General features: G+C 41.8%; 2 protein-coding genes across 2 annotated transcripts; both read right to left on the reverse strand.

The window, feature by feature from the left end:
- Positions 1 to 4,567: 4,567 nt before the first annotated feature.
- Positions 4,568 to 35,919, reverse strand: LOC140915215 (pancreatic lipase-related protein 3). The gene is made up of 10 exons (XM_073354788.2): positions 35,383 to 35,919; positions 18,855 to 18,903; positions 17,283 to 17,437; positions 15,113 to 15,238; positions 11,897 to 12,031; positions 10,231 to 10,339; positions 8,158 to 8,274; positions 7,970 to 8,068; positions 5,117 to 5,228; positions 4,568 to 4,739 (listed from the first exon to the last, which is right to left on the reverse strand). Exons 1-10 carry the CDS (start codon positions 35,917 to 35,919, stop codon positions 4,568 to 4,570), a joined length of 1,611 nt encoding a protein of 536 aa, XP_073210889.2.
- Positions 35,920 to 44,582: 8,663 nt separating this feature from the next.
- On the reverse strand, positions 44,583 to 119,762 carry CCDC172 (coiled-coil domain containing 172). Its single transcript, XM_078853934.1, has 9 exons — positions 119,684 to 119,762; positions 118,291 to 118,376; positions 109,902 to 110,018; positions 108,671 to 108,836; positions 107,600 to 107,701; positions 104,897 to 104,914; positions 104,284 to 104,368; positions 81,708 to 81,795; positions 44,583 to 44,762 (listed from the first exon to the last, which is right to left on the reverse strand). The coding sequence occupies exons 1-9, from the start codon at positions 119,760 to 119,762 to the stop codon at positions 44,583 to 44,585; spliced, it is 921 nt and encodes a 306-aa protein (XP_078710060.1).
- Between the last annotated feature and the right edge of the window lie 24,417 nt (positions 119,763 to 144,179).

Here is a 144,179-nt window from a genome sequence, read left to right on the forward strand (position 1 = left end):
AGATGCTGAGCAGCAGGGACACGTGGCCCAAGGTAAGAGGGTGCCTCGGTCTCTGGTTCTGTACTGTGGCAGGCAGGAGGGTGGTGGGGGAGCAGGTGTGCCGTATGCACCTGTCCTGCACTGATTGTACCTTGGGGTTCCGTAGTAGCTTTGATGGAAAGGTTGTGATGTATTTAGAGCGCCCTTTGGGGTTGCCCCTTTGAGAGTCCTTTGCCCGAGGCTTTCGTAGCTTCTCGGGTAGATTGTTCTAGCACAAATTCTTGGTGTACTAGGGTTTCATTCACATTTCTGTCTCTGTTTTTTTTTTCAAAGTGTTATATTTTCAGGGTCCTGGTGGTGGCCCCAAATGCTCATGAACAACCACAGGATAACCCTGGAGCCCCCCTCTAGTGCTTGGTTACCCAGGAATAGGGGATAAGGGTAATGTAGTAACTGTCACGGGTTGGGGCAACTGCACTTGTATTCCTCCTCTATGGGCCAGCAAGGGCTGACCGCACTCTTAGGCTTCAGGCTCCCCCGCCATCACTTTTCTTGGGCAGAGACACACACATCTCTCCCGCTCCTGACTGAGCAGTTCCCAGGCTGTACAGTTCCCTGCCTACACTGGGAATGGCAAATCAGATTGCCTCAGCAGGCCTGCTTTGTCTTTCCTCAGAGGCTGCAAACAGTGTCATTGCCCACAGTTAAGTAATCGCAAAACTCTTTCTCAGCAAGTGCATTTATCCTTGCGGAGAAAACTTATTAAAAGTAACAACAGAACCTATGTGCTTGCTAATAAGCCAATCAGAGATCACCCCAGCTCCAACTAGGGTTCTGGCCAGTGAACAAACCCCACCAAGGGTTTTTTTCTGTGGTTACAGGGTTCGTAACCGCGGTGGCTCAGACCTGTGAGTCCTTCATTTATACAGTTGGGCCTCTAATCTTATCTTGATGTACGAGGTGATGAGCAGGTTCCCTCCTGAGGGGGAAGTTTCAAAGGTTGGGTCTGGAGGTGCGGAATTTGCATTCCCCCTGCCCAGGTATTTCCTAGTGAACCTCCTTAACTTTGTTTATCCCAAAAGTTCCTTCTCATCCGGCCCATTATTTTAAAATAGCCATTTGAAGCTCTTATAGGGTTTAAATTAGTCATGTGTCCCTCCTTCATTCAAATTGCTGTCTGTCTGTCTGTCTTCTGAGGGTTGTATTCTCACAGTACTGGTGTGGCCCCAAATGGTCATGAACAACTACAGGAAAACCTGTTACATACAATCCCACCATAATAGAGAAACCTTTGCATTTTTAATATAATGAACTCCTAAGACACTTAAACTTACTTCGGTAGGGTTTAATTTAATTCAGTAAAAAGAAAAGGAGTACTTGTGGCACCTTAGAGACTAACCAATTTATTTGAGCATGAGCTTTCGTGAGCTACAGCTCACTTCATCAGATGTTTACCGTGGAAACTGCAGCAGACTTTATATACACACAGAAATCATGAAACAATACCTCCTCCCACCCCACTGTCCTGTGAGGCTTGTCCAGGATTTGCAATAATTGCCACGTCTGTCACAGTTAGACAAGTTTGGCAGTATCTCATCAGCTTTTTTGGAGGCACGTGGCTAAAAGAATTATTCTTATTTAAATGCAAATCAGGGGCAGAATTCTGGGCCCTTGCTCTGGTGTGCAAGGGCTGAAGAGCGCACACATAGAGTTCTCCTCCTCTTGCACACCCAACCTGCTTCATTGTGTAGAAGCTTGGTGTGGTGGCAGGTTTTGCCATCAGGACTTCACAGGGTTAGTGCCACCGTGGTATAAGCCTCTGCAAATGGAGTGGGGAGGAGACAGGGTCATGGCCCTGCTTCTTCTCCACAATCGCTAGCTGGGCTAGCCAGGCCATTTAAGAGCAGCGCAGTGGCTGTGCCATCAGGAACTTGGCAGAGACCAGAGTGTCTCCAGGAACTTCTATGAGGCTGGTGCATCTCTGTACTACCCTTATTGTAGAGCTGCGGCTTAATGCTACAGCTTAGTTCCGTCATTTCTCCATAAGTGGGGAATATTTTACTTTGCGAAGTATTTGTGTGAGATTGCAAAAAGAAAAGGAGTACTAGTGGCACCTTAGAGACTAACCAATTTATGCTCAAATAAATTCATTAGTCTCTAAGGTGCCACTAGTACTCCTTTTCTTTTTGTGAATACAGACTAACATGGCTGCTACTCTGAAACCTGTGAGATTGCAGTGTATAATGCGTAGTTCTGACTTTCACTGAAATGGTGACTTGTTTTTGCGTGTGTCTATTCTTACCTTATACATATTTTGTATGTTAAGTGTAATGATGTATTTTAATGCATTCAAACAGCAAGGTAAACTGCATAGGGGTTTTCTGCATGTACTCCCAGCATATGTTTAGGGCTTTTTTGAGATTTTTTTGCCATCTAAACACATTAAAGAGAGAGAATCTTGCAAACGCAACACAGTGGAAAACATTTGTATTTGTCTGTGAGATTCTGTTTGAAAAGATTGTGTCAATATTTCAATGTTTATCAGTGCACCTACATATGTAGTCCCGTGGCTCCTGTCTCTTACAAGGGAGATGGACTAGGATAAACTTAAAACAATGACTTCTTGCTTGAAAAACCCATTAATGTGTTTGCACAGAGTTGAGAAAACAAAGAAAACTACCCATTTAAGAATTATTTTCTATCAATAGCTGTGTGTGAAAACAACCTCAGAGAGAGGACAGATAACACAGCAGCTATAGTTGAAGGGATTTAATTTAGCAAGGTGTAAGTAATTGTGGAATTCCATATTTCACGTTTCCATTGCCACAATATGTAGACCTGGGGGGAAAAAAACAACTTGAGTCAATATTTCACTACAAATGTTTTTTCCAAAGGTGTGTAGGAACATTGATTACATTTATTGGCTCATCTGATGCTGCCAGCCAAGATCCTACTCTTCTGGGAGGAGGGAGTACTCCACTTACATAACAATAATTCAGCCAACTAGTATAAAGGGGTGACAAGAACTGATGGAACACTATATATTTCCATCAGTGTGCAGTGCTGTCTTCACTTTTGTTGAACACAGGCTTTGCATATTCAGAGCCACATTGTATGATGATCTTGTTAGAAATGGATTTATCTGAGTACTTCCAAACACGGGGGAGCCTGTGTATACCCACGAATAAGTCTATGTTGATGTCCTGACCTATTTCTTTGAACAAAAAACATGGTACAAGTTTGTTTCCCTGATGTGACTCCTGGAAATACCTTCCGAGAAAATGACACCTTTGGGTGTGATCTGCACTAACTGGCTGACGGACACTTGAAATGCTGCCTGTAGGGTGGTACTTGTGGAAAGTCATGTCATAGAAATGGTAACCTCAGGGTTCTTTTTAAAAATAAAATAAAAATTATTTAACAAGTATTTATACAGAGTGTAATAAAGGAGTATCCTTTAATGCTCTGGGTGCCCTTGTCCATTTTTTTGGCCAAGCCAGGTGAAATCTAACACTCAGCTCTCTGGCATTTTCCTGTCTGCCTGTAACATGATCTCACTGAAACCCCATGTCTGACAAAGTCCAAAAATTCAGGGAGTGTTCCAGGCATCAGTAGGCACAACTCTGTTGATTTTGCTGCAAATACGAGCACCAGAAAAGCCTGATTCAATGGAAAATCAGGGCTCCAAGACTGCCTGGTGCTTCATGCAGAAGAATCTCACTGACACCCTCTGCTGCTGCTGCCTGGATATATCAGAGGTAACAGCTTAACTTACAAAAAGAACAGGAGTACTTGTGGCACCTTAGAGACTAACTAATTTATTTGAGCATAAGCTTTCTTGAGCTACAGCTCACTTCATCTACCCTGGGCTCCAAAAGAAATAAGAGAGCCTTACAGGGAGGGCTTGGGGTGGGAGGAGAAAGGGGGTGCACAGAGATCCTGGCATGGAGGGAGGAGATGCAGGACCCAGGGATGGGGGGTGCACAGAGACCCTGGAATGCGGGGAAATGAGCGGGGATGCAAAGAGACACTGGTATGTGGCAGAGAGGGGAATGTGAGCTACCCAGCCCCTGGCATGGGGCAAGTGGTAGGGAGGAGCTGCACTGAGTAAATGAAATGGAGGGGGATCAGAGCTTGTGGGGGAGAATGGAGGGATGCAAGAAGCCCCTGGTGTGTGCAATCAGCTCAGTTTACAAAAGCTACAAAGTCTGCACCCTCCCAGTCTAGAAATACGCTAGATCAAACAGAATCATCACTCCTCCTGATCAACTTGAATACACAGCAATGACGAATGACTGAAATCAATCAACCCCACACAGAGTCTCCAGAGCTGCTGTACTTCACTGCATGGAGTTAAAATTGCTTTTTGGATGAAATCTATCTCCATGCAGAAAGCCAGCCGAATGCCTGGGCACCCTTGAACTCCCATTTAAGCTCTGTTTGGAGGGTTTAAATGGGACTGAAGTGGGCCTTGCCCTTGTATGCTAGTTCTTTGCGTAGGGGAGGATATCACCCTTTAGGAGCAAACTGTAATGTCAAATTTGGCTCTTTTTATAAATGAATAAAATGTAGTGTAAGACAAGTGTACTTACACATGTCCATCTTCTTCATTGATTATGTGGACCATTTCTGCTCCCAGTTGGGCCCAAAGCAGAGTAAATATATTCTTATTCCAGAGAAATTCAATCTTCGTAATATTTCTAGGGTTAATTTCAACATCGACGTACTTTGTATAAATGTTACCTTGATGAAGGAGTCCACTGCAAATAGGAGAGGAGAGGACACTATCTGATATGGTCAGGGGCAGGGGTTCTCAACCATTTTCTTTCTGAGCCCCCTCCCATGTTCTAAAAACTTCACAGCCCAGCTGTGCCACAACTGGTTTTCTGCATATAAAAGCCGGGGACGCTGTTAGAGGGTAGTAAGCAGGGCAGTTGCCGGGGGCACCGGTAGGGTGACCAGATGTCCCCATTTTATAAGGACAGTCCCGATCTTGGGGGCTTTTTCTTATATAAGCACCTATTACCCCCCATCCCCGTCCCCATTTTTCTTGCTATCTTTTCATCCTACTTGCAAACAGAGGTGTGAATGAAATATAGACACACTACAAAGCCTAGTCTTGTGCCATTGAACTTACCAGATAATTTGGTACTGCTTTGTGAACCTGTCTGTGCCATGGAAAACTATGTTTAGTTCCCCCCTCACTTTCTTCGTGCCAGACAGCTTGATAGATATTTTGTGGCTCCAACCTACATAACAAAAGCCAAATAAAAGTAGATTGCTGGCATTGTTTAGGTTCCTTACAGACTGCAAACAGTGACAGTTCTCTTTTTAAGTGTACTTTTACTGTTCTCATTTGAAGAACAGGCAGCTCAAGAGTCTCAGCAAGAATGAAAAGGAGGACTTGTGGCACGTTAGAGACTAACCAATTTATTAGAGCATAAGCTTTCGTGATGCATCTGAGGAAGTGAGCTGTAGCTCACGAAAGCTTATGCTCTAATAAATTGGTTAGTCTCTAAGGTGCCACAAGTCCTCCTTTTCTTTTTGCGAATACAGACTAACACGGCTGTTACTCTGAAACTCAGCAAGAATGGACTTTGGTAAACAGTTTAGTGTTTTTCCTTGGTTGTCAGAGGTCCCTTCCAACTCTGATATTCTATAATTCTATGATACTAGAGAGACATGGAAAACCACCACCATTCAGCTTATCAAAGGTTTATAACAGCAAAGAGAATTACAGCTTTAGATCATCTCATTTCAAACCCCCACCTCTTCTCCCCCCTCCCCATCCATTTGTCTAAATAATTACCCTTCTACACTTACTAGTAAAGGGTGGGTGTGCTCCTGTGTTTAAAAAATATTTTTGGTTTATTTTCTCCAGTTTAGCTGGATATTGATCAGCATAGTGACCCATCATTGGGCAGCCTTCTCTGGGACATGGGAAGCAGATTCCCTAGGGTAAAATAAGAGCGTCTGGGTAATGTGGAATATTTTTCTTTTCATCCTACTCTTGCAAGACTAAGGCTGAAGAGGTGGCCCTGAGGCTGCCAAAGCCTTGACCATTCTCTTACCACGCTACTGAACCCCACTGCGTTTGTGTCCTGTTTCTGATATCAGTTTATTTTCTGATTATTTATGCTTAACCATCTGAGGATGAAACAAACTAACTCTTTACCCATAACAATGAAGGGTGCACTTAACTTCCAGGTGGTGATGGTCTGAACTCTTCCATTTCAAACACTGCCTTTTTTTCAACCTGAGATTTGCACAAAACTTATGCGAGCCGTAACCCCCCACTGGAAAGTGTAGCGTAGGAGACACTGGCGGTTTCACCTCTACCAGTGGAATCATCGGATACCCAGGATTCCACCATTGGTGCATCTATATCTGTATCTCTATCTATATCTGTCCTGCCACATGCCTGCTCTCCACCAGCTGGCATTGCTTTATTGCTGTTGGAGCTTTGTTCTCCCCAAGTCCTGATCCCAGTCAGGCACTGGGAGAGCAGAGACTCCCTAGCACCTGACTCTGTGTGTGATGTGTGCACATGAAAGTAGAGTTGTTAATTTTTGCAGCTCACCCATTCTTGGGCTGTTCTGCTTACCGACTGGAAGAACGCGTATGTCCTGCAGGGATATCCGAGAAATCCATTGGGATGGAGGATACTTTGAAAATAAAACTGATGGCTGCGTGAATGATGGCATAAAAGGTAATGGGCCTCTGTTGAAACAAAATTCTGAGAGTCTGTGAAACCATCTTCTATTACATTTGGCCATGTAGAGCAAGGGTGGTTTTTTCTCCTTTATGACAATAATGAAAATGCTGGCTGGAAGGATAGCATGGTCCTGTAGCATTTCTGAAGGAGAATCTTATGGGTTTCTGGTTGTCAATAGCATACGAGAAGCTTGCTGCTTCAATTGACCCATGCACTGACTTCTCATAGCTGGAAAACTGGGTTCACCCCTGCCTAAGATCTCTTGTGGATATTGATCCATCTTAGAAGACAGCTACGCAACGCAGTATCGTTTTTTGTGTTGCAGCATGCCATAAAGCAGCAGTTCTCAAACTGTGGGTTGGGACCCGAAACTGGGTCACAACACCATGTTAATGGGGTAGCCAGGGCTGGCTTAGACTTCCTGGGGCCGAAGCTGAAGCATCACCGCCCGGGGCCGAAGTCCGAGGGCTTTAGCCCTGGGCGTCAGGACTCAGATTACAGACCCCTGCCTGGGACTAAGACCTAGGGCTTCGGCTTTGTCCCCTGCCACCTGGGGCTCGGGCTGGCTCAGGCTTCAGTCCCTCTCCTGGGGTCATGTAGTAATTTTTATTGTCAAAAGGGGGTCGTGATGCAATGAAATTTGAGAACCCCTGCCGTAAAGATGCAATTCAGATAAACTGAATAGAGTATAAGGGATATACAAGCTTTGTGTCCACCATTCCAAGCCATGTGGAAAGGGGATTCTTTCCCCCTTCTCCTTGGAGACGTTCAGCCCACTCTTTGGCTCAAGTTGCTAGAAGGAGGGGAGATGCACTCAGGCTCTGTGCCTTTGCTCAATGCCTTGTGGGTGCTGGATGCAGCGTGGTGAGAGGTGTCACTTGCAGCCTCTGTTCCAAAGTGGGAGCTACCGCTGCCCCACCATAGGTATAGTCATGAGCTTGTCCTCACCCTGGCCAGACACTTCCCCTTACAACTGAAGCACTAACTGAGCTCTGCCCCAAATCTGCAGTCAAATTATGGAAATTAAGGCTGATCCCACATCTTCTGTATGCCCATTTCTCCCCTCACGCTACCTTCAGGCCATCATGGCTGTCATCTGGCCCTCATTATTTCATGCTTTTTTCCCCACCCATCATCAAATATGCAAAAACATTATTTTTAAAATAAAACCCTCAAAAAAGCTCCATTTGTCATGGTCAGAACTATAATATGAACTGACACTGTGAGTTAATGCTGCAGATGTTTGAAGTAGATTTATCTTCAGCGAAGATTTACCTTTTTTAGATGGAATAATTACATCATCGCATCCAGGCATAATACTGCCTCCATTTGGGTAAAAGTCAAGGTGGCCAGAGGTATTAACTATTCCAGCTCCTGAAATACATACATGACATGGTGAGTGCCTCAGATAATTCAGTGTCATGACTGTTGCTGCAAATGTTTGCTTGTATGTGGGACCTTACCTACAGTAGGAAATTGAGCAGCATTACTATGAATAACGTCAACAAATCTTGCATCCGTAGGGTCCAATCTGACTTTTGGCGGAGTGCCTTCAAAAAGGGGCCCAGCGGGGTCCAAGCCTAAAGAGAAACAAATTATTCACTGTTTGATTGGAAAAAAATTGTACGTATGCAGAGCATCAGTTTCAAATGAAGTATATAATGCATGGTGAGGAGTAATGTAAACATGGGTTAGAACCCCAGGCCAGTGCACTGAACATTTTAATGTAATAAACATTTGTACAGTGTCAAAACACTTACAAAAATTCAGAATACTTCATAAAATGTAGTCACTGAAAGGAGAATGAAGTCTCGTTTCTCTTGGTTGTCTACTGTTTTTCCCAAGTGATCTAGAAGTGAGTCTCAATTTCTAGAAGGCAGCCTTTCTGCAAACTCATCCCAGCACAAGCAAAGTGCTATCAGTTAGTGTATAATGGTGTCATATTGCCAAGGATAAGGAGGGATTTTAACACAGTGATCCAGTTTCCTACATTTTCTGCTGGTGTGGAATGGAAGGACTAAAGAGTTTTTGATAAGTTATTTATTTGTATTTTAGTAGCACCCATGGGGCCCAACTGTAATAGGCGCATTACAAACGCAAAGTGAGAGACCGTCCTTGCACAAAGGAGCTTGCAATCTAATTAGAGAAAAGAAGCATTATCATCATTATCCCCCTTTTACAGATGAAGGACTGAAGCACAGAGCTTGTGACTTGCTCAAGGGCACACAAGAAGCCTTTCATAGAGCCAGGAACTGATCCATCCTAGTCCAGTGCCTTAATCACCAATCTCCTGTCACTAGCAGCAGTAACTACTACAAATGAATCTGGGGAAGTGTGGCAAAAAAACCAAAATACAACACAGGAATGCAGTTATAGCCTGTCTGACTTGCCTGGTTGTGCCCACAAATCCTTAGCAGGGTCCAACAGCTGTCCAGGGAGAACCACCTCCTCCCAATGCTTAGACCTCCATCGTGGTTTAAAACAAGAGCATGTGGTGGAATGGTGCTCCACTCTAGCAGGAGCCCCTTGCTGTAAGAGAACACCGGATCTGTGCCACAGGCTCTTCCTGCCTTAGGCAGAGCTAGTTTGGTGTCGGAGAGAGGTGAGGCTGTGACTACCCCCTTCCTATACTCTGCTGGAGCAGTGCTTGTCCTCATGGGAGTGCAGGGATTGCTGTCGCGCTCTGCTGCTGTGCAGGTGCATGTAGGGGTGGGGAAAACCAAGAGAAAGCACAGAAAAGTCTTCAGGGGACTTGTGTGGTTATTTCCTCTCAAAGGCCTGGGAAAAGGTCATTTAGTGGGATTGTAGCCCGTGTTCCCGCCCCACCTCTTAAACCCATTCAGAGCAAGACATATGTCTCAACAGTGGCCATTGGGAGACTCCTTGGATGAGACTCCGATGAAGTGAGCTGTAACTCACGAAAGCTTATGCTCAAATAAATTGGTTAGTCTCTAAGATGCCACAAGTACTCCTTTTCTTCTTGGAGGCAGAGTGTATCTGCCTTGTTAATAAGTCCCATCCCAATTCCCACTTCCACTGAAAGTACGTTAAGCAGAAACTTAAGTTTTACTTTGCAAATGGATTGGAAGGCATGGAAAAGTGTGTGTGGAGAGAAACTTGCCAGTCGTATCTCAGGTCATCATTTGCTTGAGAATACTAAAAATACAGATCTGCATAAGAATCCTTATTGTTGCTATTTTAATACTATTACTAAACCAATACAGATAACATTGCATTTTCAGTTAACAAACACAACGATAAATGTTGAATATCTACCAGTGTGCAGATGGACTAGTTTTTTTATTTAAATATTTTGCTTACTCATGTTAACACCGTAAAGAATGCATAGTGACGTCTATAGGAACAACACACAGAACGGGCTAAATTCCGCTGTGGCATAAGCAAGCACAACTCCTCATTGAAGTTGGTGAAGATACATCCACTTACGCCTGTTTGGCTCAGTAGGTCCAGCTTTGCAAACTTCTTTCCTCTTAAAGAACATACCCTGTAATGTTCCATCTTAGTGCCAAGCCTACCGGTTATTCTTTTGATGCCTCGTATTCTTCTTCCCGCATCTCCTGCAACATGTGCACCCAGACTATGGCCGATGATATGGATATGAGAAGGGAAGTATCGAAACATTTTCTGATGAGTTTTTGAAAAAAAGAAAATAGAACATATGTATTTAAATGTCAAACACAGAAGATGCCTTATTTTCATAGATTTTTACAGCCAAAAGGGACCATTGTGATAATGTAGTCTGACCTCCTGCATAACACTGGCCATAGGACTTCCCTGTATTAATTCTTGTTTGAACTAGAACATTTTAGAATAAATCCCATCTTGATTTAAAGATTTCCAGTGTTGGAGAATTCATCACAACCTTTGGTTAGTTGGTCCAGTGGTTAATTACCTTCGCTGCTAAAAATGGGCACCTTACTTCTAGTATGAATTTGTCTAGCTTCATGTTCTAGCCCAGAGGTGGGCAAACTACGGCCTGCGGGCCACATCTGACCCGCGAGACCGTCCTGCCCAGCCCCCGAGCTCCTGGACCGGGAGGCTAGCCCCCGGCCCCTCCCCTGCTGTCCCCCCTGCCCCGCAGCCTCAGCTCACTCGCTCCGCCGCCGGCGCAATGCTCTGGGCGGCAGGGCTGTGAGCTTCTGGGGCAGCACAGCTGCAGCGCCCGGCCTGACTGGGTACCTACTAAAAGCATTGGCAAAAGTTATAAGGAAAGTGAGTAACACTGTAAATTGAAAGCCTGGGATTCTTTCATTTAAAGGTAAAAGCATTTTAAAATACTGTAGCCAAAGTTTTTTCTGTTCCTCTATCAAGGAAGACAAGCAAATATGGCTGGATGCACTTATTCTGGTACATGCATAAGCAAGTTAGGTTCCTTAGAGGCTAACCAATTTATTTGAGCATAAGCTTTTGTGAGCTACAGCTCACTTCATCGGATGCATTCAGTGGAAGTGAGCTGAAGCTCACGAAAGCTTACGCTCAAATAAATTGGTTAGTCTCTCAGGTGCCACTAGTACTCCTTTTCTTTTTGTGAATACAGACTAACATGGCTGCTACTCTGAAACAAGTTAGGTTGTGGACTCCAGGCAACGAGTCACTGTCACTGTCAGTGTCACAAAAGTTGCAACTCCTTGGGTCAAATACACCCTTATACAGTGAATATACAAATACAGTTGAGAAAGCAAAGAAATATTACAAGGAGTCTGGTGCAAATAAATCTGTTAGTCTTTAAGGTGCTACCGGACTCCTTCTTGTTTTTAGAAAATGAGTACTTGTGGCACCTTAGAGACTAACCAATTTATTTGAGCATAAGCTTTCATGAGCTACAGCTCACTTCATCGGATGCTTGTTTTTGTGGATACAGATTAACATGGCTACCCCCTGATACAAAGAAATGTTGCCACCTGCTGGTCTTTTAAGTTATTTTGTCACTTCTATCATATTAATATACTATCTTTAGGACATATCTTAGTACCATGTGTGGCTGTGTGAGGTATCCCCATTTTGATGGTTCTCAACTATCTGCTGTGTTCTTCACTTCCCAAACATTAATTTTTTGAATCATACTTTACTGACCACAAGAAAACAGGATCAGAGCACAAAGACACCAGTTACATAAACCCATTATGCTCAAGTGACTCTTAGCTTTAAAAAGTAACTTAAAATTCACAATATTTTTTTTACCATAAGAGTATTTATGAAATAAGCAATCTCCGCCCCAACAACACGGATGTTGTTCACTGCACTGATGTATATGCCTTTTGCACCTTCTGCCCAGTCCACGGCAATGCAGTTCACATCTTCCACTTCCACTAGCAGCTAGTGTGTAAACAGAAAACAAAGAATGTACGAAAGCATACAGTAAAATACGGATTCAACTTAAACCTAAATGAATCATTTAGTAAATTGAGCATTTGGGTTGCTTGTTGTTTACAAAGGACAACATTTTACTGCAGCTCTTACACACATTAACCTGGGTCTTCTCATGAAGCACAATGTGATGAAAACTTTGACATTCATACAAACAGATGCCTGAACTTTAAAAGAGCACACTCAAAATATTTTTTCAATTTTTGTCGCCATAAACACTTATTTCAGATCAGAACTATAAACTGATTTATTGCAGTATACAATTTCTGGCTGTTTTGTTTTGTCTCTTCTGTAAACAGTTTAATGAAACCATTAATTTTTAAAGCTCTCTCTTCAATTCTGAAATAGGCAACTGACAGTGAGGGGCTTAGATCTGAGTGGGAGGCTTCTACAGCAGCTCGTAAAGTTAAGCCTGGTGACTTTCACACTGGAGGCTTACAAACGTCAGGGATATTACTCTCTAATTTCCCATCATAACTCAGCATTTACTATAATAAGAATGCAAACATGAAGGTTTGCACTGTGCTTCTATAGTCTGTCCTCTTCGCAAGGCAGTATGTCTGTGCTGACCCATGAACAGTGCAGAGAAGGAATCATGCCTTAGAGAGAGGATTCCTTCCCTGCTTCCTATTTTGTGCCACAGGACCAGTAATTAGATGCTGGTGGATTACTACAAACAGTTCAGCTGCTCTGCTTAGAGGAGCGAAGGCTCAACTTCCTGCTCTGGGGTGGGTTGGGGGTGGAAGCACATAGAGTGTCAGTTTGCCACTTTATGCCTAGACCCAAGGTTTGGGGAGGAGATGCAGGGGTTTGTGGGGTTCTTACTGCTCTCATTCCCCTCACCAGGTACATGGACCACATTGTAGCCTGGCCTTTTTTTTATTCAATGGATGAAGGTAAATTTGGGTCATATTATCCAGCGAGAGAGACTGTATGGCGATCTCTTATTTTTTCCATTTTAAGGTTAGTATTTTGCATCAAGAGACAGTATAAAACAGCCTCCACTGAGAGGACATTGAAATATTTAGTTTCACTTCTCTGCTGTGTATTGACTTTTCAAGATATTTTTGGTTGTGGGTTGTTTATTTTTCTGAAATGTATAAGATGATTCCAGTAATTGCAAGTAGAGCTCTTTGGAAAATATTTTCCTCTAGAAAATTTCAAATTTACACTGAAAAACTGACCATTTTAATTCAGAAAAGTTCTATTTTCTGAAAACTCAAAATATCCCTTAGAAAACTGATATTTTTCACAGTCATTTTGTCAAAAGTCCAATTTTCCTTTGAAAAATAGTTTTGATGGTAAATTTTCGACTTGCCTTAACTGAGAGTTCTCGGTATGAATTGTGTACTAAATCAGGCCAGCATATTGGTATTACTGTAGATTCTAGCCTTCACATGCTTTATTCTTTCAGAAGGATCTACTCAAAAGCAAACTAACTTTTGGATAAAATTTTTTTTAACTTTTAATTTTCAGTTTTGCAAACAAGCATTGTTGAGTTCAAGAAATGTGTGTGTCTGTATACTCTGTCTCTCTCTCTCTCTCTCTCTCTCTAGTTTTAAAGTTTGTCCTCTCTTCTGCATAGGGTGTAGAAAGTAACAAGACCATCTGTTAGCTTCAGCACAGTTAACCAAACCGCAAGGAGCAAAAAAGTTATTAAGGCTATGTCTACACTATCACTTGTGTGGATAAAATTTTTGTCGGTCAGGGGTGTGAAAAAAACCACCCGTGATTGACATAAGTTGCAACCACAAAAGCGCTGGTGTGGACCGTGCTATGTCGGCTGGAAAGAGCTCTCTCCTGTCAGCACAGAGCGGCTACATGGGAGTCCTTATAGTGGCGCAGCTGTGCTGCTGTAAGGTCTGTAGTGTAGACACTACCTAAGTTTCAATATCAGAAAGTTTGGAACAATGTAGGCTTGGCATGAGATCAAAATAAAATTAAACACCATCTCAATTAGAATAAAAATCCAACTTCTCAGGCCAATTTGCTAAGATGCCAATACTACAAAGACTTACACATATGCTTCATGTTGCTCTCTCTGAGTGGGCCCATTACTCGCAGTGTGTAAAGTTAAGCAGGTGTGCAGGCCTTCATAATGTCAGGGCCTAAGGTATTATCTACTTCCCGGTTACACAACAGTTAGCTTGATCCTGAGTATAAACTGATTTCCCCTGGAGCCTTGTGCCATAGGCTCTCTCTGCTTTTGCAGATTGCTGTTTGTTGAGGCCCAGACTTTCCTCTTTTTATTTTGCTGTGTAGAAGTCCTACTTTGGGAAGAAATTTCTTTTTCTCTGTATATATGTGCATATATCATTGCTTTCCATTCATTTGTCCAAAGTAGAATTTACTCCGTTAGACTGATGGACATAAGGAGCCATAATAATTCTGCAAGACTGGGGCTAAATTTTCGGGCTGGCTTGTGAGTGGTGATGTCAGAGGGATAGTACCCTCCAGCTGAGAGGTGGCATAGCTGAGTTGATAGCACACTGCCCAGGAATTCAGATGACTAGGGTTCTATTCCAGGCTCTGCCACCAGTCTGCTGGGTGACTATGGGTAAGTCATTTTACATCTGTGTGCCTCGTTTTCCCCATCTGTTAAATGGGGATAATGACACTGGCTGCCTTTGTAAAACACTTTGACATCGATGGATAAAAGGAACTATATAAGAGCTAGGTATTAGTATTGTTACCTCCCCCAACCACCCAGGAAGGAGTGGACGCCACAAGAAATATAGGTTTTTCTTCCAAAGCTGGACTACTACAAAAACATATGCACATCCTTAAACCCAGCCCTGCATTTTCATTTCCTGTGAAAGCCATATGGAATGTACAGTCCAATTCACTCCCACACCCACGTTCGTGAAAAGGGCGAGGTGATTATTAAAGTTGTTACATATGGTTTAGCACCCCTTGCCCATTAGTAACATCAAGTGGTTGTCAAAACGCAAGCTTAATATTAGCGTTTAAGAAACAGCGATTGAATGTGGCTGCAGTTAAAGTTGGAAATTATAGGATATTCTCTCATACCAAGCACATCTTTACCACCCAGCCACGTTTTCCGGTGCTCATGAATCCATGAACAATGAAGCGAGTTTTCCTATGTGAGCAGAAATGTGAGTCTTTGATAGTTGAGGGATGTATTGCAGAGATCACCTGTTTTGAGCAAAAACAACAGTAATAAATATCATCCTCTGTTTTGTCATCTTCCAACTCTTCTTAGCTAGGAAATAAAAACAAAATATGGTCCAGATCGTCGCTTATATAGGATGCTATCTTCACTCCTGGAAACCCCTGGGTCTCATTGGCTCCCCACAGCTCCCTGCCTCTCTAACCTCAGTCACAGCATAGTTCCTGTTCTGTCCCTGGTGCTCCACACTACTCCTCTCTGTGTACAAAGAGCTCTTTATACAGAGCCAACCAGTATAAGATAATCACAGTGAGCAGTACCCCACTGAGTATCCTCCTCCCAGCTCCTGCCTGCCCCCTTACTGACCTATCTCCTGACTCCCCAATTCTGCAGGGCAACTGAAGAGTGGCTTTGGGAAGTCACAGGCGATGGAATCATTGAGGTCGCTCTCCTCTCCAAATATGCTGGTACAGCTCCGTGCTAGGTACAGTAGTGGAGGCCTGTTGTACATTAATTTAGTATGGCCCTTTCTTCTGCTGCCAAAATGATCTCTAACCCTCAGTTTGGCTTTTTAAACTAATGTTAGGTCTATGTTCTGGGTGTGTGGAGAGAGTGGGACTCTGAAGCATTCCAGGACAATGCCCCTACAAGCTTAGTTTGAGTCATTTGTATTCAATGCAGGTTGAGCTGCTGGGCAATAATACAAGGTACATGCTACCTGATTTAATGTACTGGATAGCAGTAATGTTTTGTGTAACCCACTGGTGAGGGTATGTTACATGTCCTCATGTGCTCTCTCGTAGCCCTGGCTAGGGAGCTTTAATAGCTCCTGTCTTTACCTTCTGAGGTGCCCAGTTGGGTCCCTGTTGTGTTGGCCAAGATGGGTGGCTGTCACATTTACACCGTCACAGCTTGTGAAGGTTGCACTTTTTCTGTTCATGCATAACACAAAAGGCAAAATGTTCAGAAGTTCCTAAGTCCCATTTTTAGAAGAGTCTTGGGCTTCTAAGTCTCACTGAAAGTCAATGGGACTTAGGCTCCTAAGTGCCTAAGTCATTTTTCTAAGTCACTGAAGTGTATTTTGAAAAGGTGACCCCCTGGGCACGTCTCACTTCCACCCCCAAAGTGATATAGCTCTGGCTCAGTGGGATGGCACTAGTACTACAGTGTCTCTGGGGTAGCAGCAGAAGCGCTGGCTTCCTCACGCTGCTCCACTGCCTCCCCCTGACCTGCAGGATGAGATGGCCGTTCATGCTCCATGCCCGTTCAGGTTTTGGCTTCTGCTGAAATTGCCAACAAGGGCACCCATTAGGGTGGTGGTTTGTATGATGAAGGCAGCTATGTTCTGGGGAAATGGACTGAGACCACAGACTTCACATAGGCCACCACAGAGGAAGAATCTTCATTTGAAGCTGAACTTGGCTGCAGTGGCTACAGGTATTTTCCCCTTGCAATTTCCCCAAGCCATTCTCCTCCCCTCAGTTCCACTTCTTCACTCATCTTCCCTTACTGGCTGCATATTTGAGTTTAAAATTATGTTGGCTTTAAAAGGCAGCATGGGTGGGAGGAATGAACACAGCATTGGGAGTGAGGAGCCTAATCCTGGTTCTGCTCTGGACTTTCTATGTGGTTTTTGGCAAATCATATAATCCCTGCCTCAGTTTCCCCATCAGTAAAATGGTGATGTTAGCTCTCCTATCTGTCAGGGGTGATTAAGCACCTAGAGCACTGCATAAATGCTATTGACTATTCAAATGTGTCTCCCAGTTTTCCTCAGAGAATTAAATGTGTTACAAACAGTAGTAGTCTACAACATTCGTAGTTCCTTGCACAGGAAAAGTGCCAGAAAAAGGTTTCATTTGTTTGGTTCATTTTTCAGTTTGTGCATGAAAATATTTCAGTTTTTACCCCCGTGACTTTAACCTCTGTTAGTTACTGCATCTAACAACAAGCTGACTCTTTATTCCCTGACTCAGTTTCTCATGGTGAGTGCCGCACTCTTCCTAGGGAGCTAGTGAACATTGGCAGGTGTAATTAATTTTTAATATTAAAATAGAGGTAGGTTCTCACTTGAGAGTTATTTCTAGTTTCTTTAGTGTAAAGGGTGAAGCTGATGTTCATACTCTCTGGAGAGTTGGGTAAACCTCCCAGAAATCTCCCTGGTATTCCAGCCCATGGCGGTTTATCTGAAAAGCAGCCAAGTCGTTGATAGCAAACTTTTTCGCCTGTAGCATACAAAGCAAATCATTAGTATTTTGTAATCCATTACAGTTAGATGGTGCATTGGAAGCTGCAACAACTTTGAAAGAAGCAGACACTGGGCTTTGGTTTTATGATTCATTTTGAAGTCCAAATTCTTTCTGTCAGTATTCGCTAATGCAGATAATAGAGTATAGATCTTAGTGACTCATCAAACACAATGAAAGACCAGGATACTTTTGTGGAAGCTTTTTTCCCTTAGGGTTGTAGAATCCTCATACAAAAGTAAAAGAAGAGACTTTAAAAACTGTGTGCTGGTGTTACTACTGCCAGCTCCTGACTCAAAAGAACAAGTGTATATGTCACAGTTCCCAGGTTAACTGCATCCCTGACCCTCCCTGGTCTTCGTGAGGGCACCCCACTTAGGTCTCAGGCTCTAGCCGTCACCTTTCTTGGACTGGGATCCTGTGATCTGCTCCCTCTGGACCAGGAAAGTAGCCTGCAGACTCCTGCAGTTCTCTTTGATCACCTCAGCAGAACGGCCTTCCCATCAGCACCTGGTCTCTCAGGTGCAATGCCAGGGTGAGCAGCCAGCTCTCATGGAGCACATTACTATTTATTCAGAGCAAAAGCATTTAAGAGAAAACATAAAAACAAACAGCTTCTATGCATGCCTCGCTCACCAGCTGTCACCCATCTTCCACACAGAGACCCTGATAGGACTAAAGTACTTTGGGCACTTTCATAGCACCTGTCTCTCATGCTCGCAGTCTCATGTCAGTTCTTGGACTGACTGTGAGTGACCCTCCCCTCTGATCAGGGCTGTCACTTGATACAGTTTCAAGTCATTTTGTATGAGGCTTCTTGGACCAGGTTGAACTAGCATATGCTATTTCCCCAGGGCCCAAACTTCAAAAGTCTGGTTACCTGCAATTTTTCAGCATTGGGAATTGCATTAATTACTCCCTACTGAGTTCAGCTCCTGCAGGATGCACCTTTTAGCTCACCTGTTGAGCCACCCCACCTAGCCATCCCATGAAGATACATGCAACATTTATAAAATTGATACAATATCAAGGGATTACAATCTTTGAATCCTGAACACTTATTATTTCCTTTGACTTTTCTGTTCATCGCAAACGCTGTTCCTGGGAAACGGTGCACACGTGTAAAATAAGTATGTCTATAGGACTTTGCAGAATCAAGGTCTAAAGGTGAACAAGGGGGTCTATGCATCGCGTGAGCTCTTATAATAGAACTTAAGTGGTTCACAGGCCTTTTGCTAGTTCTCGGCACCAAGTGAACTGCATCATAAGTCATATAGAATAAACTGAATGCAGAGGAAAATGAATTTCCGTTGTACCTACATTGATTTTTTATTTCATTTGAACATGACTAAATTCACCATGTTTGGTGTAGTTATTTATAAATATGGTATCTCACCTGCTGTTGGGTCTAGCAGATAAAATGCAGCAATCCAAATTCCAATCATCTAAAGTAAATTAAATATACATGTGAAGTTCAGGTAAAGCATTTTATTTGGATACTAATTGATTTAGATTTATTCATCTTGTAAAAAGTGTATAATACAACAGTATTTTCCCAGCGACCAATATAGCACTCAATCTAGCATGAATTTCTATGCATTCATTCCTTTATGTCTTGCAAAGTAAAGGTAGCATGTCCTTAAATGTGCCCTTTAATCTACTCCTGTTTCAAAGCAGGGTAGATCAAAATGCACAACAGAACATTTAGGGCATGGCTAGAGTGACCAGACAGCAAATGTGAAAAATTGGGACAGGGGGTGGAGGGTAAAAGGAGCCTATATTAGAAAAAGACCCAAAATCGGTACTGTCCCTATAAAATCGGGACACCTGGTCACCCTAGGCATGGCAGCAAGGTCTACATGGACACTTACAGCATGGCAGGCTACTGCAGGGTAGATTTACACCCCAGCTTGCTGCAACCTAAGTGCTCATGTAGCCAAGCATTAGTGTAAAGCTCTGTTTTCTTGATGTCTCCTCATCAGCAGATGCCCCTTTTTAGTTCACCAGTTATTTTTTCTGCTTTCTGCAATGTCGTTTTTTCTTAGATTAAAAATTCCAATTTATGTCTTACACTTAGCCTGATAGTGCATTCTATGCATCCCCCCCAACTCCCATTACCGTCCCTGGAGAATTTTGTGTGTGCGAGAAATGCAGGCTCTAACTTCGTGAGGGAATAAATTCTGTCTCAAGTAGATCTTGGAAATGTTCCGACAAAACAGCGTTTGAGCTCTGCCCCTCCTTGTGATTCTGCTTTCATCTCTATTCCCACTCCCAAGGCACTACGCAAGCCTACTCCCTTTATCTCCTCTGATACTGTGCCACAAACTTAGCACCCTCCCAGTTGCAGTCTTCCAACAATCCTCCACTTCAAATCTCTCTTCAAATCCTCTTCTCCCTCCCCACCCACATAGTTTTGCATACAAGGTGTTTGGAAGCCCTGGGCTCAGCTCCTGACTCCATGCCAGAGAACCTGGAAGCCCTGAGAACCCAGGTTTGCGCCAAGCCTCTAGGGGCTTCCAGGGTCCCAAGTCAGCTGGCTCCCGGGCTGCCCAACTTCCGCAGCCTGGTGAGCCAGTTGCCCCAAGAGTCAGGAAGCCTAGGGAGCCAGCAGGGGTCCCTGGCCTGAGCAGTCGAGAAACCCCGGCTGCTCCAGAGCTGCAGATCCTATAAGCTTTGTCAGCTGCTGAGTGAAAATGACACAAACTGAGAAGATTCATCTCCTGCCAACCACTAAATAGCAGCACTGAAACTGACTCAGCAGCTGCTGAGTCATGGGACCATTTTGGAAACACCTTGTTTTGGCCAGCTCTAATTTGAAGGCTTTTGATTATTCCATCATCTTCGAGGAGCTGGGTAAAGTCCGGAGGGGAACAAAAGACAGTGACATGCAAAACTTATTAGAGGGTCACACACTTTTTTTTTCTTCTGTGGGCTGAACGCTGGGCTCACACCAGGGGCTCCTAGTGTTATTTACCCCATCACATCACCCAAGAACCAGGGGTCATCCAATGAAATTAATAGGCAGCAGGTTTAAAAACAAATTTCTTTACACAACGTATAGTCTAGGGTGACTAGATGTCCCGATTTTATAGGGACAGTCCCTATTTTGGGTCTTTTTCTTATATAGGCTCCTCTTACCCCTCCCACCCCCATCCTGATTTTTCACATTTGCTGTCTGGTCACCCTAGCACAGTCAAGCTGTGGAAGTTGTTGCCGGGGATGTTGCGAAGGCCAAAAGCATAACTGGATTAAAAAAAAAGAGAAATTCATGGAGGATAGGTCCATCAATGGCTATTAGCCAAGATGGTCAGGGATGCAACTTCATGCTCTGGGTGTTCCAAAACCTCTGACTGCCAGGTGCTGGGACTGGATGACAGGAATGGATCACTCAGTAATTGCCTTGTTCTTGTCATTGGCCACTGTCAGAAGAAAGGATCCTGGGCTAGATGGCCCATTGGTTTGACCCAGTATGGCTGTTCTTATGTTCTTATGTTCCTTGCATTCTTCCATTCCCATACAAGCTCCTGATGTGGCCTCCCAACCTCCTCTATTTCAGGGACTCTTTGCAATCCCCCAACCCTTTATTCATGCCAGATTTAGCTCAGTATGCTTTAGGATTAATACACAGGACCAAATCCTCAGTTGGTGTATATCCGCTAAGCAACATGGCCTTTGAAGCTACAACAATTTATACCAGCTGAGGGTATGCCTAAGGATATGATATAAACAATTGTAAGCTCCTTTCTTTGGCCTTCTACTTCAGTCCCACCCCCCTCCAGTCCACATGGAATAGCTACTGGAGAACAGCAATGCCAGTGAATTTCCCTGTGTAGGCTGCCCTAAAAGTGGCAGTAAAAATCACAAATCCTCTCCTGCCAATTCCGTCACATCACACCCCTCTCAAATGCATATGCAGACTGACCCAGTCCCGTATGTATTTTAAGCTCCTTACTGCATCAGAACCTTTCTCAATTCTGCCCCTGTTTATAATTCTGCTATCATCTCTTCCTTTATTCACACCCGTGAGGCACTGCACAAGCCAAATCCCTTTGTCTCCTCTTACAGTGCCTCAGACTTAAAACACCCTCCCAGCTGCAGTCTTTTAAGCATTCTCCCTTTTGTCTTTCAAACCTTTTTTTATATCCTTGCTGCACTTCACCCCCCCCCCCCGTTTTGCCTACCATTTACTTAATAAGTGACGTGCAACAGGGGTATCCACTCTTGCACTGCAATTATTACATGCAAAATGGAGAGGAAGGAGGGTGTTAGGGGTAGTGCACCTGCTGGAGACCCAAGTTTAATTCCCTGCTCTGCCACAAACTTCCTGTGTGGCCTTGGGCAGTCACTTAGTCTCTCTTTCTCATCTGTATAATGGGTTTAGTAGTGTTGTCAGGGTAAATGCATAAAAGATTGTGAGGTGCTCGGATACTGCAGTAATGGGGGCCATATAAGTACCTAAGAGACATAGAACTACCTCTTTCCCTTGCTATATTGTTGTTCCTCTCTTTGGCTGCTGTCCTGGAATGGTTTATGCCAGCAGCTGTTGTGCTGTTTTCTGCTCTTTCTGCACAGATCATATTATAAATTTTCCAAAGCCGAAAAGACGTCTCTTTAAAGTGCTGCATTCACCAGATCAATACAATGTGTCTAAGTGTTCACCTGTTGTCTTTTATACTTCAGTTTAAGGCCAAGGATCAGATTCATTAGAAGGAAAGAGGTAAATAAAAACATGCCAGATGATTGCAGTTAATGTCTTTGAAAACTCAAAACAAAACCCTTGATAATGGAAATACCTGACAGTACAAAGTTCTCGGCATACCACATGTCCCCTCTTACCTGTGTGAATACCCAGTTCACCTCTAGAAAATGACTACTTGGAAACACACCGGCCCACTCCTTAAAAGGAATCTGAGAATAGCCTCTTCTCTAGGCACATCCACCCTCTGTAGCTCAGGTTGGAGATAGCACAGTAGGATCCCAAATAGCTGCCCAGACTCTTCCAGACACTGAAAACTGGTGCACAGAGAATTGCATGGTTTGCTGGTGACATGAATAGTGAAGTAATCTGTACAGGAAGTGGAGGACTTCATCCCATCTGTAAATGCTGCCTACTCCTTCCATGTGATTGTACAGTGCTTAGCACAGTGATCCATAATTGCTATTAGGATTACTACAATGCAAAATATAACAGAGAAGAGAGCATCTTGACTTTGGCCAATCTCCTCTTCCTGTCTACCCACTAGGAATTGTATGGGGAAGTTCTCCAGGAGGTAACTTACCTTAAATAAAGGCTCAAGATGACATAAATTTAAAATTAGGCAAACCAGCCATCCCATGGAGCAGAGTGCTTTGGAACTTCTTTGAGACTCTCCTCCTCCAAATCAGCGGACAGAGTAAAAGCAATAATTAGGTCAGGGTAGAGCATTCATACATATCACTTTGTCCGGTGTAGGTAAGAAGGGAGGCTTTCAAATATCTGCCGATCTCCTAAATTATGTTGGAGTCTCTGGATTGAAGCAGTGACCCAGAATAGGTGCTAGGGGATGTTTTTCTGAGGTATTTGATGTGGGGGATGAGGGTACAAAGTGTACAGGCATTTGCTTACTGTTGGAGACCATGTGCCAGGCGTTGGGATTTTAAGAAATTAATGTTATAACCTGATGAAGAATCAGATACAATTAATATGATGGTAACATAGGACAGAGGAAAAGGGGATATTAATCCACAGCTACTTGCTTGGGCACGGATCATAGTCGAATGGACTCAGATAATGTAGTGATGAAAAAAACTCATTCAGTTATCCAATTTTTCATCTTGCCAATGTAAGATTGTTCCATTCAGCATTTTGTCTAGTCTAGTTTAATGTCCTAAGTAAGGAGGATTCAACCACTTCCTTGCACTGGGATTCATGGATTTTTAAGGCCGAAAAGGACCATTATGATAATCTATTCTTGACCTCTGCATAGCACAGGCCATAGAAGAGTTTGGGAGATGTTTGTGCTACCTGTGGATTCTTCCACTAGTTTATAGTCATTGACTAAGATTTCTTGCCTCTTCTTTCTTTCTAGTGGCTCTTTCTCTCCTTTCTTCTTGGTCAGTAGTTAGGTTACTGTTAATCTCTGGCCTATTCTCAGTCTGCTTGTCAACTAGCCATCCTTAGATGCAGGATACCTTTTAGTGGCAACCAACCTGAATCTGAATGTCTCCATAGATGATTGCGTAATAGAATTGTTTCTAGTTGCCACATTCTTCCAATTAGTATCTCCAAAACAATCCCATTCATTCTTTAACTCTGACAGTACTTTACTTCATGCTTTATCTAATTTTGCTTCCTCAGTGACTTCAAATATTACTCATCGCTAGAGCTGAGTGTGAAATAGTTCTCCCATCCAGCAACATTTTTTGAGATTTCAAATATGTTCCTGTTTTGCATTGGGATGAAACTAAGACCTTCCGGCATTTTTCACAAACAGAGAGACAGACACAGAATAGCTAATAGCCTGATGCTCCAAATCCAACACCGCCAGGACTTAAACAAGGCACGCTCACATCCCGGGTAAGTGCTCCAATGACTAGGCTGGGGTGGTAGTGGATCTTTCTCAGAATCTCCTGTTGGAGCTATTCCACTCTGTATAAATAATTAATTCATCATTGGGCTAGAGTACAAGCAAGACTGACTATAGCACAGTAGTTTAGTCACTGATGTGAAAAACCAGGGTTCAAGTCCTTGCCCTAGAGCAGGGATTTGAACCTGTGTCTCCCATTTGCCAGGTGATGTGCTAACCAGGAGTCTGATGGTCAGAGGCACACACTTTAATCCTAGACACGAGAAACCTTATGATGAAAGTTTTGTTGACTGTGAGCCTTTCCCATGAAAAGCTTTGGTTTTGACAAATCAGTTATATTCTGATGAAAACATGTTTCATCAAAAAATTCCCAACCAGTTCTACTTGTGCCCCTATATATTTGACTCTGAAAAGGATCCAGATTACAGATATAGCTTTTCTGGTCTTCTTTCAAATTGGGACAGCATCCCCCCCTCTGAATCCCAGTTATGTTACATTATCTCTCCAAAGGAGACTCATCACTTGTTGGGATATGTCAGTGTTTAGACCCTGAAACCTCTTCCTTTCAGAGCTTCCACGGGTAGCCCTCAGAACTCGTTTGTTTGCTTCTCACATGTTGGCTGAGTCACTCTGCCATCCCTGTCTCAGATACATCCCTTGGTTAGCAGTAATGGATTTCACTGTCCCCTGGCCCCTACATGGAAACAATCAAACATCTCACACTACCCTTCTTATTTTTAGTCACTTACCACTCTAAATCCAGCATATACTCTTGCTTTGTAATCTCTGTTCAGATCACTCCCTCTGGAACACTGGTTCCTGCTCTCTTTCCTCAGACTATCCTCTTCTTGGGTGTGGACCTAACCATAAAGTGCCTAATTATGTATTTAGTGCGGGGGAGTGTGAATCTTTGTGATGATCATACAATGAGAGTATCCTTGTTCCACCCTTTCCTGTCTTGTCTTTTTTCTTACCATCTCCAGGGATGAAGCAACCCCCAGCTTCCCCCAACATTAGGGGGGCACAAAGGAAGCAATTTAGGGCAGGTCTACACTAGAAGTACTACGTAGGTACAGCTGCACTGATGCAGCCTTGTCGCTGTAGCATCTCTGGTGAAGACGCTCTGTGCCGACAGGAGACACTGTCCTGTCAGCATAATTACCCCACCTTCGTGAGTGGCAGAAGCTCTGCTGGCAAGAGAGCGTCTCTCACCGACACAGCACTGGTGTGGACAGAGCTTAGGTCACTGTAACTTGTGTTGCTCAGAGGGGTGTCTTTTTCACATCCTGGAGTGGCTTAAGTTAAATTGACTAAAGCAGTAGTGTAGACTTGCCCTTAGCAAAGACAAGAGGGTGTGTATTGTGTATGGAGCCCTATATAGGGAACAAGACACTAGGTAGGTGAACATGGTGTCCTACTCCAGAAGCAACTAACAGGCTCAAATGGCTTTGCCTAAAAAGCTGTGGAGCAGCGAAGGGAAAGTAACTTAAATAACAAGTGCACTGAGTGCCACACTGGTTCTTTCTTGCTTGTTCCAGGACAATGGGAAGGCAACATGTGACACTGAGAGATTTAGGATATTAAATCTGGCCAGGAGGGGTCGGAGTCTTGGCAAACTGAAAAAGGTCCTGTGCTGAGGAGCAGTAATCACGTTTTCCTCATTCAGGCTGGGGATTGGGTAGAGGAACCTCCTATTAGAGGAAGTTAATGATTTATAGGGTGGTGGGAGGAAAGATGGTAAAGGTAATCACAGAAATATTCAATTGTACTACTCATGGAGGAGGGAAGAGCCAAGCTCCCACAAGCGGATGCTAAGAGGGAGAGAGCTCTTGCTCCCGCTCCTGTGCATAATTGATGTCCCACAGCTGTGGTTTGCATTGATTTTGGCTGAAAATGGCAAAAAGCATCTTTGGCTCCAAATTGCCTCTTCCAAGCCATAAGCATCACCCTCACGATCTAACCTCACTCCCTTTGCAACCTCACTATTTTCTCTCAATTCCAAAGTCCTGGGACAAAATTGTGAAGGGAGTATTATTTACTCCTGAGGGCATTCTGTGCAAAAAAATTTAAAAATTCTGCACCAAAAATATAAAAATTCTGCGCACAATATTTTAAAATTCTGCAAATTTTATTTGTCAAATAAATATGGAGGCTCCAACATAGCAGTGGGAAGTACAGACTACTGGCTGCACAGAGATGGGAGATAACTGTGCAGCTCCCCTCTGGGACATGGACTCAGGGTTGGATGCAGCCTCACCACTGACATAGCACAAGGACCAGGCCTGCCTCAGAAACATCCCAGGGCCCTGCCCCTCTGTGCCAGGTGCACCAAGTGTGGAGAGGCAGGCTCAGCAAGGCAGGATCCAAGTATGGAGGGCTTAGTGTGGGGTGATCCAGGTGTGGGTTGAGAGGGTTCTGTGTAGGGCAAACTGGCTGTGGGCGGCTCAGTAGGGTATCTGGGTTTGTGGGGGATCTGGATGCACAGGGGCTTGTTGGGGAGTTCTGGGTGTAATGGTAATGGGACTCTGGAGGGGTTGTGGCATGCAGTTAAACATTTTATTTCCTGTTAATAGAGAATCCTGATGTTCAGGGTTCTTGCTATCAAAGGAGCTCATTTTTATGCATCGTTATCTGCAAAATGGATTCTCTCCTTTAACATTGTCCCATGGAGACGCACACAAATTGAAGGCAGTAGGATAAGTGGCTCTAAAATATTATTAGATTTTTGGTACAGTAATTTAATATTCTGGATTATTTATTTACTATTGCTGTTCACTTCTTCCATGGAACTAAAAGGAACATATAAAGTTCAAGGATCTCATGTTTTTTCACCTCCCACAGTAACAGAAGAAATGTCATGCGTATAATAATAACCTCCCCACACACTGAAAGCTGAATTTTCTGTAATAATTGTGTTAGTAATTTTTGAGAGTATCCTCAGCTTATTCTTTGCACCAAGGAAGAACTTTGGACGAAGGTTTTTGTTTTGTTTTTAATTTTAATAAAATATTTTTCTATTGTAGTTCCAAAAAGCCAATACAATGTTAAAAATAAAGAAAAATCAATAGTAATAACTGAAGTTGTTGAATCCAATGACAAAAGCTGCCTCTAAAGTTAGCATTTTATGGGGTAACAAAGAGAATGCAAATTGCACAGTAGAGGAATATGCCCTCAAAAAACATACTTAGAGCACAGCTGTTCAAAGAGTAATTGTCTTTTTCAACATGGCAGCAAAATGCATCACGTAGCACACCATGAAATTATAAATTATAGATAAGATTTAATTCATTATAAAATGTAGGCTTACTTTATTTTGCCATTTACAAGGTATGAACTTCTTGACTGGTTATCTTTTTCCAAGGCAAATCTTCCTGTGATTAGATCAGGCCTTTATAGCCTCAGACTAGTTCCAAAAATTTAAAATGACAGCACCACACAAATCTGAAACCAAGTTACAATTTTAAAATTTCAAAAGAGGGAGGTGGAAAGAGAAGACTGTGATACAGCAATAGCTGGTAACTGTCAATTCTTTATTAAAAGTACCTGTGATAAGTTCACAGGTACTAGCAGGAAAGATCAGTACTTTCACCCAAGTAATTATTACACCATTATCATAATCTCATATTGCAATAAGGAATGTAATAAATCTACTTTTGATCTACTTGGGGAAGATACTTACCCTCTCTATACCTCAGTTCCCCATCTGGTCTTCTAGGTGCTACTGTAGTACAAATAGTAAAAAACAACAGGAACCATTCCCAATGCGTCCGAACTCCTCCCACTCTAGTGTATCTCAAAAGATCTACAGGAGAGGACTCCTCATATTAGGAAAATCCAAAGATTCACAGGAATGGGGTCCTGCCCAAGTAGATTTCCTAAGTTAGACCGGAGTAGGTTCCTTGGTTGTGCAGGTCTCTATGTCTGGTTAGTGGATGCACTGATTTACTGTATCTGAGCATGAAGTCTGCTGATCTGGTCAGCACTGCTGCCGGCTTCCTAAGCTGCTTCCATTCCTCTGGCAAACCTCATAAGAAGTGACTGGATTTAGACATTTCTAGATATGCTTTTTCGACTCTCAGGTTTGGCCTTGCAGACTAGATCTCATTAAGATCTTGCCAATAAATCTTGTTTGAAGTATTCCAGACAAGCCAGTAGTCAGGATCCGGTAGTAAAGTAGTTGCAAGAATTGTCACATAATGATTAATACTTATTATTTCTATGTCCCATATTTTAAAAATGGCTTCTTGAAATGGTCTCACACCAGGTTAAAAAAAAAAAAAAGGCTTGCCACAGACCACATACACCAAGTTCAAAGCTGAAAGGACTTTTATGGGGGATTTTAGATAGGAATCAAAATTTGGTTTATAACAGAAACAGTGTCTGCCTTTTCAACATTCTCTGTTAGTTCATCTTATAGATAGGCAGAATCTGAATACCTTCAAACTTTGGGAAAAATCCAAACTATGCAGCTCAAGTCTACCTCTAATATGAACAGATGCTGAAATTCTGATGAGGAGGATAGAGATTTATGGGACATGTTCTCACATTCCCCTCCTTTGTGTTCTTTGTGGGAGGAAAATAAACATGATCCTAAGAACTGATTAAGCCTGTAGCTGTAGAATTTCTGTGACAGGTGATCTTAATGGTCTTTCCAGAGTTAGTAAGCCACATCAGTTGTTTGTATAGAAAATTCAGCTTGATTGCTAAAAGACACACGATCATATTTTGGAAGACACCAGGGATGTTTAACATATCTGAATACTTCAGTGTTGTTCTGGCTAATGAGATGAGCCATGCTCTGTGAATACAAAGGGTTGGGAAAAGATCCTGGTTGTCCACCAAATCCAGCAGAGATGGATGAAGCCGACCACAGCAAGAACAAGGTGGCAACAGCAAATTTGTTCTAGAGGAAAATGAGAAAAATCAAGTGCCATGCATTGCATTAGGCTGGCCTGATACGTCATCGTTCCCAGCAATGACCAGGTTTTATTTCCATGTACATGTCTGACTACATATCTGGATACACCGTCCTGCCAATTCTCAACAGGCTTTTGAAGGTATTGCCAAAAAGTAGCTTTAAACATGTGCTTCAGGAAGAAAGGTCATATCTCAGATAATTCTAGTCCAACTTCGGAGGCTTTTATTTTCAGTAGACACTATTCAGAATACTGGTGTAGAAGCAGATGTTCCCAGGACAACCATGGGAATTTTCTGGGCATGTTTAGTTGCCCGGGAAAAGGGGATTAAGAAGAGATGGTGCAGCAGTCACTCTCAGCATGAGTTAGCATATTTGAAGCTCCTATGCTTACAAAGTACGTTCGGAAGGGTAAAGGTTTAAAGACAGTCTTTTTCCATTTTAGTATTTGTTTTCACGTTGATACAAAAATGGAACGAAACCATTCAGTTACAGCATTGGTAAAATATCTGTTATGTTCTATTGTCATTAGCTGAGCTTGACAGGAGTTTAGCTCCCCTGTGAAGGAGTGGATAGGGACAATGAATGATTTTGAAAACACAATGTTAGTGCTTTTGCAGAGAGCCAAGTAAATAAAGCTCTAGTATTTATTGAAGGAACCTTGTTCGAAATCAGTTTGCCACTGAACAAATGAAAGAAGATTCTGTGGTTCCGTGTACTATGGTCGCAGGAACTACAAACACAAAGTTTCCATCTATATGTTAGCAAGGTGTAAGAGTTTGCCAAACTCTAAGCTGCACAATGACTTTGCTACAAAACATAGATCTGTGAACAAAAGAAAAATATAAGTAAATGTATTTCAGTACAACTGGAAATTTTCAAAGCAATGGCCGCAGTTACTAAACATGGAATCTATTCACTTTTTTAATGTCGTGTCAACATACTGGTTATTCTGCCTCAAAATATTTGCTTTTTCTAAAAATACATTGTTTTTTAAATGATCAGAATAAATATTTTAAGGGTCACCAGGTAGGATTTAACTAAACTATTCCAAAATATATTCACCCTCAGGTCAGCCCAAACATGGAAAATTTCAGCCCAAGAGGGAAACATAACTTTCCCATATGCCTAAACCAAAATTGCAAATCTGAATTCTCCTGTATCTGGGGTAAATCTGGATACAATTCATGGTTGGCTGTGAGATCCAAAATGGTCAGAATCAAAACCCTGTACCCCGTGGAGGATTAACACACAGGCCCATGACGCTGTGCCTAGGGGCCCCAGCCAATTTGGGGCCTTTGCTGGAGTTCTGGAACCTGTGTAGATGTGGGGGGGTCACTGGCACTGGAACTCTGGCCCCGCCCCTTGTTCCTCCTTTTCCCCCCGGGGCCCTGCCTGCTGGCTAGGCCAGAAGCCAGAGCCAGGCCATGGCAAGAGCTTTCTGGGGAGCTCTGGACCCTTCACCTCCCTGGACGGAGGGATGGGGGGCCTGAGAACAGCCCCCGGCCTGTGTCCCCGCCCTTTGAGGCGCGTTCCCAGGGCAGGTGGAGAGTCCATAGCTCCCCACAGTAGCCTGTTCTCCCTGGGCAGCTCTTACCACGGCCCAGCTCCGGCTTCTGGCCTGGCTAGGGGGCAGGGCCTTGGGGGGAATAGTAGGAGAAGGGCCCCATAGCGAGAGTGGGGCTAAGGCCCACCTCAGCCCTCCACTGGGAAGAGTATGGCACCGCTAGCGGGGCTGCACTTTGTGGTGGGGGAACTGATTTCCTGCTGCAAAGCACAGCCCCTGCTGCTCCATGCTGGCCTGAGGCTACTATGCCCATGTTAAAAAATGCATAGGCATGACCACCCTGGCTCCCCTGGGGTGTGGGAGGCCCAATGTTCTTTGTGCTCAGAACCCCAATAAATCTTAATCCGCCTCTGCAACACCGACAGACCCCAGTCGTCAGCAGGCAGGATTGAACCTGGGATCTCTGGAGCTAAATGCGTGAGCCTCTATTGCGAGAGCTAAAAGCCACATAGCCTTAGCTAAGGCTGTGGAGCAGACTCATTAATCTCTCTCTAAATGGTCTTGGTCCAATAGATGGGACAGAGTACTACACCCAGGAGGTGTGTGGGTTACACCTGGACCAAACATACCTCTGAATGGGTAAAATTTGCATCCGAGCCTTAATTTCATGGATGCAGCCTATTTGTTGTCATGAGAAAATCACAATGGATGTAAAATTTGTTACTTGAACCATCATTTTCACTGCAGAAGAAACTACAGAAATACAGCTGGTATGTGTACTTACACTTGCCCATCTTTTCCAGACACGACTGTAATGTTTTCTGCTCCCATAGTGCCCCTGCAGATACACAGGGGATGCTTTTCTCAGAAAAACTCGACTTTTGAAATGTTCCCCTGAATTTCTGTATCAATGTAGTTTGCATAAGTGTTGCTAAAGGAAAAAATATGCAAGGAAAGTGATACTCCATGTTCTTCAACATAGTGAAAAGAAAATTTATCAGCATAGTAATGCATCACTGGGCAACCTTCTTTGGGACATGGGAAGAAGGATCCCTTTTTTGAAATAAGAACATCTATTAATAAGTATTATTTTCTTTTCATCTCAACTTTTATAATATTTGGAGTCAGGATACCTTGGTTCAGTACTTAATCCCAGTTTAGAGGTGCTCTTTAAAAATCAGAAGAGGCAGAAGTGCTTGCTTCTGAGATCAAATCATTTCCCTATTATTTATGGATGTAGTTGACCCGTGAGACAGGATGGTCTGGTTAAGTCACTGGACAAGAACTCTGGAGACCTGAGTTTAATTCCTTGAGCTGCCATGGGCTTCTTGGGTGACATTGGGCAAATCGTTTAATCTACCCTGTGCCTCAGTTCCCTGCCTATAAAATGGGGATAGTAATTCCTTACCCCTAGAGGTGTTGTGAGGCTAAAAACCATTAATAATTGTGAGGCACTTAGATACTACAGCGATGAAGGGTCACATAAGTACCTAGATAGAGACTACAACAGAGAATAGTGATGAAATAAACTGGTTTTGGTCCCCAATCTTGATATCTGATCTGCATGCATGTGGGCCTTCTGCCTATGTAGAGTCCATTTTAAGCCAGTGGGGCCAGAGGTCTGACCATGTTGATGAGGACATTACTAACCATAAAAAAAGATGAGTGCACATAAGCTGAGTTAGTTTTTAAGTATTTATATTTAATTTCAGGAGGAAAATATTACTTACCACATTCAGACAGTAGAATTTTGTTGTTCATGAGTTATTGTGAAAAGTGTTCTTGCAGCAATAGCTATTTAGACATTAGAATGATAACAGGGCAAAATTGGGCATTGTGATCATTTCTATTATTTATTCTGCCATTCATGGAATTACTTTCCTCTCTGAAGTAAATTGCATAGAGTAGGAAAGAGCACTGGTTTTATTCTAATGCTGAATTATATCAAATTTCCAGGTTATTCTATAATATTGCTTCAAGGAACAATAAAGCTTCTTGTTGATCAGCACTGAGATAATCATTCCTTTTGTGAACAGATGGGGGGAAAGGATTACAGGCTGTATTCCCTATATAATTATCCCTCAATTGCATTACCAGAGTTCATTCATTAACGACCCAATCCTGCCAAGTGCTGAACATCACCAGTTCCCATTGACTTCCTAGTTTTCAGCACTTAGCAACTAATTTAGGCCCTGAACCATGAGTGTTTATATCCTGCATAAATGTTCATACAATCCTGTGCGTCTGTGGATGTACTTTCATTTATATAAACATCTAATCACATATGAAATCATACTCAGGCCCTGCCTCACTGATACCTGTTGACCATGAGTTCTGTTGTGAGCATTGGGCCTACAAATTGACCTGAATTATGAACTCAGCTGTAAAAAGTATGTAAAAGTTCATAAGATGTTACAGTAACATATAACAACAAATGCTGATGGGAAAAGATACGAAAAGTAGATAGAATAACTGAATTAGTTTTTAAACAAAAAGGCCTACTGATATAATTCAAGAACTGTGTTGAAATTAGGATTGTTAAAAATAGGAGATGTAGATCTGGAAATTAATGAGTTAAAATTGGTATGCTGGATATTAAGCTAATTGGTGGACAAAATAATAAGGGGCAGGGCTATTCCACCCATTGCTCCTTTTTGGAACCTCAAAAGAGAGAGATTTTATGGGGAATGAAAAAACAAAAAGAACAGATGGAAAGAAGAGAGGCTATTGGAGCAAGCCTCACAATCATGGCTGCCACCCCACCATTTCTGGGACCCTGCCTTTCCTCATCCTGATCCTCAGACATGTCCTGGCTAGAATGGGCCAGAGAGAGAGGGACCCAGATCATGTCGCCATCCCTATCAGCTCCATCTGAATCCAAAACACCATCTGGGATGACAGTTATTGCCATCTTTGATACCATCTAAAAGACTATCAAACAAGGGAAATTTTCCCTTCTGAAATTGGACTTTAACAACAGCAGCAACGACATCTCCAGACCATCTCAACTAACTTCTCTTTTCCCCAAAACAATACTTATTACCATCTTTAATACCATCTAAGAGACTGCCAACAGGGGATTTCTCCTTTTAAAAACTTGCTCCAGCTAAAAAGACAGGGAACAAAGGATGTCGTTAAAATGAAAGCTTTACTTAATACTTCACATTTCAAATGCTTTAATTGTTTTTCCTTCCTTTCTGTATCTTTAGTAAAAGTTTAAAAGGATTTTTAAATGCGTGTTTGCCATAGTGCGAAACAGGCTGACGTCTCTATATACCAAGCATCGGACTTTGTTTTACACTTGTTTAATGTTGAACAGTGACTCAGTTATGTTAACATCATTAGCTCATCTAAATTAATATAACAGTTTCATTGGTTAATTACGTATTTTAAATCCAATTATTTTCTTTTTAACTGTTTTAAGTGTACTTCCTTTTAATTGAGTGTTCCCTTGTTCCAGTATTTATATGAGAGTAAAAATAGGAGTGCGTGATTTTCTTTCTCATCATATTATATGCTCCTATTATTCCCTCTATTTAGTCATCTCTTTAAACAGTACTAACTCTTTTAATCTCTCTTCATGTGGATCTTCTTCTGTGTCTGCTGCTTCCTGCAGCTCCTATTGGCTGGGAATGGCGAACCGTGGCCACTGGGAGCTGCAGGGGGCAGTGTTCCCTCTAATTTCTGACAGGCCGTGTGTGCAAAAAATTTCTTCTGTGCAAATTTTTGAAGCAGAGGTCAAATTTGTTCGCCATGAGGCAAATGCGCCCAAGCGAGTAAAATGCTTATACATTTTAAAAAGTTTTAATTTGCAATTTGTGATGATAGTTTTACACCATGTTATTTTATAAATGTCTTTTTTAAATACTTAGAAAAAGGAAATTTAAGCATTCTTCATGAAGCAGAAGTTAGTTTTAAGCATTACGCTTTATGATCTTTTTATAGACAATCACAAGCATATATCAAGCACATATTAATCATGATCATTATCAGTCCATAGGCTTCTGTCCATTGATGTCCACTTTCACCTTTCATTCTATACACATGTCCGAAAAGATTTTGATAAACATATAATAAAGACAATTTAATAAGTATGCCATTATGTCAATTTATATGGGTTTTCAGATAGAGACATCATAAGTAAAAAAAGAAAAACAAGAGTTTGTGTTTTAAATTTAAAATATTCCTAAAAAAATCAATAAATGATTATCAGCCAAGAATAAGATATGTAATTACAAATGCATTTTAATTTCTTTATTGGTAAAAATGTCAAAGACGGCTAAACTAACCTTACTGTTTTTCCCTGCGATCCTTTTCATTTGCCCATTCAATATAAACTCTGTTCAGATCTATCAGTCCTCCATCCAGCTGGTAACTCTTAATGCACGTCAGCATGTCCAAACGATCTACTTGTAAACAATTCCATAGTTTGTTTTTTAGAGTGTTCATTAAGCTAAAGCCACGCTCACAGTCTGTACTTGATGCTAGGAATGTTCCTCCAATATCCATCAACTTTGCAAGATCCTGAAGCTGTTCGTTCTGGTGAGCAAATGTCACCATATCCGGAAAACTTAAAACCAATTGGCTTTTGATTCTTTCGGCTACTGCAAACTTGAAGTCATTGTACTGACTGATTATAACAATCTCTTCAGCAAGAAAGTCTTTGTATTTTGAACATAGGGATTTGACCTGATGAATTCCAAAAGTGAAGTCACACTTAATTATTGCTGCACAGTCAAAAGCGGACTACTCCTGGACTTCATCCTCTGGACACCTGTCTGCCAAATGTGCACACAAGTTGTTTATGAAAGTTTTATTATGGAACTGGTATCAATTTCATTATTTTCTTGAGAGCTCATATCTAAGAGAGCCTTAACTTTGTCACTCCATAAGACTGAATCTCCAAGGTACTGTCTTCTGATCTTGTTCAGTTTACCTCGTACAAGGTGAAATGCTTCAAGAGGTGTAAGGCCCCGTTCTGGAGCAGTGTGGATAGTGAAGCCAGCTCCGACAAAACATCTTTCATAACTTCTAATGTTATTCGGTATTCCATGGTATTCAGCTTTTTGTGGCAGTATTTAGAAACTGGATCAGTATCTTTGTCTTGCTCAAAATATTCCAGAAGAGGATTATAGTTGCGAATAATTGCTCTAAGTGAAAAGTGCCTAGATAACCAGCTCACTTCATTGCGTGGCCTGATAGCCACTGACTCACATTCAGAAGCATCCACTATTTCCTGAAATTTGCATTTTCTCCTAGATGACCAACAGAACACCGTGTGGACAGTTCTCATTAAGGTTTCGATGTCTCTTATCAGCTTGACCTCTTTCCATACATCAGAAATTCCCAAGTCTTCCCGGTGTGCAATGCAATGTTGCTGGACTAAGTGTGGAATATCACGTTTCAGCTGAGCCGCCACACCACTGAGTTTGCCCAACATCACAGAGGCAACATCAGATGTGAACATCACCATTTTCATTAGATCAAGTTGGTGTTTTTTATAAACTCTTTGATTGCAGACACTATTGAAACAGCATCATATTCTTGCAATCATAATAGTCCACCAAACGAAGTTTTATAGTCTGCAGAATTTATGGATCTATATTTAAAGTAGAGTATCAAGTATCTGTTAATGGATATATCAGTGCTTTCATCAACAGCTAGAGTATGAAACATTGCCGATGCTATTTCATGCATGAGGTCATTTTGGAAAATTAAAAAGCATAATTTTTACTTTTCCAGCTTGCTGGTATGTGCACATACTTTTCCATATGGTCATTAATATCCTGAACAGAAAACATTGAGCTGTTCATTTTAATAGCCAACAACACACTGTCAATAAGTACCTTGATTTCTTCTGGGTTTGAGTGCTTGCATTCAAGATTAATTTGCCTCCCCTGCTTTTCAGCTGGACTTTCAAGAATCATGCTAAGCAATCCGCTCTGTAAGGAAGGGTTTTCGTTTCTAAGTCTTGTAACACCATCTATATGAGACTTACTTGAAAGATGATGCTTTAAGAAATCCAACTTCCATACATTGTTCCACATTCTTCCTGTTGAAAATTCTCCCGAAGCTCTGGCATCTCGACAATATACACAAACCACTCCATTGTCCTCATCATATGTGAATATTTCACAAAGTTTGACAAGCATTACACTATGTGACTTTGGTGTAACCATCTCTATAGTCTCATACAGCCATCCAGATTTAAATGAAGTCTCTGTTCTTTTTACGCTTTAGACCTCTAGACAGTGACATTTTGGGATTGATTTTTTTACCAGATTGGTTTATTTAAAATTAATACTTTTACTATATGGCTACTATTTCAATGCGCTTAACAGCATGACTCGACAAAAGGGCAAATGGGAGATCATTCAGATCAGGATACCGGAAGTTTGTGCATAGCTCCGATCATGTCCATGCATCTGCGGCAAAAAAATGCGGGGAAATGGTAAAACATCATGAGTAAATGTATGAAGTCCAATGCCTTTGAAAGATTTCAATCACGAAAACAACACTCACCTTTGTTCATTTCTGGGAAATCTTTGCAGTTCCTTAGCAACTATGGCCAGGCATTTTGACTTATTCGCACGTACTTGAGTTTGTACACAGCCAAATGAACAGACTACAAGGAGATGTGTAGGTCCCGACTGTCCCGACATGATCAGCGTTCCACGTTCGAAATGCTGGCGGGGAGAGGTACGATTCATTGCCCTCCTTCCCCCCCACCCCCCTGCCAGCTAGTAGAATCTGGCTTTGTTGATAGATGGCGGGCGAACTATGTCAAAAGTCGCCTGTAAATGATATTTCGGCCTGGCTCCGATGTAGTATTTCATTTTTTGTGCACGTGGTATTTCACCATGTGCGTGGGGCTTAGGATCTGTGTGCGTGTGCGCACACCCACAGAGCTTAGAGGGAACAGTGGCAAGGGGCCGGGCCTGTGGATGGTTAACGTCAGCAAAATGTCTCGCGGCCCGCAATCACATTACCCTGATGGGCTGCATGTGGGCCGCAGGTTGCCCACCACTGGTCTAGATAATACTTAGTCCTGCCATGAGTGCAGGGGACTGGACTAGATGAGCTCTTGAGGTCCTTTCCAGTCCTATGATTCTATGATTGTCTTCGATCTCTCTGTAAAGCACCAATTTCCTCCCAAATTTTGATTAAAATATGTATTTTTGTCTAAAAGCTTCCATTTTGTTAAAAAGCCACATTTGGTTGAAAAAAAGAGTAGAGATGTGTAGCCCATAAAGCTAGCTTTGGCATTTGTTTTATTTAGCAGTAATGCAAGGAACCTACAGACATTGGCTTCAGCAGTTAGCATAAGGCTTGAGGCCTGTGAATTTTGGCACACATAAATGGCCCAGCAGTCACTTCTGAGTTTTGGGAAACTTGGAATAGTATTTCAAGGGGAAGTTTGTACATACAGAGATCAGGCAACCACAGAAATATGAGCTAAAACCGGTTTTTGGATATTTTAGAATAGGAACATCTGCAGATGTCTGATTTCAAGAGTGTAATGGCAACGAACTGACATATATGATGATAAGTTGAGATCATTAATATCCTAACCTATAGGAGAAGGGCACCCCAATATTAGTAGGGTGAAGAAACATAAATAAGGAAGAAGGGAGAAACCCTTACCGAATATACATTAGGCATAGTGGCATCAGCATATCATATTGTACAAGTTAAATCCCAGCCTGTGTGCAGGGAGAGAGGCCCTCTTTGTCTATGATCACATGATCACATAGGCTTAATACTATCGCGTGTGGTCGGTATTGTGGATTCATAAGATAGCAGTAGTTCCTGTGCTTTGTTAGGTTCTTCCCTCTTGCTGAAAAAATGTGCCACGTCCCATCTGATGAAGTAGCCTATGGTACCTGTTGTTCTTCCGATGCCTCTTTCCCTTCTCCTTGCTTCCCCCTCAGCATGTGTTCCAAGACTGCGGCCAATGAAATGGACATTGGCAGGACAGTATTCACATTTGTTTGGTTGATGTATGAAAATGAAAAAAGAGCATAAATATGTTTGTGCTGGGCCAAGAGAGTGCCAGGGAGAGGACTGCGTTGGGAGCTAGATCTTCTGACCCAGCTCCCGGCAAATGTCTGTCATGTCTGTGCCACAAATGTGCAGTGTGTGAAAATGTTAGAATATATGTGGGACCTGTAAATTAGAGATACAAGCCTAGTACAATGGCCTGATGCTCAGGGCCCAATCCTGTGAGGTGATGTATGCCTTCCCCCATTATGGACTTTGTTATGACCAATTTACCCCCAACTCATGCTATATCATGACCCCCCTCAGTACTTCCATGTCTTCACCTTCCCCTGCACAAGCACACTACCATCGTCTCTAAGGCACTGGCTAGCCTGCTTCCCACTCCTGGAGTCTGTGCAGGGACAGCAGAATGACCCTGGTTGCCCTCCCCAAGCCCCTCTTCCCCCAAGTCCCATCCCCATCCTTCAGGTCAGGGCTATGAGGCCTGGTGAGGAAGTTTGCGCTGTACCCAGCCTGTGGATAAAATAGGCCTTTATTGTACAGGGATGTCAGTCTGAGCCCTTCCACCAGCTCTGTTCATATGCACACTAAGTAACACCATGTAATTTAAAAGCAGTTAAAAAAATAGTGTATGAGTCATGTTCCATACCTCTCACTCCTAGTGAAGGGCCTGTCCGCTTCATTTGTGTGAGGAGACACTGCCACCTAGTGGCTTTTTGGGTTAATTGTCCGCCTTTTTCATAGTTTGCCCTTGGGGTGTATGCTGCATGTTTTGTGGTGGTGTGACCCAGATTTGGCAAACACATGCTTAACTTTAATGGGACTCTCAGGCACTTAAAGTAAAGCCTGTATTTTATCTATTTGTAGGATTGGGGCCTGTGCGAGGTAGCCACGTTTATGTGGTTATCAGCTACTGCATTCAGCATTCCCCCTCTTTCTGACTGTGCCAAGTCTGATCTAAGGATACCATTGGTATTTTCTTAGACCCATCATGTGAAAAAGCTTTAGGGTCTGTAAAGAAAATAAAACCTGATGTAAACTCCACCACATGGACTGTATGTCAATGGGTCAGCTCCACACAGCCTTGAATGGTGGCTAAATAAGATATTTTTACCTCAAGAAGGTCCACAAAATAGATCAGTTCAGCCCCCACAACACGGATATTGTTTGCTGCTTCAGTGTACAAGGCATTTGAGCCATCTCTCTAGTCTACAATAATGCAGTTCATGTCTTCCACTTGATACGTGAACTTTGGATATGAAAAAAAGAGGATGGAAGGAAATCAGCATGAGTTAAAAGTCAGGATTCAGGTTATTAGAACTAAATAATTAAGTAATGATTGAATTATATTGTGCTACGGCAGAGGGTCTCGTCTCAAGCACTGAGGGCTGGATTCTACAGCTATTATTTATGAAATTAGCATATGCTTGTGCAAAAAGCCCCATTGGCCTCAAATTCTGCTCACGTTACTAATGTGACTAATCATATTGAAATCCCTGGTCCAACTCGTGGGCACTGTACTGCAACTTTTCCACTGAAGAGTACCTCATTTTGCAAAAAGAAAAGGAGTACTTGTGACACCTTAGAGACTAACCAATTTATTTGAGCATAAGCTTTCGTGAGCTACAGCTCACTTCATCGGAAGCTTTCGTGAGCTCTAGCTCATGAAAGCTTATGCTCAAATAAATTGGTTAGTTTCTAAGGTGCCACAAGTACTCCTTTTCTTTTTGCGAATACAGACTAGCACGGCTGTTACTCTGAAACCTCTCATTTTGCAAGTAATTCTATTGATCAGTGGGCTACACACAGAGTAAAATATACATACCACTGGTAAGGGGGACAGAATGAGTATGTGAGTAAGGTGAGCAGGATTTGGCCTCCGGTTATATATGCAAAAATTTTCCACATAACTATAAAGCAACTCAGCTAAGATTGTTTTTCAACATTATTTTTTATCCTATATGTTTCTAATAGCCCCTCAGAAGCTCAAATCTTTGTGTGTTTCTATTTAGAAAAGTGGCAGTATAATAATGACACAACTGCCTCATCAGCTTACTTGACTAATGAAGATAAACTTTGAGTACTTTTTTACTCCTGTTAGTGGAGTGAACACATCACAAAACAGTGAGGCAGGATGGTCCAGTAGTTAGGGCATGACACTTGGACTTGGGAGACCTAGGCTGAAATAGCTGCAGCACCACTGACTTCCTGTTTGACTCTGGGCAAGTCACTTAGCCTCTCTGTGCCTCCGTTCCCCTTCCCCCGCTGAGGATAATAGTGTGACAGGTTGGATCACAGAAACCCCCTTGAGGCTGCCAACTGATGTGCCAAGACTACTTCTGCCCCTGCCTTCCCTGCGAGCTTCGGACTCCAGAACCCTGGCTGGTTGTGCCAGACATGCTTGCTGGCTACAAACACAGACCCAGTTCTGAACCACGTCCCGCAAACTGCAGGCTTAACTGAAAGCAGCTTAAGAAGCGTTCCTGTCTCTAACACTCAGATGCCCAGCTCCCAATGGGGTCCAAACCCCAAATAAATCCGTTTTACCCTGTATAAAGCTTATACAGGATAAACTCATAAATTGTCCGCCCTCTAAAACACTGATAGAGAGATATGCACAGCTGTTTGCCCCCCCAGCCCCAGGGATTAAATAACCCCGAGTATATATTAATAAGTAAAAAGTGATTTTATTAAATATAAAAAGTAGGATTTAAGTGGTTCCAAGTAATAAGACAGAACAAAGTGAATTGCCAAACAAAATAAAATAAAACACGCAAGTCTATACCTAATACATCAAGAGAGCTGAATACAGATAAAATCTCACCCTCAGAGATGTTTCAATAAACTTCTATCACAGACTGGACCCCTTCCTAGTCTGGGCACAATTCTTTCCCTTGGTACAGCCCTTGTTCCAGCTCAGGTGGTAGCTAGGGGATTTCTCATGATTGCCTCCCTTTATTCTGTTCCACCTCCTTATATATCTTTTGCACAAGGCGGAAATTTTTTGTCCATATCTGGGTTCCCACCCCACCTTCTAAATGGAAAAGCACCAGGTTTAAGATGGATTTCAGTACCAGGTGACATGGTCACATATCCCGTGATACCCCAAGCCTTCACTCCTCCCAGACTGACTCACAAGAAGGCCTGCAAGCAAACAGAGCCATCTACAGTCAATTGTCCTGGTTAGTGGGAGCCATCAAGATTCCAAACCACCATTAATGGCCTGCACTTTGCATAACTACAATAGGGCCTCAGAGTTATATTTCATATTTCTAGTTTCAGATACAAGAATTATACATACATGCAAATAGGATGTCCACTTTCAGTAGATTCTAAATTTTGTAAGATACCTTACAAGAGACCTTTTGCTTGAAGCATATTCCAGTTAGGTTATATTCACACTCATTAGCATATTTTCATAAAATCATGTAGAGTGCAACGTCACAAATAGTACTTCCCTTCTCACAGGTATGTTGCGAGGATGAATATATGAAAGACTCTGAGCAGCATACATGCAAAATTGTGGTGCACCCAGCATGGAGGGGTAGGACTTCAGGTTTTTTGGAGGTAGGCATGAGGCAGGCTCTGTCCCCTCAGGCAGAGCAGAAAATGTAGCAACCTGCCTGCATAGTTTTTCCTATTGTTGTTAGTTAATTGTTCCCGTTCTTAGTGAATTCCCCAAGGAGCGTAAAACAGGTGTAAAAGTTTTAAGGCTCTTTTACATTGTGAGAGTGGTGTAAAGGAGTCTTGCTGTAAATGACAGTAAGGGAATCCTCAGCTAGGAAGATCGATGTGCTTTCTCGCTTTTTTCCTGTGCCAGAATGGCACAGTGGGGTTAAATTACAGCTCAGGATCTATTTTACCGACCCATTTAAAAAAAAGACTTTGAGGGCAAATCAAATGTTTATCAAACAGTCAATAAAACATCAGGACAGGCAGAACTAAGCACTTTCCAAGGTAGCCAGCCAGGATTGTAACTGGAACGCAGAGTATTGGTTACCAAGTATTTGTAACTTAACTTTCTTATGTATAGGAAATGCTAAATAATTCTTGACTTTTTCCTGTATTGTAGTTTAAATAAATTACTAATGTAATTGAAACTGGTGTGACTATATTGCGTTATTTTGACAAATAAAATGTGCAGAATTTTTAAATTTTTAGTGCAGAATTCCCCCAGGAGTAGCGTATAAAGAGCTTAATGAGAAAACAGAGCTGACCATGTTTTGAAGTCCGTACATTTTAGCTAGAAAATACATACCAAATATTTTAGAAAAGGAAAGCTGAAATTTCAAGTTGAAATGGTATGACTATGAGATAATATTCGTATTATACCCTGCATGTATCTATTATCTAGAGGTAGTCTTACTGATGGTATATCCATGTATCATGAAAGGAATTTTCCTATGTGTTCAGAAATTTGAAGCTTTGATAGTTGAGGGATTCGTAGCTGAAATTTCCTGTATTAAGAAAGAAAAGGAAAAATAAAAAGATCTGTATATCTTACTGTGGCATGTATTTTTATGTGGAGGCAGTGTGGCCTAGTGAGTAGAGCATGGGACTGGGACTCAGGAGAGTTGGGGTTCTATTTCCAGCTCTGCCACTGGACTGCTGGAGGACCTTGGGCAAGTCACTTCCTCTCTCTGTTCCTTAGGTCTATGCATAAAAGTTAGCTACGTCGTTCAGGGCTGTGAAAAATTGCATTCTGTGTGTAACATAGGTAGGTCAACTTAGTGCCTACTGTAAACGCAGCTAAGTCAACAGAAAAATTCTTCCATTAACCTAGCTACTGCCTCTGGAGAGAGTGGATTTCCTGCAGTAACAGAAAAACACTTTCCGTCAGTACAGTGTCTACGATAGAGCGGGATAACTGCAGCATGTGTAGTGTAGACATACCCTTAGTTTCCCCTTAGTTTTGAGATATACTGCCATATCAGAACTAGGTATTATCAAAGGAAATACCTTCAAGCTGATAGACTGACAGGCACCTGTTTCCCCCACTTTTTGTTTGTTTTGTTTTTTTAGGAAAAATCAGAGAGACAAGAGGGGGGACCTGACTTTCTAACTATTTCTTTTTTATCTTAAAGACTCTCTAGACAACTGGAAAACTGCCAGTTATCACATCAGAGACCCTGGGTATCATTTGATTAGTTGAGAGGGGAAGCAATATTTTAATTATTTTTTTTTTAATTGTAGCTTGTTAAGGCTGATTAAATTTGAATACTTCCATAAACAGTTGTGAAAAAAGATGACTTGAAGTACTCAACACTTCCATGCCTTCAGCGAGGAGTTAAGAGAAGTCAGAGGATGTATCTGAGACCCTCACCAAGTCCTCCAGGGAAAACCAGACCTGTTAATCCTGAAGGGTTTTTAAGGTGACACACAACCAGGAAAAATAAAACTTTAAAAATCCCACTTTTTAAAAACTAACACTAATAAAAATCTTTTGAGCCTTTTTATTCATCATAAAAAAACAATAAAAAAGACACCCACCTCACTATTTTTTTCCATTGCCAGGTAACCATTAAATTACTTGAATTTCAATTTCTCTTTAACACAATTAGGATTGGCTTTCTTTGGTGAGTCATTTTTCTTCTGCCACCAACGTAGTCTCCGGTCCAGCAAATGCATCGCAAGTACACACTGTGCTGCAGATGGGCCCAAGCCAGAGCCCTCAACCCAAACACCTGCTACGTCTTGAGAAGGTCAGATGCGAATTTGGATACAAACTTCACCCAGTGCTGGCTGGTTCTTAAAATAATTGATGGGACTGAGACATCCTCCATCTCCTTTCTACCCTCCCAATGAGGACTCCTCACTTTCTCTCTCTCCCTGCCAGTGCAGCAAACCTCTTCCAGCTGTCCCTTTCTGCTTCCTCCTGTCTTCCGCTCCATTACTTCCTCTGATCATGCCTGGTCTCCTGTCACTGTAGTTGCCTCTGTTGCCTCCTTCCCTTTCCCACTGCATGTGGTTCCAGAAAGCTGGCCCAGCCACCTCTCACTATCTATCTGAGCAGCCTCTAGAGACACAGCCTACTCATACTTTCCCTGCCCAGCTGACCCTGCACAGGAGGAGCCAAAGTCACCTCCAAAGTCACCACCACTTTAAAAGAAGTCGATTAGAGAGATTTGCTTCTCTTTAGATCGGGGAGCTGAGAAGAGCTGAATCAGATTTGAAATGGTACATGAGTCCATTTCTAGAGAGAAGGGGTTCAGCTTTCTGTTGAATACTCCTAGCAACCACACTGAAGTCCCCACAGCGATTGCACTGGGAGTAAGACTGGGTCCCAAAGCATTCCGAATTGCTCCAGTGGTGTTCCTAAGAAAAATAAGAGTAATAGATAGAGCAGACTTCATGGCTCTATCACTCACACTCGTCACATCTGGGAGGAGAGGGGAAAGACCTGAGAATCTCTGCCATGCAGAGTGCACAGCACGGGGATTGCACTGGTTCCTCTGTTCCCCTATAGGCGAGGCAGGAGTTGCCCTTTATTGCAGACATGTTGACACAGAACAAGCCCACATCTTTTTCTGGTGTTAACAGTGCACTGACTAAACAAGGCGCTCCTAAGAAGAATAGCTGTGTTACTTTGATGCAGCAAACTCTTGACATCCACTTAGCCATTTCTAGATATTCCTGATACACGGCAGATCACTAAAGACGACAGCACTACAACAATAAACTTCTTCGGGGCTGAGGGCCACGTCTAGATGGGGAAATTGTATGCAGGGCTGGGGCAGGGGGTTGGGGTGCGGTGTGCAGGAACGGGCTCAGGGCAAGGGATTGGGGCAGGGGAGGGGTGCGGGGTGTATGAGGGGCCTCAGGGAAGGGGGTTGGGGTGCAGGAGGGGTGCGGAGTGCAGGAGGGGGCTCAGGGCAGGGGTGCGGACTGCGGGAGGGAGCTCAGGGCAGGGGGTTGGGGTGCAGGAGGGGTTCGGGCTCTGGCCAGGCGCCGCTTACCTAAAGCAGCTCCGGGGTGGCAGTGGTGCGCACCGGGGCCAGGGCAGGCTCCCTGCATGCCTGGCCTGACCCCAGGCCGCGCCGCTCTGGGAAGCGGCCGGAACCATGTCCCTGCACGGCCCTTGCCACGCCTCCAGGTACCTCTTCCTAAGCACCCATTGGCCGCGGTTCCCCGGTCCCGGCCAATGGGAGCCGCGGGGGGCGGTGCCTGAAGGCAAGGGCAACGTACGGAGCCCTCTGCCCCGCCCCCCCCTCCCCAGGCCCCAGGGACGTGGTGCCGCTGCTTCTGAGGGCAGCGTGGGGCCTGTGGCCGGATCCAAAGCCCAGACGGGCCGGATCCAGCCTGCAGGCCGTAGTTTGCTCATCCCGATGTAGGGCATGTTACTAGAACTGGTATTTCTGGGGAACTTGGTTTACTGTCTGCTAAAAGCTAAAAGTGAGCTATTTAGAAATGGTCTTCAAGTGCTGTCAGAGTAAACAAGAATTAGGTTTGAACACTCCTCAAGAGACTGTAACCTGGTGGAGCTCTACCTTCCACATTTTTAGATGTTATTTCTTTAGAGATGACTAAGGTTTGGGTCTTTGGTCTAAGAGGAAGAGAAGCCAAATGGGAAATACATGTAGCCTATGGAACTCATAGTTACAAGTTTACTGTTGAGGCCAAGACCTTAGTAGGAAATTTATGTGAATAACAAGAATATCCAGAGTCATATTAGTGAGGAATTTAAAGAGAGTTTGGAAGGGATATAAACTTACATACTTCCGAGAATAAATCAACTTTTAACTCATGAGAGTTAGGAAGAAACCTCCCCTGCAAGGTAGTTATCCCAGAACTGCTTAGTGCAAGGTTTCTTGTATCTTTCTTTGAAGCAGCTAGTAGTGGCTACTGTCAGAGACAGGATACTGGACTTAATGGGCTTTGGGTATGATCCAGTATGGCAGCTCCTATGTTCCAACGACCTGACTGGGAAGGGTTTAGAATCTGATTGGCCCACATCTTAAATCAAATATCTGCTTTTATTAGCCAAAAGGCGTGAAGTGAATGTACTAGTGCCCAAAGCAATGCACAGCCTGGGGAAGTGGTGAACTCCTAAAAAAAAATAAAATAAAAAAAGTTGTAGTCTTTTAATTTCTATAGTTGTTTTAATATAGTAGCAATACAATGACCATATGTGGAAGTTGCCATTTAAAAGTCACCATTTACCAACACTTATCGCTGTACCTGCAATCCTCCAACTAGTTCCTGTTCTAACTAGAGGAAAATAATACAAATGATTGGAAACTATGATAACCAAGGTTAAATAATGAATTTTTAATTGTGGCAACTATGACTTGTATGTTGTTCAGAACTCTTGACAAGTGACTGGTATAGTAGATTGTATGCTTTAGAAACACATTTGGGATAAGAATGAAATTTGAATATTGAAATGTAAATAGGGTGTATGTTGAGACCTGACATTGTTTAGTGATATTCAAAGGAGTCATTCCATTGACTTCAATGAGCTTTTTGATCATGCCCTTAGATACTTGTAAAATGTAGTGCTTATATAGCTCAGAATGCTTTATTAACAAAGATTCACATCTGCGTCTACTCTTTGGTATGTCAGGATTACTTACTGAAGAAAACTATGACCCAAATATTTAAGATGAATGTCTGGTTTATATTCCTGCATCAACCATTTTGCAGGAGCAATGTGGGTTTGCACAAAACTGTGTGCACACTTTAAAAAAAAAATTGGACCTACCTCCTTTACTGAGCCACAAAACCTGCTTTGCATTAAATTCCAGCGTAACAGGAGTAAATATAGATAACCATAGATGGCCACTCTGCCTATTGGCCTAGATGAAAAGTCAATCAAATGTCATTAATGGGCCATACACCATAACTCAAAAAGGCTAGATCCAACAGGATTATAGATTAAAGCCAGGCTATTAAGCACCACACAAATTAGCCTGGAATTTAGCATTAATGACATTGCTAAATAGCATACCAGGAGTAGGAGAGAGACATTTACTCTATTAAAGAAGCTGTAATGGAGGGAAAAGGAGCAGACAGATGGTGCTTGTCAAATTCCAATATCAGGTCCTGTCAAGGTTCCTCCCCCACTCTGAACTCTAGGGTACAGATGTGGGGACCTGCATGAAAAACCTCCTAAGCTTATCTTTACCAGCTTAGGTCAAAACTTCCCCAAGGTACAAAATATTCCACCCGTTGTCCTTGGACTGGCCGCTACCACCACCAAACTAATACTGGTTACTGGGGAAGAGCTGTTTGGACGCGTCCTTCCCCCCAAAATACTTCCCAAAACCTTGCACCCCACTTCCTGGACAAGGTTTGGTAAAAAGCCTCACCAATTTGCCTAGGTGACTACAGACCCAGACCCTTGGATCTTAAGAACAATGAACAATCCTCCCAACACTTGCACCCCCCCCCCTTTCCTGGGAAATGTTGGATAAAAAGCCTCACCAATTTGCATAGGTGACCACAGACCCAAACCCTTGGATCTAAGGACAATGAAAAAGCATTCAGTTTCTTACAAGAAGACTTTTAATAAAAATACAAGTAAATAGAAATGAAGATATCCCCCCTGTAAAATCAGGATGGTAGATATCTTACAGGGTAATTAGCTTCAAAAACATAGAGAACCCCTCTAGGCAAAACCTTAAGTTACAAAAAAGATACACAGACAGAAATAGTTATTCTATTCAGCACAATCCTTTTCTCAGCCATTTAAAGAAATCATAATCTAACACATACCTAGCTAGATTACTTACTAAAAGTTCTAAGACTCCATTCCTGGTCTATCCCTGGCAGAAACCAGCATACAGACAGACACAGACCCTTTGTTTCTCTCCCTTCTCCCAGCTTTTGAAAGTATCTTGTCTCCTCATTGGTCATTTTGGTCAGGTGCCAGCGAGGTTACCTTTAGCTTCTTAACCCTTTACAGGTGAGAGGAGCTTTCTCCTGGCCAGGAGGGATTTCAAAGGGGTTTACCCTTCCCTTTATATTTATGACAGGTCCCAATCCTGCAATGGCTGCTAGGCAGGCTGATCCCAGCATCCCCACAGAATTCCAGTGAAGACAGTGGAGCTCTGATGGGGACCAAGGGACAATCCATATGGAGCTCATTGCAGGTTCAGAGCCTAAACATATCCTCCCTTATGCCCCTCCCCTGACACGAAATAACCAAGGCGTTGTCATGGCCCACATTATAGTTTCATGGATTTCAAGGCCAGAAGGGACCATTGTGATCATCTAGTCTGACCTCCTATATAACACAAACCACAGACCTTCCCCAAAATAATTCCTAGAGCAAGGTTTTTAGAAAAATTTCCAATCTTGATTTAAAAAATTGTCAGTGATGGAGAATCCATCACAACCCTAGGTAAATTGTTCCAATGGTTAATTGCTCTCACCATAAAAAATTTACACCTTACATCCTTGTCTGTATTTGTCTAGCTTCAACTTCCAACCATTGGATTGTGTTATATCTTTATGCTAGGTTGAAGAGCCCATTATTAAATATTTGTTCCCCATGATAGGTACTTATAGACGGTAATCAGGTACCTCTTAACCTTCTCTTTGTTAAGATAATTAGATTGAGCTTCTTGAGTCTGTCACCATAAGGCATGTTTCCTTCTCCCTTAATCGTTCATACCTGACCGTATGTCCTTAAGTATCCCTAGCACTAGTGGTGAGCTGGAGCCGGTTCGCACCGGTTCATGCGAACCGGTTGTTAAATTTTGAAGTTGTTAACTCGCTTCCCTGCAGGGGACGCTGAGGCTTTGACGGGCTCCGGCTGGGAAGTGATGTAATTCCTCCTCCGGCCACCGGGGGCGCTGCGCTGCGGGAGCCATGTGGGCTGCTGCCTGGCCCTGGGCATGAGCCCTGTTGCTGCTGCTGCTCTCCTGGCCCTGGGGCTCCCAATGCTGCTTGGTGGGTCTGGGCTGCGGCATCCTGCTCTCCCCTTGAGTACCCACCACCCTGTCCACAGCCAGCCCCTGCCGCACCCCCAGCACCCCCTGCCCGCACCAGCCCCTGTCTCCAGCCACCCCTGCACCCTCTGCCCGCAACCAGCCCCTGCCGCACCCCTGCCCTGCCTGCAGCCAACCCCCGTCTCCAGCCACCCCCGCATGCCCTGCCCTGCAGCCAGCCCGTGCCGCACCCCGTGCCTCCAGCCAGCCCCTGCCCTGTCTCCAGCGAGCCCCGCACCCCCTGCTCTTCCCCCAGCCAGCCCTGCACCCCCTGCCTCCCCCAGCTAGCCCTGCCCCACACCCCTGTCTGCAGCTGGCCCCATGTCCACTGGTGCCCTGCAGTTCCCAGGGCAGTAACCCTGCACACCTGCTTCAATGAGGGGGGCAGGGAGCAGCTGGGACCCACACATGTGCACACCCTAGGGTGACCAGACAGCAAATGTGAAAAATCAGGACGGGGGTGGGGGGGTTATAGGAGCCTATATAAGAAAAAGACCCCAAAATCAGGACTGTCCCTATAAAATCAGGACATCTGGTCACCCTAGCAAACCCCAGGGAGTGGCGGGGATCCACACATGTGAAACGGAGCTCATTTCTAGTTCAGGCCCATCTTTTTAAAAAAGAACTTTAGGCAGGGTAAACATACATCCGTATTTTCCCAGACAGGTCAGGCTTTTTGGTTCTTAAATCGCTGTTCGGGAAAATACGGACGTATGGTAACCCCGTTGGTACAAAAAATACATACTGGGGCATATCCCTTAAATCAGAACTTTTTATAGGGAACTGGTTGTTAAGATTTTGGCAGCTCATCACTGCCTAGCACCCATACACTACTGCAGCTTACCAATGGACAGGCTGAAGCTATGCATTTTAGGTCCACCATCTTGGCGTAGAATGTAGCCTCTTCAGGTGTCTGAAGCAAAATAGGGCCACAGCACATCCTCCACCCCTAGCCATGAATCAGATTGAGACTAACTCTGCAGTTGTTACCCTTCTTTTGGTTTCCCAACTATGTGTGCGGTTCCATGGGCTAGTGCCAACCCAAATCTCGTTATTTTGGGAGTGTTCTATTTAAGACAACTAGAACTGGTTCAGACCAGCTTTTGTGGGGCACCACTCATGTAAACCCTAGTGAATAGTAATTAATTATTTTTAAAGAACCCAGAAGTGTGGTAGGAGCCCCACTGTACAAATAGAGTCAATGGCAGGTTGCTTGGTGGTATATCGTCCCCTTGAAGAACATTGCATTGAGCAAAACTCAAACTTCTGAAAACCAGAAAATGCACAGCTCAGGGTTGCCCATGCAGCTTTAATTTGGCCCTCTTTCAGAATTTCATATGGATTTTAGAGCACTTCAAAATTCAGCTCTTCTTATGCTCCTAAGTAACTTAGACACTTTGCAATGGGGGCTTAGGCTCTTAAGACACTTAAGTGCCTTTGAAAATTTTACCTATAATGACAATATCACAATCTTGTGTCCAAGATCTAAAGCAAAGGTTTATACTGTACAGTTATTCCTCTAATTCATTACTCGAGATATTACACCTCAAGCCTCATTGCAGGGAGCTTAACTCCTGTCGGCTTTTCTAAAAGTATATGAGATGAATTTTCAGTGAGTCCCTTACTGCTGGGTGGCAGTCAGTATGATTCCACAGTTCCCACTTCACCACAGAAAGCATCACAAGCCAAGATTACAGGTAAAGTGGTGGCCAGCCGGAGCATCTTCATTTATTAACAATTCAGTCAGAGGATTTACTAGAGCTGACAAGCATGAAATGAATTCTCCATAGTAGTTTATTAATGCCAGGAAAGCTTGCTCCACAGAAGCCAATAGAATTTGTCTGCTTACAGTATTAACCCCTGGTTTTCTGTTCTCCCATCAGTCTTTCATTCTTATTCCTGCTTCCAAGTTCTACAGTTGTTTCTCTAATAATTTGGATGTCTTCCAAAAACAAAGGATCCCTTTTAGATTTTGCTATATCTGGTTCATAATGGATTGAAAACCATAGCCAGGATTACTGTGTGAGATAAAACAGGATTCCTGCCTCCCCAGCCAACCTGCTGATTTTAACAGCTCCACCTCTGGTGTGTTTTCCATTAACCCCTACAGCTGGTCAAAGCTTGGAGATCAAACATAAGATCTGTTGTGCCAGTGCATCTTTTGGAAAGTTGCTTCATGGTAAGAAGATTTTTGGGGGACAGAGGAAACACTACAAAGACACCCTGAAAGTATATCTTAAGAAGAGAGACCCCATGAATTGGGAAGAGACCCCATGAACTGGGAGTTGGCTGGCAATAGACTGCAATGGCATCACATCATACATCAAGCCTCAGTCCATTTTGAAGAGAATCGCCTTGCTCAAGAGGTGGAGAAATGGTAGAGGTGGAAGGAAAGTGTACAGCATCCCAGCCAGGAGTTGTGCTGTCTCCAAGCAACCACCTGTCACATAGATGGAAAAATCTGTAGAGCACGGATTGAACTCCTCCGCCATCTTAAGTCTCATTAGTGACTCTTTTCCCCCCTGGCAGATATCATCCTTGTATCGAGGAATAACTGACGACGAGGACGAGAGACAATATGAAAGTTAGAAATACAGATTAGGGAACTGAAGAGTGTCACATGCAGAGGAGATTTTAAATCACCTCTGGAGAAATATTTTAAGGATGAGGGACACTTGTTATCTTAATCCAAATTTCAAGGTATAGGTGGTTTTATCTAGACGGCAAAAGGGAGATGAGATACATTTTTGAACCACCCATTGGGGTGAAGTCCTGATCCCATTGATGTCAATGGCAAAACTCCCATTTGCTTCAGTGGTACCAGGATTTCACCCTGGATCTTTACTCTGAATTCTGCCTTCTCTAAGGGAATGAAAGAAATGGTTACAGTAATAATGTTTTTTCCCAGTTGATTTATGACTGTTTTTACTTTTCTCAAGGGTCAGCTCTTGTATAATTGTTTAGCCTATAATTTTCGATAGCTAGTTATAAACAATTTTGAGAATAGATTATGAAATATTGTATGAGATGCATTTCGCAGATCAGTGGGCAAGGATAAGGCTATTTCAGGGTGAGGATAGAGATTCTAATCACACTCATTTTAGAAGACCTCATGGAAGACTGATGATATGAGGCAAATGAATTGTAATCATGAATGACAGATTTTATTATGTGGTCTTAGAATGACTTTATGAGATGAAAATGGAGGTTCTGCCTGCAGACCTTGGATATAATGTGTGTGACCTATTGACTTGGTTTGTTGAGCTTGTTGCTAATTTTAAAAAATATTTGGATCAGTCCATATCATGACATAATAAGTTGTCATGCCTTTAGGAAGGGATTGTGTATATATTTTAATTACTTAGGTTCTTTCAAACAAGAGTAGTCATGTTATGTTACTTGTGTAACATTAGTTGAATAAGATGGCTGTATCATCTCTTTTTTACATCCTGATTAAAGTTTTTATCCAACTGTATATATGATGTATTTGGAAAAGAATAGTCTTAAGACCAGGAGTCAGAAGATCTAAGTTCTATTCTTGGCTCTTCAGATTTCCTGTGTGACATTAACAAACCCACTTAATCTCTCCCTCTCTCTGTCTCCCTATCCTTAAAATGGGGACAACAATACTTGGGCCAGTTCCTTAGCTGGTGTAAATAGACATGGTGAAGTCAATGGATCTATGCTGATTTACACCAGCTGAGACTCTTACCTACTTAACTAGGAGTTTTTTGATACTTTCATATAGTTAGGTGCATTTGGATTGGGTGGGTCTGTTTCTCCTTTTGATGACACAAATTTTGCACTGGTATAATTCCATTAACTTCAGGTGAGTGACTTCTGATTTACACTAGTATACTTGTATGTGTGTGTGATTTTTTATACTCTTAACTTTTATGGTGGTTAAGGACTAGATAGTGTCTGGCCCTATGCACAAGGGGAGACAGGGTTCAACGAACTTTTCCCGCATATGCCTGCATAGGGACCAGACACAAGCACAGCCTTCGTGCTCCCCAAACATATGGACTATTCCACATTAATGCTATTAGCAGCCCTGGCTTCCCCAGAGTGACAGGTTGAGAGCAGAGCACAATCGGCTGATGCTGGCCAGTGGAGCAGAGAGCTGCAGAGGGAAAATGCCCGCTATAGCCTAACTAAGGGTGGTAGAACTGCCACTCCAGTGCCTGTGCTTTTACTATCCCTGAAAGTGCCAGGCCCTGGACATTTCTGGAAAGTCTATTAAATAAATGCGATCTGGGACATCAACAGGGTCAGACACAGGAGACAGTTAATGCTGACAGAAGATCCCAGAGACCGTTAGCTTTACAACACTCTGTATTGAGAAATGAATGTAATTTGTAACATCTTCCTGTAAATGAAGCTTATATCAGCTCCAGAACACCATAAATTTATTTTGCAGACCAGCTCAGTCGTGTCTGGAACAACTCCAGGTTATGATTTTACTTCTGTCAAACCAAGCATTGCAATTTAAAATGAATGCCTTCGGGTTTAAACATTTTTGAATTCACTAATACTGCCATATTTGCGATTAGGAAGGAAGGGTCTATGAAGAACCAGGTGAAAATTCTTTAAATACAACACTGAAACAAAGGAGTTATTTTAAACTTAGCAGAATTATAATGACAGGATCAGAAAGCACAACGCTATTTGAAATCTAAACCAGGTGGGCATGGAATGTTGCAATCAGCCTAGCAAGCGGTGGAAAGAATTACAATACTGATGATATCTACAAAGTATAACTGCATACTTGTGTAATGTGAGTCCTATGCTGCTCCTCTTGAAGCCAAGTGGGAATTTTGCCATTGACTTCAAGTAGAGCAGGATGTAGCACTGTATTTCTATATTGACTAACATCTGATTTACTTGTGCAAATTTGAGGGGTGTGGAGGTGACTGGAAAATAAATTCATTATTCAAAGGCGAATGCAATATTCCTTCCTATCTCTAAAAGCCTGTGTATCGGACCAGACTTAGGAAAACATACATGCACACCCTCAGGGACTCGTTCACCTGCACATCTACCAATGTGATATATGCCATCATGTGCCAGAAATGCCCCTCTGCCATGTAATTGGCCAAACCGGACAGTCTCTACGCAAAAGAATAAATGGACACAAATCTGACATCAGGAATCATAACATTAAAAAACCGGTAGGAGAACGCTTCAGCCTCTCTGGACACTCAGTAAAAGATTTAAGGGTAGCAATTTTGCAACAGAAAAGCTTCAAAAACAGACTCCAACGAGAAACTGCTGAACTTGAATTAATATGCAAACTAGATACCATTAACTTGGATTTGAATAGAGACTGGGAGTGGCTGGGTCATTACACATATTGAATCTATTTCCTTAAATTAAATATCCTCACACCTTCTTGGCAACTGTCTAAATGGGCCATCTTGATTATCACTACAAAAGTTTTTTTTTCCTGCTGATAATAGCTCATCTTAACTAATTATCCTCTCACAGTTTGTATGGTAACTTCCAACTTACCTGTATATGTGTGTGTGTGTGTATATATATATATATATATATATATATTACTATATGTTCCATTCTATGCATCTGATTAAGTGGGCTGTAGCCCACGAAAGCTTATGCTCTAATAATTTGTTAGTTTCTAAGGTGCCACAAGTACTCCTGTTCTTTTTATTCTGATGCAGTAGCTTTCCATTTTTTTGTCCAAAAGGAAATACCTTTTAGAATATATTTTGCTGTCAGTTCAATTCAGAACATTTGAAATACACACACAAAAAATAAAACAAAACAAAAATATACACACACGAGCCTGCTAATAAACATTTATAAATTAAATGTCATTGACATTATTGCCAAAATATTTCAGAATAGCACTATAGCAAATCTCAACCTTATCTCATTGATCTCCTACACTGCTCGCTAGATGAACTGTATGCTGAACGGAGGAGATTTAAGTTTATAGGGCTGAATTCTGGCCTAATGTAAACCCTGTGTAAGACACTTGGAGTCCATGGAGATGCATTTGTGCAGGTGACTGTGATTCTTAATATGTCTTATAAGTATTATATGGAAAACAAACTATATCAGGGAAAAGTTTTGTATACAGCAATTGAATGGTCTGGCTCTTTCACCTTATTACTATTCAAACTAAGTTTCTGGTGGTGATGTAAAGATTGGTAAAGTCCAACATTTCATGTAAGGTTCCACAGGCCTAGAATCCAGGCCTGTAGAGCTGCAAGGCAGCTAGCATCATCTGGCTGCTATCCAGCTGTAGCCAACTTGTATCCTACTGCCATTGATCCGCTGGGGTCACAGACTATGGGAAGTCCCCCCTCAAGGGGTATGATAGGCAGTAGTCTCATGGTTCCTGATTGGCTGCCTGCCCTATATAAATGCAAGGAACGTTCCAGGACATGTCCAGGCAACAGTGCAGGTTTCCTGTATATGCAGTGACCACTTCTGCTTCCTTTTCTGGAAGTCCTGGCTTTGACCTCAGTTTGATTTGTACTTTGCCTTGTGGCCCAGACCCTAAAACCTGACTCGGATTCTGACCCTTGGTATTGATCCTGGTCTGGAATCTGCCTCTGAACAGCTCCACTAATCCCAATCTCAGGTTTGACCCTGCCTTGACCTTTGGTCCAACTGCCCTTGTGTCATAAATATAAAGGGAAGGGTAAACCCCTTTGAAATCCCTCCTGGCCAGGGGAAAGCTCCTCTCACCTGTAAAGGGTTAAGAAGCTAAAGGTAACCTCGCTGGCACCTGACCAAAATGACCAATGAGGAGACAAGATACTTTCAAAAGCTGGGAGAAGGGAGAGAAACAAAGGGTCTGTGTCTGTCTGTATGCTGGGTCTTTGCCGGGGATAGACCAGGAATGGAGTCTTAGAACTTTTAGTAAGTAATCTAGCTAGGTATGTGTTAGATTATGATTTCTTTAAATGGCTGAGAAAAGAATTGTGCTGAATAGAATAACTATTTCTGTCTGTGTATCTTTTTTGTAACTTAAGGTTTTGCCTAGAGGGGTTCTCTATGTTTTTGAATCTAATTACCCTGTAAGATATCTACCATCCTGATTTTACAGGGGGGATTTCTTTATTTCTATTTACTTCTATTTTTTATTAAAAGTCTTCTTGTAAAAAACTGAATGCTTTTTCATTGTTCTCAGATCCAAGGGTTTGGGTCTGTGGTCACCTATGCAAATTGGTGAGGCTTTTTATCCAACATTTCCCAGGAAAGGGGGGGTGCAAGTGTTGGGAGGATTGTTCATTGTTCTTAAGATCCAAGGGTCTGGGTCTGTAGTCACCTAGGCAAATTGGTGAGGCTTTTTACCAAACCTTGTCCAGGAAGTGGGGTGCAAGGTTTTGGGAAGTATTTTGGGGGGAAGGACGCGTCCAAACAGCTCTTCCCCAGTAACCAGTATTAGTTTGGTGGTGGTAGCGGCCAGTCCAAGGACAACGGGTGAAATATTTTGTACCTTGGGGAAGTTTTGACCTAAGCTGGTAAAGATAAGCTTAGGAGGTTTTTCATGCAGGTCCCCACATCTGTACCCTAGAGTTCAGAGTGGGGGAGGAACCTTGACATGGTGGCATAGTGGTGGGATTATCCTGAAATCATTTTGAGATCCAGTTGAGATTTTTGAACTAGAAATACAGATTTTAAAAAGGAAATTTTTTTTTCCTTTGGAAAGGAAGTCCAGAAAGCAGCTGAAACTGAAAGCAGCTTGGTTTTTCTCTGCTTTGTGGCCAAGCAGAGACAAAAGGGGATTATCTTTGTGAATTGCAGGTTTTCTTTGCCTGGAGGCAGGGTACTTAACTCCTGCAGGGAAATTCACAGTCTTCCAACCCAGAGTTTTTTTTTTTTCTTTGCTTCCTAAAAGTAAATAGGGGGTGTGTGTTCTACCCATTTGCCTGGAGACAAAAGTGGCAGGGTTTTTTTTTTAGGATTTTGATTTTTTTGTTTTTCAAGGAGCACAGGTTTGAAAAGGAATTTTTTTTTTCCTTTGGGCTGCTGGTAAGCAGGTTTCCAAGTAGTTGGAGGTTTTTTGCTTTGATTTGGGCCCAGAGCAGAGACAAGGGAATTGTCTTTTTCTGTAGGCTGACAATCCCTATCAGAGAATAGGTATTCTATTCCAGCACAGCAAAATTTTACAGCCAAGTTTTTTTTGTTTATTTCTAAACCTTGGGTGTAAAGTTAGTTAAAAACAGAGAGGTTAGAATGACAAAATCCACGGCTCGACAAAAGCTGGAATTAGCCAGATTTCAGGCTGCGGAAAAACAAAGGGAACATGAAAGACAGATAGAACTCATGCGGCTGAAAATGGAAGCAAGGGACAAAGAAATGGAAGCAAGGGCCAAAGAACTGGAGGAGAAGGAAAAAGAGAGGAAGCATGTGGAGGAGGTGGAGAAGATAAAGGCTCAGCGGAATATCCCAACAAACCCTAGCAATCCTTCTCCAAGTACCACTTCCCATCCCAGAAAGTTTCCCACCTACAAGGCAGGCGATGATACTGAGGCCTTCTTAGAAAACTTCGAAAGGGCCTGCCTTGGGTACAACATCTCTACTGACCAATACATGGTAGAGCTGAGGCCGCAGCTCAGTGGACCCTTAGCTGAGGTGGCAGCTGAAATGCCTAAAGAACACATGAACAAGTATGAACTGTTTAAATCGAAGTCGAGAGTGAGAATGGGGATAACACCCGAGCAGTCTCGTCAGAGGTTCAGAGCTCTAAGGTGGAAACCAGACATGTCATTTACCCAACATGCCTACCACATTGTGAAACATTGGGATGCCTGGATATCAGGAGCAAGTGTTGACTCTCCAGTAAATTTGCCCTTCCTAATGCAAATGGAACAATTCTTAGAGGGTGTTCCTGAGGAAATAGAAAGATACATCCTAGATGGGAAACCCAAAACTGTAATCGAGGCAGGAGAGATTGGAGCCAGATGGGTGGAGGTGGCAGAGAAGAAGAAAACTGGTCGCAGTTGGAGCGGAGACCAGAAGGGACCACCCCAGACCACACCCTATTACCGGGGGCTGCCCAAAGCCCCACCTACCTCCCAAAGAACCCTCCAGACCCCTTATCGTCCCACCACCCCGTTCTCCAGCAACCCTCCTCGCCCCAGTGACCCGTCAGCTGGACGATGTTTTAAATGTAACGAGCTGGGGCATGTAAAGGCCAACTGCCCCAAGAACCCCAACAGATTACAGTTCATTGCACCGGAATCACACCAGAGGTCCACAGGCCCAGATACCTCCCAGATACTCTTGGAGCGGAGGGAAACTGTGAGTGTGGGCGGGAAGAAGGTCACCGCGTGGAGGGACACCGGAGCACAATTCCTTAGTGGACCCCAATTTAATCAACCCAGAGATCCAAGTGACAATTCAACCCTTCAAGTCCAACTCTTTCAATTTGCCTACAGCCAAGTTGCCTGTCCAGTACAAGGGCTGGTCAGGAATGTGGACTTTTGCAGTCTATGATGATTATCCCATCCCCATGCTGTTGGGGGAAGACTTGGCCAAGCATGTGAAGCAGGCCAAGAGGGTGGGAACGGTCACCCGCAGCCAGGCTAAACAAGCCGTGAGGCCTAGCTCTGTTCCGGAAACTTCTATCAGGACCCGGTCAGAGGTGATGGACCTGGACCCCAGGCCAATGTCTGCAACAGCAGTAGTGGATCCAGTCCCAGAGACCCAGACGGAACCAGTCCCAGAACCGGAACCAGCCGAACAACCAACACCAGACCCCGTGTCAGCACTGAATCCAGTACTTGCAACCTCAACACCAGAGGGCCCCACCGAACCTGAACTGGCAGCAGCCAATAACCCTACACAAGAGGCTCAGCCGGAGCCTGAATCCCAACATAGTGCACCAGCGGAGAGCGGTTCACAGTCAACAGAAACAGCTCCATCCCCTATATCGCTTCCAGAGGGACCAAGCCTAGGTCCACAATCCCATGAGGAACTGATGTCTCCAGCATCAAGGGAACAGTTCCAGACCGAACAGGAAGCAGATGAAAGCCTCCAGAGAGCTTGGACGGCGGCACGGAGCAACCCACCGCCTCTCAGCTCTTCTAATCGATCCAGGTTTGTTATAGAAAGAGGACTTTTATACAAGGAAACTCTTTCTGGTGGACACCAGGAAGACTGGCATCCTCAGAGACAGTTGGTAGTTCCAACTAAATACCGGGCCAAGCTCTTGAGCTTAGCCCACGATCACCCTAGTGGCCATGCTGGGGTGAACAGGACCAAAGACCGTTTGCGGGGGTCATTCCACTGGGAGGGAATGGGCAAGGATGTTTCTACCTATGTCCAGTCTTGTGAGGTGTGCCAAAGAGTGGGAAAACCCCAAGACCAGGTCAAAGCCCCTCTACAACCACTCCCCATCATTGAAGTTCCATTTCAGCGAGTAGCTGTGGATATTCTGGGTCCTTTTCCGAAAAAGACACCCAGAGGAAAGCAGTACATACTGACTTTCATGGATTTTGCCACCCAATGGCCAGAAGCAGTAGCTCTAAGCAACACCAGGGCTAAAAGTGTGTGCCAGGCACTAGCAGACATTTTTGCCAGGGTAGGTTGGCCCTCCGACATCCTCACAGATGCAGGGACTAATTTCCTGGCAGGAACTATGAAAAACCTTTGGGAAGCTCATGGGGTAAATCACTTGGTTGCCACTCCTTACCATCATCAAACAAATGGCATGGTGGAGAAGTTTAATGGAACTTTGGGGGCCATGATACGTAAATTCGTAAATGAGCACTCCAATGATTGGGACCTAGTGTTGCAGCAGTTGCTCTTTGCCTACAGAGCTGTACCACATCCCAGTTTAGGGTTTTCCCCATTTGAACTTGTATATGGCCGTGAGGTTAAGGGGCCATTGCAGTTGGTGAAGCAGCAAGGGGAGGGATTTACACCTTCTCCAGGAACTAACATTCTGGACTTTGTAACCAACCTACAAAACACCCTCCGAACCTCTTTAGCCCTTGCTAGAGAAAACTTACAGGATGCTCAAAAAGAGCAAAAAGCCTGGTATGATAAACATGCCAGAGAGCGTTCCTTCAAAGTAGGAGACCAGGTCATGGTCTTAAAGGCGCTCCAGGCCCATAAAATGGAAGCATCGTGGGAAGGGCCATTCATGGTCCAGGAGCGCCTGGGAGCTGTTAATTATCTCATAGCATTCCCCACCTCCAACCGAAAGCCTAAGGTGTACCATATTAATTCTCTAAAGCCCTTTTATTCCAGAGAATTAAAGGTTTGTCAGTTTACAGCCCAGGGAGGAGACGACGCTGAGTGGCCTGAAGGTGTCTACTACGAAGGGAAATGTGCTGGTGGTGTGGAAGAGGTGAACCTCTCCATGACCCTTGGGCGTATGCAGCAACAGCAGATCCAGGAGCTGTGCACTAGCTACGCGCCAACGTTCTCAGCCACCCCAGGACTGACTGAACGGGCATACCACTCCATTGACACAGGTAATGCTCACCCAATTAGGGTCCAACCTTACCGGGTGTCTCCTCAAGCTAAAACTGCTATAGAACGGGAGATCCAGGATATGTTACAGATGGGTGTAATCCGCCCCTCTGAAAGTGCATGGGCATCTCCAGTGGTTCTAGTTCCCAAACCAGATGGGGAAATACGTTTTTGCGTGGACTACCGTAAGCTAAATGCTGTAACTCGCCCAGACAACTATCCAATGCCACGCACAGATGAACTATTAGAGAAACTGGGACGGGCCCAGTTCATCTCTACCTTGGACTTAACCAAGGGGTACTGGCAGGTACCGCTAGATGAATCTGCCAAGGAAAGGTCAGCCTTCACCACACATCTCGGGCTGTATGAATTTAATGTACTCCCTTTCGGGCTGCGAAATGCACCCGCCACTTTCCAAAGACTTGTAGATGGTCTCCTAGCGGGATTAGGAGAATATGCAGTCGCCTACCTTGACGACGTGGCCATATTTTCGGATTCCTGGGCAGACCACCTGGAACATCTACAAAAAGTCCTTGAGCGCATAAGGGAGGCAGGACTAACTGTTAAGGCTAAGAAGTGACAAATAGGCCTAAACAGAGTGACTTACCTTGGACACCAGGTGGGTCAAGGAACTATCAGCCCCCTACAGGCCAAAGTGGATGCTATCCAAAAGTGGCCTGTCCCAAAGTCAAAGAAACAGGTTCAATCCTTCTTAGGCTTGGCCGGTTATTACAGACGATTTGTACCGCACTACAGCCAAATCGCTGCCCCACTGACAGACCTAACCAAAAAGAAACAGCCAAATGCTATTCAGTGGACCGAAAAGTGTCAGAAGGCCTTTAACAAGCTTAAAGCGACACTCATGTCTGACCCTGTACTAAGGGCCCCAGACTTTAACAAACAGTTCCTAGTAACCACAGATGCGTCCGAGCGTGGTGTGGGAGCAGTTTTAATGCAGAAAGGACCTGATCAAGAATTCCACCCTGTAGTGTTTCTCAGCAAAAAACTGTCTGAGAGGGAAAGCAACTGGTCAGTCACTGAAAAAGAATGTTATGCCATTGTCTATGCTCTGGAAAAGCTACGCCCATATGTTTGGGGACGGCGTTTCCACCTGCAAACCGACCATGCTGCACTGAAGTGGCTTCACACCGTCAAGGAAACTAACAAAAAACTTCTTCGGTGGAGTTTAGCTCTCCAAGATTTTGATTTCGACATCCAACACATCTCAGGAGCTTCTAACAAAGTGGCTGATGCACTCTCCCGTGGAAGTTTCCCAGAATCAACTGGTTAAAATCGTCCTTGAGATGTGGAAAATATTGTTAGTCTTTATGTACTTGGTAGTATATTTAGAGATGCATGTGTCTTATTAACTCTGTTTTTCCTAGAGCTCCAGGAAGAAATCCCAGCCAGTGTTTCACCCTAGCTGAGATTTGGGGGGCGTGTCATAAATATAAAGGGAAGGGTAAACCCCTTTGAAATCCCTCCTGGCCAGGGGAAAGCTCCTCTCACCTGTAAAGGGTTAAGAAGCTAAAGGTAACCTCGCTGGCACCTGACCAAAATGACCAATGAGGAGACAAGATACTTTCAAAAGCTGGGAGGAGGGAGAGAAACAAAGGGTCTGTGTCTGTCTGTATGCTGGGTCTTTGCTGGGGATAGACCAGGAATGGAGCCTTAGAACTTTTAGTAAGTAATCTAGCTAGGTATGTGTTAGATTATGATTTCTTTAAATGGCTGAGAAAAGAATTGTGCTGAATAGAATAACTATTTCTGTCTGTGTATCTTTTTTGTAACTTAAGGTTTTGCCTAGAGGGGTTCTCTATGTTTTTGAATCTAATTACCCTGTAAGATATCTACCATCCTGATTTTACAGGGGGGATTTCTTTATTTCTATTTACTTCTATTTTTTATTAAAAGTCTTCTTGTAAAAAGCTGAATGCTTTTTCATTGTTCTCAGATCCAAGGGTTTGGGTCTGTGGTCACCTATGCAAATTGGTGAGGCTTTTTATCCAACATTTCCCAGGAAAGGGGGGGTGCAAGTGTTGGGAGGATTGTTCATTGTTCTTAAGATCCAAGGGTCTGGGTCTGTAGCCACCTAGGCAAATTGGTGAGGCTTTTTACCAAACCTTGTCCAGGAAGTGGGGTGCAAGGTTTTGGGAAATATTTTGGGGGGAAGGACGCGTCCAAACAGCTCTTCCCCAGTAACCAGTATTAGTTTGGTGGTGGTAGCGGCCAGTCCAAGGACAACGGGTGGAATATTTTGTACCTTGGGGAAGTTTTGACCTAAGCTGGTAAAGATAAGCTTAGGAGGTTTTTCATGCAGGTCCCCACATCTGTACCCTAGAGTTCAGAGTGGGGGAGGAACCTTGACATTGTTAGGATCCTGACACTTAAATTGAACTGGATTACTTGGGGTAACAGTACAGGAAAGGCAAAATGCTGCATGAAGCAGGTCTGCAGATGAGATAAGCCTGTAGTAATTGAGAGGAAGCACCACAGGTGTGTGGCCTATTTCCCTCATCCTGCACCAGGATATCCCTGCGCCAGTAATACTGCTGACATCATGGGACCGATCTCCTCCTCCTCCCCACTGCTTTTGACAATATGTCACTGCTGAGGCAACTTTCCAGGAAAACAACTACAAAGCTCTGTATTCTCCATAGGCAGAATAGACCACCTAACTGGGGAGTGATTAGTGACCGTCTATCAAGCATAGAGCACCAGTGTAGGGCAAGGACACATGGTCAGCGAGGCAGGCCTGCAGAATCCCCTGAGCCATTAGTGCAGCAGTCTGCAAACTGTGGGGCATGTGGAGGAATGTTCAGGGGTCTGCAGATGGGCCCAGGTGAGCCCCCACAGGGGGCGGGGAGGGAGTGCCATCCAGCCCTGCTCCGCTCCCAGTTCTGCTCTGGCTTGACCCTGCGGCTCTGCTCCTTGCTCAGCATCGGCCCCCAGCCTTGCCCCTGGCCGTGGCTCCGCCCCTGGCTTTTTCCCCCAGCTGCGGTCTCAGCCTCCGCCCCCTTACTGCAGTCTGCATCCCCACTCCTGGCCCTGGCTTCGGGGACAGGGGTAGCGGGGATGGGGTAGAGGGGAGGAATGACTCTGAAAAGTTTGGGGACCACTGCATTAGTGACATCAGCAGGAGTCTGAGCCTGCCCCAGATCTGCTTTGCTGAGAGATTACAGGTAGAGCCTATATAATCTCTTCCCCCATCCCTTGCCACTAGATATTTGATCCAGATATTCCAATTGATTCCAGTGCGAGTTGGGTCTGGCCCTAGAAGACATGTAGTATGTGGCCAAGGAATTCAAAGGGGCTCTTGTTGCTGGTATGTTAGTAATACTCATTTATCTCTTTGAAAAAATTCCTTTTTGCCCTACTGCAAAATTGAGTTCAAAGGAATTATTTTTGCCGGCCACCATTGCTTCTTAGAGTAATAATTTTCCATGTGCACTAAACCTATCAAGCAGGTAAAGTGGCATTTTTCCTAATCTGCTGTTTGCAGCAGAAAATAAAGCTGGCAAACAAGTTAAGTGCCTGTTTTGCATATTGCTGCTGCTGTAGTAAGTACAATGGCTTCACCACCATGAAGTTTTGAGTTTGTGCAAATTACACTCTTACATTCCCCCCCCCTCCCCCCTTATAAATGGTCTCTGCAACAGTTTTTGCATTGTGGTGAAATTTGATTGGACTCTCTCAAAGAGATTTTTTTTCCTTACTAAGTTGAAAAAACACCTTGAAGATCAAAAAAAATTTAAATTACTTATACAGCGCCATGGGCATGCCTGACACTTCAACGGATTACAGATCTCTGCCCCACAGAGCTAGCCATTATAATTCCTGATGCATGAGTGTGATTTATTTTTAATAGAGCAGAGGTTCTCAAACTGTGATCCGTGAGCTCCATTCAGGTGGTCTATAGATAGTTCCCTCTAAGGCGCATGCCTGGGCGGCCACGCACAAGAGAATGAAGGGCCACCCACCTAATTAGTGGAGCCACGCAGGCATGGCTCCATTAATTAGGTGCCTGGACCCTGGAGAAGACGCACATGTAAGGTGAGGTGGTAGCCTTGGGGGGAAATAGGGAGTAGGTGGCAGGGGGCAGTGGGGTAAGAAGAGAGGGTGGGGGGAATTTGGGATGTGCAGAGCTGTGGTGGCCAGAGAAAGAGGCGACTTTCCCCACCTCCAGGGCTGCGGCTGCTGGGGAGAGACCCCCCTCCTTCCCAACCCCAGCTTGTGGGCTGCCACAGAGGGGGAAACCCCCCTTCTTCCAAGCCCCAACTCGGGGGTTGCCACGGAAAGGGACAGAGGGAAAGACCGGCCCTCTTTCCCAGCTCCAGCTTGGGGGCTGCTGCGGCGGGGGAGAGAGGGCACATCCATCGCATTAGAAAGGTAAGACTACTGATATTAAAATGTGAGTTGTGTGCTTTTATTTCTAGAACAAAAAAACCTTAATTTTTATTAACTTTTTTTATATAGCACTTTTATCCAAAGCGCTTTACAATAGTTAGCTAACAGTACAAAAACATTTGGTGAGATCATTAAGCAGTCCGCTGAGACCCTCAGCAATTTTCAAGTGGTCCGCGGAAAAAAAAAGCTTGAGAGCCACTGACTTATATGAATTCACTTTGTGGTAGAGAACATCTTCCATGGGAGAATGATGTTTTAAAGGGCCAGGACTGTAAGCTCATGGATAACTATAATATAAGTAAACTTAATTGTTGAGATTTTCAAAGCAGTGTAGCGATCTAGACATGTATTGTCCATTAAAGTGGAAGATTACAATTAATGGAAGATATAGGTCTGAATCCCCTAGACTGCTTTGAAAATCTCTACCAGTGTGCATTCAATTCACCAGGGATAAATCTGGCCCCATGTGATGTGATCTTTAAATATATCTCATTTTATATTTTTATTTTTCCAGCTAAAATTGAATATTTTCAGAAAAAGACATGCATGGAATATTGGGTTTAAATATTTGTACTGGAGAGGCAGTTGAAGACAATTGGGTATTAAAAGGATTTAGACTAATCTCTGTTGGTTAAGGCAGTTTCCCTAGAAGCTGACTGGGGGGAGGGATAGCTCAGCAGTTTGAGCATTGGCCTGCTAAACCCAGGGTTGTGAGTTCAATCCTTGAGGGGGCCATTTAGTGATCAGGGCAAAAATTAGGGATTGGCCCTGCTTTGAGCAGAGGGTTGGACTAGATGATCTCCTGAGGTCCCTTCCAACCCTGATATTCTATGACTGTTTCTACTGCAGTCAAATCTATTGTAAATGTGCTGTTTTGTCTGGTAACAGCATAAATGCTAAATGAGAATATCTGCATGTTGAAAAGTATTTGTTCTCAGTGGCTTTATCTGGCAGTGATATGATGTACTTTTTAAGGGTTAACTTTCGGGCATGAGAGAGATAAATGACAGTGGATATTCATGAATATCTTTCAGTGAGAATCTCCAAGATCTTCATGCTCATAGTTTTCTTTCCGACCTGTTAAATAAGTGGGGAACAGATTAGCATAATTCTGCTCCGGCCCTGCGTACTTTTCTGACGAGGCTCATAGAGTTCTAGCCACTGCTGAGCTAATGATAGTAGCCTTGACCTGTTCACGCACTTCCTTCCCCAGCTGTCTCTGTGCCTTCTCCCACATCATTCCTAAGCACCGTTCTAAGGGGATCCATGACTTTACCCATTTCTATCATGACACCCGCAAAACATTTTTCAATTTTAATTTGTATTTTAAGTGCCACCACCCTGTGCCTTTTCTGAGGAACCATGTATTCTTACTGCTGTTACTCTTGTCCTTCCTCCTTCATTCCCACCCTGCAGTGTACTTGCCTCCCTTGGTTGCCTGAAATTAGACTGTAAACTCTTTAAAGCAGGTAGGTCATTTTATATGTCCTGTGAGGCACTAGCTCACTTTTGAGTGCTGCTGAATAACATTAATATCCTTAATTTACAGATTTTTTTATATGGGGAGTATTGCTATGTTTACCAGCCTTGTATTGCTTGTTTGCTGCACATTGGATAACTAGATTAGTTGCCCTCCCTTCACATGTGTGTGGGGTAGTATAGAGAAGTGGATCTCAACCAGGGGTCCAAGGCCCCCTGGGGGAGCTGCAAGCAGGTTTCAAGGAGGTTGCCAAGCAGAGCCAGCATTAGACTTGCTGGGGTCAAAAGCCAAAGCCCTGTTGCATGGGGTTGAAGCCTGGCCCCTGAGTGTCGTCACCTGCGGCTGAAGCTGAAGCCTGAGAAATGTAGCTTTGCGGGGGCCCCTGTGGCATGAGGCCCCAGCAATTGCCCTGCTTGCTACCCCCGAACACCGGCCCTGCCTTTTATATGCAGAAAACCAGTTACTGTGACACAGGTGGGCAGTGGAGTTTTTATAGCATAGTTGGGGGTGGGGCGTAAAGAAAAAGGTTAAGAACCCCTGGTATAGAGTATTTGCCTGATGGTTACCTGGAGCCCAAGCAGGTGTGCTTAATACTGACCATGAGGCTGATGCAGATGATAAATCTCCTGGTAAGCATCCTCCTGAAGAAAGTGAATGTAAAATCCTTTGTGAACAACATGTATCTTGACTTCCTTCATTAGCTGAATGTCCCCAGGATGCTTTCTGATGAGATACTATTGTCTTTTGTATAGTAGTAGGGAATGTAACACAGGCAAAGGGATTTAAAAAAACCTCATTGTACAGCTTCATATTAAGCTGTTAAACTGTATGATTCATTTCACCACACCCTTTTAGAATTGTAGCAATACACCCTAGTACCACCTATGTGCATTGTAGAAAGGTGCATACATAACATAGTGTGGTGATGATTCCTGACAAGAACCAGTTCCCACGTCATCCTATCAGCAGACTTCCAGTACTGTGATGAGTTTTCATAGCATTTGGAAATCACAGAGCAGCAGCTGACAAGTTTGTTCACATGTCATCCTTTTTACAGGTGACTCAGTAATAGGTACTACTATAATACAAATAACTAACACTAATAATCACAGCTCTATCAATCACACCTAGCATTCAGTAGCATAGTTATGAATCTTGATAGCCTAGATGTTTACAGAATAGGTCATGGGTTTAACTACTGGAGGAGATGAAGAGGATGCTTCCTGCTGAACTTTATAGTAACCTCACAACTCAGGATTCCCCCCCGCTTCTGCTGCAGTGCCAGAATCCATGGCTACTGCAGACAAGCCAATGATTGCGGAATGGAGGAAGTAGTTAACAGGGAGAGGCAAATCTGTGCTATTTCACTGAGTCTCTAGACTCCCACAAGCCAATGGACTACTGAATTTGTTGGTAAATTAGACATGGAGGAATCTGAGTTGCATGAGTGACCTAATAACTTTAGCAGGTACTGGGAGCATTTGGGAGGTGCTCAGAGATACTGTGATGAAGTGAGACACATGAGTACCTAGACAGATGAATTAAACAACTAAAAGACAAAGGTTAATCAAACAAATAGGTAAAGTAAAAAAGGAGGCATAGTTTTAAAGGGTTCAAAACTGAGCTGAAGGAAAAAAAAATCTTGGGCTGCATCCCATTGTCTATTTAGCTTTTGAGTATTTTGGGGCAGCGATATTTCTTCATGTATGGTCAGTGCTTAATAGACTTTGAGGTTTTATATAAATAATTACAGAGGAAATGCCAGTTTCCATCGCTCACATCCTCAGTACTCCATTGCAGTAACAGGGGCACACCTAGCCTCCAGCATTTACCTGATGACATTTTGCTTCCTTCACAGGTGACTGCTGACTGCCCCGCAACCACTGACTTAATGGTCTTGCTCCAAGAGTGCTTGGCCACAACATTTCTTGTGATTTATTGTTACTAAAAATATGGGAGAGCCAACTGTCGTGGAGTTTGTAGTCATTCTACGGATACTGCATTGTGTTTGGCTCAGACGGGATTGCAGACGGATGCCACTCAACAGCCAGCAAAGCGTGGCACCTTCCAAAACGGAACAGAATGTGGTAGAAGTGTGTAGGCCAGAGGTGGGCAGACTGCGGCCTGCGGGCCATATCTGGCCTGTGGGACCCTCCTGCCTGGCCCTTGAGCTCCTGGGCGGGGAGGCTAGCCCCCAGCTCCTCCCCTGCTGCCCCCCCTCCCCTGCAGCCTCAGCTCACCGTGCCGCCAGCGTTCTGGGTGGCGGGGCTGCAAGCTCCTGCCAGGCAGCGTGACTGCAAGAGCCGCCGGCCTGCCCTGGTGCTCTAGACTGCACGGTGGCATGGCTGGCTGAGGCCAGGTGCTGCGGCTGCCAGTTCTGGTGCTCTGAGCGGCATGGTAAGGGGGTGGAGAGCGGGGGGGGGGAGGGTTAGATAAGGGGCAGGGGGTCCCAGGAGAGTGCGGTCAGGGGACAGGGAGCAGGGGGTGGTTGGATGAGGCAGAGGTTTGGGGGGGGGCTGTCAGGGGGCAGGGTTGTGGATAGGGGTTGGGGCAGTCAGGGGATTGGGGGGGGTTGGATAGGGGGTAGGGTCCCGGGGTGGTGGTTAGGGGCGGGGGAGGTCAGGGGACAAGGAGCAGGAGGGGTTGGATGGGTCAGGCGTTCTGAAGGGGGCAGTCAGGGACAGGAAGTGCGAGGGGGCAGATAGGGGGCAGGGGCCTGGCTGTTTTGGGAGGCACAGCCTTCCCTGCCCGGCCCTCCATACAGTTTCGGAACCCCGATGTGGCCCTCAGGCCAAAAAGTTTACCCACCCCTGCTGTAGGCCCTCTCGTTCACAACGGGAAGAGCCACAATTATGCCATGTGGGGCTAGGGACAATTAAAGAAGATGCAACTTCCTGATTTCAGCATGATATGCCGATGTCATACCACCAAGCATCTCTGGCGAGGCGACAAGAAAATTTTATATATGGAAATGTGGTAATAACAATATAGCATGTGCTACCTGTTAAATTATGTTAGTATTTGCAGCATGTTATAGGAACAGACAATCATATACCAGCCATAGATACATGTAAATACCTACCTTTAAATTACATCCCAGCTCATAGACCCAACGCTTTGCTTAGTATGTCATAAAACAGATCCATATAGGCCCCTATAAAAGCATTTATTAGACACTGTTAGAAGATGTGTGCCCATACAGAAAGCCTGCTGGATGATGATATATCAACTCACAGAATATCCTTACCGAATGTTGGGATCGATGAGCAATACATGGCAAACTGCTAGACACAGTTGTGTAGGTCCTCTGAGCAAGGGAGTTGGGGCCAAACAGCTCATTTAAGACTTTTTCAGAACTGTTGGTTAGGTCTAATTTTCACTGTTATAGTCATGCCTCCAATGAGGTACATGTTTATACCACCACCTACCGTTGTATAAATTACATTGCAGATAGGATTATACAAAAATGTAAAATCTGTATTACTAATGGTTTCCTCTGAATGACTGAACTATAGCAGATATGCTTATTGCCAGTGTTGATACCTGTGTATTACTCTGACTATTGCCAGAAGCAATGTTTAGCATTTACAGGCAAGGTTTGATTAAGGTTAAAGAGGTGCAGATCCTGTAAAAATCTCTGGCCTTCAAAGTGAGCACTTCTTCCCAGTGATGAGAAACCTCTTTCCCATGACAACAATGGAAGTAAAGTTACTTTGGAACAGTTGAGTTTTGTGACACCATGTCTTTAAAAATAACATTGGGGGAAAGAAGTCAATATGGTTTGATGGTTCCATGATTTGTAGGTATTTAACTAAAGGCTGCTCCATATGCCGCATTCTCCACTGACCCTAAAAATACTCCTGTTACGGTCTTCCAGCATTGCCTGCAGATTCTCTCACTCTACAGTCTGCGGGTGAGAGTTGGAGATATCTACTCCCTTTTACCGACTAGCGATAAAATAATAGGACTATTTTAAGCTCTCAGACATCAAGGTAGAAGTAGATGTACTCAGCCATTGTAATACCAGCAGCACTGTCAGTCTGTCACTTAGGAGTTGAGTGTCTGCTGTTTTAGGGAAGGGGATGAGATCAGAGGAGCATTTTCAGGACCTTTTGGGGACAAAGGCATCTACTGAATCTTCATGTGCAAAAAATCCAGAACTCTTCTGCCTGTTAAATACTCAAAATCTAATTACCGTGCAGCAGAATTACGCAAACCACCCACCTGTCCAGGCACGTGTTGAAGCAGTCTGGAAATAGTATTCACCATATCCTTGCTTGTGAACATATTAGAAATAGGTCATCTTCCTATCATCCAGTATGTGTTTCTGCCAGAGATGAGGAAATTGGCAGCTTATGTGGATTAGGTCAATGTTATCAATTTCCTCTGTAAAGAGTGTAATTTGGCATATGATTGCTAATACTGTATTCTGGCTAGCAGACTGAAGGTCAGGTTTTCAATGAGGTTGGCATACAATTATTTATGCAAAATATCTTGCACACAGCCATTAAAATTTCACAGTCAAGTAACTGCATAAAAATGTGTCTAAATAACTGTTTGCACATACAGTTCTTGATCTGCATACACAATCTCACTAATTGCAAATATATACTAGATGTACAACCACAAATGCATTTTGTGCATACAATGGCATAAGCTTTCTGGAAATCACTGAATGTTTGTCCCTATGAAAACTCAGTGATCTACTGCACATGACTGCTGTATTTTCTTCACTGCATAGAGTCTAGGCGGGCATATGTCATAAAGCTTCTTGCTCCTCCCTTTAAAATCCACCATTTTCCCACTCTTGACTTTCCCCTCCCCTCTCTCTTTGGCTCCACTTTTGAGTTTCCCTCACCTCCTTCATCTACCTCTGGTCCCCCACATCCTCTCCTCCTAGGAGGATGTTAAAACAGCAGCTACTTAAATTAGACATTTTAAAATCAGCAGGTCAGTATAATTTTTATGCAAGAGTTTTAACATTGCTGGATGAAGAGCTCACTGGATCATTTATTTTGGTCCTCAGTAAGTCTGGGGACATTTGAGAAGACTGGAAAAAACCTTATGTTTTGCCAGTGTTTAAAAAGAGAAAACAGGAAGACTCAGGTAATTATAGGTCTGTCAGTCTGACATTGATCCTGGTGAAGATAATGGAGCAGCTGATACAGGCTCAATTGATGAAGACTTAAAGGAATGGAATATAATTCATGCCAATCAACGTGGTTTTATGGAAAACAGATCCTGTCAAACTAACTTGATATCTCTTTTTGATGAGATTACATGTTTAGTTGATAAAGACAATAATGTAATATACTGGGACATCTGTAAGGTACCACATGACATTTTGATTAAAAAACCAACAACCTAGAATGATACAAAATTTACATGGCATGCACTAAATGGATTAAAAACTAGCTAGCTGATAGGTTTCAAAATAAAATTGTAAATGGAGAATCCTCATTGAGAGGGTGTGTGTCTGCTGGGGTCCTGCAGGGATATGTTTTTTGGCCCTACAGTATTTAATATTTATCAGTGATCTGGAAAAACACATAACATCATCACTGATAAAGTTTGCAGACAACACACAAGTTGGGGGAGTGGTACATAATGAAGAGGACGGGTTCCTGATTCAGAGGGAGCTGGATCTTTTGATAAGCACAAGCAGACAGTATGTGTTTAATATGGCTAAATGTAAATGTATACTTCTAGAAACAAAGAATATTGGCCATACTGGGGACTCTCCTGAGAAGCGGTGTGTCTAAAAAAGATTTGGGGCTTGTGGTGGATAGTCAGCTGAACATGAGGTCGCAGACAATATGGCCAAAGGGCTAATGTGATCCTTGGATGCATAAACAGGGGAATCTTGACTAGGAGTAGAGGTTATTTAATGAGACACCACTAAACCTGAAACATTTATTTACCCAGGTTTTCACACATTTCATGGGTTGTCTATACAACCAATATATATCCCTTGCCTAATGCTACTATAAACTATATAAGTCTCCAGATGGAGACATTATACTACACCTATTACAGGATAAATCTATGGGTTGGTAGTTCATGGGAAAGCCATAATGGCTTGTGAATGTGACAGGTGTCACTGATTTAGTGCTCAGTAGTTTAGTGATAATATTGTGCATGACAGCATTTTAGTTACGTACTTTGATATGCTTGTAGGGTCATGTTCAGGATTCTATTGACCTATACTTTTGTTTTCTTGAAATGACTGTCATGAGGTCCACAGACTCTTCTATGATGTTTGTATTAATTTGTCTTTGCATCTGTTTGTCTTGATTCTAGCCTATGTGCTTCAAGTAGAAGTACTGTATATGCATCCCAATGGCCACAGTAGACATGTGAATTGACAGTTGATGTCAACAATGGAGAAATATCATTGTATTCTACCTCGCACGTAACTCATTGTGAGCTCACCAAACTGCATGGAAACTTTTAAAAAACACCATAATAGATGCTCAAATTTAATGTATACCCCCAATCAATAATAATAAAAAAAACAAAGTAAGAGGACCGAAATGTGCCACCATGGCTAAACAGAGTAAAAGCGGGCAGCTAGAGGTAAAATGGCATCCCTTAAAAATTGGAATTCAAATCCTAATGAGTAAAATAGAAAGGAGCATAAACTCTGGCAAGTGAAGCGTAAAAGTACAGGTCAAAAAAGAATTAGAAATTCAATTAACAAAAAACTCATATAAACCAAAAAAATAAAAAAAATTAAGTACATCCGAAGCAGGAAGCCTGCCAAACAATCAGTGGAGCCACTGGACAATTGAGGGGAGCTCTACAGGAAAGGAGCACTACGGGAAAACAAGGCCATTGCAAAGCAGATAAATGAATTCTTTGATCTTATTATGGATTAAAGACTGGAATCATGCCCATTCCTCTGTATTCAACTGGGAATGGGAAAGTCTGAACTGGCTTAAAAAAATTACAGAGTGTGCATGCAGATGATCATCTGCAGTTACTCGGGACCCACTGCAATTTAAGTGAAGGAGGCTCTCTTTGTTTAGTTTTGGGGGAAGATATGGAGGGTGATTTTTTTTTCCTTTTTCTTTTTTTTCTTTTTTACCTGATGAGGCCCCTTCATTGCCCTGTCTGGTCTCTGGAATGGAACCATTAGCTCAAGAGATGTCATTAGGCTGCCCATACCCTATTCAACATGTCCCTTGGCTTTGTTTCATTGTACAGTGCAAACTCATGAATGCAGTGTGATATATTTTGGAATGTTGTTGATATGAAACTTGATCTTCATATAGGCTCTGATAATTTTCTTATAAAATAAGAATGCCCATTCTTCATAGGGACAGAGTGTTGCTAGAACACACCTACTATATGCTGTTTCACGTTATTCCCGGAAGTACATCTAATATCAGTGCCTGTAAAATTTAGAAAGGGAAATTAAAGATGTACAATTTTTAATATGAAGTATCTGATTAAAAGTGATGAAATAAAAATGATTGTACGAGAGAGAAAACATTTTATATTAAATGAAAAAGTGTAATAAAAAATTAAGCCTGTTTGATATCCTGTTTAAGTTGTGTTGTAGGGTACAGACCAGCAGATGGCACTAAAGTTTTCCTTTTACAAAACCTCCTCTTGTGAATGATAACCAGGACTGCCCAAATTTTCTACTCTATACTAACAAGAATTTATGAACCATAGAAAGAAGAATTTAATGACTGTAAAATCCTGATCTCAAACAAGAACAAGCCTCACTTTCAGTGTGTCTGTTTACTGTGTTTAGTTTGATTTGTCTGAAATATCTTTATACATTCCATCCTGCTTGGAAGTTTTGGGCCTGTTTACACAAACATTTAGTTTTCAGCAAATTGGGGTGTAAATCTATCCTGTACCACCCTGCTACCCACTGACTGTTCGTGTGGACACTGCTGAAGCACACTACAGTTTATTAGTGTGCTTTCATCTACCCTGTTCTCTTTTTTTACACTAATATTTAAGTAAATTACAGCATTTTTGAACTGTAAAGGCAAGCAAAGCCTGCAGCCCTCTTGCCCTCTATTAAGAGCTGATGTAAAGAGCTGCATAGTGAAACCCATTTGCAGTGCCCAACATCAAGAAGTTTTATTGATTCTGCAAAACCCAGTAACTAAATTCTTAAATATCAACTTCTAGAATTTTTTACATACATAAAGACATAGAGCACTATCATGACACCCTTTTCCAAATAAGTTGCTTAGGACTTTAAACACTTAAAACGATGAATTGGAAGAAATGAAGCAGCTCCCACATCAGGTTTTTAAATAAAGTTTGAACAACTCAGCCTACTTTTGAAGCATGAGTGACCGACAGGTTTGCCCTGTAGGTGAGATTATAGCAACAGTAGAGACTGCTGGTAACTGGTAATCAATTTACAGGAGTGGATGAAAAATCACAAGTGGTTGGGGGTTGTAAATATTCCTCTGAACCTGTTTGATATTTTAAAAAAATGAAAATGAATGAAATGTGATGCATTTAGTACCCTTTAACAAGAACGTAAGTAGAATTTTAGTGTTTTTGACAATCGATGAAAATAGTATTGCTAGCTCATGTGTCAAGGTTCCTTCCCCACTCTGAACTCTAGGGTACAGATGTGAGGACCTGCATAAAAACCTCCTAAGCTTACTTTTACCAGCTTAGGTTAAAACTTCCCCAAGGTACAAATTAATTTTACCTTTGCCCTTGGATTTCCACTGCCACCACCAAACTTTATCTGGGTTCCTGAAAAAACAGAGTTTGGACACATCTTTCCCCCCAAAATCCTCCCAATCCTTGCACCCCACTTCCTAGGGAAGGTTTGGTAAAAATCCTCACCAATTTGCATAGGTGACCACAGACCCAAACCCTTGGATCTGAGAACAATGAAAAAGCATTCAGTTTTCTTACAAGAAGACTTTTAATAGAAATAGAAGTAAAGGAATCCCCTCTGTAAAATCAGGATGGTAGATACCTTACAGGGTAATTAGATTCAAAACATAGAGAATCCCTCTAGGCAAAACCTTAAATTACAAAAGAGATACACAGACAGGAATATTCATTCTATTCAGCACTGCTATTTTCTCAGCCATTTAAAGGAATCATAATCTAACACATACCTAGCTAGATTACTTACTAAGTTCTAAGACTCTATTCCTGTTCTGTCCCCAATAAAGCATCATACAGACACAGACCCTTTGTTTTTCTCCCTCCTCCCAGCTTTTGAAAGTATCTTGTCTCCTCATTGGTCATTTTGGTCAGGTGCCAGCAAGGTTACCTTTAGCTTCTTAACCCTTTACAGGTGAGAGGATTTTTCCTCTGGCCAGGAGGGATTTTAAAGGGGTTTACCCTCCCCTTTACATTTATGACATCATGTGTAAAAGAAAGACCCATAATTCCAGCTGAAATCAATGGATGCAAATGTGTGGTTCAGCATCTCTGAGAATCAGACCCAAGGCATCTCAAGTTAGCAACTCCAAAACTGGGGTGCCAAGTGGCTACTTTTGACTGTTTGGGCCTTAGAATTTTTATTTCTGGCCCGGTAACCAGTTACCTTTTGATAGCAGAAGATGGTGTTAAACTTAATTGCTTTTCTGTGTATGGTATATTGCACATATTGCCACAGAGAAGGCTATTTGCCTTGGCCTTACATCTAAAATAAAAACGGAATTAGCAATTTAGAAAAAAACAAACAAAAATACAATGTATAATATCCCACCAACAAGAGGTTGACAAATCCCCAGCTAATGTGATGAGATTTATAGGAATTTGGTTAGCTGACCAGCTGTCATTTGTATTTTAACTGAGAATATGCTAGAGCATGCTGATCAGAAAAAGTAGAACTACTGCTATTTATATCATTGCCAAACATGCTGTGATGGGAGTGTGCACCCCACACAGGCCCTAAAAGGGTTAATGTGGGCTTGAGAGGCTGCACCTGGAGGGAGAACCAGGCTTAAGTGAACATGAAGCCCAGCTGGGTAGGAGCAGGTTCCTTCCTATAAAGCCAGGAATTTTAGAGCAGGAGGCTGGCTGGTGTGAGTGAGCAGAAAATCCAAAAGGGAGAATGAGACTTGGAAGAAGGGTCAATCCTAGAAGAATTATGGGGGAAAGAAAGCCTGAGAGTGCTGCGTAGGAAGAAGCCCAGGGAAGCAGCAGCAAGGAGTGGGACTGAGCAGAACTTAACTGCATGTTATAGGGTCCCTGGGCTAGAACCCAGTGTAGAGAATGGGCTGGGTTCCCTTACCAGCCATTGGGAAGTGGCACAGGATTGTTGGAAACACTAGCTGGCCCACAGGGACTTTGTTACAGTGGAAGGGGAGGACTATTAAGTGTATGTCTACATTGCAATTAGACACCTGCAGCTGGCCTGTGCCAGCTGACTCAGGCTCATGGGGGTTGGGCTGTGGGGTTGTTTAATTGCACAGTAGATGTTTGGGCTCAGGCTGTAGCCCTAGCTCTGGGGCCCTACCATCTCACAGGGTCCTAGAGTCTAGGCTCCAGCCCAAGCCCAAAGGTCTACAGGGCCAGCTGCGGATTTGTAATTACTGTGTAGACATACCCACAGTGGCCTGGCCAGAGGGCCGAGTCAGGAAGAGGGAGCGTTCCGAGTTGTGGGGGGAGTCACAGCATGAGTTACCGACAGAAGGGGGAGGCCAGAGTTGGTAAAAGCTGATCTCCAAATGTAGAGATAGGAGGTGCTACCCGTGGTGAGTGTACCTCTTCACACTTGCCATGAATGATTAGACCAGTGGCTCTCTAACTTTTGTACTGGTGACCCTTTTCACATAGCAAGCCTGTGAGTATGACATCCCCCCCCCCTTATAAATTAAAAACACTTTTAAATATATTTAACACCATTATGTATAACTGGATGCAAAGCAGAGTTTGGGGTGGAGGCTGACAGCTTGCGACCTCCCCATATAATAACCTCGCACCCACCCTGAGGGGTCCTGACCCCCAGTTTGAGAACCCCTGGATTAGACCTACCTGATCCTGCACTCAGTGTAGTCAATTATACTACTGTATCACCATCTACTTCAATGGACACAAGATTAGGAGCCTCTGTTGTTGACTCTCTCTTTTGGCTGTGATTTTTTTTGTTTATTCCATTGTCATCTGGGGGAAATGGGGATACTAAATGTCTTTTAAATGCGTAATCCTACAGTCATTTCTAAGGGAAAACACCCTGAAGTGTTTTGCCTGAGTAAAGGCTGTAAAATAGTTGTCTGTATCTCTAATTGTCTTTAGCTGAACTAACAGCAAAATTATTTATCATGTTAGACCTTGCCGTCAAACTAGGAAATCCTCACCTCAGCTTTTCTTTCGTTAGCATTGGCACTAAAGGCCTCACCATGTTCTCCTCAGGTTCATGTAGACAAAAAATCCAACTTTTGCTAATATTTTTAATTGGATAATACTGCTCATATCACTCATTTGAATTTTATTCATACGCTATTCAAATACTTTTTTTATTTAACATCTATTACATGTATACTTTACATGTTTGGGCTGAATAGCTACCCGTAAATAATACCATTGGAAAAAAGACACAAGGAACACTTGTAAATGAACAATTTAAACACATGCATACTGAGATTGAATATTAATAACAGGTTTTCACCAGATTAGGAGTCAAATCCTAGTCAGTTGATTCTCATGGCTAGTACAATCAATGACAATGACATTATCTGAATAAACAAGGCAGGAAAATCCTAATCCCAGTACAGAGAAGGCCCAGATTTATGTAATTTTCACTTTCTTCCAGTTCCATACCATGTAAATTACACCATTTTAGCCACCTTGAGGTTCTCTGACATAACTTATATCTCCTTATACAACACCTCTTAATTTGACTCAGTTCAGCAAAGGACTGGAGCACTCGCGTAACTTTAAATAGGCAACTAGTTTTATTGAAGTCACTGCGACTACTGATATGCTTAAAGTTAAGCTTATACTTAAGTGTTGTGCTGAATCAAGGCCTAAAAGGATTCCCATGAAAAAACACTTTAATATTAATTATGAAGTCAACTGTCATCATCAACTTTAACAGCAATAGTTATTGGTAATGGTAATAATTCCTATTTTATAAGACTAAGTGGTTTTAGAATATGTTTTGGGACCAATTCTGCAATCCATACACGGACAAAACTGCTATCAAACTCTCTCCCTCCATCTCAGACACAAGGGGGGGGGGGGGGGGGTCAATTTTCAAAAACTGTAAGAAAATATGGGTTGTGGAGCTTGGATACAGTATTTCACTGGGGACAAATAGATCCACCCTCCCCATCACTCCCCTGGATTCCTCCACATCTGTGGAGTACCCTGGGCAATGGACCTGCAGCCCTGAGGCTGAAGTGGCAATCATGGATCATACAGCATTGGGTGGGGGAGGATTTCTTAAACTTAAACCCCAAGGAAATCCTCATCAAACAGCCCAGTTACTTATATATGAAAATAGGATTTAGTCTGTAATGTTAACTGATGAGAATTAAGGTAGTGATGGTGGGGGGGTGGATTAGAAAACATGTACCTACTAGCAGAGTGGCTTTGTGATTGCTGCCACTCTATAGAAGTTATTTTGTACTTTCATCTTTGTACTTCTGGGTTATGGCCTGCTTTATGAAGCTTGCACAATTGAGCTTTTAAGGTATAAATAACCATATGGCATGTAAATATCTCCTGCTGGCAGCATAAGTGTCTGTCTTAGAGGAGACCCAGGCTATTACCTTTCCTAGTAAGAGGAGGAATATGATGAAAGTGGATACACAGGGAAAATGGTACACTCAGAATGGAGTTAGTTATGGACTCTACTGTATCTGTACTGGCTTGTGTGCCATATTCAGAGATGGTAAAGGAACAGCCTAGGCAGGGATGCCTGTTGAATATGAGAATGGGATCACTGCCAAAACAGGAAAAATATTATTTTTGAAGTAACCAAATGCCCACATTAATAAACAGCAAAAGGAGAATCTTTGTTTTCCCAACAAGAAATATGAAGGGTGATAGCGTAACAACAAAGGCTTACTAAAATGTGTGTAGCTAAAGTACTGCAAAGACTGGTTTCTGTGACATTTAAATCAATCTTCTGTAAATTATTTATTTGCCTGAAGACTTTTGTGATAATTTCTGCAAAAAAGAAAGATACATGCATGTTAATTTGAAATATATGAAACAAATCCTAATTGTGAGACTATTCTTTATAAATAACTTAAAAGGGCAAGGACATGGTCACAACCTCCGCCATATGTCAGCTGACTTGGGCTAGTATGTGGCCAGGAGTATTCACCACTCTCTTTAAAGAGGTATACTAGATATTGTTGCTGTGTGTACTCTTTCACAGGAGTCAAAAACAACATGTCTGTCTTGGGTACAATACCTTTGGGAACTATTTTCAGAGTATCAGCCATGTTAGTCTGTGTTCGCAAAAAGAAAAGGAGTACTTGTGGCACCTTAGAGACTAAACAATTTATTTGAGCATTCGATGCATCCGATGAAGTGAGCTGTAGCTCACAAAAGCTTATGCTCAAATAAATTGGTTAGTCTCTAAGGTGCCACAAGTACTCCTTTTTTTTTTGCGAACTATTGTTTTTGCACAGCTCCTGTTCCCTTGTCCCCAACACATGGGTATGTCTACATAGCAATTAAACACCTGTGGCTGTCCTGTGTCAACTGGCTTGGGCTATGGGGTCCCAGAAGGATGTCCCCTAATGGGGTCCCAGAGTCCAGGCTCCAACCCAAGCCTAACATATACACTGTAATTAAACAGCTCTGTAGCCAGCTGATGCGGGACAGCCACAGATGTTTAACTTCAATGAAGACATACCCACAGTGGCCTAATGCCAAAATCTTGCCCTTGAATTTTAAGAAGACTGAATTTCTTTGTATCATATGTAATGTACCAGGATACCAAATGAAATTTATTTTGTTTACACATCATATACAACATCCTATACATAGTGAAGTATGTAACGTTCCCAAACCACCTCAATCAGCTTTAAGATTAGTATAGCTACATTGCTATATTTAAAGTTGAGCATTTCTGTTAGGCATCTCATTTTGAGAGTTTAATCTCACTCTGTGTATTTATGTGGCCCCTGTCATCATAGTATATGAGCATCTGCCAGCATTATTATTCCCGGCCTTGCTTGAGAGTGTACATTTTAGATCTGTTTTAGACCTCTGAGAAATCAAAAAAGTAGAAGTTTGCATTTTACAAAACTTTGTTTTACTTGCTCATGATAAAGTTAATGAATGAGGTTCAAGGTTACCATCCTTCCAAATAAAGCGTTATGCAATAAACTACTCTGGCACAAACATTTTTACTGTTCATTAAAACCAATGTACATACATCCAAATAAACCATATCTTGTCACTGATGCCACATTTTTTCCCCCTAGTGGCAGTTGTATCATCAAACAGTAGCTAGACCAGACTCCAAAATACATCAACCAAAACCCCTTCACTCCTGAAAATGAGACCCTTAAAGTATTTACCTGCAATGTGTTTGTCCCCTACTTTTAAAAAACTAATATTAAGAGTAGTAAAATTCATAAATTCACAAGTGCTGAATAAATAAAGCTAATGTAACACAAACTAACAGTTATGAAAATTGAAGAAAAGGTTGATATTTAGAAGAAAATATGCAGTCTTCTCTAGTCGGTTTCCATAAAGAACCCTATGAGTTTACAACATTCAGTAAGTACATGAGAGTTGTCCTCCTCTGTGGCCCAATTGCAACATGTCTATTTAAATAAAGGTTGCTCTCTAGGATCAATGTAGCTCATCCTCCATGGTCTGTTCAGCATTCAAGAGGCTAATATTAATGGTGGCCCTACAACTAAATCCCTGCATCTTTTGCTGAAAATTTCTCAGTCTTAACAGGTAATTTTTTTCTGACTTTCCTTTTTCAGTGAAAAATGGGGCTCTTGGCAGTTTGCAAATGGTGGGCCTAAAATTAATGGAAATTAGGAGCGCTCAATAAAAATAGCATACCATCTGCAGAAATTCAATTTCTGTTTGAAGAGCTTCACAAACATTTTCCAAGTCATCTTCTTTGTAAATTTCCAGTTCTTTTTTTATTCTGTTTCAATTAAAAAAACAAAAGTCATATCCAAGGCTAGTCAATTGTATTACTTACTGTTTCATTCAAATTTGGTCCAAGCCTGCAATCTGCTCAGCGTTCGCAGACCTTATCCTCCCTGCACAGATCTGATTGCGTGATCAAGAGCTAGATTTGCAGTTATGATAGACCTGCATGTTCAACACTGCATAACTCCTGGAGATTATTCATCACTGGCAGTTGTGGTAGTGATGAGAAGAACTTTAGAAAATAACAATCTCTGGGTTTGAAGAAAATATATCCAGAATAAGTGCTGTAACAGACAAATGTGAATTATAGGGCTATAAGTCTATTGCTGGGTGTGGTGATATCATAAACTCTGAGAGGATTATAACCTCATAATTAAAAATTTGCCTTTCTTTTAATACATGGATTTGAATAATTGATCCAGGCCCTCCACAGGTTCCCACTTCTGTTGCCTCCATAGTTATCGCTGCTGTCTCTCCTCTGTGTTATGTTTGTTCCATGCTGTCCTCTCCTTTGCAATATCAATAGCATATGTCAGGGGTTCTCAAACTCCTCCACAGTGTGGCTCAATTTCAATAGAGTGAGTCTCTGATTATACCTCCCCTCCTGTTCACTGTGCTGTGCCCCATTTCTCCTTCCATTCTATGTCACATGATAGTCCTATGGCCACTGCGGCAATTGCTTACCTGGAAAAATAGTAGTATTAAAAGTATCTTTAATTTTTAAAAGTGTTTGTAGCTAGATTGCGATATGCATTAGCAGCTGGAAATAAGGAGGTGCCAGCACCTTGTGACCAGCCACCTCACTGTGTGGACCACCAGAAAGTGCTCTGCAAGCCAACAACGGTTCAGAGTCTGGGAACCCCTGTGTTAAAACTTTCTTAAACTGAAGGGCCCTAGGTCTTCACATTGAGTTTCCAGGAGGGATGTTATGGAGAATGAAATTGGTCACTGTCATAATTATTAAGGGAAGGGTAAACCCCTTTGAAATCCCTCCTGGCCAGGGGAAAGCTCCTCTCACCTGTAAAGGGTTAAGAAGCTAAAGGTAACCTTGCTGGCACCTGACCAAAATGACCAATGAGGAGACAAGATACTTTCAAAAGCTGGGAGGAGGGAGAGAAACAAAGGGGTCTGTGTGGCTGTCTATATGCTGTTTCTGCCGGGGATAGACCAGGAATGGAGTCTTAGAACTTTTAGTAAGTAATCTAGCTAGGTATGTGTTAGATTATGATTTCTTTAAATGGCTGAGAAAAGAATTGTGCTGAATAGAATAACTATTTCTGTCTGTGTATCTTTTTTGTAATTTAAGGTTTTGCCTAGAGGGATTCTCTATGTTTTGAATCTAATTACCCTGTAAGGGATCTACCATCCTGATTTTACAGAGGTGATTTCTTTACTTCTATTTACTTCTATTTCTATTAAAAGTCTTCTTGTAAGAAAACTGAATGCTTTTTCATTGTTCTCAGATCCAAGGGTTTGGGTCTGTGGTCACCTATGCAAATTGGTGAGGCTTTTTATCCAACATTTCCCAGGAAATGGGGGGGTGCAAGTGTTGGGAGGATTGTTCATTGTTCTTAAGATCCAAGGGTCTGGGTCTGTAGTCACCTAGGCAAATTGGTGAGGCTTTTTACCAAACCTTGTCCAGGAAGTGGGGTGCAAGGTTTTGGGAAGTATTTGGGGGAAAGGCGTTTCCAAACACCTCTTCCCCAGTAACCAGTATTTGTTTGGTGGTGGTAGCGGCCAATCCAAGGACAAAGGGTGGAATATTTTGTACCTTGGGGAAGTTTTGACCTAAGCTGGTAAAGATAAGCTTAGGAGGTTTTTCATGCAGGTCCCCACATCTGTACCCTAGCGTTCAGAGTGGGGAAGGAACATTGACAGTCACAAGGACAAAACTGTCTAATTGTCACTCAGCATCAAGCTCAAAAGGCAGCCCCTACAAACACAGAACCTGTGACTGAGTTAACCTCTGGCACAGAAGCAGTTAATAAAGCAGATTCTTGTCAACAAAATTCTGAATTGTGGCTGATCCTGATTCAGAGGAAATGTCCGCTCCAAATATTCCTGTAGACTGGATGGAGCCATTGAGAGGGATTTGACTTACCTAATACTGTCTCCAGAGTGGCCTAAGAGGCCATGACCAGAACAACAGATGCACTGTTCATCAGATAACTAGAGTCTGTGCAGCTCTCACAGAAGCAAAGAGAGCTATTCACAAGTGAATAATCCTCTCTAAAGGGGGTGGGTTCCCATGGGGAATATTAAAGTTTAGGAAATAAGCAGGCAATTAGTCCTGTCAAAGGTACCAGTCCAAACTACTGTGCATCACCCATTATATTTACTTAGTTAGACACTTAATGGACCAAGAGATAAGCTAATCCCAAACTTTTAGTGGCCTGATGTACATGAAGCGTAAAATTATACTGTAAGCCCTGTTATGGGTGCTAGCAGGTAGAGAAACAGAAGAGAACTGCAAAGTTCGGTTAAGTCCACTTCCTATAACAGAAGAACAATATCAAAGGGTCATGATGGATATTTTGAGTCTACTATATAGGCAGACAAAAAGGCAAGAGGTATCTCCTGGTGCTAGTGAAATATGCCAGCTAGTCCCTTACAGCAGTAGCCTTGCGCACTGCTGATGTTGAAAGAGAGAAACTGATAACCTTTAAGTGTTTCATATATTGGGTGTTAGAGGATATTGGTGAATTAGCCTACTATGTATATATTGATGATGTTTCTTTAGCCAGCCTAACATGGGCAGAGCATCTCTTCCACATGCGGCAGTGATGCTTCTCATAAAAATGGCTTTGCTAACCGTGAAAGAAAAAGTGTAACCTTGAGTTGATAGAATTAGCTTATTTGGGACACAGAGTTAGAATGGATGGATTTAATAACAGAGACTGAAGTTTGTTTCATTTTTCCCCATTAAGGTACCAAAAAAGGCAAACTGCAGAAAGGGATAAATTTGAGCTGTATATGATGTGTGAGGTCTCTCTGTTTAGAGAAGGGTTACAGAAGCTTACAGAAGCATTTCTTTGGAAACGAACTGCATACATACATGTGTTCTGACAGAAAAGGAAGATATAAAAGAGAATTTTAAAGATGGTCTACAGCTGTGGTCCACAAACTTTTTAGTACTGCAGTTCCCTTACAGATATTTTAAAATTTGGTGGCTCCCTATATCAAGTGCCTTTTGTTTTTCTTTTTTTTTTTCTTGACACAGGATACTAGAATCAAGATGGACTCTAGAGTTTGGATGGTGTTTGTGACTTTAACTATACACAGTTTGTTTAATTATATAATCTAATCTAATCTGGGTTTTTAAACCTATCATTTGAAACTATGGAGGTTTTTTTCATGGTGTCTTTGGACAGAGCCTAACATTTTAGTGGAAAAAACAGGCTGTTCTGAACTGCATAGTTGCGCAATGCTTGGTTGAATCTCTGATAGTGCCAGGTATTAGTTGTTTTCCAAGTTTAAATGATTTCTGTGTTTAGTTTTCCTGGAAACAACTGCTGAAAACGCAGACACACAGAAATAACTTAAACCAAATGGAAGCAGCACTTTCATAGCTTTATCACTGAGTTCTTTGTACTCTCCCCTAACAGAAATCCAGAATTCCTGATTTGTCAGATTTGAAAATTTGACGACAGTTTTTAACACTTGACAATTCTAAGTGATTTTCTTGAGCTGAGATATCTAAGGTTAGAAGTGAGTCAGCTGTTACCAAGAATGGCTTTCAAATGCAATCGATCTGGAGAGTCGTGTTCAACTTCAGGAAAATATTCATCAAAGTGGGAATACAGTCCAGACAAATGAGTTAATATTGGGTCGTTAATTCCATTTCGATTACTTTCACTTTGTTCTTTTTAAAAGTCTGATAATATTGGAAACCTCTCGCTAACTCCCTTTTCAATGTGGCATCTTCAAAGACAAACTTTCTTCATTAATCCCCAGATTTTCTCTTTCATATTTAGTATATTTGCATGCCTACCTTGAAGTGTTAGGTTCAGTGCATTCAATTTGCTAATATGTCCACTGGCTAACCCAATGTAATAAAAAAGTCCAATTACATATGTAATCTGCAAGGTCTGTTTTCCCCAAGGAGGAAAATTCTGATTTCATCACACAATTCAAAACCACCTGACTTTGCTATGAAACAAAACTTGAATGTGGTCAGTGCCCATCTGTTCACAAAACATACTAAAAGAGTGTGTGATCACCAAACACTCTAGTTTTCTGTGATTTTTTTAAAAAAAATCTCCATAAGAAACATAAAAATCCACGTTTTTTCTGTGATTAAAATTAAATATTGAATTTCAGTTTCCCTAGCCACAATATATATAGGTATCAGTTGAACACAATGTTATTGATACAGTAGAACTCTGTTTGTCTGAGCCTCCATTATCTGGCTCTCCGTATTAACCAAGCTGGGGCTGACAGCTGAGCCCCGGGACAGCAGGGCTCCCGCCATCAGCCCCAGGGTGTTTAATATGGAGAGCCGGATAATGGCGGCTCAGCTAAATGAGGTACTACTGTATGTGTTTTTATTTTTTCACAAAATGTAAAAACTAAAGATTCTCTGCAAAAAATGCAAATTCTATGTTTTTCCATGGCAGACGGATGTCTAGGATCCCTGGTGATCACTGCCCAGGATTTTATAAAATTAACAATTTTAATAACCATATTGAGAGCCTTATATACTTCAGTCTGCAAATTCTTCAATGCCAAAGCTTGGTGATGAATCATACAGAATGTCCAAATTGATGCTGGTGTCACTTTCTTTAATCATGCTGCAAAATCCCTATTCTTTCCAGTCATGGCTGCAGCCTCCTCCCCACACAGCCTCCTCCGCACACAGCCTGATTTAAGATCGTCATCCACTATGAATTTATCACTGATCTTGCATATTTTCTCACTTGTTGTTTGAGTTGGGCTTTTTTGCAAAATGAAAGTTCAATTATTGTACCTGCTGTGACAAATTTCATATAACGCAGAAGCTGAACTATGTTGGCTATGTTTGTGGGTTCTTAACTTGTACTTACAACTGGTCTTGGCCGTTTTCTGTGCGATCATCAGTGTGCCAAGGGGTAGAATTATTTGACATCGGAATGGTTTTCAATGCCATGGCTGTTTGTTCCCCAATCATAATTCTACACATCTGTGGCTGCTGGAAGAAAAAGGCTCTTGCCAACAGTGTGTGCTTGTTTTGCATTTTGCAATTCACTTGGCTACAACGTAAGATGCTTCTAAGGCTTTTTGAGGAATGATTGCTTCTTTAGGCACAATTTTTTTTTAAACACTTTCATTCTTCTTGTTTCCAAAAGAAAAAAATTGTGGCTCTTGTGTACAAATTCCAGGTATTTATTTTCTAAATGTCTCTGTATTTTCTCTGACCTCAGATTTTCATTTATTAACACTTGAAAACAAATTACACATTGTGTCTGTGGACTTTCCACAGTAATATCAAGACACAAAAATCCAAACATACTGTAACTGTCATCATATTATCTACTTTTCTTCCTTTTTCAGTTTAAATTTATTAAAATAATCATCATCTTCAGCCAAACATTTGCTACATGTAGGATTCATACTTGATAAAAATCATTCCATTATAAGGATAAGATGCACTTCAATTATAGAACCATAGGGTTAGAAAGGACCGCAAAGGTCATCTAGTCTAACCCCCTCCCAAAATGCAGGATTTGTTGTGTCTAAACCAACCAAGACAGATGGCTATCCAGCCTCCTTTGAAAATCTCCAGTGAATAAGCTTCCACAACTTCGTGAGGGAGTCTGTTCCTTTGTCCTACTGTTCTTACAGTTAGGAAGTTTTTCCTGAGATTTAATCTAAATTTGCTATGCTGTAGATTGAACCCACTGCCTCTTGGCCTGCCCTCTATGGCAAAAGACAACAACTTTTCTCAATCTATTTTATGGCAATTTTTCAAGTATCTGAAGACCACTATCTTATCCCACCACGTCTCTTCTTTTCCAAACTAAACATACCCAGTTCCTTCAGCCTTTGCTCATATGGCTTGCATTCCTTCTCTTTGATCATCTTTGTTGCTCACCTCTGGATTCTTTCCAGTTTCTCTACATCCTTTCTACATATATTGGTGACCAGAGCTGAGGCCTAACCAGTAGCGAGTAGAGTGATACTGTCACCTCCTGTGACTTGCATGCTATGCCTCTGTTAATGCAACCTAAACTTACATTTGCTTTTTTTGCAACAGCATCACACTACTGACTCATGTGAGGTTGTGATCCACCACAACTCCCAGATCCTTCTCAGCAGTGCTGCTACCAAGCCAGTTTTCCACCATTTTGTTTTTTTCTTCCCTATGTGTAGCACTTTACATTTGTCTTTGTTGAATTTCATTTTGTTGTCTATAGCCCAGCTTATCAAGATCCCTCTGAATTTTAACTCTATTCTTCAAAGTATTGGCAACCCCCTCTAGTTTTGTGTCATCTGCAAACTTGATAAGTATGCTGTCATAAATATAAAGGGAAGGGTAAACCCCTTTGAAATCCCTCCTGGCCAGGGGAAAGCTCCTCTCACCTGTAAAGGGTTAAGAAGCTAAAGGTAACCTCGCTGGCACCTGACCAAAATGACCAATGAGGAGACAAGATACTTTCAAAAGCTGGGAGGAGGGAGAGAAACAAAGGGTCTGTGTCTGTCTGTATGCTGGTTTCTGCCAGGGATAGACCAGGAATGGAGCCTTAGAACTTTTAGTAAGTAATCTAGCTAGGTATGTGTTAGATTATGATTTCTTTAAATGGCTGAGAAAAGAATTGTGCTGAATAGAATAATTATTTCTGTCTGTGTATCTTTTTTGTAACTTAAGGTTTTGCCTAGAGGGGTTCTCTATGTTTTTGAATCTAATTACCCTGTAAGATATCTACCATCCTGATTTTACAGGGGGGGATTTCTTTATTTCTATTTACTTCTATTTTTTATTAAAAGTCTTCTTGTAAAAAACTGAATGCTTTTTCATTGTTCTCAGATCCAAGGGTTTGGGTCTGTGGTCACCTATGCAAATTGGTGAGGCTTTTTATCCAACATTTCCCAGGAAAGGGGGGGTGCAAGTGTTGGGAGGATTGTTCATTGTTCTTAAGATCCAAGATCCAAGGGTCTGGGTCTGTAGTCACCTAGGCAAATTGGTGAGGCTTTTTACCAAACCTTGTCCAGGAAGTGGGGTGCAAGGTTTTGGGAAGTATTTGGGGGGGAAAGATGCGTCCAAACAGCTCTTCCCCAGTAACCAGTATTAGTTTGGTGGTGGTAGCGGCCAGTCCAAGGACAACGGGTGTAATATTTTGTACCTTGGGGAAGTTTTGACCTAAGCTGGTAAAGATAAGCTTAGGAGGTTTTTCATGCAGGTCCCCACATCTGTACCCTAGAGTTCAGAGTGGGGGAGGAACCTTGACATATGCTCTTTCTACCTACATCCAGGTCACTAATAAAGATGTTAAACAACACTGGACCCAGAACAGATCCCTGTGGAACCCCACTTGAGACCTTCCTCCAATCTGACATAATTCCAGTAATAGTTACTCTTTGTTTGAGGTTGTTTAACCAATTATGTATTCATTTAATGGTAGTTCCACCGAGCCTGCATTTCTCCAGCTTACTTATCAGAATGTCATGTGGGACTCTGTAAAAAGCCTTGCTGAAGTCCAGGTCTATTATGTCCACCGCATTTTCCCCATCCACCAAATCAGTTAGCCTGTCAAAGAAGGAAATCAGCCTGGTTTCGCCTGATTTGTTCCTGGTTGATCCATGCTGGCTGCTGCTTCATCTTCCACGTATTCACAAATTGAATGTTTTATAGATTGCTCTAGTAGCTTCCCAGGTATTGAAGTCAGACTGCCTGGTCTGTAGTTCCCCAGCTCCTCTTTTATCCCCTTTCTAAAGATGGGGCATTACATTAGCCCTTCTTCACTCTTCCAGGACCTCTGCTGTCATCCATGAGTTTGTAAAGATTATTGCCAGTGGCTCTGAGATTTCTTCAGCGAATTCCTTCAGTACCCTCAGGTGAATAGCATCCTGCCCCGCTGATTTGAATTCATTCAGATTGGTCAGAAGATCTCTTTACTTATCTCAATCTGCATCCTTTCCCCTTTGTCTATGGTAACTTCACTTGTCGTCCAGTCATATGTTATTTTTTGTGAGAAGACTGAAGCAAAGTAGGCACTGAGCAGCTATGTCTCCTATCATCTTCCATTACCAGCTCACCTTCTGCACTGAGCAGCGGACCCACACTGTCCTTGGTCTTTCTTTTTTGCCTGGTATATTTTGAGAGCCCCTTCTTGTTGTTGTCTCTAGAATTTCTTGCCAGCTGTGACTCATTCTTTGCCTTGGCTTTCCTGATTTTGTCCCTATGTGCTCACGCTATTCCCATGTATACTTCCTTGGTGACGTGCCCCTCCTTCCATTTCCTGTATGTATCACTTTTGATTTTTAGATAGCTGAAAAGCTCCTTGTGCAGCCAGTGGCTCTTTTTATCCTTCCTCTGCATCAGAATAGCTTTATGTTGAGACAGCCCCCTTTGACTCCTTGTCTTCCTAATTGGCCTTTCCATGGGACCTTGCCTACTATTTCTCTGAGTCAGTTGAAATCTGCCTTTCTGAAGTCCAGTGTCTTTGTTTTGCTGTTCTCATGTCCTCCTTTCCATAGGATCTTGAATTCTATCAGATCATGATCACTACCTCCCAAGTTCCAACCACCTTCATATTCGCTACTAATTCATTCCTGTTTGTCAAAACCGGATCCAAAATGGTTGACCCCCTAGTTGTTTCCTCAACTTTCTGAATCGGAAAACTGTCCTCTACCCATGGTAAGAATTTGCAGGACGTATAATGTTTTGCTGTAATAGTCTTCCAGCAGATCTCAGGGACGTTAAAATCCCCCATTAATACTAACTCGTGTGTTAGCTAATCTTGTTACCTGCTTGTAGAATGACTCATTCACCTGACTTTGTGGCCTATAATAGACCCCCACCATAACATTGTTACTGTTCTTTTCCCTTGTTATCTTCACCCAGAGACTTTGTAGGTCTGTCTCTCACTTCCCCTTGAGGCTTGGAGCAAGTGTATACATTCTTGATGTACAGCGCAACACTCTACTCCTTTTATTCCCAAACCTATCCTTTAGGAACAAGCTATCTCCCTCAGTGCTGGTACTCTAATCATGGGAGTTGTCCCCACAGTGTCTGTAATGCCCATTAAGTCATAATCTTCTTCATATACCATGTTCTCCATACTCCTTGTATTTGTATATAGGCGTCAAAGATATTTTGCAGACTGCCCTGTTGCTTTTCTTTTTGCCTTTTTAACGCAGTTGTGATTTCTAGTCTCTTCTCCAGAAATTAGCCCCTTCCCCTTTTCTTTTTTACTTGAGCCTAGATCCTCATCGGACAGATTTTTGTCACCATCCCTGATAGGACCTAGTTTAAAGCTCTCATCAGGTTAACCAGACAATATCCAAAGATGCTTTTCCCAGTATTTGATAGATGGAGCCCATCCCAGCATGGTAATCCTCTTTCCTGGAACATCAGCTTGTTGTCAAAGAAGCTAAAGCCCTCTTGCCAACACCACCTGCGTAGCCGAGCATTGACTTCCACGATTCGTCGATCCTTTCCTGGGCCTTTTCTTTCAATATGGAGGAGGAACGAGAACACAACTTGCACTCCAAATTCATTGATCCTTTTTCCCAGAGCCCACATAGTCTGTACTGATCTGCTCCAGGTCATTCTTGGCAGTATTGTTGGTGCCCATTTGCATAAGCAGGAAGGGGTAGAGGTCCCAGTGCTTGATGAGTCTTGGCAGACTTTCAGTCACATCCTGAATTCTAGCTTCAGGCAAGCAGCACGCTTCTCAGGATTCCCGGTCTGGATGGCAGATGGTGACTCTGTCCCGCTTAGGAGGAAGTCCCCTACCACTACCACCCTTCTCCTCCTCTTGGGAGTTGGCTGGGTTCTTCCTCAGCCCTCTTTCACCATCTGGTAGTGCTGGTGCTGCTGCAGGCACTGGAAGTCTCTTTGCCTACCACTCCAGCAAGAGGCCTTCAGCAGAGACTTCCTGCTGAACGCTTCCCCCAGGAGGAAGTCTCTCTGCTGAAGGCCTCCTGAAGGAGCAGAGGGCACAGGAGCTCCCAGCCTCAGTGGGAGCAGCAGCATACGCTACAGAACCATAGATAAGGTACAGGAAATTTTTAAACTCAGTTTAATAGTCTCTTAATTAGAAAATAAAATGGGCATATCTACTATTTTTTTTCCCATAAACACTTATGGCTTCCCCGTGAATCCTTCAAGGCTCCTTTTGAGAGCCAAGGCTCAGAGTTTGGGAGGCACTGCTCTAAGAGGTAATATGTACTGCACTGTAATAAAATTTAATGTATAGCTCACAGATCCTTTAGAAGGGAGAAGTGGTACATTTAAAGGTCTAAGCCTCAGATTCTGATCTTGGTTACATTGATTTCGTAGAATATCCGGGTTGGAAGGGACCTCAGGAGGTCATCTAGTCCAACCCCCTGCTCAAAGCAGGACCCCCAATCCCCAATTTTTGCCCCAGATCCCTCAATGGGCCCCCTCAAGGATTGAACTCACAACCCCGGGGTTTAGCAGGCCAATTCTCAAACCACTGAGCTATTCCTCCCCCCTAAAGATTTGTCTACAACTCTGGCCCATTTAACTGAGGCTATTCCTCATAGAATCATAGAAAATCATATTAGGGTTGGAAGGGACCTCAGGAGGTCATCTAGTCCAACCACCTGCTCAAAGCAGGACCAATCCCCAATTTTTGCCCCAGATCCCAAACGGCCTCCTCAAGGATTGAACTCACAACCCTGGGTTTAGCAGGCCAATGCTCAAACCACTGAGAGTAACTTCATTGTCTTTGCTCCTAATTTATTACTTTCTGTATTTTCCTCTGTTAGCTTGATATTAAAAGCCTAATTTGTTTAATAAAAACAAAAGCATAGTTTGTTTAACATGGGAATAGGCAGGCACTGATTGCTTTCAAAGTGAACACTGCTATTCTTGTCTTCTGGAGTCAGGTGAAATTGATGTGTCTGATAGTCTGGGTGCAGGTCTTGAGCTACAAATGATACCATGGCTGTGATTCATGTGAGGAGTCCCAACTCGCTTTGTGGCACCAGTACTGAGGGTAAAATAACTGAGACCCAAGCAATAATTTCACCCATATTTGCTTATCTGCCTCTCGGAGCTATTATGAGAATTAACTAATTGCTATCTGTGAAGTGCTTTAAAACTGTCAAGCACTAATTAAATAATTACTTATGCATTTTATTTTAAAAGTTTTTCTAAAACTTTTAAATAGTCAGGTGGAGACATTTACATTTCTCAGAGTTTGGGGGGCAGTGGTAAGTCATTCTCATTCAAACGGAGAGGTTAATTTTACATTAATCAATTGATTCTGCTTTCAAGTCTTCCTTCTTTCTTATTTAGAAACTAAATAATTACAGTATGTGCCAGGAATATTATACTCACAAAACAGGAGATGTCTGTTAGGTTATAGGCTACACAATCAATGCTGTGGAGACGCCTGAGTTAGTGAATAAATGATGAAGTTTTACCAGAAAGAATACAGAGACAATGGAAATATTCAAAATAATGCTTAACCTGGAAGTAGATTTAGCTTTCTCATTTTAGTAATCAGATCAGAAGGACCTTCATACCAATCTTTTCACTGTCAAATTAGATGTGCAAATCTATGGAAATATATTATCCTGACATAATTCTCGGTCACTTTTAGAAGTAAGGCGTACTTCTCACCAGAACAAGGCATAATAGGACATTTCCCCCTCCCCCAGCATAATGACAACAGTTCTTTAAAAACAAAGAAAATAAAATATAAAGTTGGGCCACAAGATTCTTGCTCCAATAATGTAGATGAGTATTCAGAGAATTATTAGGTTAACCACTTACTTTCCAAATAAGCCAATATTTATATAAAATTCTATTATCCCCCTTCAAGTATGTCGTCTTTACTCACCTGAATTTGTGTAAGCGCTACACAAAACAATTCAGTTGTTTTATTTTATGCTGAAAATCATCAAAAAGCGATCACCAACTCAGTCTCACTGAGCACCTGATTCTGCAGGCTTTTCCTCACATTGAGTGGTACCTTATTGAGGATCCAATCTAATGCCCACTGGAGTAAATGGGAGTTGGATCAGGCCCTAAGAGTATGTCTATACACTACTGCCAGGAGTGAACCTCCCATCACCAGGAAGACAAATTAATACTAGTGGGGCTTGAGCTAGCAAATAAAAATAGCAGTGTGGACACTGCAGGTTGGGCTCTCATGTTTACCTGTCCCCCTAGGCTTCAGAGCACAAGCTACAATGTTTACACTGCTAGGTCAAGGCTGTCTACCCGAGTTTGGAGGCTCGCACCCAGTTGCAGTGTAGAGGTACCCTAAGTGACTAGCCACACTGACTTCAGCAAGGCTACTCAAGATGTAAATCAAAAGAGATAGAAATACCTTACCTCAGATTAGATAGGTTACGTGCCTGTCACTTGAGAATCTAAGTGCTGGTTCCATTGTATATAAAGTACTAATTAGGACAGAATATGTGAGCAGTATCCATCCAGTTATCTTTAAAAATATATTAAATTCTTAGAAAATGTCTGGAGAATGGTTACAAAATGTAATTTAGGTATGACTGGAATACCCTATGACAAATTTTAAGAAATATTACATGAGGGAAATAGTGTTTGAAAGATAAATATTCAGTGGTCAGACAAGGGTGAAATTCACCGCTGTTCACAGAGCCTGCAGAAGGCCTAAGCACCACTTACATCCCAGGTAATTTGAGTGTCTTAACTGGGTCTTAAATGACATGTTGGCTTTGTGCTGGCCTTTGGCATGTTGGTGAATTTGACCATAAACAACATAACTTTTCTCATTGCAGGATAATAGTCCAACTCATGGACATGAATTAAGGAGAAGTTTGCGGGATGGGCTTTTCCTCTCCAAGGCTTGTTGAGTAGTTGACTTTAATGGAGCTATAACAGATTACACCTACCAAGGATTTGGCTCATAGTATTTATAAAGCTCCCAGGCAATGTATTTAAGGCACTGCACAAATAGAAACAATCACAGATTTAAGAATTACAGTATAAATACATCAAGATTATTAATGTAATTTAATATACCATTGGTTAAACTCTGGGCTAGGTGAAAGAGTTTGTCACATACTAACACAATATTTAACAAATGTTTAATTTCAGTTAAGTTACTGCCTGTCTGAGGGGCACATTTCTTCCCAATACCTAAATAATCCTTCATAACTCCTATTGGGGTCTCTTTTTAAGGAAGGGAGTGGTTAAAGCTACAAACCTCAGATTTCAAAGCTGAAATGGATAAGTATCTGGGGACTGATAGCATTTATGGTTATACCTGCTGAAAGGCAGAGGAAATCATAGATGAATCAATTCAATCCAAATTTCCTATGTTTCTACTTGCATAAAGAAAATTGCTCCCAAGCAGACTTTAGATGTCAACATTTACCCTATAGCAAATTTTATATCTGAATTATAAACCCCAGAAATTGGGGTTCATAATGGAAACCATGACACAATTCTAACTATAATAGCCTTACTGGGCAGTGCCATAAAAAAGTGTTCGGAAATCAATGAGCAGATTTTCATTAAAGAAACCCATTTTGCATCACATATTACTCCAGAGATTGATATTTCCTGCTTATAAAATTTAACATAAAATTTAATTGCAAATATTTTCTCAAAACCACCAGAATCAGGCCTTAGGCAATCCACTATTAATATGAATCATTTGTTCAGCTCTAGTGGACATATTTCTTGTATGAATTATGTGAAAGAAGGCATCATTTGCTCCTTCATGGTTTCAGTAATGAGGTTTCTTTTCCTGTAATATGAAGCATAAGAAGCAGTACTAGTTCTTTTCTAATTAGGTAAGTAAACAAAGCCCCAAACTATTAAATAATGTAAACTGACTGTGCATTTTGTTTCTGTTTCCAGGCTTCTTAAATAGTATGGAATTTCAAGCTTCAAAGACATAATTTATCCTCTAAATTCTCTTATATAATGGACTGGTTTCAATTAGAAACTGCCCCAGCCTTCTCAGAATCACCTTTTAATTAAAAATCCTTTTAGCCTGTTTGATGTGTGGCAACACACAGTTCTAAAGTAAAAGTGTAAAACAAGTTAAATAATAATAACCATGGTAAATAATTAAATAGAATATAACAGAGGCAAACCCTGAACTCAAGAATGTATTAGTACCAGTTAGAGGCCCCTCTCTACTTAACTCTGAGTTAGGATTTCATGTTTGAGAAACAAGAGGAGCGGAGTATTTGGCATCTGAGAGTTAAATGCAAACTATAGGTAGCAGATACCTAGAATGGGTGATTAAAATGGGTATCTCATGATTTAAAGGCAACTCCCCTTTGAAAAAGCTCAGTTTTACTCTAACTGTTGCCTTGAATATGCATCCAATTCATTGAGACTGTTGATTTTTTTGAGGCTGCTTTGAAGCAGAGAAGGCACTTCGGAGAGAAAGAGAGAGACTTCTGTGCATGAGTTGTAAGTAATTTTGGGGTAGGAGCAAAGGCATGCTCTTGTTTTTTTACCTGATGATATATCCAGCAGAATAGTGGTCACTCTATGAGGCATGCAACATACTAGTTGTAATCTGTGAGTGACACCAGGAAGTTATTGGAGTGTTATATATCGTTTTTTAAATCAAAATATTCTTGTTTTGACATTTTCAGTCTTTTTTATAAAAACAATTTTTGTTAGCTTTTCCCTCTTTTGTTTTGCTTTTCCCTTTTTTCAGTGGAAAAATGGGAAAAGGGGGAGAAAGTGTGTACATGGGGGCGGGAAATAAAAATGAAAGAGGATAAATAAAATTAAAATGAAAACCAAAAACTTAAAATCATTTTGAAATTTTTTGGTAATTTTTTTTCCAGAAAATTAAAGTTTTTCTTTTAAAACCCTTGGAATGAAAATCATTTTGAAATTGTTTGTAGCAATTTTCAGTCACTTTAGACTTTTTGTCATGAAGATGTCTACTTAAAGGCCATCAGGCCAATTTTGCATCAGAGTCATTGAGAGACTCCAGGGAAGCTGACAGGCATGTGAAGCATTCACCCTAGAATGGTAACAATTTGGGATGACATTCTGGAGAAGAAAGAAAAGGAGTACTTGTGGCACCTTAGAGACTAACCAATTTATTTGAGCATGAGCTTTCGTGAGCTACAGCTCACTTCATCGGATGCATACCGTGGAAACTGCAGCAGACTTTATATACACACAGAGAATATGAAACAATACCTCCTCCCACCCCACTGTCCTGCTGGTAATAGCTTATCTAAAGTGATCATCAGGTTGGGTCATTTCCAGCACAAATCCAGGTTTTCTCACCCTCCACCCCCCCCCACAAATTCACTCTCCTGCTGGTGATAGCGCATCCAAAGTGATAACTCTTTACACAATGTGCATGATAATCAAGTTGGGCCATTTCCTGCACAAATCCAGGTTCTCTCACCCCCTCCCAAAAACCACACACACAAATTCACTATCCTGCTGGTAATAGCTCATCCAAAGTGACCACTCTCCCTACAATGTGCATGATAATCAAGGTGGGCCATTTCCAGCACAAATCCAGGTTTTCTCACACCCCCCCCCCCACCCCCATACACACACAAACTCACTCTCCTGCTGGTAATAGCTCATCCAAACTGACCACTCTCCAAGTTTAAATCCAAGTTAAACCAGAACATCTGGGGGGGGGGGGGGGGGGTAGGAAAAAACAAGAGGAAATAGGCTACCTTGCATAATGACTTAGCCACTCCCAGTCTCTATTTAAGCCTAAATTAATACGCCTAAATTAATAGTATCCAATTTAGTATTAATTTAGGCTTAAATAGAGACTGGGAGTGGCTAAGTCATTATGCAAGGTAGCCTATTTCCCCTTGTTTTTTCCTACCCCCCCCCCACCAGATGTTCTGGTTTAACTTGGATTTAAACTTGGAGAGTGGTCAGTTTGGATGAGCTATTACCAGCAGGAGAGTGAGTTTGTGTGTGTATGGGGGTGGGGGGGGATGTGAGAAAACCTGGATTTGTGCTGGAAATGGCCCACCTTGATTATCATGCACATTGTAGGGAGAGTGGTCACTTTGGATGAGCTATTACCAGCAGGATAGTGAGTTTGTGTGTGTGGTTTTTGGGAGGGGGGTGAGAGAACCTGGATTTGTGCTGGAAATGGCCCACCTTGATTATCATGCACATTGTAGGGAGAGTGGTCACTTTGGATGAGCTATTACCAGCAGGATTGTGAGTTTGTGTGTGTGGTTTTTGGGAGGGGGTGAGAGAACCTGGATTTGTGCAGGAAATGGCCCAACTTGATTATCATGCACATTGTGTAAAGAGTTGTCACTTTGGATGCGCTATCACCAGCAGGAGAGTGAATTTGTGGGGGGGGGTGGAGGGTGAGAAAACCTGGATTTGTGCTGGAAATGACCCAACCTGATGATCACTTTAGATAAGCTATTACCAGCAGGACAGTGGGGTGGGAGGAGGTATTGTTTCATATTCTCTGTGTGTATATAAAGTCTGCTGCAGTTTCCACGGTATGCATCCGATGAAGTGAGCTGTAGCTCACGAAAGCTCATGCTCAAATAAATTGGTTAGTCTCTAAGTTGCCACAAGTACTCCTTTTCTTTTTGCGAATACAGACTAACACGGCTGTTACTCTGAAATTCTGGAGAAGATCTTTGAAGCCAGCTGAGGCATGGCTCACTGGAAAGCCAGTTACCAACATTTCAAATTTTGAAGTTGTTTCTGATTGCAAAGTTTTCAAATGGAACAATTTTTCACTTTACCAGCATTTTTTTGTAATTTTTTTTGTAATTTTCAAAATGTCTGAATTTTCTTTTCTTTTCTCCTTTTCTTCTTTTTGCCACTGAGTGCAGTACTAGGAATAGTGTCCAGATTTGTCTTCTCACACTCATTCACTTTCCTTTTTCCACTCTGTGACTCTTCAAAACTTCATCCACTTTGAAAAAGTTACTAAGTAGCAAAGTAAATGTTTCATTTTTCCTTTTGCTGCATGTAATTTTCCAAAGTGGAGGACATTTTGGAAAGTTTAGAATGGAAAAAGAATACATTTTTAAAAATGTGGAAGAAAAAAAAAAAGCAAACCAAAACCCTAAACTTGTTCATTCTGTTGCCTCCAGTAGCAAAAAAGGGAGAGAAAATGGGAAAAGCAATCATTGAAAATACTGAAAATTATTAGATTTTGAAAAAAAGTAAACAAATCTAAAATTCAATTCAAGAAAAAACAATTGTTTAATTTCATTTTGAAATTTCACATAGAAAAAATGAAATATTTAATCAAAAGATATTTTGCCACAGAAAACTTAATTTTTGATAAAACATTGTTCTTCAGCAGGAAAATTTCAGTTAATTCTTACTCTGAGGCATGTTAGGCCAAGAGTGTTGCCAGTCAGTGAGCTAGATCTTCCAGCAACACTCAAGGCATTTCTTGAAGCCTGTAAATTGTTTGTCCACCAGAAGCTGCTGAAGGGTTTTGAATATTCATAGTAGTTCCTGTGGAGGTTAACTGATGGGCAGAGTGCAGGTGAGGTGATTGAGGTGTACGATGGAACTAATTTAACGCATACATGATACATGCTTCAGTTTCTGAAGGCTCAGAAAAAATATTATTTATTGGAGATAAACAGTAAACAGACTGTAGCAGCAGCAGCATCTGGCAAAAGACCCACTACCATCGGTGGTGCACAATGAAAAGACAATTGTTGGCAATTCTGGTACTTGTATCTAATCAACAGGAAGTTGAGTGCCTCTTGCCCCCAATGTGTATTGATGATTTTTGAATTCTGAGTCAGAGGCATTCCTTTGAGGCACATACCCATGGGTGAGGATTCATGAAAATACTGCATTTGGAGAACACTATTTTGTTTCAGTGTTCCTAATATCTCAGAAAAAGCCAAAAGAAATTTTAACAAAAATTTAACAAATTTCCCCAAAATTTATCTTTGAGCATGAGAAATTCCAGCCTTTTTTGGGAAAACCTGTAAGTGTTGGAAGCTACTATTTTGCTATAACCACATCAGTGCTTTTTATTTAAATTGCGTGTGGCTGGTTCCTATATCTCAGGCATGTTGTGGAGCATCTGCTCATCTACAGCAGCTCCCATCAGCTGTCTGAATCACCAATGAGTGGGTTTTTTTCCTGACCGTGTGTGATAATTGGAGGGATTTTGGAGAGATTTTATTAAACCATCGACATGTTACAGAGCATTTTGCTGAGCTCCAAGATGAGTCACTGTAATTTGAATTACCTTGCTATACTTTTCAGCTGAAATGTAATATACTTTAAGATATATACTTAATTGTAATGAAGATTCTTCCTTTGCCAGCTACTTTTAATATTGATTTTTGAGCTGGGCCTAAGTATGTGATACAATAACAGACTTAGAGGACAGTCTGGGAGCTACATATATCAGGTTTATTGATGCCGTCTGTGTCTCCTTTTCTTCCCTTTTCTAATGAGGCACTAAAAACATCTGTATTTTTACCATTTACAGAGTAGTGTGGTTTCACTGTCTGTAAAAGGTAAACAAAAATGTTTTGATTCTTTCATTTTGTAGGCAAATCTACGTATGTTACCCATGATTCTTGTCAAAATATCATCCTTTGTATACTAAATATTGTTTCTAAATACTATTTAGAAACAAAGGCTCCATTCCTACAATGGATTCTGCATAGGCAGCACCCTGTTTTCAAGCCCTATCTTGAAGGCCAAAAAAGTTTTTTTTTTTTTTTTTTTTTTTTCCCCCAATCATGTTAGTTAAATCACATTAGCTTAACATTACTGAAAATCTCTAAGATGTGGACTAGCAAGTTTGAAGCCAAATAACACTGCTTCAGAAATGTTAGTATCTTAACAGAGCTTTTCAGTCATGTTAAGCTCACTTGGCTGAACTCACATGCCTGAAAAACACACTTTTGGGGCATTTGACTTCAGTAGGGTTCCATGCAGGTGCAAGGGCATGCCTGCCTAGGATTTGTAGGATTGGCTTTATCAAGACAATGACCTCTTTATAAAATATTTCATTTGAAAATGATACAGAATCAATGGTCAGAAATTTTTGACTGCCTGTGTTTGGGGAAAAAAATAGTGTACCTCCTGTAAAGAGTACAGCTGTGTCAGAATGACACTTAACAGATTTTGTCTAAATCAACATTTGAAGGAATATACAAGTTAAATTTCAATAATGAACTAAGAAATATAATAGTCATTTAGTTTGTTAATCTTTTTCTAATCCTTTGTAGTAAATTTTTTCCAAGACAAGAAGTTTTTAATTAGTATTTTTCTTCTAAACTGAACAATGACAACAAAATGTCAGGTTTTAGTCAGCCCATCAACTAATGTGGAAGTGCATTTATTTTCTTGCTGAGTCAGCTTTGTGTCAGGTGTATTGAAATTAAGCTTCCTTCATTCAGTGTTGAGAGTTGTTAATCTAAAATAGCTTATTTATTTTGAAGGAAGAGCCAGAAAGAGTCATTCTTAACATGCAACTATAGAATCGAAAGCAAGTAATCAAGGTAGCTTAATAATTAGCAACTTAGCCAATAATTCATAACTTGAGCTATAACATCCACTCTTTTTTCTCCTTCCGTATTTCCTCTTAGAGGCCCAAATGTAGAGGTGAGTGGGTGAATCCAAAATAGCGTAAGCTAAAGTAATTTACTCTTTAACACCCTCCTGTTAGTTGCTTTTCTTTCAACACTGCTCTCTTATGGCTCCATATTTATATTAATAGAATGTAAATTAAACCATCTTTGATTCCCTTTCTATCTTAGCTCAGTTGGCCCAATTAAGTTGTAATATGTCAGGGTTGTAAGAAACACACTGGTAAACGTGTATGAGTCCAAGTTGTTGCAACTACATGCTAAAGAGCCAAGATGAAGATGTAAGCCAAACTATCTTAAACAACTTTGGACTCACTTTGCGCAGAGCGGCGTTTAAGTGTGAAATGCTAAAACAGATTTTATGTGACTGTAGTAGGTTTTTTAAAGGATTTCCTAAGTCATAGAAAAGCAAACGGTTACTATTTTAGTAGTCGTCGTACTTTATATATCTTCTAAACACTATGCAGCCAGTAGCTAATTAATATAAACTTATTGCAACATAAAATAAAAATCTATGATCAATTAATCAGCAAATCTTATCATATTTCTTGTTGATTTGATTTCTTTAGGATGCTTCATTGATTAGTATTCATGACTATTTAATATATTTTATCTTCTATAGTGCCTTCCATCCAAAGTTCTTACAAACACTTTACAAACATTGATTGAACCTCAGAAGACCCCTCATTTGCTTATTACCCTTATTTACAAATGGGGAAACTGAGGCACAGGTTAAATGATTTGCACAATGTCTTTCAGTGAGTCCATAATCCTAATTCTTGGTGGTTCCTGACTTTCAACACAGACAGATTTTCCAAGAAAACTAATTATGCTAGGTTGAATATTAAGTGATGTTACAGCACTAAATTACTCTGAGAAGTGTATTATTTAGAAGGAAGATGACAACCCCATACATCAGAAAAGCTAATGCATCACCATGGAATTAATAATGTAAAAGAATGAAGTCTAACACATTCCCTTATGGACCAGCAGATACTATTACTATTTACATTGTGTCTGGTGTGTACATGTTGTACAAAAGTCTTTTGCCCCTGTATGTAGCTTTCCAAATTAATTAATTCTCAAGGGTTGAAAGGGTTAGGAAATAGGGTTGGTGGTTGATTTTCTATGAAAACTGTTTTTCAACAGAAAATTGGGTTTTTGACAAGCAAAATTTTCCTGGAAACTTTTTTAATTGAAAGAGTATAGCTGCAATCTTTCAGTTTTCAGCTGAAAAGTCAAATTTCCGTGGAAGATTTTGATGATGACAAATGTTACTTCATTTTCATCATAAATTTCTATGGGGAAAAGAAAACTTCAGATGAGCTCTGCTACAAAGAAGTCCTTTCTTTGCTTTGTTAAAGGGTTCTTACGCCCAAGGACAATTTCATCAAGCTCAGAAAACATTATATTAACATGTCTTCAATATTTTTGTATTGAAAAGTCATGGTTTCTCCTTGAAAGATATTGCAGAATTTACATTTGCATAAAAGGGTAAATGTCACATTTAGGCAAACTAAGATAGATGTCAATTTCCAGAACCGGGAAGTCCCTTTTTTTTTTTTTTTTTCTTCCAGAAAGTGAGTAAGATGGAAGATCAAGTACTCACATAGAGCAGAAAATGAGTACATGGTCCTCCATTTTACTTAGTCCATGAGAGAACCAGCCATACGGGGATGCTGATGCACCTTTTATGCACCAGAGGCGTGACTCCACAGTAGCTTCATTCGAAGACAATCGCACTTGGGGAGGGTGGCAGTGATCAGGGAAAGTAGATCAAATTTAAATTTTTGTGACTCCAGTGTCCTCAGACCACTGCACAACTGGTGCAGAGGAACAAGGATCACCATTCCATTCTGTAGGCTGAAACAGCACAGCAGGTAAGGCAGCACCCACCCTCCCTCCCCTTGACGTGAGATGGTCAGGTGGAGTTTGAACCTGCTGTGGGCATTGTGCTAGTCCCTGCTTTTTACTGGGGCTGGGAAGGAATTTTTCCCTCACCATCATATTGGCTTCAGTGGAGTGGGGGGGTTTTCGCCTTCCCCACAGTGGGTGTCAGGGAAGGCCTATTATGGTGAGCAGAAAAGGTGGTAGGCTATATGTCACAACTTATTTTGTAAGTGTGGGGCAGATGTTCAGTGCAGGTACTCGATAGGGAAGGCATCCAGTGAGCAGATAAATGGCCTGGTAAAGGACTTAAAAAGGAAGTGCTGGTTAAAGGAATGGAACGGGGCAGGGAGTTTGGGGCTCCTATGGTTGGAACAGCAGGGAGCCAACCCCCCTTTCTTATAGCCCACCTTAACCTGTCTATGAGGGAGCGTTTATGGTAAGGTTCTGGCAAAAGATGTGCTTGAGGGACCTGGCTGGAAAAAGAGGGGGAGCTGGTGGAAGCCCCCTGGGTAATTACGGAATAAATAGGTGGTTGCCTGCACTGTACACTTTTATCTGCTGGGTAGTCCCAGACATCTAATAATAAAGTTGTGGCCTGACTAAATCCATATCAAGTGTCTCCTGTCCTTCTTTTTGGTATAGCCAGACAACGAGGAGCAAAGTCTTTGACTTAACTGGATGTCATAAGTAAGGGCAACAGGATTTGTTCTGTAACACACACTAATTATTTTTTCAGACTTCAAAGGGAATAGTATGCAGAAAAAGTTAAAAGTAGGCCCAGTGTAGCTACCATGATGTTACAGGAATGATCCAAAATCGTAAAGGCAAAGTTTAAGTTTGAAAACTAAACTACACAACTGATGGTCATTACCTTAAACATTCAATGTCAGTCTGAGGCTTTTCACTAACTTTGACTTTTTCTGCTTCTAAACATTTTGTAATGTCTTCAGCTTCATGTAGTTGTTCTTTAGTATCTAAAAATAAAATAACAATGTCCTTACTAATATATATTAATCATCTGTATTCACATATAACCTGCATTTTATAAGTTCACACATTCTAATTATTGTGGAAACTGCTATGAAGGTGAAAATATTAGATCACAGTACATGAAATTAAAATATTTTACAGTTGTAGTTACCATACAATTGTAATCTTTCAAGCAATTGCAAAATCTGCAGGTTGCTTATAGTATCTGTACATTAAAATTTTAACTCAGAAAGAACCATTTATGGCATTTCTTCCCTAGTTCAACTACTATTACATATGCATTATGTAAACAATACACATACATTCTGGTTATTTCTATTTTATACCGAAAGCTTTGTAGATTTAATAAAAATAAAAGATTGGCTTTATTATACTATTTTGGCCAAATCTCAGAACCGGTACTTCATCCTCATCCTCCTTGACATGTCAGCTGTTTTTTTTTTTTCTTGAAATCTTGTCCTCCTTTTCTTTCCATGACTTTTTTCTCTCCTGATTTTCCTCCTCCTCTCTAACTGGTCCTTCAGAGGATCCTCTTCCTCACCCCTTCAACTTTCAGTGGGGGTGTCACAGGGCTCTGTCCTTGGTCACTTTCTCTTCTCTGTCTACACCTTATTTCACCTACACCTACACAGTAATCTCATCTGTAAACACAAATTCAACCATCTCTATGTTGATGACTCACAGATCTATCTTTTGGCTCCAGGCCTATCTCCCTTTGTCCAATCTAAAATCTTGGCCTGTCTCTCTGACATCTGCTCACCGATGTCTAGTCATCAGCTTAAGATCAACATGTCTAAAACTCAGCTTCTTATCTCCTGCCCATTCCTCCGAGCCTTCCTAATACCTCTTTTCTCAATCATTGTGGACAACATTGCCATCCTGCCTGTCACTCAGACCTATGTCACGGGCATCATCTTTGACTTGGCCCTCTTTGTAGGTCCTCACGTCCAGGCTGACTAAATCTTGGTGATTCTTTCAGATTTTTCTCTGGCCTCGACAAATGTAGTCTTGCCCTGCTCGTCTCCGTTCCAAATGCTGCTGCCAAGATCATTTTTCTGTCCCGTCACTTTGACCCTATCACTCCTGTCTTTGCCTCCCTCCTCTGGCTCCCCCTTCTCTATTACATGAAACATAAGGTGCCTGTCTTAACTTTCAAGGCCCTTCATAGCCCATCTCCACCCTAGTTATCTCTCAGTTGGTATTGAGATGTTGACTCCCACCTCCAGTCGCCCCATGATGCCATCACCAACTTGTACAATTTTTAAACAAGCCCTTCATTCCTTATTACATGCAGTTCCTCGCAGTTGAGAGGGGGAAATCTACATCATTATCTTCCTCCAAAACCCTCCTTAAAACTCATCAACGATAGCTTGAGCAACAGTAGTAGTGAAGTTGCAGCCGCACGGTCGGTGACTGCTCGAGGATGTATGCAGGGTTCTGGCAGGCAGGAGTAGCTTGTGCAGACACCAATGCTGCTGCTGTTACTCAAGCTAGCTTTGATTTCATATCTGTCTGTATATGCTTCAATCACACCTCCCCATGGCAGAATACAAATACTCTTATGTGGTAAGTTCTTTGGGACAGACATCATCTCTTTGTTCTGAGTTTGCACAGCACTTACCACAGTGGCCTCCTAGTCTATGATTGGTTTCAGAGTAGCAGCCGTGTTAGTCTGTATTCGCAAAAAGAAAAGGAGTACTAGTGGCACCTTAGAGACTAACCAATTTATTTGAGCATAAGCTTTCGTGAGCTACAGCTCACTTCATCCACTAAATGCATCCGATGAAGTGAGCTGTAGCTCACAAAAGCTTATGCTCAAATAAATTGGTTAGTCTCTAAGGTGCCACTAGTACTTCTTTTCGTTTAGTCTATAACTAGCTCTCCTAGGCACTACCGTAGTACAGTAAATAATTATGATGGTGAATGGACTGCAGTGTTAAACAAAATGGGACAAAAGTTGGATCCACTGAACTCTGCTCTATTTGAAATGTCACACAAATAAACCCATTTTATTACTAGATCCTAGTATATAATAATCTAGATGACAGGCTATCAAGAGGTGTTACAGTATACATGGATCAGAGCTGTATTTCAAACACCAAAGTACTTTGGAGAAAGATTGTTTCAGTATTATAAAGAGAGAAGAGGTGAAAAGGAAGGTGAGGTTGGAGAAAGGAATAACAAAGACAAAAAGCGAAAGGAAATGAGGGAGAGGGTAGATAACTAAATTACTATCAATCTATCCATAAATGATAAAAATAGTCTGGAAGAGAGTGACACCACTGGTTCAAATTTATAAGCCTCAAATTTGTCTTTTATGGCCCCTATCCTGCTTCCACAGAAGACAATGGTAACACCTACTGTTTTGACTTCCGTGAGAGCAGGTTCAGACCCCAGATTATCCTGAGTTATCCGATGCTCCTGCTTTATTTTATTTCAGATATGCACCACCGGCACACGGATAAAAACTTTTACTTTGTCACCTTTTGTTGGTTCTTTCATAAATCAAGTTACACACACACAAATATATATATATCTCATGTCCTCATTCTAAATCAATGCAGTATTATATCTGAAAAGATTAGCAGGATAAACAGCTTATCATTAAAGCTAGATGAACAATGGCTTTTTTTGGTTTTCAAGAAAAAGTTTTCGGTCAAACCAAAAACGACATTTAAAAAAATTGTTTGGTGAATCTAAGTTTGAAAATTTTTATAAATGTATGTGTTTTACCCCAGTGATAAGGGCACTCCCCTGGGATGTGGGAGACCTAGGTTCAATTCTTCCCACTGCCTGATGTGGAGAAGAGATTTTAGTTGGGGTCTCCCACATTTCAGAAGAGTAGTGCACTACTATCACTGGGCTATGGATATTCTAGTATGCGTTTTTTTTCAATCTCTTCTCTTGAAGCTGTGTTCTACTTTTAAAAAATTATCACTGGAGAAGGGACTTGGGTGTCCCTCCCCACAGGCGAGTCCCTAAATACTAAGCTATACATCCATTCTAACTCTCTTTCCCTGTCCCCGTGACTATCCATTGTCATTCTAAGTAACAGTTCATATCTTTCATTAAGACAATGAATAGTCATTGGGACAATCATACTTCTGAAAAAATATCTGAGGGGAACTATTTGTCAAATATGTTTGTCAAATCACAAATGATTATCATAATAAGTGATTATCAAACACATTAAATACCTTTGAGTTTGCTCTGGAGAGTAAATAAATCCTGCTTTAATTCATTCTTCTGCAGCTGGAGTGCATTTAACTGAACATTTTCATGTTCCATTGACTCCATTTCTAAGAAGAAATATATTTTAAGTTAAAATGTATTACAGTTTTAATCTTGATGGTATAATCTTAAATACTCTTTAATTACTTGTAACCGTCTTTGGATATTCTAAAAGGACATTAGGCTAAAAATACAATTAGACTTATAAAACCTGGTGTACAAGAAATTACATATGGACAACTCTATTAGAATTATATGTATCTACAAAGAGGGAATACAAGGAACAGGTGCATGATGAATTAAGTCTGTCAAGTCAAACTGTCTGCAGAGAAATTTTTTACCCCTGTTGGCTATTCATGTTCCTGGAACTCTGGACTTTATCGCCAGATGGGTGAGTTGGGTTCACCTGGAGAAATAGGAACTGAAACGGTCCAAGTAGCCATTGCCTTTGTTACTCGTGTGGTCTGTGGCTAGCACAAAGAATGATTGCCCAGTCAGCAAGGAAGAGGAACAGGAAATGCCGTGGTTAGACTACCTGCTATGATCTTATATTCTGTATTTGAGCTCAAAGGGTCATAGGATCCTGTTTGAGACAATAACTATAAAGGACCAATCTCATGAGGCACCTGTGCATGTAACTCCCGTTGAATTTAGGAGGGCTTGTAGGATTCAGAGCTAGGTGGTCAATAATCATTGAGGATTTATGTGGTCCATTTAACATGGTAATGCAACGTGCACCCCCCTATACTTCTCTGTTGGCTATGACCTCCTGGATAGCTGTGCAGGAGTAGATGCAGGTATCGCAGAGCTTGTACTTCCCTGCATAGCACAAATGAGTGGGAGAGAGTGTACTGGGCAATATAGCCACACCAACACACTGTCCCTTATTCAGGGCAGATCATGTCTTACAATCTAGCCCGAAGAGAAATATCCAGCTAGGAAGGCAATAGGTTTAAAACTATTGCTTTACTCAGTTATGTTTTAGTCATTTGTATTCTCTAGCAATCCAAGATAAAATAGTTTAACATAAGACATACCGTTTTTCAAAATATTTGCCTTAGTTTCTAAATCACATATTTCAGTCTTGACTTTTTTCCTAATCAAAAGCTCTCTGTTACATGTTAGTCCATACTCATTGTTAAAATCTGTGATTTCCTTAATAAAATTCTCCTCTTCTTCAATCATTTTCCTCTTTGTATCTGACTAAAAAGGTGGGAAAAAAATACATAGAGAAAAATAGAATCCTTGTTAAAATAATCGAGGTGAAATACAGTTTTGTCCCCTTATAACTATGTAAAATCAGTATGTATTCTATTTTGTAACCTGGAAAAACAGGAAAATGGTCTAGCTCTCCATCATTACTTCTGTTGCATTAATCTTACTGTTTTGCTCTTGTGACAAAATGAAAGGAGTGTGTTCTATAATAATAGTGCTGTATCATTAGTGTTAGAGGCCACATTATGCTATCAATTTTTAAGCATGTGTTGAAATCAATGGAGAGTTCTGCTTAAAATCAATGGCACAAAATGGCCATTATTTTTGGTTCTTTAAATTGCTCATTAAGGGTGAAATTCATCCCTTTGCAGAAGTCCAGGACAAGGCCACTGCACTATTTAAGCTCCCAAAATATAGCCTAAGAGAGCTGACTCTGTTAGGGAGTCTGGAATATGGAGTTTCTCAGTGCCTTTTAGAAGTAGGTCCCAAATTTAAAGTATTTGCTTTTTCAAGGAAAACTTTAACTCATAGAAAAATACATTCATATAGTCAATTACAAGATTAAATTCCATTCAAAGCTCTTATCTGAATACTAATTTAAGTAAAAAGTGAATTCCCTTGTAAACAAGAAGAGATAACCCATGTATCAAATCTAACTGGATACAGCTGATATCAAATTCACGTTCCATCAGAGGATAGGAATTTTGCCTTTATTGCTAAGTAGCATTACTATAATATTTACAGTATTCCTATTCTGTCCTATATGTCAGAAGGGGAATATGCTAGACACTGCAGTAATACTACTAAATTGTAAAGACAACTGAAAAGTTTTTAAAGGTAATCCAGGAGGTAGATTATCTAAAATCATGGATTAAAGTTTGGAGTGAGAGTCTGAATTTTTGTGTTCTAATTTGTTAGAACCAAAACAAATTTTAATCATTCAGATTTTCATACTTAATTAGTGTCCAGTTTTTTTCAAAATATAAATCTGACTGTAGTCATACAGTATTTTGTAAAACTGAACTCCCCTAAATAGTATAACTGGAAACATACAAAGATTTTGAGAAAAATACTCCTTTGATTCATAAGTTCAACTTTCTTTTTCTCTAAGATGTCTTCACGTTTCTTCAAAAGTTGTAAGTAGAAGAGCTTTTCAGACAGCTGTTGAACCTTCAAAGAGAAGAAAAGATTATTGGTGATAAAAATAAGTACACATGATGGATAGGTCTTGCACATAAAGTGCCCTATCCAGGAAAAAAAAGTCTGCATAGCTGCTGGACCATGGAAGCTTAATGGGTCTCCTTTTCTCTTTAGCTTGCAATCTAAACACAATTCTTCATAGCAGTCTCTCCTCTTTAGAGGCTAAACTCAGTGCTGTTCCCAATATAGAGAATGGAGTCCTTAACTCTCATTTTTAGCCAGAAAATTTTTCATTTGGAATGGAGAGAGACTCAACAGAGCATACAATCTTTTAAATAGCTTAACATAGGGGTGAGTTTTTCTCTATCTAACCAGATATCATTAAGTCAGGCATAGATTAACTTCAAAGGGACAAAACCCCAAAGTTATTGTGCTCTTCTCTGAATGTCTGTGGTTAGCCATAGAGCGCTATTTATGCTAGCTATTACCCTGTGCCTCTTCTACTATTGACGATGAAGTAGGGATTAATGGTCTCATAAATTTTCCCAGTTTGACTGTGAGAACTATCAGGCAGAGGAGAGTAATGAAGGGACCAAGCTTTGGGCTGAAGACAGTTCTACTATAAAACCCCAAATAAACTAAAAACCTTCCTTCTGCACACATTTGTATTTTTGGATTTAATTTTTTTAAACAGTACTTCAACTGATGAGGTAGGCTGCTCAACTAATTTGTGCATACCACTCAAGGAGAATTCTTCCAGATTTTGCAGCACAACCATGGTTGGAAATTTAAAACTAAGCAAGCATAGGGGGACAGAATATGATAAGATACAGGAGCAGATAAGTAGGGAGCAACTAAGTTATTGAAGGATATTAAAGGCAAGCACCAGAAGCTTGTATCTGATGTGATGGTGAGTGGAGCCAATGAAGGGACTCAAAGAGAGGGGATGACAAGGGAGCAAAGTGGCTGTCAGGAAGCCCACAGAGTATGGGATTGCAGTAGTCAAGAGGAAATATGGTGAGAGTCTATATGATAGTTTCAGTGGTATGGATGGCAAGAAAAGGCCAAATATTAGAGATATTATGGAAGAAGAAGTAACAAGATTTAGAAACTGTCTACATAAACAGGTTGAGAAAGGGTACTGTCAAGATGATATGCCTGAATAACAGAGAGAATGGTGGTAGTGTCAACAGTAATGTAGCTCGGGCAAAATTAGGAGAATTTAGAAAAGAAAACAATGGGCCAGATTTTCTCCTCACATACCAACCATATTTTAGTGAAGGTGTCAGGGAGCTTGTTCCTCCAATATCAAGAGCTTTGGGATAATTTATTGTTACGTACTGATTCAAAGCAAGTTACTAATATTGTGCTTCTGTGTGTTGGATCACATTAAAGAAGTTCTGTATTAAAATCACAAATGAGTTTGATTCCCCAGAGTTTAAATTCCAGGGTATTACTAATTAAGAGGTCTCTTGGTTTTTGGTACTTTCTCTCCCTCTATGTGTGAAACTTGCAAGCTGCTAATTGTGTTAGTACATTCCAAGACAGAGTCTGTTCTCAAAGCAATTCACAGAGAGAGAGACTCAAAGCAATACTCTAACAACGGAAACAGCACCCAGAGACTCCCCGCCCTTTTGTTGTATTAACCATTGTGATTAAAATAGAGATAGAGGATGTATGTGGATGGATGCTTGGTGTAGATGATAACTGAATGATCAGGGAGGTGCCAGCCTAAGAATCCAGTGTCCATCGGCTGAAGAAGGCGTCAAGTGGAAATAACCAGAGGACCCCCCCGGAGGGCAGACTGGAATCCACCCAACAGCCTCAAGAATGGGAGAACCAAAGAACAAGATAACATCTTGGAGCCGTCAGGAATGTGCTATCTGCTGATTGATTCAGCAACAGCATGATGAAGCAATTTCCATAGACTGCCATAGGAAGAAATTCCTATAAAAATAGACTCTAAAAAGTGAGAACTTTGGGGTCTGATTCTGCAAACCAACTTCCAGGAGCATCAGATGAGCATCTGACAAGGCCCTGCTCCCTCCTCATGTCCAGGCCACCTGGCCAGTGGCTTGGCATGAGCAACTCTAAGGCTGGTAACTATGATAACAACCTTGCAGAACCTGTGTGTGTGTGTGTGTGTGTTTGTATGAATGAATGTGAGAATAAATTTGAGATTGAATGGAATGTTATAACTATAACTAACTGCTTACTATGATTCTTTCTGTATTCACAATAAATGTGGTATTTTGCCTTTTTCCCTTTAATAAGATCCTGCTGGTTTTTATTTTATTGGTACAACATTTTGGTGGAGAAGGCCCTATGTAAAGGGGGAGAAGGCCCTATGTACGGCACCCCCAGGCATAATTACAAAGAGAAAAGAGAGTAAAAAAAAAAAGAAAAAAAAGTTAGCTCTGCAGAGGCTGGAGGGAATTAAGCAGTTAAACTTTGTATTTCACCCAAACAACTTTTAACCGAAAATGTTAAAAAGGAAAAGTGTTAGAGCATTCTTGGTTTCTTTGCAGCCATTCTGAAAGAAAAATGGGCCCTTTTCCAAAGGAATGTCTGTAAATTAGCCAGGCAAAAATAAACTGATTAAAATCATTTGACTGGACAATTTAGTCAAATTTGCTAAAAGAACATAAGAGGGTTCTATTGGAACTTAACTGCCTCAAATGTATAAAGGGAATGTAAGATGTAAAAAACAGAGCAGTGTGGAAGGGATGTTAAGGAAAAGAAAATGTGTATGTATCTGTCTGTGTGTGTGTAAATATGTAAAGTTCTAAGGACCAGTTAGTTTTGTTTTTGTTTTAAATAATGCCACTAAAAATCCATTTGACTCTTTAATTCAAAGTTGCAAAACTGACAGACCTTTTTGCTAGACACAGGTAATTAGTGTTGTTTGGCTTTGGGATTTGGCATTTAACCCTTAAAAGGTAACTCAATGCTTTACAAAATTTAAAATGTTTTTAAGTTGTGGCTGCAGCAGGGCAGTCAAAATCAGGAGAATATAAAAAAAATTTTGGATTCTTTTTGTTTGTTTTTTGTTTGTTTGTTTTTGTAACAAAATAGCAGATGAGAGTTGTAGTAAAAAAAAAAAAATTAAAAAAGACAGTGCCTCTCTGAAGCAACAGCAGGGGTGACGTGCACAAAACAAAAAGGAGCAATGTTAGAAACACTGAGTCTTAAAATGGCTCTGAGTAATCAGACTGTCACTTTGATAAAGGTACATGAAAACTCTGTAAGCAAAAAAAGAAATAGTGACACCTTATGTAAAAATGGATCTGGATAATGTTATAGAAGTTAAACTATGGAAGGAATGTGCATTTGCCCCAGAACATGTGCAGGGTATATTGTAGAAGGGGCAAAAGAAATGCAAACATACCATGCTACTTAATTAAAATGCTATTAGGGCTCCAAAGGGAGCCACAATAGGTTGGGTTTTCTTTTTCAGATTGCGGTGTGTTTTGGAAGCAGAAGTTAAAAGTAATCAAAACTCTGGTGAAAGTTGATTGTGTCCCTTTTAAGATAGAGTCTCTGAGCTGCTGATGGCTTTAAATCCAAAAGCAGGAAGTTTCTGTGAAAATGCAAATTACCTAAATGATAAAGGAAGGAAAGAACTAGCAGCACAAAGGAGCTGCAGATAAAGGACATACCTGGTCAGCAAACAAATTGTCTAAATAAAAGGCATGGGATAACAAGATAATTTTAATACATTTAATGATAATAAGTATCCCTGTAACAACGTATAGTGTGTATGATTTTTGGAAAAATCCTTTAAGGTCGTATGGTAATGATGCTTCTCAGTTATTACCTGTAAATAAAACTTAAAGCTTAACACAGCAGGAAAAACATTATAAACTTGGTCTGCTGTATAAGAAGGAAAACTCAGGGATTTAATGACTAAACAGTGGGATAATTTCCCCATAACCCTTAAAAGATAAAAGCCTTTGAAACCTGGCCTGCCTATAGAACAAAAACAGGAAAATATGGGGGCAATTTTTCTGTTTTGCCTGCAATCAGCAAGGGTATTTGTAAAAGAAATATTTTAAGCAATAATCTGCCACCCCAAAAGGGGTAGAAACATGTTCTTTTTGTCTTTCAGAAAATCAGGAAAAGCTGCCAGCTGAAAAGCAACCCAATACCATGAATCTACTGTCACAATAGAAATTGTGTTCTGTGTTCTATGTTTTGTCTTGTGTTTTGTGTTGTTGCTCGCACTGTTGTGTGTTTAAAAAAAAAATACTGAAGACCTGCAGGAACTTAAAAATAAATTAAGCTTTCTGTCCCAGCTACAGGACAGCCTGATACAAAAACAAGTACATGCCAATGTAGACTTGGTCCAAATTGGTCTGGGTAACCTAAAAGGCCAATGGAATCCTTAGTAATGGCTTAATACTACCACATGGCTTATCCATAAGAAAAAAAAAATATTAGAAATAGGAAACTACACAGCCATAACTATGGGATGCACTGAAATGCAGATACTTGCACTAGCTACTTTGGAACACAAAATGTTCTGGGTCATATTGGGAAATATTAAGGGTTTGATGCATTTGTTAAAAAAGAAAGAGATCATTGGTTGACACTTATCAATATGAATGGATGCAATATGTTTCCAGCATTGTAAACCAGACTTGTTAATGGGAGAAATTGTTGTCAAAATTGCACACCAACAGTCCCTGGAGGCAAAGGTATTGAAGGTTAACCCACTCCCCATATTACACATGGGATCCTTTTGGCTACCCTGGACCTTGAGCCAGTGGGCTGGGGAGGGAGGGAAGCTATTGGACACTAGAGGTTGTACCGAATGGACTCCTCAAAAGTGGGTGTGCCTCACCTTGCCTGTTGCCCCAGAACCTTGTAGTAAAGATGCATCACTAGGATCATGTATGTGGCATGAATTGGAATCACAAACTCAAATTGCCTCACAGTACTTTCTCTTGAATAGGCTACATAGAAAGTGACACTGACGATTATAAATCTTAGTGTCAAAAGGGGGATTATGTTGGATCACATTAAAGAAGTTCTGTATTAAAATCACAAATGAGTTTGATTCCCCAGAGTTTAAATTCCAGGGTATTACTAATTAAGAGGTCTCTTGGTTTTTGGTACTTTCTCTCCCTCTATGTGTGAAACTTGCAAGCTGCTAATTGTGTTAGTACATTCCAAGACAGAGTCTGTTCTCAAAGCAATTCACAGAGAGAGAGACTCAAAGCAATACTCTAACAACAGAAACAGCACCCAGAGACTCCCCGCCCTTTTGTTGTATTAACCATTGTGATTAAAATAGAGATAGAGGATGTATGTGGATGGATGCTTGGTGTAGATGATAACTGAATGATCAGGGAGGTGCCAGCCTAAGAATCCAGTGTCCATCGGCTGAAGAAGGCGTCAAGTGGAAATAACCAGAGGACCCCCCCGGAGGGCAGACTGGAATCCACCCAACAGCCTCAAGAATGGGAGAACCAAAGAACAAGATAACATCTTGGAGCCGTCAGGAATGTGCTATCTGCTGATTGATTCAGCAACAGCATGATGAAGCAATTCCCATAGACTGCCATAGGAAGAAATTCCTATAAAAATAGACTCTAAAAAGTGAGAACTTTGGGGTCTGATTCTGCAAACCAACTTCCAGGAGCATCAGATGAGCATCTGACAAGGCCCTGCTCCCTCCTCATGTCCAGGCCACCTGGCCAGTGGCTTGGCATGAGCAACTCTAAGGCTGGTAACTATGATAACAACCTTGCAGAACCTGTGTGTGTGTGTGTGTGTGTGTTTGTATGAATGAATGTGAGAATAAATTTGAGATTGAATGGAATGTTATAACTATAACTAACTGCTTACTATGATTCTTTCTGTATTCACAATAAATGTGGTATTTTGCCTTTTTCCCTTTAATAAGATCCTGCTGGTTTTTATTTTATTGGTACAACATTTGTTTATATTACTGAATATAACCAGGCATATTGTAGTTTCTCCAACCCCAAAGTGCCTTCATAATCTATTACTTTGCAGTAAATTTTTTTAAAGAAATCATTGAGCCATGAAAGGCAAAATGCTATAAATCAAGTTCTAATTACATGCTACCTGGTTTTACAGAACAGAAAAAAATTAATATTTCCTATGAGCATTCCCTTGACCACAAGCAGTCTCTGTGAAATAGATGTCAAAACATTTTTGAACTCTAAGGCTCATCTACTTATTTAGGCTTGGGTTGGGATGCAGCCGGGGGAGAGGGAAGAAATGACATACAGTTATTTGAAGGAGGACTTTAGTATTATATTATTTCTTAGTAGTAGTTTGATTATATTAATTGCAGTAGATACATTGAGAATTTGTAGAATAAGCTAAATTTTAGGTGTTGAAAAATAATTGACAATGTAAATAATCTCACTAGTCAATGTATAATCTTTATATTGAAATATTATTTGATTGAAATAATGCATTTTGGCATTTCCTTTATTGCCTGCATCATCTCCTTTTGATAAATGAATTAATTTCAAACTAAACAAGCAAATAAAATCTACTATTGTACACATTGGTAAGAATATAATTAATTTTTGAAGTATAAAAGACAATGGAATCAATTAGGATTGCATCTTCACCTTTCTCCAGTAGTCATGTACAGCAATTGTTTTACTTTTGAGTCCTCTGATACCTACCATACAAACCACAATTATAAACCAGAATTAATCAGTAACAAATTAGTGAATGCATCCGATGAAGTGAGCTGTAGCTCACGAAAGCTTATGCTCAAATAAATTTGTTAGTCTCTAAGGTGCCACAAGTACTCCTTTTCTTTTTACAAATAAAATTGTGATTCTCATAAATTAATTTTATAAGCAGGACTACAGGGGGTTGGTTACCTAGCAAATATCACACATTCCAACCTTGTATTGATTAAAGACCACTTCCTATTGTAGATCCATATTGGGTTCTGATCTATGAAACCGTTATGCACATTAGTCCCATTGAAGTCAATGGGGCTGTTGACATGCATATGTTTAACTGTTTGCAGAATCAAGATCTAAATTTGTAACTAGTAAATATTTCTAAACAATTCTGTGGATTCTTTTCCCCCCTCTAACATACCTTAATCTATTTTAGGGGTTTCTATAGCACCTGTCAAAGTAGCATTGAAGTGCATATGTAGAACAAATGCACTGGCAAACCACACAACAGCCTAAATTTTTGAAGAGATAGGTATTACCACCAAACCATTAATTCACCTCACCAAATGAATTAGTAGTATAATAAGTGTTGGTAAAATTAGGAGTCTGGTAGTAAAAGTCAAAAGGGGCACAAAGCACAATCCAGAAGATTGCAAGATTTATCTCTAACATATTTCTGTTATTTTATAGGTAGAATACTAGAGATAGCATAGGCCTGACTCTAAAAGGAGCCTCTGTCTGCCTCCTTACTATGCACCTACAATTTTGTAGGTGCAGATATTTAAGAGCACAGGTGACATCATTTAGACCTTATTTACAGGCACAAACAAGTGGGTGTCGAACATCAATTTCACCCACAATTATTAGTACTGACAAAACTGAGAGTATAAAGAGGGAGTACATGTCTCAAAACAAGGCTCCACATCTACTATATGGAAAAAGGGATTAGAAAATGTAAAAGAGTGAGTGGTAGAATACTAACTGGTCTGGCTAGAAAGGTGGTTCTGTCTACAACGGCACTAGCCAAACTATAAGTGCACTCTTTGTACATGCTAGACGGTGAGTAACACAAATAGAATTGCTGATGTGTGGATGAGGTGGAAACTCTTAAGGCCTGATCCAAAGCTCACTAAAGTCAGTTCTGGGACTCTCTTAATTTACTTCAGTGCACACTAGATACGGCCGTCATTGAATGGAAGTGGATAGTGAAGCGCGTATGTGAACGAACTCCATGTATCTTAGAGTGGTAATAAAGGAGAAGGAAGGAGTGTTCTACCTTCTACATCAAGACCCCAAGCTTGTAAAAGGAACCAGATTAGACCCCTGAGCCCATCTGGAATCCTACTGAGGCCCCTGGGGCTCCATGCAATCTCAGGGGTCAGTCTGAATGGTGAGTCTTATAGGACTAGGATCAAAATGGCAGGCCGATGCTCTTGTGACGTGTTCAGATACTATGGCGATGAGCACTATAGAAATGCCTACAAATACATACATAAAGCAAACACTATGATAAGATTAACACTACGTGAAGTGTAGTGCTTCAAAGTGTTCATGAACAATTTATTAAAATTACAGCCCATTTACCAATAACAATAATTAACATACTATAAGTATTACTACTCTACCTTAGTTTCTAATTTTATTTTTGCTTCATTCAGTTCTTCTGTTGTTTGCTTAATTTTTTCATGACTTCTGTTTATGTCTAATTTAACTGCAATACAAAATGAAACTTTAAACACATGAAATCAATTTGTGAAAGTGAGATTCTTTTAACAATTTGTTGCTTGCAAGATAGAGTGGTGTAGAAAGATGACTTCAGTAGAGACATATAATTGCTAGACTTCTAAACACATCGGTTTTCCTATAATAGCTACTGTCACTGTCATCAGTTACTAGAAGCGGAAATCGACATTCAGTTGCAAACAAACGAGTGCCTAATTACTACTTTAGGGTGGACAAACATGACATTTGCATAGATAATTCAGATAGCTATCTTTGGAAATTTGATTTAAATTAAGGGTTACCTGTTTTACTGTATAGTAAAGTACCTTGTTGATACTCTGCTACACCATGACCTACTGATTAAAACAACAGGCAGGGAGACAAGATACAGGGGTTCTATTTCTAAATCTGCTGGTGGTTTTATGTGAATCTTGGACAAACTTCCTAAAGTTCCCACTGCACTCCAAGCAATTACATTTCCTGAAAGCAGATTTTGTAGAGTTCAAACTACAGGTCTAGACTGCAGTATTGCCAGACCCAAGCATTTACAAAATCATGATTTAGCCCCCACCAATATTATGAGGTCAGCTTAAAAATCATGAGATTAAAAAAAATAGCAGGTCCTTTTTATTCGCCTTCTGGTTTTGAGCCTTTGGGTTTGTTTTTAATCTTTCCTCCATCATCAGGAGGGTAGAAATGTACTCTTTAAAAACAAAACAACAACAACAAAAAAAACGAGCGAGCACTGAGATTTGCTTGTAATAACATGATTCCAGGAATTGGGGCTTTAGGAATAACAACAAATATCATGACTCTCGTGATAAAAAATTATTTGTTGGCAAGGCTGTGCGTGAGGATGATACAAGCCTGACCCTGCTGTATTCAAACACAGGAGAAGGGAGGTAGGCTCTTTCAAAGCAAGCCCACATGTGTCTATTACAGGGCTGTCCTGAGGCCCTATGGAGTTCACTATAACTATTGAAACAGGAGGTGGTGAGAGAGGCAGGAACTCGAGTTATTGGGCTCAATACAGGAGTGACTGGGTAACTCTGGCCTGTATTATACAGGTGAGACTAGAGACTCTGAAGGTCCCTTCTGGCCTTATAATCTAGGAGTCTATATACTCCAGGGGAAAGGCTCAGCCAAGATTTACTGGCCTTGCTTGAAACCATCACCCCCACCACGAGATGGGGGAACCACCACACTGCCCTTCAGGGCTCTATGGGAGCCAGGGAGTCATGTGACCACAGGCCATCATTGCTGCACCAGGCATGAGATGGCAGCTGTGTGGCTGACCTTGGTGCATGAGGCGCCGCCTCTCCTCCGCTTGCTGCTCCGTGAGGAGGATTTGCTGGAACAGCGAATCCAGGCTCATTTCTGTCTCCTTGGGGGGCAGGACTTGGGGTTATTTCCCTGTCCCTGGGAGGCTTATTCACCACTTCAGAGGCCCCTCACAGGGGGGTAGGGAGCTCTTCACGGAGACTGACTCCTTCCCCTTTAGCAGCAGCCTTGTGCTCAGTCTGTCACACCTACTCCCCCTCCCCACCTGACCACCTCAGTTCCTACCTCTGTACTGGGGTTTGTGCAGCCGAGGAGAAGCCGCAGAACCAGCCCATCAGGTGGGGAAGCCTGAGGTTAGAACAGAGGAAGGAAGCTGGGTTGAGGGGTGGGAAAAGAGGAGCCCAGTAGTACAGGTGGCTGGATAGGGGAGGCTGGTGGTTTTGGGGGGCAGTAGAGGGAATAGAGATTGGATGGAGAGAGCGGGGGAGTTAGCGGGGGAACTGCTGGTGGAAAAGATTGGATTGGGGGTGGGGCAGAAGGTAATCTTAACACATAGAGGGAGGGGTGGTAGTCATGGTTGCACAACATTTCAAAGTTAATGGGATGAAACAGAACTTCAGCAAAACGTTATGTTATAGTCAAGCTACTGTTAAACAAAATAAGGCTCTGATGAAACTTGAAAACATGAACCTGACCCATCTTATGTAAAACTGAAAGGATTTTTTTTTAAAATTGGTGCAAAGTGAAACAGAGGGAAGAGTTCACAAGGGTGAATTTAGGAAAGTGTTTTAGTAGCGAAGCTTCCTACCCAAAGGCCAAAGGAAAAATGGAAACTATGAGTGAAGTGGGAAACTTTTGGCAATTCAGATAGCTATTTCTTACCTGAGCCTGGTGAGCGAACAAGTTATTTTATAAAAATTCAAGAGAAAGAACTACAATATCCTGGGATCAAGGCGAAAATAAAATGAAAACCATTCTTTGACGTTTTCAAGACTTTACTGCTATGGTTGCAACAGGGGCTTTCATGTTTCAAACTGTGAGAAAGCTTCTGTATGCCAGGATGGTGTTCCCTGTCACATATTAGAAGAGCTGCTCTTTGTGGCGGGGCTCCAGAGTCTCAAATTATGGGAAAGGAACTGTTCTTCATAAGAGAGGAAGCCAGAATCCAACAATAGTGCATTTCTCGATATCTGAGAATGCCCAGTAAGCCCTTTTTACGGCTCTGTTAAAGAAGTCTTGAAATTAGGATGGGGGAAGTGAAATAGTCTTTAGAGTTCAGCTTGGTAGCTGTGACTTGGGCCTCAGTTCTCTAAACACACACATGCTTAAGTCCACATAGTAGTCTCATTGAGTTCAGTGGGACTACTCGTGTGCAAAGTTAAATATGTATGTAAATGTTTGCAGGGTCCAAACTAAATGTTATAGAATAAAAGTAAAATGCATTCCTGTTTAACTGGAGCCATGCAAAGAATAAGACCTTTTGTAACTTGTTGGTTTTTCCCAAAGGTGGCTTTAATTTTATTTTGTAGGTCATATCGGTGCATCCTAATCTTAATCTATATCTGTATTTTAATCATCATGCCCTAATCAGGTCATGTCTTTTTAATGTACTTCAGAATTAGTAATTGCCTTTTGTAATCAAGGTGCTGTGCCAGTAGTAAAGTTTCCTCTACAAATTCTAATTTGTGTAGGAAAGGGGCGGGGGGGTGGGGGGAAGAGATTTTGTTACTAAGTAGTGCTAAGCGTAAAAACACTTGTCAATTTAATTGCATGTATTTTTAAATGTATAGTGTCAGATTTTTTCAAAAACAATTGTGATAGCCTGAAATGTAAATTTGGAATCTCTGCCCCCCAATCCTCTAAATATTTATAAATATTTATAAATTAAAAAAAAGTTAATGGAACCTTCAGGATGTACATGAACTCTGAGTAGCTTCTTGCTCTTACTCTCTTCTCCCTTGTTTATTGCTCTAATTCACTGCAGCATGTCTAAAATTAGGTACTGATCTTGTGTACATTTAAGCATGTGCATAACTTTAGAAAAAAAAGGGGGGAGGATGGGTTGGGATTTTTGTTTTTCTAATGTTCCACGCTGTGGACCCCCTCTTTTTATTCGTAACAGAAGTCTCGAACACAGCCACACAGAGATGCCATAGTCTTTGGCCTTTAAAAATATTCTCTATCCAACCAAATGTCACATGAGAAATTCCTTGCCTTTCATGCTAGGATGCTGGGGGACACAGAATGTGGGTCATTCTCCCTATTTTGATTGTTTTATGATAGTGTAAGCGGGGGAATAGTCCCACTATTGTGGGGAACTTTCCCGGCTTCTGCATTACCGCGGTGAAGTGGGCTAGCGAAAGGATCTGAGTCCTCGCTCCCACTTCCTTTACCCAGTGGCCTCCCTGCCCTTGAGGACTCCCCTTCCACTCTCCTGTCTGGCAGAGTCCTCGTAACCCCAACAAGGCTGGGCCCAGAATTCCTGGGGGGCTTGACCCCCAACCCTGCTGTGGTCACCTAGGACGGGCTAGGGTGTCCCCACTCCGGGGTATTCTCTCTGCACTGGCCACTTCTCTGACCCACTGACCATTACATACAATTTAAAGCAAATGCAAGTTATTTAATCAACAATTAATTTTAAAAAGAATAAGGAAAAATGGGAAAGTTAAAGGAAACACATCATCCCGCTCTGTTGCAGGGAACATCACAAACAGTGTCTCTGGAATGTCAAGGCAGTTCACAGTCTGTTCCTTGTAAGTCCCAGGCCGCCTTCTCAGGCCCTGGCTGTGCTGTAGAGATGCTGTGGGTTGGACGCTTGCTCTGGTGGTGGCCACACGCTCTCACACTCTAAGTGGTAGGACCCTTCTTCCCAGTGTCGCCCCCGCCCTGTCGGGGTTATGATCCAAACCTGGCCTGCAGAGCCTCTTGGCTGAGGCGTCTCCCTGTGCTGGGCCCGCTGCCCAGGGTCCCCCTCGCTCTCCCCAGCTGCTCACCGCAGCCAGCTCAGGACTGCTCCAACCCCAGCTCCACCACTCTGTCTCATGACTGCTGCTGTTGCTGCTCTGCCTCCAGCTCCATGGGCTGTTTCTTTGGCCCTTCTGCCTCTGGTTGCTACAGTTCTGCTCCCAGGACAGGTCTGCTCTGTGGGCTGCTTCTGTGACTCTGCTCCCAGCACTGACCTGCTTTGTGGGCTGCTTTTCTGGCCCCTCTGGCTCTGGTTGCTGTAGCTTTCCTCGCAGGGCAAGTCTGCTCTCTCTGGGCTGTGCCTCTGGCTTTGGGGCTGCAGCTCTGCTCCCAGGACAGGGTCTGCTCTCTCTGGGCTGCTTTTCTGGCCCCTCTGGATCTGGTTCAGCTCTGCTCCCCAGCTCAGCTTGGGCCCCTGCTTTCTCCTTAGGTTGGCCCCACTCTGTCTGACCCAGGCAATTCCAGCTCACACGGAGGACGGGACCTCTCTGGCCTCCTGACTCCTTGATTAGCCTGCCTACCCTGTCATTCAGGCTGACCTGGAGCATTGGCCTCTCCCCACTGTTCCTGGGGACTATCTGTTTCAGGGTCCTGATTTTCCATAGATCATTCCCCTTTTCGTACTGGGAGCTAGCCAACCAAAACACCCACACTGAATGTTAGTAAGGAGGCAACTGTCCCCTTACAAAAGTCTTCTTGGACAGAGTTCACCTCTGGGAAGAAGCTACAAGAAGGTGCACATTGGTAGCCTTGTGATGCCTCTAGTGCCTTGTGAGGCATGAACCTGTTAAATGTTGTTTTAAAAGAAATAACCTTTATAGAAAACTATTTTTGGTGGGAGTAAAAGGAAAATAAGGCTGTAGTAGAACTAGGTGAGGCAGTATGGCCTTCTTCTAAAAATTATAGTAGAAAGATAGAAAATACAGAAGCAGGGAATAGTTTATAAATACATTTCTTCTCCTATTTTGAATACATTTAATATTTGTTTTTTCCTAGTCATTTTTCTCTTGTTTACCTGTAGCATTTGGACCGCCTGTCCCTCTTCTGATTACCCAAGAAGTCCAGCTGTCCATTTAGTTACATAAAAGGCACAGCTAATGCTCTTAAAACGCTTTTGAAAGAAACAGAATACTGAATAATTTCAATGTGAAACCAAAGTGCATTAAAGTGGCTGGAGGTCAACAAAGTGCTACTGAAATAGGTGCTTGACATTGTGGGGGCAGGGGGCAGTTTTTATTCCAGCGCTTCTCTCCCCCTAACCCGCCTCTCTTCAATCCCATGCTGACTGCTTCTTTGTGTCTACCTCCACCTTCACTCTTCCCCACCTATTTAATAGAATAGGGCGAATTCTTCCTTATGGTAATTCTACTTACTTTATTTTGTGTTTGTTTTCAGTGATGAAGTCCCAGCTGTACGCTGCTGGGAGTTGGTGCTTAAGTGTGACATTATAAAAAATGTGGTTTTGAACAACTAAATTTTAACCCAGTATAACTTACTCCACTGACTTCAGTGGAATCATTTCTGAGTTGCACCAATGTGAGATCAAACTCAGTGTTTTGGCACAAATGAAATGAAAATTAAAAAACAAAAAACAAAATTAAAATTAATTTTACACTGAGCCATGCTAAATAGGAACATCAACTAAGCTACATTTATGACTGGTACAACATTGTTACAACACAACAAGCATCAGATAGTAAAACAGATCTCTCATCAATGATGATGGCCAATAAAAGGATGAGTGACTAAAATAGATACGTCACAGGGTTTCTGGCCCCAGTAAATGACATAGATCCAGTTTCCTTGTGCCAGAACCAGTGTTCCCACTTCGGCCAATTAAGAGGGTAGGGCACCACTTGGGGCTATAAAGGATCAGGGAGTCAGAGAGAGAGAGACCTTGATGAAGCAGAATTGCCTGTGTGAGAATCTGGTGAGAGCTGCTGGAGACCAGGGGTCTGGAGGACCTGGCCTAGAGTTACTGGGGAGTTGGAGGAAACTGAGGCAGGTGCACTTGTTGTGCTGCAGCCTGCTGAAAGCAGGTGCTGTAGGGCAGTGGTTCTCAAACGTATTTGATTGTGCCACCCTTCTTTGTGTCTAGTAGTTTACGCGCCCCCTTCCCCCGGGCGCCTGGCCAGCAGCCACCGCTCAGTTCTCAAGGCAGAGCAGAGAGCAGCAGCTGCTGGCTGGGCACCCAGCTCTGAAGGCAGTGCCGCCGCCAGCAGCAGCGCAGATGAGAACCCACAACATGCATTGGCTCCTTGATTTTCTTCTGCAGCACAGGTTAAAGCATGGTCTAATCATATACCCCTCTTCATCCCTTATACTATGGACTGCAAGGTGGGATGCATAGGAGTCAGTGCTCCAGCTTTAAATCCATTGGAGGTTCCCCTTCTCTTGGATGATCCCCAGCAGGGGCTTTGTGAGTAGGTTCTGCTTTCTTTGTGTTGTCTGATCACGGAAAAGGACTAGAACATGGCAGAGAATCTGCTCCAAAGTTTTAACTGTTGCCCAGGGACCTATTTTAATATTGTGTTTGGCCTGCAGGGTGAAAAGCTTAAGCACAACTTGTATGCAGCATATCCTACATCTGCAGAAATACCTTACAAACATGAAATACTGGTGTTCTTCATTTAGCTTTGTCTTAGAAAAGTTAGAAGTACAATTTTAAAATCATTTTCTTCCAAACAAATCTATTGATTGAGCAGCCGGTTCAGTACTACTGTCAAATACAAATACAGGACTGATTCTGCTTGCATTCACGTCAGTTATTTCCCCCAACTCCCCTCACCCCCATTTTCTTGAATAGAAGCAGGATTGGGCCAATGGTAAATTCTACGGAAAGAAATACAGTCATATCAGACTCCATCTTGTGGCTGTGAATGGTAATTTCAGGGTGCTCTTTATGCCCAACACCCACATGTTTGTTTGTTAATGTTTAAAATAGTGCTGCCAAATCAGCAAAATAATGTTTTGTCCAAATGATTGGTTAATTCAACTATTGCTACTGCGGTTGTTAAGAGTGAAAAATATTTATACTTCCAGTAACATTTTGTGATTTTACTTTGAAGTAATTGGACCAGATTATTGTGCAGATTTATATCCTGTGTAATCTCATTGATTTATGTAAGTGTCAGTGAAGAACTTGGCTCATTGTTTTTCCAGACTGAAAGTGTTCAGTATTTCAAAACTGAAGTAAATAAAATGACATCACTACCTAATAAATTGTTAGTTATTGCAGAGAAACAAAAATCTACAGTAGATCTCTGAATTTAAGCAAACAGGCTAATATTAAATAATAGCACCAGGAAGTGACTTTAATCCTCCAGTGAAGCTAACATTGTCTGGGGTAAGAGTTATAGCCTTTTGCATTTTGGTAGGAATGTAAACAACTTTTCAACAGATGTCCCTTATAAAGGAAGCCAGCTATTAGCATTGTGATATCTCTGTTTGAGTCTCACATCCAAGATTTTGTGTAATTCCATCTGGAAAGTCTTCATTGGATCCCATCCCTAGGGGTTATAAAGTGAAGATTATTTTTTTTTAAATATAAGCCTTCTATTGTCTTTTGGTCATAATCATACAGCACCTGCTTTATTTGCTGATTGGTAATTGTGCTCGGTAAAAGGTCTTTACACTGTATGTCTCCAATGCTTTTGTAATTTAAAAGGTAGTTCACCTGTCTTCTTTGCTAGACTTTTCTCTTAAAACTTCTTAAATCTAACCTTCCTAATAATTTGGATATTTGACAACTGCGGCCTTCCTTTTTAAACATTTATCAGAGCTCTGAAATTTTTTGGCATGTGTATAGTAACATATGTAATGAAGGAAAAATATGACTAATCTGTCATGTAGTAAAAAACTAGCAAAACAAAAAAGGCTTTGGTTTAGTGTTGCAGCAAACTTGTTTAGTTGTTAGTCTGGAACTACAACTAAAACTACAGTTTGGTTTTAGTACACAGTAGATAGGACTCAGTTGTTTGAGGAAGCTATCAGCTGTCCATTTTCACAATGGAGAGACGTAAACAGTGGGGTCCCCATCCCCAAAGGAGCTGCACTGGGAGCTGTGCTGGTCAACATATTCATTAATGATCTGGGAAAGAGAGTGAACAGTGAAGTGGATGATACAAAATTATTTAAGATAGTTAAATACAGAGCTGACTTCAAAGAGTTAGAGGGGGCTCTCACAAAACTGGGTGAAAGGGCGACAAAATGGCAGATGAAATTCAACACCCCCCCCACCCCGCTATAATGATGGGTTCTAAATTACCTGTTATTGCTTAAGAAAGAGATCTTGGAGTTGTCATGGATAGTTCTCTGAAAACTTCCACTCAATGCATAGTAGCTGTCAACAAGGCTAAAGAATGTTAGGCATTATTAAGAAGGGGCCAAAAAATATAATGCCACTATATAAATCCATTGTATGCCCAGACCTTGAATAGTGTGTCCAGTTCGGGTTGCTCTACCTCAAAAAAATATAGTGGAACTGGAAAAAGTTCATAGAAGGGCAACAAAGATGAGCAAGGGTATGGAACAATTACCATACAAGGACAGACTAAAAAGATGAGGACTATTCGTCTTAGAAAACACTCAGTTAAGGAAGATATGATAGATTTCTATATAAAATCATTAATGTTGTGGAGAACGTGAATGGAGAAGTGGTGTTTACCCTTTCCCACAATACAAAAATCAGGGGTCACCCAATGAAATTAGTAGGCAGCAGGTTTAATGCAAACAAGAGCAAGTACTTCTTGCACACAACACAATATTAACATGTGGAACACATTGCCATGGGATGTTGTGAAGGCCAAAGGTATAACTGGTTTCGAAAAAGAACTAGATTAAATTCATGGAGGATAAGTCTATCAAGGGCTGTTAGCCAAGATGGTCAGGGATGTAATCTCATACTCGGGGCAGCCTAAACTGCTGACTGCCAGTAGCCAGAAGGGGAAGACAGGGTGGATCTCTAAAGAATTGCCCTGTTTTATACACTCCCCCTGAAGTTCTGGTACTGTCTGCTGTCAGAGATAGGATATGGGGCTAGATGGACCATTGGTGAGACCCTATATGGCTGTTCTTATCCTTAAGGCTAGAGAAGAAAGTCCCAGAAAGCTGAAGGGTATCATTTTGAAACTTAAGTTCTTTGTAGCTTATGGTAGTCATAAAGAGATGGGTTCACCACTTGTTTTGTTGTTTGTTTTTTATTAGCATCAATACTGTTATTGTGGGTTCTGACCCTGTAAGATACTGAGAGCTCTTAAATCCCATTTAAATCAATGGGAGTTAAGGATACTCGGCACTTTGCAGGATTGGGCCCTTTGTTATGTGGTGTAAGCTTGCATTAAAACAGACTTAAGGAAAATATTCATTTTGTTTAATGACTCAAATTGAGCAACTTTAAATATTTTACCATATCCTTTGTAACCCCATTCCATTTCTTTGATCCCTCTTTACCTGTCTGTTGCATGTTACTCTGTTTTTTCCCCGGAAATCTGGTTTCTTTTTCAGCATCTATTGGTTATACAATCCCGCCTTACTTTATATGAAATATAAATCCTAGTGGGTCTTGAAATATGTATTTAATGTTAATACATCAAGATAAAAATCATTTTATGCTTTCAGTATTTAAATTGACAGTAACCTTTATAGAATATTACTAGATCAGCATCTGTCATTGTCTTCTCTAAGGCAGTGGTTCTTAAACTGTTTTTTTCGTGGACCAATTGAAAATTGCTGAGGGTCTCGGTGGACCACATAGTGATCTTTCCAAATGTTGTTTGTACTGTTAGCTAACTATTGTAAAGCACTTTGGATAAAAGCACTATATAAAAAAACCACCTCAATAATAATTAACTTTTTTTGTTCTACAAATAAAAGCACACCTCATATTTTAATATCAGTAGTCTTACTTTCTAATGGGATGGATGTGCCCTCTCTCCCCTGCCGTGGCAACCCCCGAGCTGGAGCTGGGAAGGAGGGGGTCTCTCCCCGACAGCCGCAGCCCTGGAGCTGGGAAAGGTCGCCTCTTTGTCTGGCCTCCACAGCTGTGCACATCCCAAATTCCCCCCACTCTCTCTTCTGACCCCACTGCCCCCTCCCACCTACTCCCTATTCCCCACAAGGCCACCACCTCACCTTACATGTGTGTCTTCTCCAGGGTCCAGGCATCTAATTGGTAGAGCCATGCCTGTGCGGCTCCACTAATTAGGTGGGTTGCCCTTCACTGTTTCATGTGTGGCCGCCCAGGCGCGCACCTTAGAGGGAACTATCCACGAACTACCTGAATGGAGCTTGTGGACCACTGGTGGTTCATGGACCACAGTTTGAGTACTTCTGCTCTAAGGTATTTCAGAAGATTTTCAAATGTTTTATCATAGTTCATAAAGCCCAACTTCTTTCTGATACTTCAAATGCACCAACAACATGATACATATTAGATGGTTAAAGAAAATAAATAAAACATCTTAATTTTCACAGTCATAACAAAAGTGGTATTCAGAACTAATTTAGATAATTTTTAAACCCTTCCCATAATTTCCATTAAAGCAAAAGGAGTTAGCTGGCATGATGAAAACAACTTGAATGCAAAAAACAAGAATTTCCTATTTTTTTATAATAATAATTGTGTCTGTGCTGAAGGCTTTCATCAAATTAATCTCATAGCCTAATATGCCATATTTCCCCCATAAAAATTTGCCAATTGATTTATAACTTCTTAAGTAACAAATTTTACATCAATATTTACAGCATTCAATATATTTCTTTCTATAAGTACAGAAAAGCACAAATACTGTAGACCTAAGATAACGTTTAATGGTCAACTAAGGTAAAACAGGCAAGTTTTTTAATGGCAATGGATGAGTCAACCTCTGAATTTAGTAATATGTCTTTTCTCTATGGGAGACCTAGTAGGGGATGAGACAGTATGTACCTGTAAGCTTAATACAAAGGATCTGAGTTATTTGTCTAGAAGCTGTTCTTCCCCCCCAGCTCTCTTTAAAAAAATCTGAATAGCTCTTAGAAAACTTATCTAGCCTTCCTGAGGAAGCTGGTTAAGGCCTTTCCTATCTGTTAATTGCAAAAGATAATCTGAGAAACAATAGGATAATCCTGAGATCTACATAAACTGTGCCCTTTCCCTTTTGATATGACTCCTTTTTGGGTGCAGGAGACCTTACTCAGAGTAGATTTGGCAGTGGTCACTCATGCTATCAAAATCTCCCTATTGATGGAGATACTGTTTCTGTGATTCCATCTGTTTAAAAAAATGTGATTGCAATTAAAAGAGAGCCTGCAAACTGTATTCAACCTATGCTTATAAGGGATTACTCCTTTTTTTATGATGCAATTTTCAAAGGCTTGCATGGGCACAAATAACTTTTTGCATGCTCCATCTGGGGTTCAATGCAAAGGCAAAGCAATTAAAAAAATTATTTTGAGCAAAATATCACAGCGAGATTAAACTGGAATTATAAAATGTTCTGGATACATAAACAATTATTTACTTTGTGTCCCAACTGCTGCTTTTCAGAAGCATCAGCATGTCCGCTCTCTGTTTGTGTGAAGTGTGTCTAAATAATTTTTCTGGTTTATTTTTTTAAAGATTATTGAAAGAAAGTAACAGAAAAGTGAATGGTAATGAATAGCAAAGCAAATGTATTGCTTTCTTGTGAAATCATTACATCTCTCTCTATCTGAAAGTTAAATCAGACAGTTTCATATTCTCTCTCTGTCCGTTTTTTGAATACCTCATCTTTATTATCTCCGTATAATTAAGTAGGTATACACGTTATTTTCATAGAAGTTTTAAGTCAATGATTTTTTTAATCAGATCATCTAAATTCTTTTATTTTAGTCAATCACGTTTATATGGATAACTGTTTTTGCAACTAGTTGATGAAATGATTAATAAGACTGCACTTTAAATTTAAAGGCGACTGTTGTGTGTTAAATGCCATTGGGTTTCCCAGAACTGTACAAATAAAAAACAAACAAAAAAACTCTGTCCCTTTCTAGAGAGACATCAGAATGAAAGGGCAAATCCTGCATACGTGCACATGATTAACTTTACGTATCTGAGTAGTCTAATTAGAGACATGGCTTGATTATGCTGAGCATGCCAGGTTAAAAAGAGTTTGGGTGGGACAATCTGTGCAGAATTATACCATTGCTCTTCAAGGTAATTCCAGCCTTAGTGCACAAGAAGCTTCCCCTTCCCCAGTAACCGACCCGAATCACTGTTATATATTCTTCTTGGTATTTGTACATGTGATCAAATGCAGTGTCTGGACTGTCCATACTCCACTGGACGAGACTGAAGTTTTTGTCTGAGCTGTTTATGACATCTCAGCACTTTTTGGGTAGAGAGGTTAATAAAGTGCATAACCTCTCCAGATTGACTGTTGTCAATTCGTTGTAGAATTTATATTCTGGCAAAATCATTAGTTAGCAGTTTGGCACGTCCAATAGGAGTTACTTCTGTATCTGAACACGCACTGTCATGTGGTCTTTACTTACTTTGAGATGGATGTAGGAATCTCTGGGCAGAGATTCCCTGCTTATTGTTGGCAGACCTAAAGTTTCAAAAGTACCTTCCAGGATATATTCACCAATGTTTTATGTAAAATTTGAGACAATAATGAATATTATATGGGAAGCCTTAACAGCTTTTTTCTATCTGCGATAGGATTCAAACCAGGAACCAAGTATCCTTAGAACAGATGAAACCTTGAGTAAAAATTGGAATGCTTCAGTTTTGATTATCTCTAGATAATCTTCCTTTGTAGCCAAGAAACTAACACTGTCCAAAAGCAACTAGATCAGCTCCTCACAACTAAGCCACAACCTTTACTTATATTAGAGAAACCATTATTCAGTCATTGGGCATCACTTGATAGAACAGACAGATATTTTTAGACAGGATGAACAACTCACAACTGTCTGACCAACCAAGGACTGAGAATGATCTAATTTTAGGAGAAGGTTCAGATCTACTACAAGAATTTGATTAGTTTAATTAAAATGACCATGTTGAGAGCTTGGAGAATAACTACCACGTAGCTCAGTATGCTCTGGTAGTATACCTACTGCTTGCTGCTTCTGGCCTCCCAGGATTCTCCCTGTGCAAGAATATCCTAATTTTGTGAGGTGGCATGGAGCTGAGTTAAAGGTGATGAAAGAATTCTTCAGAAACAGTATGTTGGCAAGTTTTACTCTGTTTAAAGAGTTTTGATCACCTTCAGGACCCAAGACTTCCTGGGACCATACTGCACCTTAAACCGTCCTTTAATTGATGACCAAACTCAAAGCATCTCTTATCTAGAGCATATAATTTTGTTAGCAAGGACTCTCGGATCTGTCCTGCCACAAACCATGAACCCATAATCTTGGTATATTAGATCTTGATAAACGTCAAGAGGCTTTCAGACCCCCTTCTCAGTATTGTTCTGAAGCAGACATGAATAGCTATAGTACCAAATGTTGTATTATAGGCTATATTTTTTCTCATCTATTTTAAATACAATTTTTTTCTTATGGAGGCCTTATCTGTATGTCACCCCACTGATGTGCCTTGAAACTGTCAGTAAAAATAAATGTATTTCCAAAGTGTTCAGAGAGCTTTATTTAATCCAATTACTCTCATTTGCTGAGGTCAGAGGATCTGCCATTGTTTGAAGCCATGTGTGATTAGATCAGAGGTGGGCAAACTACGACCCGCAAGCCACATCCGGCCCTTGGGACTGTCCTGCCCGGCCCTTGTGCTCCTGGCCTGGGAGGCTAGCCCCTGGTCCATCCCCCGCTGTCCCCCGTTCCCTGCAGCTATGCTGCTGCGCGGTGCAGCTGCCAGACATGCTGCTCTGAGCAGCATGGTAAGAGGGTGGGGAGCAGGGGGGTTGGATAAGGGGCAAGGGGTCCCAGGAGGGGGTGGTCAGGGGACAGGGAGCAGGGGGTAGTTGGATAGGCGTGGGAGTCCTGGGGGGCCCATCAGGGTGCGGGGGTGTGGATAGGGGTCGGGCAGTTGGGACACAGAGTGGGGCTGGGTTTGGATGGAGGTGGGGTCGGGGGGGGCTGTTAGGGCTGGGAGGGGGCAGTCAGGGGACAAGGAGCAGGGGGGGTTGAATGTGTGGAGGGTTCTGAGGGGGGCGGTCAGGGGGCAGGAAGTGGCAGGGGGCTGGAGCCAGGTTGTTTGGGGAGGCACAGCCTTCCCTACCCAGCCCTCCATACAGTTTTGCAACACTGATGTGGCCCTCGGACCAAAAGGTTTGCCCACCCTTGGACTAGATGGAAAACATAGATGAGTGGGAATGTACTGATTACCTCTGATTTCACTGCATTTTGGACAATGTCTCCCTCATTTCTTAATCCAGAAAACATAGAAAGTTCTAACTGTTTCGATTTCATTCCATTTAGTAAAACTTCCCAACAAAACCTATGTTAAAATGGAGTTAAGGTTGAGAGTATATATAAAACCAATTAATTTACCTGGACATTCTCAAAGATTATTCAGTATAACATATACTCTATTTTCCTTCAAAATTACAGCACTTTGAGTCCTGATTAAATTTTCTTAGAACCTCTGCTTTAAGTGCAAAATTAAACTCAACCTTTACAATGGCATCTTCCACCTGACCCATCATCACAATCTAAATTAGGTGATTCTCAAAGCCCACGACTATTCCAGGCAGCATGAAGATTCCTTCCCACAAAGCTCAAGACTGTTGGAATCTGTCAGGGTTCCTTCCCCACTCTGAACTCTAGGGTACAGATGTGGGGACCCACATGAAAGACCCCCTAAGGTTATTTTTACCAGCTTAGGTTAAAAACTTTCCCAAGGCACAAACTTCGCCTTGTCTTTGAACAGTATGCTGCCATCACCAACTGATTTAGACTAAGAACAGGGAAAGGACCACTCGGAGTTCCTATTTCCCCAAAATATTTCCCCAAGCTCTTACACCCCCTTTCCTGGGGAGGCTTGAGAATAAACAAGGTGAGCACAGACCAGCCTTGGATTTTTAACACCCAAAAAACCCAATTAGATTCTTAAAAAATAGAACTTTATTAGAGGAACAAAAAAAGATAAGAGAACAATTCTGTAAGATCAGAATGGAAGATAATCTTACAGGCAGTCAGATTCAAAACATAGAGAATCCCTCTAGGCAAAATCTTAAGTTACAAAGAGACACAAAAACAGGAATACACATTTCTTCCAGCACAGAGAATTTCACAAGCCAAAACAAAGAAAACCTAACGCATTTTCTAGCTAGCTAGCTTACTTACTAACTTTACAGGAGTTGGAGGGCTTGCATCCTTGATCTGTTCCTGGCAAAGGTATTACACAGGCAGACAAAAGACTTTTCCCCACCTCCAGATTTGAAAGTATCTTGTCCCCTCATTGGTCATTTTGGGTCAGGTGCCGACCAGGTTATCTGAGCTTCTTAACCCTTTCCAGGTAAAAGGACTTTGCCTCTGTCCAGGAGGGATTTTATAGCACTGTATACAGAAAAGTGGTTACCCTTCCCTTTATATTTATGACAGCATCCATTTAGTCAAACAATGTCCATTTTGACTGCTCACTTACAGCATTTCGAAAATGTCATGGAAAAGTTCAAACACAAAAGCAGCCGCGGCCTATTATGCTGACCAATATTGTCTCATTGTTTTCCTCCCCCATCTGTTGTATCCATCTGTTGTCACCTCTTGTCTTGTACTTAGATTATGTTTGTGCCAGGGACTGTTTTGTTTTCTTTGTACAGTGCTTAGCACAATTAGATCTTGATCCATGGCTGGGACTCCTAGGTGATACAATAATACAAATAAAAAAGCAACACCAGAATCTGTAGGTCAAAACTTTTACAATTCAAATCTGATATTTGGTGCTTGGAGTCAAATCTCAGTCTTTAATCAATTGAACATCATCAGTCTTTCAGAGAATCTAAGGTAGTGGTTTATAATTTAGAACTGATGGTGGAAAGTTTTGAAACATTTTCACCTACCAAGTAGCACATCAAGCAAGAGCAGAACAGTAAAAACTCAGAAAACCTTAACTGATGGTTAAGTACTTCAGCAGTAGATTGAGGAGGAAAAGAAGGAAACCAGAGAGAAAAATCAAGAATCCTAAACTGCTCAGAATTATATTTTCTAAATCTACCAGTGTGTTACTAACTGGAAAAAAAATTAATGTTCAGGTGGATTTGCTCAGCAGAAAGACAATTCATTCAGACAAAATGCAGCACAAGAGAGCTGCAACTGCTGAGGAATTCTAGTAACACATTTAATGATACCTGATCTTATTACCAAGTGACTCAGATTCTTCAGCTTTTATAAAATCCTTTTTACAGCAGTTAAAAACGTATTGGGTTTTGCCCAGCTCTTGGTTTATTGACTCCTACCCAAAAAGAAAAGTGTAGAAAGTGTATCTAATTTACCTCAGTTTAGCCAAGGAGGTTGTGATTCTCTCTGGTGACATATGTGGGTTAACTTGCTCTCTTGTAACAGAAATATCTGCTCTGACATAGCACAGTGACACTCAGACCTCAGTGGTTCAGGAGCCAAATTAGCGATCAACATTACCTAGAAGAGCCAGAGTAGTGTGAATTCAGTGTTTCATTTTCTATTTTCATGTATAAGAATTATTCTCACAGCAAAATGACTGACCAAGTATTATTATTTTATCAGCTACAATTGGTTAATAACATAGTAAAAGCATTCTGATTGGTTAATAATTAAATCACAGTGTTTTAATGTCATGTGCTGCAAAGAGCCACAGGAGACACTTTAAAGAGCCACTTGTAGTTCATGAGCCTCAGGGCTTGTCTATACTTGCAGCTAAATCGGCACTGCTGCGATAGATGCAGCGGTGTCGATTTAGCGGGTCTGGTGAAAACAACCTAAATCTATCGCAGAGCACTCTCCTGCCAGCTTCTGTACTCCACCTCCCCAAGAAGCATAAGGTAAGTCGGCAGGAGAGCATCTCCCATCGACACAGCGTGGTGTAGATACTGCTGTAAGTCAACATAAGTAAGATACTGCTGAAAGTCAACCCTAACTTATGTAAGTGAGGTAGTGTAACTTAGGTCGACTTACTCGGACTGAGGGCTGATTTACACTAAAGCTGTATCACTGGCCTAGCACATGATGACTATATGGAATACCAGCAGCTAATACTTTGTCACAGGCAGGTGTTAATTGCCTATAGCAGTACCAGTTAAGAAGAAAAGTGTTTGGGTATGGCAGGGGAGCAAATAGATAATGCAGACTCCTAAAATCCCAGAAGATGACCTGAACCACAGAGTTTCTAGTCTGTGATTTAAAGATTACTTTGTGGTGCTCCCCAAGTTTGTGAGACACTTCACCACTACCTGCCCTTAGCCTGAATGAGCCTTTTCTGTGTTTGCTGTGGGTCAGCTCCTTGAAATCAACAGCTTCTGGTAGTACAAGCACTAGCTGCCAGGCCTCTGCAGGTCTCAGTCTCTCTGTGTAGGTAGTGCTAGGCACACACAAATCCTCACATCCTTGGATCATTATTTGTAATATCTTACCCCTTATCCTGTGGTTTCCAAAGGAGCAATACACATCAGCTCGTAAGTTTCAGCTCAGGATCAGCACTTCGCTTAGCATCATAGCATGTAAATACCTTGATAATAAACCTATTCTTGTTTTCACTATAAAAGAGTTGAGATTCAAGAAATAGTGAGTAAGGATATTGGAAACACATGATTACATATAAAACAAAATCATAACACACTTTCTAGAGACTAACCTTAATTAACAGGTTAACCTCCAGCCGAAAGAAGTTTATCTCACCCAAAGTTCTTTACAGAATTTTCCACCAAGGCTGGCTGAGACCCCATTTTCATGAATTTAAATATGCTGTCCTTTACTTTGTAGGTACAGGATAACAGGGTGTCTTCTTTGCCTTCTTGAAATACCTCCGAAGTTCATTATCTTTACTCATGGACAGGATAACCCCCGTGGCTTGTTTTTTCCCATGTGCTCTTCCTGTTGACTTCATATCTCTTCAACTTTTACTTCATATGTAAATGGACATCAATTCTGTTAGCTTACAATGTTTAATTTACATCCTGACAGAGAGATACATGTTTCTTAACTCCTGTCTGAGGGAACCAGTCTGAGACATGTCACCTTTTGGTGACCTGTTTCCACCTTACATGCTTAAGAACATAATTTTTTAGTATAGATACATGACTCCTTACATAGTATTTGTATAAAGAAAAGGAGGACTTGTGGCACCTTAGAGACTAAACAGTTTATTTGAGCATAAGCTTTCGTGAGCTACAGCTCACTTCATCAGATGCATCCGATGTAGCTGTAGCTCACGAAAGCTTATGCTCAAATAAATTGGTTAGTCTCTAAGGTGCCACAAGTCCTCCTTTTCTTTTTGCGAGTACAGACTAACACGGCTGTTACTCTGAAATAGTATCTGTATGTTTCACAATGATATTGATGATGAGTGTGACACCAGCTTTCATTTGAGACCTCACATGACATTCTTTGGTGTCAGGAATCAGGAAATTCCTGTAACCCCACCGCACTCTGTTGTCATTTGGAAGTAAGAAGCTCTTGGGTCACATATATAAAAATATTATTTCTGATCCTATGGCTCAAAACAAAAGTCTTGCTTTTTTATTTTTGGATGACTCACTGGGTGAATGAATATTGGTCATCTACTCTCCTCTTTTAGCTGTCACCATGGCCATTAATGAAAACAAGATACACAGCCTCAACTTATTTCTATATTGCTTCTTCAGTTCTCCAGCAGGTGGTCTTAGAAATGGGGCAGCTTATTTCCTCTCAGCCTAGATATCAGTACCAAGCATATCAGTTTGAGGGCATGCCTTTTCTCACACAAATTTGGGAAGATGAAGTTCTAAAGTCATTCCTGAAACGTGTTACTGCATGATAATATGTTACTGTTCAGCCTGTTTTCTCCTAAAATATCTTGTCAGAGAAATTAAAAAACAGATTAATAAATCAGGTCAGATCTACCCTGTATATATTTCCTCCAGTCCTGTCTTGCCACATTCAGATCACTGGTTTTGCAGTGAAAAGATGGCCTAAATTATACATAGCAAATGAGAGATTCTCCAAACCTGCTAGTCCTCAATAAATCCTCAGATCATATTTGCATTGAGCTAACTAATCTGCTACTGATACTAACAGTCAGCTCTATCAATATTTTTTTTCTTCATGATGTTGCCTCCACAGAGTCTCACATGCCTAGTCATAGAAACTTTTAAAGCAATAATTGTCAGTTATATGGTGTACGTAATTTCCTAGAGCCCTACATCCCATAGATGGACATTGTGAAACCGCAGTCCTATGCAACTACAGAATTCCTTTGTTTGTCATTTGGAGTAGTAATGGAACAAACTTCTCTTTCCCTCCATCATATTAGATGCATAGGTCCCACTGTAAATAGCTTTTTAAAAGTTGCATTACGTTTATGCTGAAAAGTTTCTGGTTTATTATTTTACTTTAATGAATTTTAAAAATACTTTTGGTTAAGATGATGGAATTTAGAAGCTGATTCTCTTTCCTCATGATGTTCTTCAGTTCATAGAGGCATGAAAAATTCCCTTTGTGGCTTGGGGGGAGGAAACTCAGCTTTATTATTTATTATGAACAGTTATATTGCTGTAGTGCCATGTTGGGGCACCACTGTGCTAAATGCTATACAGACATAGAAAATGACAGTCCCTCCTCTCAAAGAGTAAAAAGACAGTATACAGTAGGTCAATAAGACAAACGAGTTCAGAGTGGGTAAGAGTGACAAAAATAGAGTGTAGGCAATTCAGAGCCAGTAAAAAGCAGTAATCACAGCTTGTCACCTCCCTATCTGTTATCAAGTTGTAGTTTACTGTGTGCATTATGGAAGAGGTCAGTTTTGCAAAGGGACTTGGAGGAGGATAAGGTGGTAGCCTTAGGGATTTTGACTAGGAGGTTTTCACATTCATGGAGGGGCAGCATGGGGGACAGTGCAGAGAAGTGGCCAAGTGGGCAGTCAGGGCTGACATCATTGGCAAAATGAAGGCCATCTGATGGCTCAGAAAGCTGGTGGAGCTAAATGGTAAGCCTTCAAAGGCAATAACAAGAAGTTTGTGTTTGATGCAGTGGTGGATACAGTCCATGGAGGGATACAAAGAGGGAGGTGAGGTGGTCAGAGTGACAAGTCAGGAAGATGATACTAGCAGAAGGATTTAAGGGGGTAGAGATGAGATTGCAATGAGTTTGGTATCAAGGCCAGAGAGGAGGAGTAAAAAAAAATGTTATGTAAGTGATTCAGAAGCTGACATCCCATTAAAAGTAAGTGGGCTTCAGGTCTTAAGGCACTTGAGTACTTTTTGAGTCTTAAGGCATTTGAGTACCTTCAGTGTGCCCTTGTTGCCAAGAAGGCCAATGGCATTTTGGGATGTATAAGTAGGGGCATAGCGAGTAGATCGAGGGACGTGATTGTTCCCCTCTATTTGACATTGGTGAGGCCTCATCTGGAGTACTGTGTCCAGTTTTGGGCCCCACACTACAAGAAGGATGTGGAAAAATTGGAAAGAGTCCAGCAGAGGGCAACAAAAATTATTAGGGGTCTGGAACACATGACTTATGAGGAGAGGCTGAGGGAACTGGGATTGTTTAGTCTGCGGAAGAGAAGAATGAGGGGGGATTTGATAGCTGCTTTCAACTACCTGAGAGGTGGTTCCAGAGAGGATGGTTCTACACTATTCTCAGTGGTAGAAGAGGACAGGACAAGGAGTAATGGTCTCAATTTGCAGTGGGGGAGGTTTAGGTTGGATATTAGGAAAAGCTTTTTCACTAGGAGGGTGGTGAAACACTGGAATGCGTTACCTAGGGAGGTGGTAGAATCTCCTTCCTTAGAAGTTTTTAAGGTCAGGCTTGACAAAGCCCTGGCTGGGATGATTTAATTGGGGATTGGTCCTGCTTTGAGCAGGGGGTTGGACTAGATGACCTCCTGAGGTCCCTTCCAACCGTGATATTCTATGATTCTATGATTCTATGATTTTGAAAAAAATTTTCACAGAGAGTATTCTAGTTAAGATATAAAATGATGAGGGTCTGAAAAAGAGCTTTGATTGTCTGGACAGACAGAAAAGGCTGAATTTTTGAAATATGGGGATAAACATGGCAAGGTTTGGACATGGCTTAGGTGTATACTTCTAGAGAGGGCTGAGTTGATGATTATACCCAGATTATGGGCCTGTGTGATTGGGAGGATGATGGTGGTTGAGAAATCGAGGAGAGGGGAAGGCATGGTGGAGGGAGATTAAAAGTTCAGTTCTGGATGTATTGAGCTTAAGTTGTCAGCTGGACATTCAGTAAGAGTTGTCCGAAAGATAGGCTAAGATGTGGAAATGGACGGAGGAAGGCAGGTCTTCATTAGAGAGAGATTTTCAAAATTGTCAGTACAAAAATGACATTTGAAGTCATGCTTACGGATAAGAGGACTTAGAGATACAGTGTAGAGAAAGAAGAGCAGAGAGCCAAAGACTGAAACTTTGGGGACATCCACTGAAAGAGAGAGAGAGGAAGAGGAGGACCCACTAAATGAAGGCAGTCATGTCTTCAAGGCCTTCTCACAAAGAGCCCAAAAGGCTCCAGAACACTGTTTTATAATCCCCTCCTGCAAGATGTTATTGTAGCTCAAGAGTCTGGGAGATCTCCTAAAAAGGGTAACTTCAGGCATATGTAGTATGGCTGCCAAGACTCTTGGTTACAAAGTATGATGTGAAATCCTAGGATGAAGGATTCATCCTCTTGTAAAGAACCCCTATAAAGACCTGTCAAAGTGGATTCCACTTTGGAATATATTGTCTCCACAGTATCACAATGACCCTCCCTTCCTCCTCTCTACTTCTGATCCCAGTTGTAAGTAGATTTGGGAAGCAGGGAGGGGTGGGATATTTATGCCATTTGTTTATGGACCACAGAGGGGATTTTATATGTACTGTAACTGCCAACTACTGCTTAAGAAGATTCCAATGCTAATTCTACAGCGGAGCTTTGTTGAGACAGAACATGAGTTACTGTTGGTAAGTAATCCCTTTTTATACAAGTTAAGGAGTTGTTTCGTTTAAATCATATTTTTACACTTCCTTCCTTCCTTCCGAGTTATCATTGATGATCTGTGCTACTCAGAGCACTTAAAATCACAATCTTTTTAAAAAATATGTCTATGTACTGGTAAATGTGAAGAACACATATTTAGTTTGGTTTTGTGATCTCTAAGGCCTTGCCTACACTACGAAATTAGGTTGAATTTAATGAAGTCAGTTTTGTAGAAAGCGTTTTTATTCAGTCAATTGTGTGTGTGTCCACACAAATGCTCTAAGTGTACGTAGTCGGCGGAGTGTGTCCACAGGACTGAGGCAACCGTCGACTTCTGGAGCATTGCACTGTGGGTAGCTATCCCACAGTTCCCACAGTCTCCGCCACCCATTTGAATTCTGGGTAGAAATCCCAGTGTCTGATGGGGCTAAAACGTTGTCGTGGGTGGTTCTGGGTACATATCATCAGGACCGTCTTCCCTCCCTCCCTCCGTGAAAGCAAGGGCAGACATCATTTTGCACCTTTTTTCTTGAGTTCCCTGTGCAGACGCCATACCACGGCAAGCATTGAGCCTGCTCAGCTCACTGTCACCATACATCTCCTGGGTGCTGGCAGACACGGTACTGCATTGCTACACAGCAACAGTACAGTGCAGTATGACTGGTAGCCGTCATCGACGTAGTCCAGGGTGCTCTTTTAACCGACCTCGATGAGGTCAGGGGCGCCTGGGCAAACATGGGAGTGACTCAGCCAGGTCATTTCCCTTTTAAGTTTCGTCTCATGGCGATTCAGTTCTACCAGCAGTGCACTGTCTTTTAATCTGCAGCCAGCAGAAGACAATGGCCAGAAGTCATACTGCACCGTCTTCTGCCGAGCACCCAGGTGAAGATGATGGCTAGCAGTCGTACTGCACAGTCTGCTGCCAGCAAGACGTATGAAGATAGATGAAGTGGATCAAAACAAGAAATAGACCAGATTTGTTTTGTATTCATTTTCTCCTCCTTCCCTCCATGAAATCAACGGCCTGCTAAACCCAGTTTTGAGTTCTATCCTTGAGGAGGCCATTCTATTTCTTGCAAAGCGACCCCCTTTGTTGATTTTAATTCCCTGTAAGCCAACCCTGTAAGCCATGTTGTCAGTCGCCCCTCCGTCCACCAGAGCAACGGCAAACAATCGTTTCGCGCCCTTTTCTGTGGATTGCCCGAGCAGGAGCAGATGCCATAGCACAGCAAGCATGGAGCCCGTTCAGCTCACCCCAGCAGTTATGACCATTGTAAACACCTTGCGCATTATCGTGCAGTGTATGCAGAACCAGCACCTGAAAAACCAGGCAGGGAGGCGATGGCAGTGTGATGATGAGGACATGAACACACTTTTCTCTAAAACTGCGTTCCCCCGCAATTTGGAGATCATGGTGTTAATGGGGCAGGCTCATGCTGTGGAATGCTGATTTTGGGCCTGGGAAGCAAGCACAGAGTGGTGGGACCGCATAGTGTTGCAGGTCTGGGATGATTCCCGGTGGCTCCGAAACTTTCGCATGCATAAGGCACTTTCATGGAACTTTGTGACTTGCTTTCCCCTTCCCTGAAGCACAAGAATACCAAGATGAGAGCAGCCCTCACAGTTCACAAGCAAGTGGCAATAGCCCTGTGGAAGCTTGCAATGCCAGGCAGCTACCGGTCAGTCGGGAATCAATTTGGAGTGGGCAGATCTACTGTGGGGGTTGCTGTGATGCAAGTAGCCAGCGCAATCACTGAGCTGCTGCTATCAAAATTAGTGACCCTAGGAAATGTGCAGGTCACAGTGGATGGCTTTGCTGCAGTGGGATTCCCTAACTGTGGTGGGGCTATAGACGGAACCCATATCCTATCTCGGGACCGGACCACCTGGGCAGCCAGTACATAAACTGCAAGGGGTATTTTTCAATGGTGCTGCAAGCACTGGTGGATCACAAGGGATGTTTCACCAACATCAATGTGGGATGGCCGGGAAAGGTTCGTGATGCTCACGTCTTCAGGATCTCTTGTCTGTTTAAACAGCTGCAGGAAGGGATTTACTTCCCAGACCAAAAAATAACCATTGGGAATGTTGAAATGCCAATAGTTATCTTTGGGGATCCAGTCTACCCCTTAATGCCCTGGCTCATGAAGCCGTACACAGGCACCCTGGACAGTGGTCAGGAGCTGTTCAACTATAGGCTGAGCACGTGCAGAATGGTGGTAGAATGTGCATTTGGACGTTTAAAGGGTCGCTGGCACAGTTTACTGACTCGCTCAGATCTCAGCGAAACCAACATTCCCATTGTTATTGCTGTTTGTTGTGTGCTCCACAATCTCTGTGAGAGTAAGGGGGAGATGTTTATGGCAGGGTGGGAGGTTGATGCAAATCACCTGGCTGCTGAATATGTGCAGCCAGACACCAGGGCGGTTAGAAGAGCACAGCAGGAAGCGCTGCGCATCAGAGAAGCTTTGAAAACCAGTTTCATGACTGGCCAGGGTACTGTGTGACACTTACGTTTGTTTCTCCTTGATGAAAACCCACCCCCTTGGTTGACTCTAATTCCCTGTAAGCCAACCGCTCTCCGCCTTCGATCACAGCTTGCTTGCAAAGGAAATAAAGTTACTATCATTTAAAAAATATGTATTCTTTATTAATTGATTATAAAAATAGGAAGATAACTCACAAGGCAGCTCAGGTGGGGTGTGGGAGGAGGGTAGGAGGGAAGGAAAAGGCCACTTTAAAACTTGTTGAATGCCAGCCTTCTGTTGTTTGGGCTGTCCACTGGGGTGGAATGGTTGGGTGCCCGGAGCCTCCCACCCCGCGTTCTTGGGTGTCTGGGTGGGGAGGCTATGGAACTTGGGGAGGAGGGAGGGCAGTTAAGCAGGGGCTGCAGTGGCAGTCTGTGATCCTGCTGCCGTTCATGAACCTCCACCAGACGCTGGAGCATGTCCGTTTGATCCCGCAGTATCCCCAGCGTTTCCTCATGCCTTCTCTGATCTTTCTGATGCCACCTCTCCTCATGTTCATTGGCCACCGTCCTGTGTTCTGCTATTGTGTCCTCCACACAGCTCTGTCAGTGCCGGATGACTGCATGAGGACAGAGAACATGTCATCGCGCATGCGGTTTTTTTGCCGCCTTATCTGAGATAGCCTCTGGGGTGGAGGAAGGAAGGAGGCTTGAAACATTTGCAGCTGTTGGAGGAAAAAAAGGGAGTGAAGTATTTAAAAAGATACATTTTACAGAACAGTGGCTGTACTCTTTCACGGTGAACAACACTATTCACATGAGATTTTGGTACAAGGTCGCATTTTGCATCTTATATTGAGTGCCTGCGGCTTTGGTGTTAGAGATCACAAATGCAGTGCCAGGCAACAGAATTCAGCTTGCAGGCAGCCATGGTAAGCCATAGTCTTTCGGCTTCTGCAAACTTCATAACAGCAGCCCTCTCCTCTCCCATACTAAGTAAAGCCC

This window comes from Lepidochelys kempii, chromosome 7, assembly GCF_965140285.1.
Source record: "Lepidochelys kempii isolate rLepKem1 chromosome 7, rLepKem1.hap1, whole genome shotgun sequence".
NCBI classification, from domain to species: Eukaryota; Metazoa; Chordata; order Testudines; family Cheloniidae; genus Lepidochelys; species Lepidochelys kempii.

Bases quoted from the DNA above. Each gene is read 5' to 3' on its own strand.
- CCDC172 (XM_078853934.1), bottom strand. From the start codon at position 119,762: ATGAGCCTGGATTCGCTGTTCCAGCAAATCCTCCTCACGGAGCAGCAA. The intron at 118,377-119,683 runs GTCAGCCACACA...TTTGTATTGCAG, and splicing joins GCGGCGCCTCATGCACCAAG to TTAAATTAGACATAAACAGA. The intron at 81,796-104,283 runs GTAATGACCATC...TAATTGAAACAG, and splicing joins ACTGACATTGAATGTTTAAG to AATAAAAAAAGAACTGGAAA.
- LOC140915215 (XM_073354788.2), bottom strand. From the start codon at position 35,919: ATGGTGATGTTCACATCTGATGTTGCCTCTGTGATGTTGGGCAAACTC. The intron at 17,438-18,854 runs GTGAGATACCAT...TGTATGCTACAG, and splicing joins TCTGCTAGACCCAACAGCAG to GCGAAAAAGTTTGCTATCAA. The intron at 4,740-5,116 runs GTAAGTTCAATG...TCCTATTTGCAG, and splicing joins AAGCAGTACCAAATTATCTG to TGGACTCCTTCATCAAGGTA.